Genomic DNA, 144179 nt, shown 5'->3' with positions numbered 1-144179 from the left:
CTTGTATCAGGAATCTCCATCTTTCTCATTATCCACTTGTTTTATTATGCTATCAAAAATATAAATTCCACCAGAAGCCGGTGGCTCACACCTGTAATCCTAGCTACTCAGAAGGCTGAGGTCTGAGGATTGCTGTTCAAGTCTGTAAGACTCTTATCTTCAATAAACCACCAAAAAAAACAGAAGTGGCATTGTGGCTTAAGTGGTAGAGCACTAGCCTTGAGCTGAAGAGCTGAGGGACAGTGCCCAGGCCCTGAGTTCAAGCCCCACAACCAACACCAACAACAAAAAAAGTAAATTCCATGTGTTCAGCCATCAACTAATTTAAAAAGAATTTGGATCTAGATTCTCTAAAGTTCCAATGTAGACAATTGGCTAGACTTTATTTTTTTAAGCGTATGATTTTAAAATAATAAAAATTAAATAAACTGTGTCTTTCTCAATAAATTTGTATAATTTTCTTCATGCTCATATCATGTTTCATGCAATCTGGTCCTTTTAAATTTTATTGCTTATTTTTATTTAATTATTTTTATTTATTTATCTTGCCAGTCCTGGGGCTTGAATTCAGGGCATGGGCGCTGTTCTTGAGTTTGTTTTTTTCTAAAGGCTAGTGCTCTACCACAGCTCCAATTCTAGTTTTTGATGGTTAATTGGAGGTACCAGTCTCATGGACTTTCCTGCCCTAGTTGGATTTAGCCTCCTGAGTAGCTGGGATTGCAGGCATAAACCACTGACCCTAATTAATTGTTTATTTTTTAATTGTAAGTAAAGCCATCAGCCTTACTTATTGATTTATAGTTATCGTATTTCCAATCATTGTATTGTACTAAACTATCCAATTAGAGTTATAAATTTTATATGCAGCCGTACTTCTTGCGTGTGGTGTGTGTGTGTGTGTGTGTGTGTGTGTGTGTGTGTGTGTGTGTGTGTGCGTGTGCGCACGCTGGTACTGGGGTACTGGGGCTTAAACTCAGGGCCTTATGCTATAGAGTGGCTCTTTAGCTCATGGCTGGTACTCTACCACTTGAGCCATGCCTCTACTTCCTGAATTTTTTACTGGTTAGTGGGAGGTAAGAGTCTCACAGACTTTTCTGCCCAGACTGGCTTTGAACTGCAATCCTCAGACCTCAGCCTCATTAGTAGCTATGAATACAGGCAGGCAGGAGTCATGGTGCTCCCTGGCCTCTATCTTCTTTGTTATATCATAACGTCCATCAGAAATCTCACATGGCACTTAATGACATCACTGATGATGAGCGCATGTGTTTGCTAGTACTGTCTAACAAAGTACCAGTACCTGGATAGCTTAAACAATTAAGATGCATTTCCTGTGTTCAGGAGGCAGGAAGTCTCAGTGAGATGTTTCCTCTTCTCTCTTTGTCTTTCTCTTGTTTTCTCTCTGTACATATTTGTGTTCTAATTTTCTCTTCCTCATCTTTTTGTGTGTGTGTGTGTGTGCCAGTCCTGGGCAATATTCCTGATCTTTTTTGCTTAAAGTTACTACTCTTACCACTTGAGCCACAACTCCACTTCCAGCTCTTTTTGGTCATTTAGTGGAGATAAGAGTTTCACAGACTTTCCTGCCCAGATTAACTTTGAACCACGATCCTCAAATCTCAGCCCCCTGAGTAGCTAGGATTGCAGGGGTGAACCACTGACATCCAGCCTAATTTCCTCTTCTTACAAGGATATTGGTGATCTTGGATCTCTCACCAGTAGTTGAGATTCACCCTATTGACTCCATTTTAATGATCTCAATCACCTTCTGAGGCACTTGGGGGTTGAGATATCAGCCTAGGAATTTGGCAAACCTATTCATAGCAGTAAATAAGCATCCTTGCCTCTGATGGAGAAGTATAGGATGTGTCTTTGGCAAGTCTGATGTGCAGTTAGATTTAAAAGAGACACATTTATCATGCTTCTATTACAAACTTTCAGAGGGCTTCATAACAGGAATGAATCTCAGGGTTATTGGAAACTTTTTGGTGTCTATTGACATAATGATATGGAATTTTTTTATCAGTTTCTGTGATGCATCATATTAATAGATTTCCCATTACAAAAACAATTTGGCAGATCAAGAAAACGTGGTATATATGTGTGTGTTTGTGTGTGTATAACTCATCTATCAGAAAAAATAATGCATACATATACATATATATGTATAATGCATACATATGTATAATGTATATGTATACATGTATATAACTCATCTATCTGGAAGAATGATATGTGACATTTGCAGGGAAATGGAAGGACCTAGAAAAAATTCTGTTAAGGGAAGTAAGTCAGGACTCAGAAAGACAAAGAGTGCATGTTTTCTCTCATATGTGTTAGTTAGACCTGAATTGTAAACATATGTAAAAACATGGGGGGGGGAGGGGAAGGGATGGGAAAGGGAAACAAAGGAGGAGGCAACAATGCTTGATAAGAAATGTACTCATTACCTTGCCTATGTAGTAACCCCTCTGTATGGTATTTTCACAATAAAAAAAATTTTAAATATCATGTACAGGGTCCTCTGGATATATACACAAACAAATTGACTAAAGGAAGGTATACTCAGGGGAGGATTCCGATGGTGTGACTCCCCTGAAAGACTAATGAATAGTTTAACTAAATAAGTACCAAGAAGCTGACACACATTTTGTTGGAGAGAGGGAGAGCCATGAGAGTTAGACAGACAAATGGAGAGAGGAGGAGTGGGCAAATACAGTCATGATACTCAATGTGCATTATGTAATAACTTTAGCCACATAACTTGAGAGGAGGAGTGTGGTTGGGAGATGGGGGAAGAATGGTGGAAGGGGTGGCATTCGTCAAGGTAATTATACTCTTACTCTGACTTGCTGAATTGAGATCCCTCTGTATAACTACTTAAAACAATTTTAAAAACTTAATAAAACAGGTGGCAGAGCATCCACCAATGAGTGAAAGAATCAGATCAAAAGTTTGAATCCTGATCTGGGACCAAAAAACATTGATAAAACAGCTGTGGTCAAATAAACAGAACATAAAATTTTTGTGTGCCAGGTTTTGCTCAAGGCTAGTGCTGCTCCACTTCCAGCCTTTTGCTGGTTAATTGAAGATAAGAGTCTCGTGAACTTTCCTGCCCAGGCTGAGTTCAAACCATGAACAAGTAGTTGTTATGACTACAGGTTGAACCACTTGTAAGAATCCTTTATGACAATCCCAGGGTACCATGCAGAGGCAGGCAGGCACAGAAGAAAGATAATTATAAGGCTTATTAGGGGGGCCATTACTTCCCAGGACAGGCACCTGTCCCTATCCAAGTGGCAGGCGGATCTGGCACAGGTAGGTGTGTGTGTGTGTGTGTGTGTGTGTGTGTGTTTGTGTGTAGGTGGGGCTGGGCAGAGAGAGGGAGGGGCCAGCTGTGTGGGGAACACTAGAGCAAGGAGGAGCGCAGATCTGTGTAGAGCTGAGAACCAGAGGTGGGGATAACACCAACATTTCCCCACTTTGTTGTTTAATAAAAATAGGGGTACCAGGCCAGAGGTATGGGCAGAGATCATTTCTTCTGGAGCTACTTACTTCCTGCTGTAAAGGGGTAAAGTAGACAGGGGTCCCTGATTCGTTGTTTAGCCAGGTACCATCCAAGAAGCATCTGCTTGACAAGTTTGGTTGGTAAAGGTCCTCATCTTTTCCATGACAATAGTTACCTAAAATGTGAGACACAATTAGTAAAAGGCAAAAATTGCTGTTGGCAGCCCAAGAGAGGAATAAGCCAGGGAGGGATTGATTCCCAGCAGGGCCTATCAAAAAGCTGAGATTGTCTTTTCTGTCTCAGATTGGAGGAGACACTGCATGGTACCTGACTCCCCATATCCTGGAGGGGGGAGCAAAACTTTTTCCCACGTTAGGGTCACAGTAACCTGAGAAGGAGGGAGCAGAGATATTTAAAAGTACCAGAGCCAATGGGTGTCATGGGCTTTTTTGGCTAATCACTGATAGGGGCGTTCAGGAGTCACTAGAGCTGGGGTCGTTAGGGTCCTGGTCTGTACTAGGCAAGGCAGGTCAGTGTAAGTGAAGCCTTCGGTTGCCTGTAGTAACAGGATGGCCTTGACTTGTTCCCAATTGGTGTCCTGGGGGTGGGACTGTTATCCTGCTAAAAGATACTTTTGGAAAGGTCAGGCAAAAAGCTGGCAAGGTGACAAGGTCAGTTAACATGAATGGCATAAGAGAATGCACACTGGCCATGGGCCAGAAATGTTCCATTTGGAGCATAAGCTCAGTTATGGCCCATTACAGTGAAGGAGGGAATAACTGGACTGGGGCCAGGAAGGGGGTGTCTAGGGTTTTTTGGCAACTGGGTAGGGGATAGCATAGTGGACTGGTTGGGAGTAACCAGTCAGAGGCTACTATAAATACAAATACCAGGTAACAAAGGCAAGACTGTAACCTTCTATCCAGTTAGAAGGTACACAGATATGGACATTGGGTGGGCAAGCAACTATTTCTCTTTATCTCCTGGCTCTGATTAGTTTTGAAAGGGCACATGTAAAGTGATTTCATTTAGAATGTTATTTCCTCTTACTCCTCTCCACAGTTTTCCATTGTCAGGACTGACCTCATCCTAGGTGGGGAGTGGGGGAGTATCAGCATTCATTGCTGGGATAACTTGTCCCAGTTGGCATTCACAGGGTATAAACTCAAGGCTTGGGCACCATTCCTAAGAACTTCTACTCGAGGGTAGTGCTCTTCCACTTAAGAGTTACAATGCCATTTTCAGCCTTCAGCTGGATACCTAAGGTGAGAGGTGAGAGTCTTGAGCCATGCCTCCAACCTGGCTCTTTGCTGATTAATCAGGAGATGGATTTTTAGAGGGATTCCTTGTGCCCAAGCTGTAGGGAAAGGAGTCTTTGTCACAAAATTCCTTTTTATTTCCAATTAAAGTAACAAGGAGATCAATAGAGATAGAGGTTTCCTGTAACTTGTTAACAATTGACTAACAATTACTTGCCAGAGTTTTGTAATAACAAAACTGCAATTGATTGGCACTCTAGGTACTGCCCATTTCCTTTGGACAGCCTGTTTAAAATGGCTTATATACAATATTTAACTTTTAACAAATGTACCTTTTATTGGGCTACAGCAGCACAGCCTGTTTAGCACTCTGGTTTGCAAAAGCATTTTTCTGGCTGGCTGAGGAAGGCTGATCTCTAGTGACCCTAACAATGCCTACCTGTATAGGCCTTTAGACAGATCTCAGTAGGGACATAATCTCAGGTCCACAAACTTTCTTTCCTTAGCAGATGAATTTATTTGGCTGGGGCCAGCCAAAAAATCACTGCCAATTAGGACTTTGAGCAGACCCAGGAGATTTGTGATTTAAACTATCCCCCACATTTTACAACCTTAGCTTTTTACTACCCACTGGTAGAAGAAGAGTGGCAAGTTCCTGCCCAGTTATGAAGTAGACAGACAAAGGCATTAGAAAGGCATGCTTATGCCTCCCCATGACCTCCTGGCTCTGATCAATTTTTGAAGGGCCAAGCACAAGTGACTCCAGGATCTGACACCATTTGTGCCATCCAAGCAGTGGCTTGTCCAACATTGCCAGAATCCCCAGAGTGCCTTTCTCCATGCTGGGATAAATGCACCTTTGGCATTTTCCTTGGTTGGTCACTGGACTTGAATTCAGGGTTTGAATGCTGTCCCTTAGTTATCCAGCTCAAGACAAGCACTCTTCCACTTTGAGCCCCAAAGCAACTCTGCTTTTCAGCACTGTGCTGGTGGATTAGTGATGACAATCTCACAGAGAACTTTCTCTGCCTGGGCTGGCTTTGAACAGCAGTTTTCAGATCAATGAGTCTTTCAAAAGGCCACTTTACTCCAATTAAAAGCAACAAAGATGGTCATTGGAAGTAGTTTTATACACATGGTCTTACTTGGAACTTATTAAGGGCCAAAGTTATATCTGACAGCTGTAAGAATCCTCTGTCCTTTACTGTGGGCCTGCTGGAAACTGTTACAGAAAAGCTATAAGGGAAAACTGGAAGACCAATTAAACAATCATTTTGGTAATCCTAATGTACTTTTTTTTACTTTGAAATAAAATAGGACAGTATTACTTACAGTATTACTTCCAAATTTTGTATCCAAGAACCTATTCCAGATTTCTTCAGTCTTTTACTAACCTTTGCTTTAACACTTTACACTTCAGTTTGCATTTGCATTTGAAATCTTGAGGCACTAGGTACACTGCTTCTGGGCCTACTGTTTTTTAAAAAGGCCACCCCTCCCCCATCTGAGTTACATCTTAGAAAACAAAACCTTTAGGAAATTTAAAACTCAAATAGCAATTTTCTTTAATGCAAGGATTACAAATGCCATTACTGTACCAAGAATCAAGACTTAGCATCTTTTTCCTTTTAGAAATACATCCAATTGCATAGAATAAATAAATTGCATAGAATAAAATAGCATAGAAATCAAATCACATTATTTGCTCATACACCCCTTATGGTTTAACTTGTGGGGATTAACATTACCAACAGGTGGAAGGGAACACAAACAAATCAGTTTGATGTAAAGGTCTGAGCCTCCATGGATCTGAGACCGGGGCCTGGGCTAGGCCCAGTGTGTATGGATTGTTGTACCTCCCACTGTTTCCCTATTTTATAAAGTTCTACACATACTGGCTAAAGACTTGGTTCACAATGGCTTTTGCAGGCTTGTTTAGGCAGCCGTGAAAACTGTGTTCTGTTTCCTGGGTATTTTCCATGCATGGAAGCAAACTGCATCCTGAGTCACTCTGGTCCTTTGATCTTAAAGGGAGCTGATCGTAGCACAGGAGAGAAAATCTTAGTCTTAGTTTACCAGCCATGATCAGATGTACAACATTTAACTTTTAGCATAAGGAATTACATAACTCACAGCCAACTTAATTACCAATTTCATTTACTTTGCAAAGGAAACCATCTTTTTTAACTTCTTTACCAAGGCCTTTTAAAACTGCCTGTTTTTCTTTCGGCTGGTAGTCAGATGATCTCAGAATTTTTAAGGCAACTCAGATTAAATCACAACTTCTATTGACAAAGATCTTTAGCAAGCTGAATACTTGGTACCTTTGAAACCATGACCATTTTACATATTTTACATATGTACAAATAGACAGACAGACTTGTTCATGCACAAATCATAGGGCATGCTTAGATTTTAATATCTGCCATTGAAGGTTTGGTGTTTTAAAAAAATTATATCGGTATTATTTTGCCTAATTATGAGGGAACTGTATGGTCAGTTAAAAACACAAAACTTTGCCAACAACAAAAACTTTTTAGTAGACAGGAGACAGGACATCAACACAGAAACATGTGGTATGTCATAATGTCACCTGAGCTGGTCAGGTCATGGGGGAGGGTCACAGAATCAAGTCAGATCAATGGGAGATCGAATTGGCAAGAAACAGCTGAGCTACCACAACGCCAAGATAGCACATCCACCACATGGTCAAAGCTAGAGAGAACTCAAGAGTTAACAGAATTTAACAATCTCCATGCTTAACAAGAGCAGAAAACTTTTAAGCTAAAGTTTCTCTTTAAAATAATGCAATAATCCTTTTATACTTTTGGTAACATCCAAATTTGTTGACCTCTCTTGAGAGTTTAAACTTAAACTCCTCCATTTTTTTCAACATAATGATGACAATTTTATCTTAATGCATTGACATACATATAATATTATTGTGCACGAAGATCTTAAAGTGTGTAAATGAATACCAGCCTACATTTTCCTGAATTTTTAGTGGCAAGAGGTATTTTTGCCAATCTTACTAAGATAAACTTTTAAACAAATTATATTAGCTGGGCAACATTTTTCCAGGGCTTGCTTGCAAGCAGGTATATTAGCATATCAAATACCTTTGGTTGGAGAATTTGGGAGTAAAATTCATCCCACCAGTACTTTTAGTTGGAAGAAGGGAGAGGTTACCTGAAGCTAAGCTCAGCCATTTACCCAGCAGAGAGGCCAAGAGAGAAACAGGGGGAGAGAGAGAAAGTTTTACTTGCCAGAGCACTGACAGAAGTGGAGTTTCACATTTGGGGTCAAATTTGATTGCAAAGAATTTTAGTTGTATCCTTCCCATGGTAAGTGACCTTTGGAACCAGAGCTTGCTGCCAAACATCTTTGGCAGTGCAGCTTGGTTCCTTACAAAAGGGAATACAACAGGTAATTGAGGCTTCCCCCCCATCCTTGGTTCCCTCGGCCAGGGGAGGCCCTTGATGTGAGATCCGAACACTTGGATCCAAGAATTCCCTCTGATGGGGGCTCAGTAGCCCACCAAGGCCCAGGTGGCCTTAATACAGCAGAAGCCCAGATCTCCTGCCAATTGGTCACTTACCTGGGAGTGGGAAAGAATTTGTCGGTGTTGGATGGGCAAGAAGCAGAGCGCTAAGTCAGGAGCAAGTTACCTTGTTGGTTCTATGGTGACAAGAGTGTAGGACCTCGGGCTAGGTCCCAGGGCAGCTGGTCAGACACCCCCTAAGTGGGGATTTGCTAAATCCACTGGGGAACCTATCCAGGGTCTCAGCACCAAAATGTAAGAATCCTTCATATCCATCCCAGGGGACCACGTGGAGATAAACAGGCCCAGGAGAAAGATTATTATAAGGCTTATTAGAAGGGCCATATTTCCCAGGAAAGGGAGCACCTGGCACCCATCCCTTTCCAGGTGGCAGGAGGATCTGATGCAGGTAGATGCATGCACAGGTGGGTCTGGGTGGAGAGAGGGAGGGGCCAGCTGTATGGCAGGAACTCCAGGGCAGGGCGGAGCTCAGGTCTGGGTGGAGCTGAGGACTGGAGGTGGGGATAATACTAACGTTTGAGGCAGGTACCATGCAGTGTCTCCTCCAATCTGAGACAGAAAAGGCAATCTCAGCCCTTTGATAGGCCCTGCTGGAAATCAATCCCTCCCTGGCTTATTCCTCTCTTGGGCTGCTAACAGCAATTTTTGCCTTTTACTAATTGTGTCTCACATTTTAGGTAACTATTGTCATGGAAAAGAGGACTTTTACCAACCAAACTGGCAAGCGGATGCTTCTTGGATGGTACCCGGCCAAACAACGAATCAGGGACCCCTGTCTACTTCACCCCTTTACAGCAGGAAGTAAGTAGCTCCAGAAGAAATGACCTCTGCCCATACCTCTGGCCTAGTACCCCTATTTTTATTAAACAACAAAGTGAGGAAATGTCAACATTCAGAATATAGGAATAAATCCTATAAATCAAGGATACAGACAGACCATTCAGAAAAAAAGAACTGGTACCAATCAATAAACATTAGAAAAATCTCTCCTACAAGCCAGGAGCTTGTAACCCTAGCTACTCAGGAGGCTGAGATCTGAGAATCTGGTTCGAAGCCAGCCTGGGCAGGGAAGTCTATGAAAACCTTATCTAGGGAGGGGGGAGGCTGGGAAGGGATGTGAAGGATAAACAAAGGAGGAGGCTGCAATGCTTGGTAAGAAATGTACACATTATCCTGCCCATGTAACTGTAACTCCTCTGTACAGTATGTTCACAAATAAAATTAAATTAAATTAAAAAAAAAAAAAAAAAGAAAACCTTATCTACACTCAACTGCCACAGAGGCCGGAAGTGGCACTGTGGCTCAAGAGGTAGAGCACTAGCCTTGAGCAAAAGAAGCTCAAGGACAGCACCCAGGCCCTGAGTTTAAGCCCCAGGACTAGCATTCGTGCATGTGTGTGTGCACGCATGTACACACACACACACACACACACACACACACACATCTCTACTTCACTGGCATCAGCGTAATGTCAACTCAGAAATAAAATCCCATCACACACGAGTTAGCAGGGAGGCAGAGGGCAGAACTCTGGTGCTATGCTGATTGTGAGCACACTCTACACCCTCATTCACACACACAATCGGGAAGGATGGGCCCAAGATTTGTCTCAGCATTACTTTGGTAATAGCCACTGGAAAAGGACACAACCTACTTTTATGTCTTAGTTGAGGCAACCATAAACATGGGTGGCTCATCAACCACAGAAATGTTTATTTGATTGGGTTTTGGGTTGTGTTTTGTTTTGTTTTTGCCATCTTGGGGCTTGAACTCCAGACCTGGGCACTGTCCCTGAGCTCTTTTGTTCAAGGGTAATCCTCTACCACTTGAGCCACAGTTCCACTTCTGGGCTTTTTTTTTGGTGGCTAATTGGAGAAAAGAATCTTATGGATGTTTCTGCCTGGGAATTGTGACTTCAAAACATGATCCTCAGATCTCAGCCTCCTTAGTAGTGAGGGTGACAGCTATGAGCCATTTCTTGCTGTTGTGGAGGCTGAGAGGTGGAGGTTAGGGTATGAGCCTGGTCACGGGCAGGTGTGGACGCTCCCCTAGATTGCACAGGGATAACTCCTCATTTTATCTTCACAGAGGCAGAGGAGGAGCTCCCTGGAAGCCCTTTCAAAAGGGGCTTGAATTCCATTCAGGAACACTTGCCTCTACTGACTTAAGTACTTCCCAAAGGCCTCCACCTTCTGTTACCATCATAGAAGAACTGGAGCTGCCAGGAGCCCCGTGTTCATGTATAAAAAACAACAACGAGGGGCTGCCGGAGCCACAGAGACACAGGGGGCTGCTTGCAGATCACCAGGTACCGGATTGCAGAACAGCGGATCGCCAGGAACAGAGAAACCTACCAGCCGGGAGTCTCCAGGAGGATCCCACCCCACCCATCACTCTCCACCGGAGCGGAGAGGCTCCATCCCGCCAAAGCCGCCCGGCACCAGCAGCGCCACAAAGGGACCTGTCGCGATCGCAACGACCCGGCGGGGGGCCGCCCAACCCAGCCCGCAACCACCCCAACTGAACTCGGACTGCAACAACAACTGACGGACTGCAACAACAACTGACGACCTACAGGGTGAGTACCCATCAGGGGACAGGGAATCCATCAAGGGAGACCAGAGCTGGAGGGAATCCCCAGACCCTGACCTAGACTCCCTACCCCAACACCCGGACCACAGGACCCACTAAAACTGGGAACTGTTCGAGAGCCCCACCAGCCGGTGGAGCACACTCTGCTGGCCAGGCCAGAGCAAGAGCGCCCCGGGAAGGGAGCTTAAATGCTCAAGCCAGGAACAGTGCCCCTGGGTCAAGACTACCAACAGTAGAAGAAATTTGAACTGTGTCCTCCAGGCTGCATAACCAAGGTGGTATACACATTAGCACAGGCCTAACGAGCGCGCTCCAGGCTGGGGCCGGAACCAGGCCAGGGGACCGGCGCCTGAACAAAGCAAAAAGGGTCAGAAGTGGGGCTGTGGCTCAAATGGTAGGGTGCCAGCCCTGAGCTGAAGAGCTGAGGGACAGCACCCAAACCTAGAGTTCAAGCCCACAACCAGCCCAAAACAAACAAAAACACATCAGGAGCCCATAGCAGACTCCAGTATTTGGGAGAGTGCATCCAGAGCATCTGATCTTCCCAAGAGCACCCGCAGGAGCAAACACAAGCAGTCTAGGCTGCTCAACCCTTCCAAAGGCGGGAATTGCTACAGCAGAGAGCTGAGAATCCTAAGTGAATAGCAGCTGGAAATAGGCTCCCAACAGAATCCAGATCAGACACAGACTCTCTCTACCAATAGAGAATCAGCAACCAAGCAAAGACAGACACACCAAAACAAGATTGAAGAGCAGTCTCCTGAACCCCCATGCGAAAATCACAGAGAAAAATCACAAGGTTTACCACTACCCAGGACAGCAAGCTCACCTCAAAAGCCAGCAGCCACGCAGGGGAGAGCCCCAGTGGGAGCAAAGCAGGAATGGAAGACAAAAACTACATCCAAGGGTTGCTGGAGGCAATGACTCAAGAAATAAAGCGAGAAATGGATCAGAAATTGAAAGAGCACAAGGATGAACTATCAAAAGATATACAGGATATCAAACAAAAATTGGATGCAAAAATAGAAGCTGCACAAACCTCAGTAAGAAGTGAGATAAACGCCAAATTAGAGGTAATGCATACTGATATCACCTCATTGAGAGGTGAGATCAGTACTCTGAGAACCAACATTGAATCCATAAAGGGATCCATTTCCATCATGCAAACCACAATAGAAGCCACGGTCAACAGAGTGAATGAAATGGAAGGTAGAGTGTCAGATACAGAAGACAGAATACACCAACTGGACCAAAAAGTGACAGATATGGAAAAATCACTCAAATTAAACCAAAGGGAAATTCAAGAGCAAGCAGATAATGCTAAAAAATTTAACCTTCGCATAATCGGAGTGGACGAAGGTGAGGAATTCCAGAGCAAGGGAATGCAACACCTATTTAACAAGATAGTCAATGAAAATTTTCCCCACCTCAAAAACGACCATCTTAACTACATCACAAAAGCTTATCGAACACCCAACAAGCAAGATCCCAGGAGAAACACTTCTAGGCACATAATAGTAACAATGATGGATCTGAATAATAAGGAAACAATCCTGCATGCAGCAAAAATGAAGAAGGAGCTATACTACAACGGGAAAAAAATTAGAATCACTGCAGATCTCTCCACACAAACAATGAATGCAAGAAAAGCCTGGGAAAGCACCATACGAGCCCTGAGAGCCAATAACTGCCAACCCAGACTGATATACCCGGCAAAGCTAGCATTCACATTCGATGGAGAACTGAAAACTTTTAATAGCAAAGAAAAACTAAATGAATACATAAACATTAAGCCAGCATTACAAAGAATTCTAAGAGGGGGGACACAACCTGAAGAAAGCAACCAGGAACTGGGACCTGCCCCAAACAGGCATTACTCAAAGTCTAACTGAGCAAGCACAGGAGGAAAGGAAAGAAGAAAAACTTAGGAAAACGGAATGGCAGGGACAACAATGCATCTCTCTATACTTTCTCTTAATATAAATGGGCTGAATTCGCCAATTAAAAGAAAACGAACTGAGGACTGGATCAGAAAACAAGACCCATCCATCTGTTGCCTTCAGGAGACCCACCTCTCAGCCAAACATACAAACAAACTCAGAGTGAAGGGGTGGAAAAGGATCTACCAATCAAATTCCCCCAATAAGAAAGCAGGTGTAGCTATCCTGATATCTGACAAAATAAACTTTTCATTAAAATCAGTACAGAAAGACAAGGACGGACATTACATATTAATAAAGGGAACAATCCAAGAGGAGGATATAACCATCATCAACTTATATGCCCCAAATATCGGTGCACCCAGATATGTTAAACAAATGCTCTCAAACTTACAGAATAAAATAGATCCCAATACGATAATACTAGGAGACTTTAACACGCCACTCTCACCAAAGGACAGGTCTACCAACCAGAGGATTGGCAAAGAAGCTACCGAATTAAGTGAGGCCATACTTCAAGCGGAATTAACTGACATCTACCGAGTATTTCACCCTAAAACAACACAGTACACATTCTTCTCAGCAGCTCATGGAACTTTCTCCAAAATAGACCATATCATAGTTCATTCAAGGAACTTAAGCAAATACAAAGGGATCGACATAATCCCCTGTATCCTATCTGACCACAGTGGAATCAAGCTAGCTCTCAATAACAAAGCATACCGCAGAAATTTCTCTAATACATGGAAATTGAACAGCACACTCCTTAACAAGGCCTGGGTAACAGAAGAGATCAGAGAAGAAATAAAGCATTTCCTAGAACTCAATGAAAATGAAAACACCTCACAAAGAAACTTGTGGGACACAGCAAAAGCAGTCCTGAGGGGCAAATTTATTGCCCTCAGTGCCCACATCAAGAGAATGGAGACAGACCAAGTAAATAATCTCATGTTGCAACTAAAACAGCTAGAAAAACAAGAAAAAATGGGACCTAAAGCTACTAGACGAAGCCAGATAACCAAATTGAGAGCAGAGATTAACCAATTAGAAAATCAGAAAGCCATAACCAAAATAAACCAAACAAAAAGCTGGTTCTTTGAAAAAATAAACAAAATTGATGGCCCGTTGGCAAGATTAATTAAAAAAAGAAGAGAGGAAACCCATATTAATAGGATTAGGGATGCCACGGGAAACATCACAACACGTACCCAAGATATCCAAACAATTCTAACAGACTACTTTCAAAAGCTATACTCTCTAAAGGAAGAAAATCTGGCGGAAATGGATGCATTTTTAGAGAAATACAAGTTACCCAAACTGAGCAAAGAAGAAGTTAACCAATTAAATAAGCCAATATCCTATAATGAGATACAGGAAGCTATCAAAAGTCTTCCAACAAAAAAAAGCCCAGGACCAGATGGATTCACAGCAGAATTCTATAAGACCTTTAAAGAAGAACTAATACCCATACTCCTCAAGCTCTTCAGAGAAACAGAGAAGGAGGGAGCTATCCCAAACTCATTCTACGAAGCCAATATCACACTCATCCCCAAACCAGGCAAAGACCCAACCAAAAAGGAGAATTACAGGCCAGTCTCCTTGATGAACACAGATGCAAAGATCCTTAACAAGATTCTAGCTAACAGAATCCAGAAACACATAAAAAAAATAATACACTATGATCAGGTAGGCTTCATCCCAGAGACACAGGGATGGTTTAACATACGTAAGTCAATAAATGTAATCCAGCATATCAACAGAGCCAAGGTCAAGAATCACATGATTATCGCCACAGATGCAGAAAAGGCCTTTGATAAAATTCAACATTCATTCATGCTAAAAGCTCTGGAGAAAATAGGAATAGAAGGAACATTTCTAAAAACAATAAAAGCCATTTATGACAGACCAATAGCCAATATTATACTTAATGGGGAAAAGCTACAACCAATCCTCCTAAAAACAGGAACAAGGCAAGGATGTCCACTGTCTCCACTCCTCTTCAACATAGTCCTAGAACCCTTAGCCAGGGCAATAAGGCAAGAAAAAGACATTAAAGGGATCCGCATAGGGAAAGAAGAAGTGAAACTATCCCTTTTTGCAGACGACATGATACTATACCTCCACGATCCCAAAAACTCCATCCCCAAACTTTTAGAAATCATAAGTCACTTCGGCAAAATAGCAGGATACAAAATAAACCCACAAAAATCAGTTGCCTTCCTATACACTGATAACGCACAGGAAGAGAGGGAAATAAAGGGAGCAACCCCATTCACAATAACCTCCCAAAAAATAAAATATTTAGGAATTAACCTAACCAAAGATGTAAAAGAACTATTTAATGAGAACTATAAAAAGTTAAAGAAAGAAATTGCAGAAGACACTAGGAAATGGAAAGACCTCCCATGCTCCTGGATAGGCCGACTTAATATAGTAAAGATGGTGATACTTCCAAAATTAATATACAAATTCAATGCAATTCCTATTAAAATCCCAATGACGTACATCACTGAAATACAGAAAACAGTCCAAAAATTTATATGGAACAACAAAAGACCTAGAATAGCCAAAACAATTCTAGGGGATAAAGACAATATGGGAGGGCTATCCATGCCGAACTTCAAACTCTACTACAGAGCTATAATCACAAAGACAGCATGGTACTGGCACAAAAACAGACCCGAAGACCAATGGAACAGAATAGAAGATCCAGATATAAATCCACAGGCCTACAGCCAGCTGATATTCGACAAAGGAGCCAAAGACATACAATGGAAGAAACACAGCCTCTTCAACCGCTGGTGCTGGGAAAACTGGGCAGCCACATGCAGAAAACTAAAAGTGGACCCCAGCCTATCACCATGCACCAACATCAACTCAAAATGGATTAAAGACCTTAACATTAAACCTGAATCTCTGAAACTACTGCAGGACAGAGTAGGAGAGACACTTGAACTAATAGGCACAGGAAGGAACTTCCTGAACAGAGTCCCAGGGTCACAACAAGTTGGAGAGAGACTCGACAAATGGGACTACCTTAAAATAAAAAGCTTCTGCACAGCTAAATCTATCGCAACTAAGCTAGAAAGACAACCAACTAATTGGGAAAAAATATTTACCAGCAATATATCAGACAAGGGGTTAACATCCTGTATATACAGGGAACTCAAGAAACTAATCCCTCCCAAACCTAACAAACCAATTACTAAATGGGCAAGGGAACTAAAGAGGGACTTCTCAAATGAAGAAATAAAAATGGCAAAGAAACACATGAGGAAATGTTCATCATCCCTGGTGGTGAAGGAAATGCAAATAAAGACAACCCTGAGATACCACCTTACCCCAGTCAGAATGTCCCACATCCACAAATCAGCCAACGACAAATGCTGGAGGGGATGTGGAGAAAGAGGAACCCTATTACACTGCTGGTGGGAATGTACACTTATACAACCACTTTGGAAAGCAGTCTGGAGGGTCCTTAGAAAGCTAAAGATTGACCTCCCTTACGACCCAGTCATACCACTTCTAGGCATCTACCCTAAACAACAGGAACCAATATACAAGGACACGTGCACCTCCATGTTTATTGCAGCACTGTTCGCAATAGCTAGGATATGGAAACAACCTAGGTGCCCCACCACAGATGAATGGATCCAAAAATTGTGGTATCTATACACAATGGAATATTATGCAGCCATTAGAAATGACAAAATAATGGCATTTGCAGGGAAATGGATGGAGCTAGAAGGAATCATGTTGAGCGAGGTAAGCCAAGAACGAAGAGACAAACGGTACATGGTCTCCCTCATAAGTGGATGCTAAATCCAAAAGGTTAGTGATACGACAAAACTAACAGGACTTAAGAAACAAAGAACTCCCGCTCATCTGGTTGAACCACTACTAAATATCCTCATGCTGCTGATCACAAATATGGTATATAACATGTGAACACTGTTATATATTACAGACTGTGGTAGACAATTTGCTCCAGGGAAGTTAGAATGAACTTGTGACTTTGAAATTATGTAATCATTTAATCACAATCAAAAAAAAAAAAAAAAAAAAGAACCTCGGGGAAGGGAGGGAGGGAGGGGATGGTAGGGGGAAAACAATGGAGGGGGTAACAATGTTCAAGAGGAAGTGTACTCATAACCTCACTCATGTAACTGTGACCCTCTGTATAGTAGCTTTACAATAAAAAATAAAAAAAAAAAAAAAAAAAAAAAAACCAACAACAAGAACAGATAAATAAAACATGATGCCTTTGTACAATGAATAAGCTAGATCTACTGTGTCAACATAGATAAATCTCAAAAACATAAGAGAGGCGAGTTCTACAGGGGCACATTTGGGTGAAAACCAGTTATGAAATTTTAAGGGCATACAAAATAATATATAGCTAAATATTTATGGAGACTTATAAAAGTTGTAAGGATGAAAGACACAGATTGGGAGAATATCAGCTTTGAAATACTTGTTGCCTGTAGGTTTTGCAAGGAGGAAAGCCTAGAAAGGGAAAAGGGGGAGAGAATGGAATCCGAGAGGAAGGCCTGAGGGGTGATTCATCTTATACCTCTCAAGATTTTCTTTTATTTCTTAAAGAAAATGATTTGAAAACCCAAAGTCTTTGCATTGCTAAGACAAAGCCTCCTTGGTTATGGTGAGTGACTCTATTAATGTATTATTGAATTCTGTTTGCTATTATTTTATGTATGGTTCTCATCTAATGCTTTGGTTTTCTCTTCTCCTTTTTCTCCACTGTATTCTCCAAGATTGGATTTCAGGCTTGTGTCATCCTCACATAATGAATTAAAGGATTTTCTACACTTCTCTCTAATCTGGAACCATTAGCTGAGTATAGAAATCATCTGTTATTGGAAAACTTTTGAAGAAAAAAGAAAACACATTAGAAAAATCTTTAGGCAAGGAGGCTATTTTTAGAGTTAGCATTTAGTAATACTTTCGCCTTCTGTGTTTATAGAATTATTTTGCATTTGGACTTACTCCTTTTTCAATCTACCTTGGTAATTTGTATTTCACAAAATCTGCACCATTGAGATCTTTTTGTGTCTTTACTAAGACTTATATAGGGTAATATCTTGTTTTATAATGGTGATAGATAGATAGATAGATAGATAGATAGATAGATAGATAGATAGATAGATAGATAGATAGATGTATGTCTTGGTATAAAACAGTATTTTCTCTTCATCTCTCATGTACCTTTTAGAGATCTTCACCATTTATGATTTCATTTCTCAATGTTTATTTATCCTTATCAATCATCATCTTCCCAGATATATATTCATTACACCTTAAGTGTCACCCTTTAAAAGCTAGGTTTCTGCTTTGTTTCAAAGGATTTCTTTTTCTTAATTTGTTTTAATTTTTTGCTAATTTTCAGCCTTCTTGATGTTAAAGCTATCTCCATTTATTTATTCATTTTATTTGTGACAATAAAAAGCAATTTAAGGGCTTTGGCTACACCCTCTCCATTTTCATCCGAATTACTCACACGCTTATTATTTGCTAAGTGATCTCTGACTGTGTATTTCATTTTTCCTTTAACACAATAATATCTTAGAATATTGTTCTGCTGTTTTTTGTTTGGGGGGCTTGCTGTTTATTTATTTGTTGTCAGTCCTGAGGCTTGAACTCAGGGGTTGGGTGCAGTCCCCCAGCTCTTTTGCTCAAGGTGAGAGCTCTACCACTTATCTTCAATTAATCATCAGGAAACTGGAAGTGAGAAGAGTCTCTTGGGCTTTCCTGCCTAGGCTGGCTTCAAACCGCAATCCTAGAGTAGTTGGGATTACAGTCATGAGTACCAATTGTTCTTTCTACTCACTTGCATATAACAATTAGCTGTTCTGTACAAATGGAGAAAACACAAACCACAAGAGCAAGGCTAGCGGTGCGCCCAGGACAGCAGCTGACAGGCATAAGCATTGGCTGGATGGATTTGCTGACTGGCCATCATGAGAACATATGTAATCACAAGAACGAATGTTGAATTAATTAGATTAATAGCCATAAAAAATAAGTTGAAAAGAAGCAGAGCTTGTGTTCTAACTCAGTTCATATTAGACCTCCACATATCATACACAGAGAACATTAACCAACAAATAATGCATCAGTTCCAACAGAGCTATCAGTGGCTCATACCTGTAATCCTAGCCACTCAGGAGGCTGAGATCTGAGAAGGACATTTCAGTCTAGACTGAAAAGTCTGTGAGACTCTTTTTTTTTTTTTTGGTCCAGTCGTGGGGCCTGAACTCTGGGCCTGGGCGCTGTCCCTCAGCTCTTCAGCTCAAGGCTAGCACTCTACCACTTGAACCACAGTGCCACTTCCGGCTTTTTTCTTTTTGCTTATGTGGTGCTGAGGAATCGAACCCAGGGCCTCATGCATGCAAGGCAAGCGCTCTACCACTGAGCCACCTTCCCAGCCCCGTCTGTGAGACTCTTATCTCCAATGAACCACCAAAAAGCCAAAAGTTGATCTGTATTTCAAGTAGTAGAGCACCAGCTTTGAGTGAAAAAGCTCTGGGACAGAGCTCAGGCCCTGAGTTCAAGCCGGACCAATACACATACACAAAGACTCGGGTGTAATGAAAAACAAACACCTTCTGGAAGTCAGGACTAAAGATTTCCAAGTATCCTTAAGAGAACCAACAAGTGCTGACACAATATATACCATTTTGCCACTACCAAAGCTGCACCTCCCGGATACAGCCACTGCCCCATGCCAGGCCTTAGGGGAAAGTCCAGCATGACCGGCCCGCACAACAACAGCGCCACCAACCATCACAGCTAAAACTAGACAACAGGAGCTCTTATCAGCTTTCCAAAAGAGAGAGGTGGTGGTCCTTCATTGTAATTTCTTTCAGGAAAGCAAGTAAAATGTGTCCTTTTTTAAATACATAATTTAATGAATTTTCCTTTCAAAGCACAATAGCAACCGATATAAGCCACATGGCCCCTTCCCTTCAAAGTAACTAAGGTCAGCTGGGCACCAGTGGCTCATGCCTGTAATCCTAGCTACTCTGAAGGCTGAGATCTGAGGATCGAGGTTCAAAGCCAGAATGGGCAGGAAAGTCCATGGGATTCTAAGGAATGGCTCAAGTCTAGAGTAATAGTCTTGAGCAAAATAGCTCAAGGATAGCACCCAGGCCCTAAATTCAAACCCCAGGTTTAACTAATGTCAGCTATTTAGTTCGAATCTTTCTTCAGTGCACACAAACATTCATCCATGAGAAGTCAGCAAAAACATAAATAAAAAAGATTTTCTATTTTTGCTTTGTTTTTGTTTTTGTCTTTTGGGGGCCCGGTTGTGGGGCCTGAACTCTGGGCCTGGGCGCTGTCCCTCAGCTCTTCAGCTCAAGGCTAGCACTCTACCACTTGAGCCACAGCACCACTTCCAGCTTTTTTCTTTTTGCTTATGTGGTGTTGAGGAATCAAACCCAGGGCCTCATGCATGCAAGGCAAGCGCTCTACCTCTGAGCCACCTTCCCAGCCCCAAAGATTTTCTATTTTTGCTGGTGTTTAAAAATAGGATCAAGCTGGGCACTGGTGGCTCACTCCTGTAATGCTAACTACTCAAGAGGCTGAGATCTGAGGATCGAGGTTCAAAGTCAGCCCAGGCAAGAAAATCCCTAAGACTCTTCTCTCCACAAACAATCAGTAAAAAAGCTGGAATTAGACGGATGGCTCCAGTGGTAGAATGCCAGCCTTGAGTAAAAAGGCTAAGGGACAGCACCCACCCTGAGTTCAAACCCTAACACACACACACACACACACACACACACACACACACACACACAGACACACACACACAGACACACACACACACACCACACACACCACACACACACACACACACAGACACACACACACAGACACACACACACAGACACACACACACAGACACACACACACACAGACACACACACACACACCACACACACACACACACCACACACACACACACACAGACACACACACACAGACACACACACACACGACACACACACACCACACACACACACACACACGACACACACACACACCACACACACCACACACACACACCACACACACCACACACACACACACAGAGAGACACACACACACACGACACACACACACACACAGACACACACAGACACAGACACACACACACACGACACACACACACAGACGCACACACACGACACACACACACACACAGACACACAGACACACACACCACACACCACACACACAAGACACACACACACACACGACACACACACACACACAGACACACACACCACACACACCACACACACACACGACACAGACACACACACACACACGACAGACACACACACACACGACACAGACACAGACACACACAGACACATACACACACACGACACACACACACACAGACAGACACACACACACAGACACACACACACACTCACACACACACACAGACACACACACAGACACACAGACACACACACACAGACACACAGACACAGACACACACAGACACACAGACACAGACACACACACACACACGACACAGACACACACACACACGACACACACACACACGACACAGACACACACACACACACGACACAGACACACACACACACACACGACACAGACACACACACACACAGACACACACACACACACAGACACACACACACACACACGACACAGACACACACACACACACACGACACAGACACACACACACACACGACACAGACACACACACACACACACGACACAGACACACACACACACAGACACACACACACACAGACACACACACACACACAGAGACACACACACACAGACACACACACAGACACACACACACACGACACAGACACACACACACACAGACACACACAGAGACACACACACACACGACACAGACACACACACACACGACACACACACCCACACGACACAGACACACACACACACACGACACAGACACACACACACACAGACACACACACACACTCACACAGATTCATATTATAAAAATCCATTTATTTGCCTAACAAGACAGCATAGACACCCATCTATACATCTGGACTTTTTACATAGCTGAATAAAATTCTCGAAAAAATACAACTTACTCAATAACGCCATTATTGTTTGGTCACTCATTTTTGTTTCCAGGTTTTTGTAAGTATCGAGTATTTGATAGCACACATTTTTATATTGAATTGGCACTTGTAAGTCTACCACCAAAAGTGAAATGGCTGAGACAGAATGTATTTCAAATTCCAGTAGCTACTTCCAGATTTTTTTTTCTCTTTTGAATTGTTAACACAATTCTTATTCATATCAGCAAAGGATGAGAGTCTTTATTTCCCTCCACACAATCTCAAGTCATGATTATGAATCCTTTCAATTTTGGCCCAACTGATGAATTTCTAAAGCGATCTTATTGTCATTTGTATTTGCATTCTGCCCTTCCCCCCAAGGATGAGTGTAATTTAATTTGTTTATTGGCTATTTGCATTTCTTTTTCGGAAAATAGCTTACTCCTTTCCTTTGCTTATTTCTTCACTGGATGGTTTTTTTTTGTTCTTTTCAATGTGCAGAAAGTCTTTATAAATTAGAAAAACCCAGACCTGGAGCCCTTCTGGTACTTTTCCTGGAACAGTAATTTGGGGGGAATCAATGGCATCAGAGATAACTCAAAGGTGTGAATATTTTTTACCACCATGTGAATAAACTCTGATAAGAAGAAAATCAATACTACAAAAACAAATGAAAATAGTGTGGGGAGGGAGTCTGGGAGGAGAGCCAGGTACTGGTGGCTCTTGCCTGAAATCCTAGCTATTCAGGAGGCTGAGATCTGAGGATCATTGTTCAAGGCCAACCCCAGGCAGGAAAGTCCCTAAGACTTTTATCTCTAATTAACTATCCAAAAGCTGGAAGTAGAGCTGTGACTCAAGTGATAGAGCACAGGCCTTGAACAAAAAAAGCTAAGAAGAGTGTTCAGATGCTAAATTCAAGCCTCAGGACCACACCCCCTGATAAAACTGGGGACAAAAGAGCTAATGACATTGTTTGAAAACATAGATCCAGCCATACTAGAGACTGAAAGTGTTTGGCCATTGAATTTCCTGTTTAGTAGAGCCAAGCAATATTCTTTTGGCTTTGAGGTTTCTGTAGCTAGCATCCAAAACCTTCCGGACTAGAGTAACTTTGCATATATTAGGACCACACCCTGAATGTGCAGTAAGACCTTAGCACCCAAAAGAAGTGGAATTTGTAAGTTCAGGTCCAGGTAATGTTAGCACTGGATGCCCCTGCCCCTTGCTGCATGGCCATCTCTGAGGTTTCCTGACAATAGCTTTCCACACCCACTGTGGATGGGTCCATGGTGCTGGTCCACAATCTAGCAGTGATTGCTGGATTGACCACAATAAGACATTAGAGTCTCTACAAATCACAACTTTTGCACACTTGAACACTGGATGCTAGTACACTCGCAGAGCCTCTCTGTGCTCAAGGCTAACACTCTACCACTTGAGCCACAGCGCCACTTCCAGCTTTTTCTGAGTCATTCATTGGAGATAAGAGTCTCACAGACTGCCCAGGCTGGCTTTGAGCCATGATCCTCAGATCTCAGCCTCCTGAATGGCTAGGGTTACCGGCATGAGCCACCAGTGCACAGCTCAGCCAGTGTTGACACCTGTTGAGTTTTGTGGACATAAAGAAGCTCTTCAATCTACAGATGTGCCAGAGGGCCAGCAAGGTCTCCAGAGGCCTGCTGGAAAATGCAGTACTTTGCTAAATAGGCTATTGCTACAAAAGTGATTTCAGTTCTTTCTTAAGTTATTGCTATATGTTGTAGGATTCCTGCACAGTGCTACAAGGCAAAGGAGAAAGTAGATAGCTGGTGCATTATAAGACTTGTAGATTCTTTGTGAGTGGGGTGGGGTAGGGTGCCCCAGTCCTGGGCTTGAACTCAGGGCCTGGGGATGCTCTCCCTGGCTTTTTTTGTTTTTTGCTCAAGTCTGGCACTCTACCACTTGAGCCACAGCCCAACTTCTGGGGTTTTTTTGGTGATTCATTGGCGATAAGAACCTCATGGATGGGGCTGGGAAGGTGGCTCGGTGGAAGAGCGCTTGCCTTGCATGCCTGAGGCCCTGGGTTCGATTCCTCAGCACCACATAAGCAAAAAGAAAAGAGCCAGAAGTGGCACTGTGGCTCAAGTGGTAGAGTGCTAGCCTTGAGCTGAAGAGCTGAGGGACAGCGTCCAGACCCAGAGTTCAGGCCCCACGACTGGACCAAAAAAAAAAAAAAAAGAACTTCATGGACTTTCCTTTGTACATTGCTTTTGAACTGCAATCCTCAGATCTCAGCCTCCTCAGTAGCTAGGATTATAGGCAAGAGCAGCCAGCCCCTGGTTTATCAGGGCCTATGATAGTGTCTTATGTGGGTATATTCCTGTTCTGAACAGACAAGAGAGAGACATAGTGGAAAGCTGAGAGTTTAAATCAACGATCCACATACTGTCAAGAGAGCTGAAACAGTGTTATTTGTGCATAATCAACAACCATACTAGCAAAGATGAACATTTATGGAGCACCTGGTGTGAGCCAGACACTGAAAGAAACACTTTTTCATAAATTAATTCCTTATCTTTATACCCACCTAACAATTTAGTGAGACAGGAAGTTACCAGGGCTTCAAAGAAATCAGAGCTTTGAGGGCTGGGAAGGTGGCTCAGTGGTAGAGCGCTTGCCTTGCATGCATGAGGCCCTGGGTTCGATTCCTCAGCACCACATAAGCAAAAAGAAAAAAGCCTGAAGTGGCGCTGTGGCTCAAGTGGTAGAGCGCTAGCCTTGAGCTGAAGAGCTGAGGGACAGTGCCCAGGCCCAGAGTTCAGGCCCCACGACTGGACCCCCCTCCAAAAAAAAAAAAACAAAGAAATCAGAGCTTTGAGAGGGGCTGTCAATCAGGATGGGTTGGGTTACACTGCAATGACAAAATCTCCAGCCTCTTCGCCGTTCACACAAGGCCACCGTACTTCTTGCTCCCAATACTTCCTGAGTGGTGTGAGCTGACAAGGAGAAGTCTACCCATCGAGTAATGGAAAGCTCCATCTAAACCATGTGTCCAGGACTACAGGGCAGGAGGAAGAGCACTTGGCAAACGGTGCCCTTGCTTTCTTTCTTTATTGTTTTGATTTCCATCTATTTTTTAATCATTATTGCCAAGGTGATGTACAGAGGGGTTACAGTTACATAAGTCAGGTAAAGAACACATTTCTTTTTGGATAATGTCACCCCTTCCCTTGCTCTCTCCCAGTTTTTCCCTCCCATCCCAGCCCCCAAGTTTGTTTGTTTGTTTTTTTTTTTGTGAACATACTGTACAGAGGGGTTACAATGACATGGGCAAGATAATGAGTACATTTCTTATCAAGCATTGCAGCCTCCTCCTTTGTTTCCCCTTCCCATCCCTTCCCAGCCTCCCCCGCCCTCCACCCAATTCTCACCCCCCCCCCCACCAAAGTTGTAAAGTTCATTTTCGACATGACAACTTGTACTTCTCATTGTTGCAACGGGTCCATCTGTATCCTTAAACGACTTGTTTTTCCCCATCTCCTCCACAAATTATACCGACGTCAAATACAGTGAAAGCAAGGGTTATACTGTTGGGGAGGGACATACAAAGCAACAAAGAAATAATCTTATAATTGCATTAGAAACAAATGCATGAAAGAAAAAAAACATTTAAATACATATCTTAGGGTTCATTTTCCTAACATCACATTATCTGACCTTTTCTGCTTGACTCATACATATACTAGATATTGCAAATAAGGGAAACCATGGGACCTATGTTTCTTTGGGCTTGGCTTCCAGCCCCCAAGTTTTATAGTTCACTCTCAACATAGTGTCCAGTGAGTACCATTGCTGCCCTTTGTCCCCCTTTTGCCCCTCCATTTCTGTGCCCCCTGGGCCCCCACAAAGACAGATAAAGAACAAACAAGACAAAAAGAAAACAAAAAACAGCGCCAAAAACAAAAACCTCTTGTTTCCATTCCTGGAGTTCATTTCAATAAACATGATCTTATATGATCAGATGCACAGAGGCATTGTACCTTTGTGTTCATCTCCTAAAAGTTGTTTTCATCGTTTGGCAGTGCTAGGGTTTGGACTAGGGCTTTGCGCTTATAAGACAGGCACTCTACCACTTGAGCCACAGTTCAGTTCTCTTTTGCTTTAGGTACTTTTCTCACATGGTTTTGAGTTTGTATTCAAGGCAAGCCTTAGACTATGAGCCTCCTACCTATAGTTCCCCACACAGCTAGAATTACAAGTATGAACTACCACACTCTGCTCATTGGCTGAGATTGGATCTTGCAAACATTTTGCATGTTCTGCCCTCAAATTCAGATCCTTCCAGTTTCTGCTTCCTGAATAGCTGAGATTACAGACATGAGTCACTACCCATGACCTGGCATGATGACTCTTAAGATCTGACTCCAGTCATTTTTGTTTGCATTTCATTGGCCAAACAAGACCCATGTCCTAACTCACTTTCAGGATGGAGAGATGTATAATCCCACTTATGCCCAGGAAAAAAGAACTAGAAGGCTAGACACCAGTGTCTCATGCCTGTTATCCTAGCCACTCAGGAGGCTGAGATTTGAGGATCACCATTCAAAGCCAGCCAGGGCAGGAAAGCCTGTGAGACTCTCATCTCCAATGAATCACCAGAAAACTGAAAGTGGTGCTGTGGCTCAAAGTGGTGGAGTACTAGCTTTGAGCAAAAGAGTTCAGGGACAATGCCCAGATCCTGAGTTCGATCCCTACAACCAACAAAAAGAAGGAGAACTAGAAGCATTTTGTTGGTAGAAGGTACAAACCCAAAGCTCAAGGTGGTCTGGCATCTTCTAGAAATGGTAGATCCAACAACCAGAGAATTCATTGCTCTCACTATTACTCCAAATGAAAACCTGGAAGTTCAAACTACCTTTTTAAATTCACCTTTCCCTCGCTTCCCATTCTAGTCTATAATGCCTTCTTACAGGAATTCTCTTCTTTTCACTTTATTTCAATAGGATTTTTGGTCACCTACAAATAAAACTCTTCAAAAGTTTATATTTGGCTCAGAGGAGAGGTGCTATTGTGGATTTGGGGATTTTTCCAAAGAAAGTTTAAAAAAAAAAAAGAAGAAGGAAAAGAAGAAGAAACCTTATTTTGTATTCAGGAATAAATGAGTGTTACTTATAATTGGCTCCCTCTAATTCAAACTAAATGTAGATTAATCCTAATTGATAACACATAAAATTTAATTAAACCTTAATAAAGAACCCTGGAAAGAGTCCTCGGGAGATGGTATCAGAGGTAATACTGGATGCTGCAGAGTTTGAGATTTAAAAAAAAACACAACACCATCCCCCACACACACAACTCAGAGCTTTGAAGAAGTCCAGATAATGGCCAGTACCTTGAACTTGACATTCATGGTGATCTCTGAGAGACGCGTTCTCCAGACAACTAGATGATGAGAAGTGTGGTCCCAGGCCCCCAACGCTGCTGCCACTCTCCCTCTCTTACTTTCAGAAGGCTGCTCAGTTCCTTGACCCACCCAAAGCCATCACCAGGCCAAGCACCATAGCTCACACCTGTAATCCTAGCTACTCAGGAGGCTGAGATCTGAGGATCATGGTTCAAAGCCAGCCCAGGCAGGAAAGTCTGAGAGACTTTAATCTCCCATTAACCACCAAAACACTGGAAGTAGAGGTGTGGCTCAAGTGGTAGAGCTTTAGACTTAATTGAAAAAGGCAAGAAGGGTTAGAAGTATTGTTTGGTTGGTAGAGTGTTAGCCAATAATCAAGAGGTTAGGTACTAAGTTTGAATCCCAGTCTCAGACAGAAAGAAAGAGAATACAAGAAAGCCAGGAAGGAAGGAAGGAAGGAAGGAAGGAAGGAAGAGGAAGGAAGGAAGGGAGAGAGGGAGGGAGGGAGGGAGGGAGGGAGAGAAGGAGGGAGGAAGGGAGGGAGGGAGGGAGGGAGGGAGGAGGAGAGGGAGGGAAGGAAGGAAAGGGGAGGGAAAGGAAGGAAGGAAAGGGGAGGGAAAGGAAGAAAGAAAAAATGAATGAATGAATGAATGAGAGAGAGAGAGGAGAGTATGAGGGAGGGGAAGGAGAGAGGAATCTGTCTTTCTCCCCAGGACAGAGTTCTGTCCTTACAGCTGTTTGCAGTGTGTGAAAGCAAACCCATACAAGGTTCTCTGTGTGACTGTGCACTAGAGAAGGTCTGTCCCTTCTGCCAGGAGTGACTATATTTCTGCATAACCTACGGTTGCCAGGAGGAATATGGGCCCGAGGTGGCCAGATCCTCGGATTCTTTATTAGGATTTTTTTTTCATTTTTAACTTAGACTGCAATATAATAATCAAAACCAGAGTTTTTAATTGGTAGGGAGAAATTTTTAAATATGTTTCAGGGCTGGGTACTGGCAGCTCACACCTGTAACCCTAGCTACTCAGGAAATGGAGATCTACAGAATGTGGGTGGAAGCCAACCCAAGCAGGAAAGTCCATGAGATTCCTAATAACCCACAAAAAGCCAGAAGTAGAGCTGTCATTCAAGTGGCAGAGTGCCAGCCTTGAATGAGAAAACTAAATGAAAGAAGGAGGTCCTGAGTTCAAGCCCAGTGCTGGTGCACGCACATGCACACATGCACACACACACACACACACACACACGCGCGCACACACGCACACACGCACACACACACGCACACACACACACACACATTCACACACACACACACGCGCGCACACACACACACGCACACACACGCACATTCACACACATTATATTATATATTGTGTATATGGATATAATATATGTATTTTTTTCTTTTCAGAGCTTTGATTTCTTTCTCATTCTAAAGGAGATGCATGGAGGGGTGACAGTTACATACGTCATGTGAAGAGTACGTTTGTCTTTAGACATTGCTACCCTGTCCCTTACTGGCTCCTAGTTTTCCCCTCCCATCCCTACCCACAAGTTGTATAGTTCATTTTCCACACAGTGTCCAGTGAGTACCACTGCTGCCTTTGTTTACCCTTTGTCCCTCCAATTCTGTGCCTCCCCTCACCCTCCCAAAGACAGATAAACGAACAAACAGGACAAAAAGGAAAGAAAACAAAAATGGCGAAAAAAGAAAACAAAAAACCTCTTATTTCCATTTTCTGGAGTTCATCTCAATGAGTATTATTTTATATGATCAGATGCACATAGGCATTGTCTTTGCGTTCCTCTCCTGAGAGTTTTCTCCTCTGGTCTCACTTTGTGTGAATGCCTGGAGTCCTGTATAATTTATCAGGTCCTGGTATTTTCGACCTAGCTTCCCCATAGGAGAGATATTACGTGTGCGTGTGTGTGTGTGTGTGTGTTTCTTTTCAGGTCTTTGATTAACTCTTTCCTCCTCAATCATTGGGGCTACACCCTCTGTTTGGTCTAGTTTTTCAATTCATAAACATTCCATAGTACCCACTCTGTGCTGGGCCCTGTAAAGATTCTAGAGATAGAGCTGCACCTGCCGTGGGCCTTTCCCCTTTCCAGCGTGACAAGGTGGTTGAGTGTTTTCTGGCAGATGTGGCAGAGGATCTGGGGCTAGAAGCAGGAGCAGGAAGGAGCCCCAAAGGAGGGAAAGGCCCCAGGAAGTCCGCTGCCAGTCTGCAATGGGGCACTAGAGGAAGAGAGGAGGGAGGAGCCATGGAAGGGGCGGAGTTTGGAATGCATTACAGGGGCTCAGGTAAGAAGAGGGCCATGGAGGTGGTCAGGGCAGCCGGACTCCACATCAAGTTTAAAAGCACAAGGCTGGTGGCTCACGCTAGAATCCCAGCTAGTCTGGAATCTGAAATCTGAAGATGAAAGTTCAAAGCCATCCTGGACAGGAAAGTTCATGAAACTCTTCTAGCCAATCAAATTGCCAAATTGTCAAAAACAGAGCTGTGGCTCAGTGGTAGAGCACTAGCCTTGAGCAAAAAAGCTCCCAGACAGTATCCAGGCCCTGAGTTCAAGCCTCAGCATCAGCACACCACACACACACACACACACACACACACACACACACACACACACACACATCCTCATAACCTTAAACACCTCTTTAGCTCTGTAACTTCCTATTTACCATGTGGCAGGCAAAGAGCACAGGTAGGTTTGCTTCACCTTTATGATAATCCTATGAAAGAAATATTCTGGTTCTCACTTGCAAATGGACATTAACTACAATGTCAAGGCTCCATGTCCCTTACTCAGGAACCATGTCTCTTCTAGGGCAGGGCCCAGGAACTGAACTTTCTAGCCTTCCCACAATTCCTATACTGAAGCCCTAACTGCCACTGGGATGTCTTCAGAGCTGAGGCCTTGGGGCAGTGCTTCAGGAATGTGGGTGGAGCCCTCAAATTGGGACAAGAAAGAGAGAAGACTGGGGCTGGGAAGGTGGCTCAGTGGTAGAGTGCTTGCCTAGCATGCATGAAGCCCTGGGTTCAGTTCCTCAGTGGGAAGTAGCGCTGTGATTCAATTGGTAGAGTGCGAGCCTTGAGCAAAAAAAGAAGCTCAGGGACAATGCCCAGAGTTTAAGTCCCAGGAGAAAGGAAGGAAAGAAGGAAGGAAGGAAGGAAGGAAGGAAGGAAGGAAGGAAGGAAGGAAGGGAGGGAGGGAGGGAGGGAGGGAGGGAGGAAGGAAGGAAGGGAAAGACACTACTCTCTTTCTTTCCTTGTGTATATGCATATATTTGGGGGGCATATGTGTATGTGGGGTGAACAAGCATTGATCTGTGTGTGCACGTGTGTTGCATATGTGTTTGTCTAAACCAAACTATCTCTAGCAGCCTGGATCACCCCTCAGCATCCAGACATAAATCACAGTTGTTACAACCATGCTATCTTTGGTAATTCGTTGAAGCGGCCTAAACTAAGTAAGACGTGGCAGCTGGCGAGAAATTGAGTGGTGGGGAAGGGGGCAGAAGACAAGAGTTTCTTCTTCCCTGGGAAGATGGTTCCTTGCAGATGCTTGGTCCACGCCACTATGTCCCAGGAAACAGCCACTGGGCTGAGCCTTGCGCCATGCTATTCCCCCAGCCATACATCAAGGATACAGAGATGGATGAGAGAAAATGCCCAAGGAAACTTCCATGGGAAATGAAGTCTGCTGGAGGCAAATGGGTTTCTTTACAGCATTGGCAAGGTTTGTTCCAATGCATCCTAAACTGAGCTAAGCGTCTATTCCCAGTTCTTTTCCCTTAAATGTTAACAACTAAAGACAGTGCTTCCCATCTGCTCCAGTTCCAGGTCTGCTTCTTCTCCCATGCTCTCCTGACACATGCGCCTGCCTGAAATCTCCATGTGTCACAGCCTACAGAAACACCTAGAAGCAATCAGAACATCTGCTGGCCTTTTCTCTGCAGGGCACAGCTGTGGTCGCACTGTGTCTCTTAGGTCATCCCAAGATTTTTGGTCCATTAAAGATCTGGCTATTTATCTCAGTCCTCTCTGAGTCTAGCTCTTTGGATTGCCGGTTATTTATTTAATAACTATTTACTAAGCATCTGTTCTGTGCCAGGCCTGATTATAGTCATGAGAATGGTAAAGAAGATAGCACGCTGCTCTATTGAAATGCAGAGGGAAAATAAACTTCAAGTTTCATGGCTATGGGGAAGATGTGCAGACAGTTCAGAAATCTCAAGTAGGTAGATCTGAACCAGTGCAGAGTCTCCTGGATTATGTGGTGCTTGAAGTGACACAGTCAGTGGGTGCCAGGGTTGTCTCAGACTTGTAATTCCATCTAGTCAGGAGAGCTGAGATGTGAGGATCATGGTTCAAAGCTGGCTTGGGCAAGGAAAGTCTATGAAACGCTTATCTCCAGTTGACTGCCAAAGAGCCGGAAGTAGAGCTTGGCTCAATTGGTAGAGCTCCAGCCTTGAGTGTCTGGTCCCTGAGTTCAAGCCCCAGTATTCACACACACACACACACACACACAAATAATAATAATAATGTCTTTTACCATCCGATTCTTGCTGTGAAATGCTACAAGTCTAAAGCAAACTAGAAGCTGCAAATTCTGACAAGAGCAAAGAGAATATCAAGCAGGGGAAAAAATAAAGGGAGAGAGAAAGAGAGCCGGCTGAGAAATTAATCATGCACCCTAGATTCTTGCAATTTACTTGGAAAGTCAAGACTGGAATGAGCCCTGCAGAACATGGAGTGAGAGACACCAGAGAAAGATGACCGGAGGAAGAGAAGCTGCAGAGAAGACCCTTGATGTAACTTACTTCTAGAAACACTAAATAGCAGAGTAACTTAAGGATGCTTCTTGAGTACACGAAGCAGATTGGTGATGCATAATAGCACTTCGCTAATGGTATTGATTTAGGTCCCAAACTTGTAATTAGAAGATAAAAGAAAAAGTGAGGATCTGGAGGTCATTCTTTATTTGCTCACATAGCATAAAGTTGATCATTCTCTTTTTTCCTAAGGAAGAGGGGGAGGGGGTCCCAGGCACCAGTGGCTCATGCTATAATCCTAGCTTCTCAGGAGGCTGAGATTTGAGGATCACAGTGTGAAGCCAGACCAGGCAGGAAAGTCTGTGAGACTCTTATCTCCAATTAACCAGCAAAAAGGCAGAAGTAGAGCTGTGGCTCAGCTGGAAGAGTGCCAACCTTGAGCAAAAAAACGCTCAGGAATAGCACCCTGAATTCAAGCTCCAGGACTGGCACGCACACTCATGCGCACACACACACACACACACACACACACACACACAGTGGGTGGAAAACAGCTATTGGTACAGAATAGCATAATTTTGCTTATGTTTGCACAAAAGACTCTCTAAAGTCTAAAAGAAGGGCTAAGCTCTCCAGGTCTGGGATCACAAGACTCTTTCTCCCAAGTATTTTCAGTTCTCATAATGATTCAGTCTCAGTCTGGTCCAGCTGTTGTAACAAAAACCCTGTAACTAAAGAAGCATGGAAACAAGTATACTTGTGTGTCATGGTTCTGGAAGCTGGGAATCCTGGATCATTGAATCAGGGGAGGGTGTGTGGTGAGGACCAGTTCTCATGGGTGGGGCCCTCGGACTGCATCCTCGCCTGGCAGAAGAGCAAACAAGCATTATGAGCATCTTCCCTGACAGCTCCAGCCTCACCAGCAAATGTCTTCCCAAACAGCCTTTCTCTTAGAACTCAATACTATCCCATTGGGAGTTAGTGCGTGTGCCGGCCATGGGGCTTGAACTCAGGCCTGTGCACCGTCCCTGAGCTTTTTTGCTAAGGGCTGGTGCTCTACCAGTTGAGTCTTAGCTCCACTTCCAGCTTTTTTAGTGATTAACTGGAGATAAGAGTCTCACTGGCGATCTTGCTCAAGCTGGCTTTGAACCATGATCCTCAGTTCTCAGAGTTCCAAGTAGCTAGGACTATAGGCATGAGCCACCAGCACCTGGCAAAGTTATTATTATTGTTATTATCATCATCATCGTCATCATCATCATCATTATTTTCAGTACTGGGATTAAGCCCAAAGCCTCCACTTGCTCGGCAGGCACTCTACCATTTGAGACATTCTATCAGTCTTCACAATACTTGTTTGTTTGGTTCAACATATAAATTTTTAAAGAAACACAGATATTCATAGCATGGCAGATTCTATAGTGGTTTGATAATTGGCCAGGATACAGTATGGTTGGTAAGTTGTACTTCTATATTAGTTGGGAAAAGCAGCTATCCAATACTCCATAAGGACCTTTTCTAATTGCTCCTGGCAGGTAAAGGGTTAACATCAAGTGCAGCACAGAGCTTGTGAGGTCCCAGTTTTAAGAATTGGTGGTGTAGAGAGGAGTCTTTCCTGGCTGGGAAACTGTCTCCCAGCAACAAAGCTAGAAAGGGGATTGCAAAGGTCGATGGTAGACTGCCATCTACCACAGTCAGTGAATCAGATCAGCACTGAAAGAAAACCATCTCCAGAGCTGAAGATGTAGCTCAAGTGGTAGAGCATCTGCTTAGCAAATGTGAGGCCTGAGTTCAAACCCCAGAACCAAGGAGGAAGGAAGGAAGGAAGGAAGGAAGGAGGGAGGGAGGGAGGGAGGGAGGGAGGGAGGAAGGGAGGAAGGGAGGAAGGAGGAAGGGAGGGAGGGAGGGAGGAAGGAAGAAGAGGAAGGGCAGGAGATGGGATAGGGAGAAGGGAGAAGAGGAGATAGGAGGAAGGGAAGGAAGAAAGGAAGTGGGGAGGGAACAAGAAAAAATCTCCTAAGGAAGGACACATTTCCCCCAAGTCTCTTGATAGTACTGTGGACTTGTTTTGTTGTTGTTTGTTAATGGTAGAAAGCTTGCCACTGGGCAGGGATTACTCAGTGTGACAACAATACCATCCAAATACATCTTGAAGCCCAGCTGGAGTACTCATTCATAAATCCTGTGGACATCAAGAAGCAAATAAAGCGTCATACTGTGCTCTGTACTAGTAGCTTTCTGTTCCTATAACAAAATACCTGAGGATGACGGAGGTGTGGAGAGGAAAATGTGTCCATTTGTTCATGGTTCGTGGTAATCGAAGATCAAGAGGCCTCGTCGTATTGAGCATCTGGTTAGGGCAGCGCCTAACAGCAGGTGTGCAGAATGGGGCAAACTCCTCGCCTCTGGAGCTGGGATGCAGAAGCCAGTGTGAGGATGGGGGCAGGAGGCGGGGGCAGTCCCTCACAGCCTCCTTTCTGGATGCTGCTTCATGTTAAAGGTCCCCATCTCTTCCCCAACTACAGCCATTTTACTCAGAGAGCATCTTTGGCACTTTAATTTGACATGTTTCCTTCCTCTCACCTGCAAGGAAAGCCCCAAGTAAAAATCCCACAAGCGGTATCTAATAAAGTTGTTGCTTTCAAATATGTAAAAACTGCTACTGGCCTACAATAAACATTTCTGGAAGTATTTTCTTTCATAGAGAAGAAATGTAATTCAGTCTTTCCTTCCCCACACACACACCAAAAAATAATAATAAAGAAAATTGCTACTGGGAAAGGTCTGGCATTTGAAAGCTAGTGGGAGATTTCTCCAGCAGATGGTTTAGTGACAGAAAGCTTTTAAGGATTTCTGACTGTGAGAGAAAGAAGAAGCAGAAAGGCAAGGGGAGGTGTGTGAGGGGAGAAAGAGACTTGATAAGATAAAGCTGTGTGGAAAGACAGTCATCCTTATTCAAAGCCTGATGACTCAAATTATCCATACACTCGATCAGAGATTTCCAAATCTTCGCCATGCAGCAGACTAGCCTGGAAAGTATGTAGGAAATTCCCACGGAATCAGGATCTCTGTGGGTGGTGACCAAATGGGTATTTTTAAAGCTCCATAGATGGTTTTTATTGCAACCTAGTGGGGTTAGTTGTGTGTTTCCTACTGCTGGTGGCTAGGAAGCTGGCAGCCTTATTAGCTTAGCAAATACACTGCTGTCCTGGCCAATTATCCAGCATCTTCTGTATCTTCAAATCCTCCCACAGCAGGCTCTTCACCAGGGCCCAGGCCCTCGTAGGTCTCAGTTGGGATGAGGTTATGGTCCTCTAAGGCAGCCCAGGTAAGAAAGTCTGGGATACTCTTATCTCCAATTAACCACCCAAAAGCTGGAAGTGAAGCTGTGGTTCAAATGGTAGAGTGCCAGCCTTAAGCAAAAAAGCCCAGGGATGATGCCCAGGCCTTGAGTTCAAGCCCCAGGACTGGCACACACACACACACACACACACACACACACACACACACACACACACACACAGAGGCAAGGATGCCAATAATTTGTATTATTTCCCTTGGAAACAAGACAGGAGGCAGTGTTCACAGCTAACTCACCCTGCCCAATCTGCAGAGAACCAGAGCAGTGTCACAGCCAATGCCTCTGTGAAATCCCATCACCCAATCTTACTCCTCCTCCTCCTCCTTCTTCTTCTCCTCCTCCTCCTCCTCCTCCAGGAAGCAAGGGCAGTGCCCTGGAGTGCACCTGAGTTGTGTCGCCCAGCTCAGCATAAGCCCTTCCAATCCAGTTTATTTATAAAATACAGCCTTGTTAAGTTGTGAAATGGGAGGAATGGCTAGCCACTGGAGGCTCACACATGCATGCCATCTTTTTTTTTTTTTTTTGGCCAGTCCTGGAATTTGAACTCAGGGCCTGGGTACTGTCCCTGAGCTTCTTTTGTTCAAGGCTAGCACTCTACCACTTGAGCCACAGCACCACTTCTGGCTTTTTCTGTTTACATGGTACTGAGAAATGGAACCCAGGGCTTCATGCATACTAGGCAAGCACTCTACCACTAAGCCATCTTCCAGTCCAGAGGCTGAGATCTTGAGGATAGGGTTTGAAGCCAACCTAAGTGGAAAAGTCCAGGAGGTTCCATCTCCATAGTAACCAGCAAAAAGCTGGACTGGAGGCATGGCTCCAGTCCAGTTTGCTTGCTCAGTGGAGCAAACAAACCAAGCCAGCATAAGGTCCTGAATTCAAATCCCAGTACCTGAAACCAAAAAGAAAGAAAGCTGCCCTATGATGACTCCTGGACATCTACCTGGAACAGCACAAGACAGGATACCATAAAGACACTTGCACATCCATGTTCATTGCTGCACTATTCACAATAGCCAAACTATAGAAACAGCCCAGGTGCCTTACAACAGATGAGTGGATCCTAAAAAAGAATGTGGTCCCTATACACAATGGAAGTTTACAGAGCCATTAGAAAGAATAATATTATATCATTTGCAGGAAAAGGGATGGACCTAGAACAAATCATTTTTAAGTGAAGTAAGCAAAGCTCAGAGAGACAAATGTCACATGTTTTCTCATAGGCAGAAGCTCGATCTAAAAACACTGGGACGTGATCAATTATGCGGGCATTCACACACAGTGAGACCAAAGGAGGATACTCTTGGAAGAGAAACACAAAAGCACAATGTCTATGTACCTTTCATCAGACAAAATAATATTTATCAAAATGAACTCCAGGAAATGGAAACAAGAGGTGAGGTGTTTTCTTCTTTGTTGTTGTTTTTCTTTGATTTTTCTTTTGGTCTCGTTTATTCATGTATCTGTCTTTGGGAGGGTAAAGTGAGCACAGATACGGAGGGACAGAGGGTAAACAAACTCAGCAGTGGCACTCACTAGACACCTTGTTGAAAATAAACTAGACAACTTGTGGGCAGACAGGGATGGGGGGGAGAAAATTGGGAGAAAGTGAGGGAAAGGGCGACATGATCCCAAAAAGAAATGTACTCTTTATCTGACTTATATAACTGTAACACCTCTGTCTATCATCTTTTTTTTTTTCAGATAAGGAGTAGGTTTATTCAGCATCCTGGCTGGCACCAGGCCATCTTGGCCCTCCGCGCAGCTGGGAAAGGCCTGGGAAACACCTGGGAAAGATCTGGGAAAGGAAAGAGCTGGGAAAGAGAACTGGGAGAAAGAGCTGGAAAAGAGAGAGAGCTGGGAAAAGAGAGAGAAAAGAGCTAGAAAAGAGGGTGTCTGGGCCTGAGCTAGGCCTTATCTAGGGTATGGGCGGAGAAAGGTGTGGCCACATCAAATTCAGATGTGACCTCAGTGGATGCAGATGTGACCTCTTCCAGGTGTGCCAGTTGCCTAGGTAACGCAGGTACTGGGTGGAGACTTTGCTGCGAGGAGGGTGGAGTCTGCTTGCCATCCAGGAGCAGACCTTACATTCCAGCCTTTTAATAATCATGAAATAGGGCGTGGATTCTCTCTGGCTACTTCCTGCTGACAAGGGGCGTTGACAATAGGGGTAAAAGGCTGGAATTTGGTCCCCTCCCAGAGAAGGCAGCGAGCAGCAGCTGTCCCTTGGTGGCGTGAGTCCTTAGATGAAGTCTGGAGAAGTCTCATTAGCATTGAGGGGGTGAAAAAAAAATACTAGAGAGCAAATAAATGGCAAGAGGAAGGACTTGGGCTGAAAATGTTGGTAGAAATGTTCCTAGCTACTTCTGACATCTGGTCACTAAGTAGAGAAGTCAGGTGACAAAGGCAAGAATATAAATTCCTGTTCAGTTAATAGGTAGACAGGTATGGACACTAGATGGGCAGGCTTCTTACCTCTACTGACCTCCCGGTTCTGGTTAATTTTGAAAGGGCAGGCACAAAGTGGCTGATGTGACATCATCTCCTCTTAGTCCTCTCCATGTTCCCTTGTTCCCCAGACTGGCTGAGTCTAGGTGCTCATTGCTAGGATGGCTTGTCCCAGTTGGTATTCAAGGAGGTTTGAACTCAAGGCCTGGGCATTGTCCCTGAGCACTTCTGCTCAAGGCCAGCACTGAACCACTTTGAGTTATAGTGAAAGACCCCAGACACTTAACCCGAAGCCCCCTATTGAGCCCTTTAAGAAAAACTGCTACCCCTTCTCCTGCATACCTAAGAAAGCAAGCAGGACACAGGCAAGCTATTAAACACTGAATCACCGCCTGCAGACCTCAGCGTGACTGTGATACATGCCTTAAAGCCAGACATTCCTAGAGAATAGCCGACCCACCCGTCCCTTCCTGTAAAACTTAACCCTAATAGCGGGGTAGGGCAGGATGTAGTAAATCACTTGTCAAAATTAGGGAACGAACAGTTTCGGTGCATAACGACCCGCACAGACTTGTCCGGGCAAGTACCGACACGTCAGCCTTCCCCCAACCCCACCTACCCCATCTGGCTAGCTTAACCTGACCAATCCCCACCCTGAACATAATTTAAAAATAACCAATCATTACCCTGTAACCAAGCATCTCGCTTCTGTAACCTCGCTTCTGCTGCCCATAAAAATAGGGTGCTTTCAGGCACTTGGCGCGCAAGTCTTCCGACAGACTTTGTCGCCCCGGGTACCCGTGTAACCGGTTCTCAGACACTTGACCCGAACCTTGTGGATCTCGTGGTTGAGTGCACCTGGGAGCCGAGGCATGCCCGAATAAACCTCTTGCTGATTGCATCCGCACAAGTGGTCTCGTTGTTCCTTGGGGAAGGGTCTCTTCTGATTGAAGGACACCCCAAGTCTTCGGGGGTCTTTCAATAGTACCACTTGCAGAGTTTGGCTGGTTAGAGATAAGAGTCTTGAGCCATGCTTCCAGCCTGGCTCTTTGCAGGTTAGTTGGGAGATGGAGTCTTAGGGATTTTTTGGCCTGGGCTGGCTTTGAACTGCAATCTTTGCCACAAAAGCCCTTTATTATTTCCAATTAAAGCAACAAGGAGATCAAGTAGAATAAGTAGAGCTTACCTGGTTCTTATCAAAAATTGCCAACAAATATTCTGAAATGACAAAACTCATTGGATGTAAGAATGTTAGCACAGATATGCCCAATATTTTAGAGTCATGTAGTCAGTACCAGAATACACAACACAAAACAAAAAAGGCAAAACTTAAAACCTAAAATTTTGATGTGCTAACAAAGCACATCAGATAATTGGGCCTCAGTTACTAGGGCCTGTGAAAAGAGCAACTTGTTAGCAAGGCACCTTAGACTAGATGGAGGAGTAAGCTTGGTGGAAGGTTAAGGGTCAGATGGGGCCAAACCCTTAAGCCACCGTGTGGCCAAGATGGCGAACTCAAGATGGCCAATTTCTGAAAAAATGCAAAGAAACACTGAACAAATAGATCAAGCCTACATTGGCTAGCCTTTGAGAGGGAACCTAGAGGGGGGTCCCCAGGACCCAGCCTGCGCCGCACTCTTCAGGGCACAAGCCAAAATGTTGTAGGAAATAAAAGAGAGAAAGTTGGGCATGATTAGCAGAGAGAGCAAAGAGAGCCTAAAAGTAAACAGACTTCTGCCCATGTACCATTGCAGAGGCAAAAACTGTCTAAAACTGAGAATGGCATAAAAACTGACTCGCAGCACCCCATTAAATGTGTAGGAGAGTCAGTCTGGTGAGTGAAGGAGAGCTGACCAGGCAGAAGCGGCGTCCCGACTTCCCCCAGAGCCCTCTAGAGACAAATGGCCAAGCCCCCAAAACCAAGCGTCCTCAGCTTCAGAGGTGACCGGCCTTTCAGCTAAAGACCATAGGAGCTCTATGGAGTGGCACCACGTCTGGACAGAGACTGAGCAACAGAGAGCCATAGAGAGTAGTTTCACTCACCAGAGTAGAGAAGTGGTGTGGACGTGGATGTGAAGGCCAGCAATGGTATCGATGTGCTGTGTCCACAGCAGACAGATGGGTTTGCAAAAGGCCATCAGAACTGTGGGTATTCCTCAGAGCAAAAAGGGAAGAACAAACAAAAAAAGAAAAAAGAGGGAAAAAAAACCAGAGAGGAATCCCACCTATCCTGACTTTAAGCCCTTTATCTGAGTCATGGCACCATTTATGTTAGGTTTTTAAAAAGAGGTAGCCGAGTAAGAACAACACCACGCACGTGGTATTCAGGTAAGGGGTAGATTTATTCATCGTCCTGGCTGGCACCAGGCCATCTCGGCCCTCTACGCAGCTGGGAAAGGCCTGGGAAAGACCTGGGAAATAGCTGGGAAAGGAAAGAGCTGGGAAAGAGAAGAGAGCTGGGAAAGAGAGAGAAAAGAGCTAGAAAAGTGTATATCATCTTTATAATAACTATTTTTAAAAAGTAAGAAAAAAAGAGAGATGGAGGTGAGAGAAAGAGAAGGAATAAAGGAAGGAGGAAAAGAGGGAAGAAGGGAGGGAGGGAAGAAGGGAGGGAGGGAGGGAGGGAGGGAGGGAGGGAGGGAGGGAGGGAGGGAGAACCTTTTACCAAGGCTCTGTGAATTTTCTTCTGCTAGTATCCAGTATAGAATAGGAGGACAAGTGTCCTTCTGTTCCTTCAACATGGCCCCCACCGAGTACACTTACCTCCAATGCTAAAGCTGCTCCAAGAGAGAGCATCTGTTTGTACCTAGGTCAATAGCAGGGATCCCCAAATACGGGTTTTGTAGCTGCTACTTAGATCATACAAATGATTTCAGTGAGTTTCCATGTGGTCCAATACAAAATTATATACGAGATTCCAATTACTCACACAAGACAGACAGAAAACACCAGACTCTAAATATTATTTACCCAGCATCAAGCAGATGTTTGTTTCCAAAGTTACCATCTCCTCTAATTGGCTGGCACTGCGCAGCATAAGCTCCAGCACAAGTTTATGTTCTATAATGAATGACAAATGCCTGGAAGAATCCTCTGTGAATTGACGGTCTCCCCCTCCAGCATGCAAATTACGTCAAAATTCCATCCGCCCAGGCAGAAAAGCTCATCTGCATGATTGGCAAAGTTGTGGATACAAACATACCCTTGGACTCATTGTCCAAATTCAATTTGGTCGTTCATCTTTGTGTTGAGGAATCATTTGCTCGTTAATTTATGCATGCAGGCAACATTTATTGAGCAGCTATTCCAAAATGGAAGTAGCTATTCTGCTGTCCTCAGATTTATGAATAAAAGACAAATAAAGAGAGGACCTCTGCCTTCAAAGACATCCACAAAAGGAAGAGACATAAAGTTAGTAAAGAAGTTGGGTGGTGCACATCTGGCATCCTGGCTACTCAGCAGGCTGAGATCTGAGAATTCTGGTTCAAAGCTAGATTGGGCAGGAAAGTCTATGAGACTCTTATTTCTAATTAATCATCAAAAAGCAGGAAGTGGAGCTGTGGCTCAAGTTGTAGAAGGTCAGGCTTGAGTATAAAAGCTTGAGTAAAAAAGATAGCGACCATGTCCTGAGTTCAAGCCCTAGTACTTGCACAAAAGCAAAAAATAAACTATTAAAGAATAAACCAAGGCTGGGAATGTAGCTTAGTGGTAGAGTGCTTGCCTAGCATGCATGAAGCCCTGGGTTCGATTCCTCAGTACCACATAAACAGAAAAAGCCAGAAGTGGCGCTGTGGCTCAAGTGGTAGAGTACTAGACTTGAGCAAAAGAAGCTCAGGGACAGTGCCCAGGCCCTGAGTTCAAGTCCCAGGACTGGCAAAAAATAAAATAAAAAATAAACCAATGAGGCAAACAAGTGGAAAACTTGAGACATGGGCATATTTCTGTGGTAATTCAGAGGACTGATGCATTCTAGCTACAGGATTGGAGATGGAGTCACAGATTTTCAGTGAAACTTAGAGGCAGACATTGGAGAGACAAACACAAGGTAAAAAGGAAGGTCTCAATGAAGACATACAGGGAAGAGTAATGCTTTCTAGGAACCAGGCGCAGCTTGGTGTGTGGGGTGGCTGCCTCGTCTGACTCTTCAAATGTATCCATTGAGCTGGGTTCTAGTGGCTCACACCTGTAATCCTAGCTACTCAGGAAGCTGAGATCTGAGGATCGAGACTCAACTCCAATTAACCACCAAAAAAGCTGAAAGTGGAGCTGTGGCTCAAGTGGTAGAGCACCAGCCCTGAGTGACAAAGCCAAAGGAGCACTCAAGGTTCAAGCCCCGGGACAGGCACCAAAAAGGAAAGAAGGAGGAAGGGGAGGAGGAGGGAAAATACTACTACTTATAAATGTCTCACGAGCCAGATAAATGGCATCATATCCTGACAACAAGGAGACTTGATCAGCAAAATAAAATTCCCTTTATGACTCATCCTCGGTTACTGTACTTAACTGTCTTTAAGTGAACTTTTAGGAGAGACCCACCCTAATTAAGGCCTCATATTTATGCACCGCATTCCCTGAATCTTATTATAACAGGGTGCATTGTGGGAATGGACATGCACAGTTGGAACGTGCCTATGTAACCACCACCTGCCACTTGAAGTTGCCAGAGGACCTTCCAGTGGGAGGGGCCTTCTCCTTCCCTCCCCTTCCCTCCCTAATCCTCCCTTCCTCTCCCACCTGGGCCTGAGCACTGCCATTTTGCTTTTGTGCTCAAAGCTAAGCACTCCACCACTCAAACCACAGCTCCACTTCCAGGTTTGCTTTTTGTTGTTGTTTTCGGTTGGGTTTTTTTTGTTGTTGTTATTGCTGTTTGTTTTTATTTGTTTGTTTTTGATGCTTTAAGAAAAAGCACCAAAGATAAGCGTCTTATGGACTTTCCTGCCCTGCTGGCTTTGAACTGTAGTCCTCAGATCTCAGCCCCTAAGGAGCTAGGATCACAGGCGTGAGCCACAAGCACCACCTGTTCACTTTGTTCAAGAGGCCAAGAGGGGCTGGGAAGGTGGCTCAGTGGTAGAGCGCTTGCCTTGCATGCATGAGGCCCTGGGTTGATTCTGGCTCAAGTGGTAGAGCGCTAGCCTTGAGCTGAAGAGCTGAGGGACAGGCCCAGAGTTCGGGCCCCACGACTGGCCAAAAAAAAAAGAGGCCAAGAACCTAGGACAATACCCACTCAAGACTGACTGTCTAGTAACAGCCCCAGTTAGGATAAGTAAGTTTAAGAGACCCATTGTGTAGCAGGAGGACTGTAAGATTTGTGTATTAGACACTTGAAAATGCTGAGTCGTTCCTAAATGTCCTCACAAAGTGCATAATAAGTATGAGGCAATGTCTGGAAAAACCATTCCACAACACCAATGAATAGCTAAACTTCATACAGCACACCACAAATACAGCTGATTACAAGTATTGGCATGTGTGTGTGTGTGCATGTGTGTTTGTGTGTGTGTGTGCTGGTCCTGAGGATAGAATTCAGGACCTGCACAATGTCTATGAGCTTTTGTGTCAAAGGCTCTATCACTTGAGCCACAGCTCCATTTCCAACTCTTTACTGACCAGGCTGGCTTTGAACCATGATCCTCAGATCTCAGCCTCCTGAGTAGCCAGGATTACAGGTGAACCATGGGCACCTGGCAATAGCTAATTTGTATTTGTCAACAAGACAACAAATGAATGAAAAAGGTACAGAAAGAATGATTCCATTAAGTAATACACACACACACACACACACACACAACACCAATTCAGAACTACATTAGCTGAGGAAATTCAGAGCCAGCTGGAAACCATGTTTGCTTCTAGAATATTCTGGGGCAGGGGTCAAAAGACAAATAGTAAATACTCAGGCTTCATAGGCCCCGTATCTCTGTCAGGACTTATCAGCAATTCCACTTGAGTGTGAACAAGGCCATCAATAAAATACAAAATGTGTTCCAATAAAACTTTATTTAAAGCAGATGGTGAGCCAGATTGGGCCTACATTCGTTTTCTAACTTCTGGTTTAGAGAACCAGAATAAGAGATGTAGGTTAAAGACTCTCTTTTGCAAGGAAAAAAAATCTCTCAATAATTCTCTATAAGTAAAGTTAATTTGAGGCAGGTTAGCTACAGGGAACGTGCTAAAACCAGCCAAGCATTGGTGGCTCATGCCTGTCATTCTAGCTACACAGGAGGCTGAGGGCTGAGGATCGCTGTTTGAAACCAGCCTGAGCAGGAAGGTCTGTGAGACTCTTATCTCCAACGAACCACCAGAAAACCAGAAGTGAAGCTGTGGTTCAAATGATAGATCTCCAGTCTTGAGCGAAAAGGCTCAGGGACAACACCCAGGCCCTGAGTTCAAGCCCTAGGGGTAGCACCAAAAGAAAAAAAGAAAAAAGAATCCTGAAATGAACTCTTCTTCTAGTCATGCCCTCGGCAATACCCAGGTGTCTTTTCTCCTCCCCAGTACCTCCATAGCCACTCCTCCTCAGGGATGGTCAGTTTACAAGGAAGACTTTTCTCTAGGGGTAGAGAAACTCTGCACCAGTTCGGGCCAAACAGAGGCCCTTATACAGTAGAAGCTTATGAGTCCTTAGCCTGTCCTTGTGTGACAAACTCCTACTTAAGTCTTCATGCATATGCATTGTACCTGATACATACACTTAAAACTATGGGATGGCAAACTTGCACATGCCTGGATCCCTTCCCACGGTCTGTCATGATCCTTCATTTCCCTAAGATCAACCCACTGTGGTTACACTCTCCTAATCCTAGAAAGCTGGAAATTCCCTTCACTGTGTGTTTGCTCCTGAGCCACCTAGTGAGAGTCTACCATTTCCCTTAATTGTGTATCTTTTCTTTCTATTAAGCTCTGTGCTTTGTCGTGTGTGTGTGTGTGTGTGTGTGTGTGTGTGTTCATTCAATTCTTTGTTGGAGACACCAAGAATCTGAGCTCTCCTCCTCCCAAGACAAACCACTGGCAACCTACTCCAAACAACAATGTGAATATAGCTGTTCCAGCTGCTATAACAAAATGTTCCAGATCGAGTGGCTTAAACAACAGATTGTGTTTTCTTACAGCTCTCGCGAGGACAAGGTGCCCAGTGTTACATAATGACGAGTTTCTTCTTGCCTTGGAGACACCTGGCTTCTCAGTGCGTCCTAACATGGCCTGTCCTCTGTGCTAGCTTGGGGGGGGGGGGGAAGGGGGAGAAGGTGCAAGTAAGCAATCTACAATATCCCCTCCTCTCCCTCTCTGCTTCCCCTTCCCTTCCCCTCCCTTCCCCTTCCTTCCTTCTTCCTCCTCCTCCATCTTCTTCCTTTTTCTTCGTCTTCCTCCTCCTCCTCTTCTTTCTCTTCCTCCCCCTGCTCTTCCTCCTCCTCATCCTTCTCTTCCTCCTCCTCTTCGTCCTCCTCCTCCTCCTCCTTCTTCCTTCTTCTTCTTCTTCTTGCTTTCTTCCTTCTTCCTTCTCCCTTCCTTCTTCTTCCTCCTCTTCCTTCTTCTTCTTCTTCCTTTCTTCCTTCTTCCTTTCTTCCTCCTCCTCCTCCTCCTCCTCCTCCTCCTCCTCCTCCTTCTTCTTCTTCTTCCTCCTCCTTCTTCTTCTTCCTCCTTCTTCTTTTCTTCCTTCTTCTTCCTCCTCCTCCCCTTCCTCCTCCTCCCCTTCCTCCTCTTCCTCTTCCTCCTCCTCCGCCTCCTCCTCTTCCTCCTCTTCCTCCTCCTCCTCCTCCTCCTCTTCCTCCTCCTCCTCCTCCTTCTTCTTCTTCTTCTTCTTCTTCTTGCTTTCTTCCTCCTCCCATCCTTCTTCTTCCTCCTCTTCCTTCTTCTTCTTCTTCCTTTCCTCCTTCTTCCTTTCTTCCTTCTTCCTTTCCTCCTCCTCCTCCTCCTCCTTCTTCTTCTTCTTCTTCTTCTTCTTTTCTTCCTTCTTCTTCCTCCTCCTCCCCTTCCTCCTCCTCCTCCTCTTCCTCCTCCTTTTCATCCTCCTCCTCCTCCTCCTCCTCCTTCTTCTTCTTCTTCTTGCTTTCTTCCTCCTCCCTTCCTTCTTCCTCCTCTTCCTTCTTCTTCTTCCTTTCTTCCTTCCTCCTCCTCCTGCTGCTTCTTCTCCTTCTTCTTCCTGTGCCATCCAATCTGGATCTCACCCTTTTGACCTTATTGACCTCAGTTATCCTCCTTAGGAGCCCTAAATCCCTCCACAGCCACACTGGACATAATGGATTCACACAGGAATTTGGGGGAGACACAATTCAGTCCATACCAGGGAAGCAAGACTTGGATCTCACAATTACAAAGCCCACAGATCCTTTGCCCAGGATCCTAGAGAGAATCAGTCAAGATGATGATGGCCTTCCAAGATAAGAGGTCCATCCAGAGGCACCCCCCCTCCCTCCCTGTCTCCCTTCCCTCCCCCCCCATCTCCCTGCCTCCCAGCAGGCACACCCTGTCTGGAAGGGCATGCTTGTTCCGCGAGCGAGCGTTTGAAGTTTCTGGCCTGCTGCGCCATTCCCTCCTCTTCCAATTAGTTCTTCCTCTGTTACAACCCTGCAACAGGGAAATGGAGAAAATGCATGGGCAGGAACTCAGATCCCCTTTGGTACAGCTGGGCCTGAACTAACATATCTGGAACTCCTCACTCAAGGAACAGAGGGATTCGGGGCAGAGAGAGGTTAAAGGTGGTTTGTGGAGTTTTTTTAATTTAGGTTTTTTGTTTTGTTTTGTTTTGTTTTGTTTTTCTGGGCCTTGAACTCACAGTCTGGGTGCTATCCTGAGTTTTGTTGTTCAAGGCTAGCATTCTACCACATGAGCCACAGTTCCACTTTGGCTTTGTTGGTGATTAATTGGACAGAAGGTGGCTCAGTGGTAGAGCGCTTGCCTTTCATGCCTGAGGCCCTGGGTTCGATTCCTCAGCACCACATAAGTAAAATGAAAAAAGACAACCAGACTCCCCAAAAAAAGAGTATAAGCAAAATTTTCCTGTTTGAGGTTGGCTTTGAACCTTGATCCTCAGAGCTCAGTCTCTGGAGTAGCTAGGATTACAGGCCTGAGCCACCAGCACCCAGCTGTCTTTCGTTTGTTTGTTTTGCTTGTTTGCTTATTTTCAACCTTTATTTAGGAGACCCTGGGCCCAGCAAAGGGAGAAGAGCAGAGGCCAAGGATGGAAGCTGAGAGTGCTCATTTCTATCATGTAGCCCCAGCAAGTTCAACCCTGAAAACAACAAGGTCAATCAGCAGCCCTTTGGCATTATAATAAGATTGCACCCCCACCTTTGTGAAGAAATAAGGGGTTACTGTCCCCTATCCCAAAGCTCTGAGGATTGAATTCTTTCCAACTGCATGGAGTAATCACCCAGAGAGTTCTGTGGGTAAAATGCTCTCTGTCCCATTGCGTTTCAAGAAACCATCTTAGCCATGCTCTGGTGGTCTTTATTAGCCAGCAGTGCAGGTGGTTGTTGGCCTAACTCAGTGTAGAATCTAGGGTTGGAGAAATAGAGGAACTTAGAGGTGAACCACCTGCAGGAGTCTCCTCCTGGGACCTGATCTGCGTCCGTGGTGCCCCTCTGATTTTGAGTGCAGCTGGGGACTATTGCGGGCTTCTACAGGGAGCCAGCCTCTGGGGAAAAGGTCCCATGGGCTTCTTGTTCTGAGACTCTGCTGGCCTCTGTTTGGCAGCTGCAACACAGACAAACCTGCAGACTCTCCTGGCCCAGTCAGCATTTGGACAGGAATGGTGGCATTGCTGCTTGGCTGAGTGAGAAGAAGAATCTAGAATGGGTTTTAGTATGGGGTCCAGTTGTCTCCTCACTTAGATTAGGGATGTCTATATGTATCACATACTACACAGCCCCGGGCTGGAGAGGGAAGGAAGGGCGGAATGAGCTCTCTTGTGGGAGGGCTGGGAGAAACTCCAAGCATATTTAGGCCATCCGAGCAAAGTGCTGGACATTAAAATCTGGAGCTCAGCTCTAGACAACAACCCAAATCAAACAGTGAGCAAAGGATATGATCATTCACAGAAACATCCATCCGTGTGTGTGTGTGTGTGTGTGTGTGTGTGTGTGTGTGTGTGTGTGTGTGTGCATTTAAATATACAAACAGCTGTTGGTCCTCTTGTCAGATGAGCAATGCAAGCTGACTACCTGAATATGCTTCTCATCTATAAGATTAGGGTGGAAAAAAATTCAAAAACTGCGATAGCACATTTTGTTTATAAGGGCAGAGGAAAACAAGCTTTCTGCATTGCTGGCGAGGATTTAACTTCATATAATCACTGTGGAGAACAATGTGGCATGCTAAGAAAATTACAAATGTGTATATCCTTTGTTCTGCTCCACCAAAAAAATAGTTCCCAGTTTAACAAGTGTATCCTAAGGACAGACAGTGTGCACATGTGCGAACTGATACAGTACAAAGCTACTCGTTACAATATTGGAATGCAAGGGTGTTGGGCCAGGCTGGCCAAAGACAGCTAATGGGCTAGGCCTGTGCTCCACACATGTGCATACTGACCCTCTGTACCCCTGGGTTCCCTACCTGTGGATTCAACCAGCCTTAGGGAGGAATTTGACAAAAGAGCTGGGGTCATGGCTCAAGTGGTAGAGCTCCTTGCTTAGCAAGCACAAGGCCCTGAGTTCAACCCATGTACTATCAAAAGGAAAAAAAAAAAAAAGAAAGTATTTGAAAAGATGATGAAAATGTCTAGATATCTCTTTCTTCTCACTGTTCCTTAGCCAATTCACACAGTATTAACTTTGTATACTGTAAGTAATCATTTGAAGTATATAGGAAAGCTGTGCAGTGGTGGCTTGGGCCTTTAATACCAGCTACTCAGGAGGCTGAGACCTGGAGGATTAAGTTCACAGCCAACCCAGACTGAAAAATCCACAAGACTCCCGATCCAATTAACCAGCAAAAAGCTTGTCTGGAGGTGTGGCTCAAGTAGTAAAGCACCAGCCATGAGCAAGAAACTGAACAAAAGCATGGATCCCGTGTGTACGTGCATGCATGTGTGCGTGCAAGTGCATAGCTTATACACAAATATTAGGCCACTTTATATCCATGTATTTGGTATACTCAGAAGTGTGTGTGTGTGTGTGTGTGTGTGTGTGTATGAGAGAGAAGAGAGATTTATCAATTACTTACAAGGAATTGGCTCACACAATTACAGAAGCTGAGAAGTTCAGATCCAGGAAAGCTAATGGTATCAAGTCTTCTCTACATCTGAAACCAAAAACGGAAGAAGCCCAAAGTCAGACAGGCTGGGAGAAAGAATTCCTTCGGTTTCTTATCCTATTCCAGTCTTGCTTAGACCAGAGAGATGAAGCCCACCTACATCAAGTGTGCCAAGACAAATGCGGATCTCATCTGAGAGATCTTCAGATACACTCCGAACATTGCTGAACCACAACTTATCTGGGCCATCTGTTGTCTAATAAAGTTGATACATAAGATGAATCACAACCAATGATTGGAAACAACTCAAATATCTCATAGGAGGAGACAGGTTAAATAAAGCATAGGATGTATAGATAGTAGAACATTGGGCAATCATGAAAAAAAATTCTTTTTCAACAGAAAGTTCTAAGGTAAGAAAATTAAGGCGCAGAATGTGGTACATTTATGGGAACAGGAAAAGTGTAGTTTTTATTTTGTGTGTTCTTATGTTTGTGTAAAGAATCTCTAGAAGTCAGAAGGAACTATGAGCAATGATCTCCTATGTCAAAGGTAAGTATGGGACAGAGGAGGGAGAGAATTTTTTTTCTTTTTTGTTGACTTAAACTCAAGGCCTGGTCATGATCTTTTAGCTTTTTTATTCAAGGTTGGTGCTCTGCCACTTGAGCCACAACTTCACATCTGACTCTTTGGTGGTTTGTGGGAGATAAGATTCTCAAGGATTAGCCGGGCGCTGGTGGCTCACGCCTGTAATCCTAGCTACTCAGGAGGCTGAGATCTGAGGATCCAGGTTCAAAGCCAGCCCGGGCAGGAGAGACCGTGAGACTCCTATCTCCAATAAACCACCAGAAAACCGGAAGTGGCGCTGTGGCTCAAGTGGTAGAGCGCTCGCCTTGAGCTGAAGAGCTGAGGGACAGTGCCCAGGGCCAGAGTTCAAGCCCCACGACCGACAAAAAAAAAAAAAGATTCTCAAGGATTTTCCAGCCTGGAGTGGCTTCAAACCATGATCCTCAGATCTTAGCCTCCTAATTAGCTATGATTACAAGTGTGCGCCACCAGCATTGGGCGGGAGAGAAAATTTTTTGCTAACTCTATTTATGACACCTGAGCTTTTTACCTAACTGGAGACCAACTGAACATCTGAAATGCAAAGCACCCCACCTCTGAGCCCTGCCATATCACAAGTGGAAAATTCCAGACCACAAAACTTTTGTTTCCTGCCCCAAATTATTAAACTCCTGTCTAAAATTGCCCTCAGGCTATGTGTAAGAGGTGTATGTGAAACAAATTAATTTCGCATTTAGACTTGGATCCCAAGATATCTCATTAGGCATTTGTAAATATTCCAAAATCCACAACACTTCTGGTCGCAAGCATTTTGGTTAAGACTCACTCACCTGTACTTAGGGGGAAAAAAAAAAGATTTTAGGTCAATAAGAAAGAAAAAACCAGAATCCATGAAGGAAGCCAGGAAGCGGTGGATCACACTTATAATCCTTAATACTCAGGAGGCTGAGATCTGAGGATTGCTGTTCAAAGCCAGCCTGGACAGACAAACCAAGAGACTCTTACCTCTAATTAATCAGCCAGAAAAAAAGGCTGAAAGTCCTGGTGGTGTGGCTCAAGTGGTAGAGCACCAGCCTTGAGCCAGAAAGCTAAGGGAGAGTTCACAACAAATATGTACAAAAGCGAAGCACAATACATGATCAGCCAGGGGAGAGAGGTAAGGACCACAAAGAAGACAGTTGATCCTGACAGCCGAGGAGAGAGAGGAAGTCGATGTAGAAGGCGCAGCCTGAGGGACATTGACATGTAAGGGTCAAAGGAGAATGGGGCTGTGGAGAAGCAATCAGACAGGTGGAGGATGAGAGGAATGCGTGCTCTCCGAGGACCCCGTGGCTAGAAATAGAATGCGCAGATTGGAGCATTCCTCAGATGATCTATGCTACCAGATCACCCCTTTTGGGTTCACCCCTCCTGTAGGAAATATAGCACGTTAGTTACATTTTGTCCCCAGGATCTCTTTCTCTCCTGTCAGTGCAACACGAAATGAGATGTAAATAAACCACAGGGATAATGCCAGTGTCTCCACACACTCACACCAGCAGCAGGATGAAAGCTGTGATGAATGACACCCAAGCACCCTGCCATCTTTTCTGTTTTAATACTCGATTATCATGTTCCTCATCTTCCCTGGACCTGAGACTCAACACATTAGAACGTCTTTGTTCCTTTCACAATGCGTATATCGGCGCTGCATCTCAAGCCTCTTTTCATATTGAAACAAACACAGAAAACCAATTACCCAGGTGGCGGTGGGAGTTGGTCCTCTGCCCGCTCTGCCGTTCCCTGTTCTGATGACTCTGAGCCCACACACGGCCCGGTCCCCACCCACAGCTCACACACACAGCCCACGGTGAGGACTGAGCCCTGAAAGCGGGGCCGCAGTGCATCTCACCACTAGCTCCTCTGGAGGCTGAGATATAAAGGATGGAGGTTTGAAGCCAGCCCAGGCAGGAAAGTTCGTGAAGCTCTAATCACCAGTTGACCACCAAAAAGCTCGAAGTGATAGAGTAGCAGCCTTGATTGAGCAAAACTGTTCAGGGATAGCATCTACGTTCTGAGTTCAAGCCCCAGGACTGGTGTAAAAATGTCTAATGTGGTGCTACATGCCTAGAATCCCAGCACGGTGGAGGCAAAGGCAGGAGGATCAAGAGGTCGAGGCTGCTGTGAACTAAATTTTGCCCTCCCCTCAAAATACACTGAAGGCCTCATTTCTAGTACCTTGTTTAGAAACAAGGTCTTTAAGCCGGGCGCTGGTGGCTCACGCCTGTAATCCTAGCTACTCAGGAGGCTGAGATCTGAGGATCGCGGATCAAAGCCAGCCCGGGCAGGAGTGACCGTGAGACTCCTATCTCCAATAAACCACCAGAAAACCGGAAGTGGTGCTGTAGCTCAAGTGGTAGAGCGCTCGCCTTGAGCTGAAGAGCTGAGAGACAGCGCCCAGGCCCAGAGTTCAAGCCCCACGACCGACCAAAAAATAAAAATAGAAACAAGGTCTTTATATATATAATTATTAAGATATAACTAGTATATCATATAGATATAATAATTATAAATATTATAATTATATCAGTACATCATTAGAGTGGCCTCTAATTCAATGGCTGGTGTCCTGAGGAGAGACAGAATTGCAGACAAAGATCTAGATGCTTATTGGGAGCAGAGGCAGAGATTGGAGTGCCACACCCACAAGCCAAGGAACCCAGGCTACCTGCAGAAGCAGCAGCAGGAAGGAGGGATTCTACCCAGAGCCCTCGGGGAGGTGGGAGGTGGGGAACAGAGCCCCAGATCCAGGTGGAGAGACTGGATTTTTGTGTATCTGGAGCTTGAATTCAGGGCCTCATTCTCACTTGGATTTTTTTTATTCAAGGCTGGCCCTCTACTACTTGAGCCACACACACCCTACTTCTGGCTTTTTACTGGTTTATTGGTGATAAAAGTCTTTTCTTCTTTAGGCTGACTTTCACCCATGATCCTCAGATCTCAGCCTCCTAGGTAGCTAGGATTACAGGCGTGAGCCATCAGCGCCTGACTAAGACTAGGTTTTGTTACTTTAAGCCATCCCATGCATTACTGTACCCCCAGGAAATGACCCCACCATCTCTGAGGACTGTTGAAGAGCTGGAATTCCCACGCAATCTGTGTGGCTCGCAAAGGAAAGGCTTCGCACATAGTTCTGTGAATCTCAGTCCAGTAGGACTTCACAGCGATGGCTGGCTCATCATTATGACTGTGGTGGTGTCTGTCTCATAGCCGGCAGATGGCCTTTGTCATGTTGAGTAATAGCAGGGACATGCACAGATGTGTTCTCTGCCATCCCCACAGAACCTGGAGCTTCCGGTTGGCAAGCTGGCTCCCCATCAAGCCCGGGCAGGGGTGTGGCCAAGCACTGCTAAACACACAAGTTTGCCTCTTCTCTCCGGGAATCAGGAGAGGCAGGGTGTGAAGCTAAGGGCCTAGGCAGGCAGCTTTCCAACACCTAGGTTGCCTTTTGTTATTCTGAATCAGCCTGAGAGGAAAGTTCCACTATGGAGTCAATGTAGTTGGGTGGGCATAGCACTGTGGGCCAGCCAGGATGTGGCTGGTTCAAATCCTCCATTTTCCAGCTCTGCCATCTTCAGTCTTCAGTAATTCGTGTGTGTGTGTGTGTGTGTGTGTGTGTGTGTGTGTTTTCTGGTCCTAGGGCTTGAACTCAGAGCCTCCTGAGTGGTGTCTCTGAACTTTTTTTGCTCAAGGCTAGTACTCTACCACCTGAGCTGCAGCTCCACTTCCTGCTTCTTTAGTGGTTCCATGGAGACAAGAGTCTCATGGATTTTCTTGCCCAGGCTAGCCCTGGACCTTGATTCTCAGATCTCGACCTCCTGAGTAGCTAGGATTATAGGCCTGAGCCACCAGCACCCAAACAAAAGCTGAAATGTTGTAACCAAATGCTAGTTCTTGAGCCACCTCCCTGGGGACTCAAAAGTCCATTTCTCTCTCTCTCAACCTTGCTTTGCCACTTCACATGTGTCTCGGTTCAATTCTTGGCTCAGGACATCCTGAAGCTGGGCTCTTCTCTGAGAACCTAGCTTCTTAGCTATTTGCAGGTTGGCATAAACCTCAGACCCAGACTTATGCCACCTTCTGCCACATGAGAACTTCTCCTGCTCCCCAGGCCAGGGGGAAAAGGAGGGGAAGAATTCAGGACTCGTCAGTGGAAGAGAGCAAGAAATGGGGCCCAGAAATCGGGAGCCCTGTGTAGGTCCACGGGCCTCTGTGACGGTCCTTTTGGCAAATCTCAGCTCCTGTGGCATTTGCTGTGAGTTATGTGTCCCCTCACCTAAGAGGGAAATGCCCGTCCTCTGGGAGGGTCTGCTCCTATGCCATCCAGGCCTTCATTCTCCCGACTTTCCCAGAAGATGGGGTACAGGCTCTGCAATCCCTAGGATCCCCAGGAAGGGTGAGTGGCACTTTCACTTAGTTACTGTCTCTTCCTATCTGCCTACACAGTTCTAAATTTCCCTCACACTTATGTCCTCCACTTACTTGCTTTCATCCTACTTTTCTTTTTTGTCAGTTGTGGGGCTTAAACTCAGGGCCTGGGCACTGTCCCTGAGCTCTTTTGCTCAAGGCTAGTGCTCTACCACTTGAGCCATAGTGCCACTTTCTGTTTTCTGGTGGTTAGTTGGAGATAAGAGTCTCATGGACTTTCCTGCCCAGGCTGGCTTTGAACTGTGATCCTCAATCTCAGCCTCCTGGGTAGCGAGGATGACAGGTGTGAGCCACCGACACCTGGATCCTAGTTTTCTTTAGATTAGAAGTTGGCTAACAACTTCTTGGCCATGGCTACGTTCAAGCTATGACCACAAAACTGAGCAACAAAAACAGACATCACTTGGCCCACAAAGCCAAGAAGAGTTGCTATTTGTCCCTTTACAGAAAAAGTGTGTTCACCCCTGCTTTAAATCCACTCATTTGTTCATTTAAACATGTGTGTGTGTGTGTGTGTGTGTGTGTGTGTGTGTGTGTGTGCTGAACTCAAGGCCTGTGTTCTCCCTTGGCTTTTCACTCAAGGCTAATTCAGCTCTACCATTTGAGCCACACCTCCACTTCCGGCTTTTGTGGCTGGTGAACTGAAGAATCTCTTGGGTTTGTCTGTCCAGGCTGGCTTTGAACTGTAATCCTCACATCTCCAACCTCCCGACTGGCTAGGATTACAGACATGAGCCACCAGCGCTTGGCTTTAAATGGATTTTTAAAATAGAAAACCCTATCATTCATGTAATCGGAAGCCAGTATCCCTTGTCATAGGTGGGAAGTAATGAGAAATCAAATATGTAACTGTTATGATTAGAGTAAATTTTAAAAAGACACACTCAGATGCAGGAGCCATCCGGCACAGAATGGGGAGCCAGGGAAAAAGAGTCACAGAAGTAGGCAGCGAAGCCATAATTGAATCAAACTCATCACCATGGAATAGAGTAAACAAAGGCATAAGGTGGGGGGGGGGGGGGGGGGAAGGACATTGGGAACAAAAAATAAATTTCTTTCCAACATCTGAAAGTAATAAGCATAATTTATAAACGAGATTAGAAAAGAGCTTCTCAGCACATTTATAATGAAAACAGCTGATGCTAATGAGAGCAATAACATTTAAATAGAAATCTGTTTACCTGTGGGACTTTCATGCATAATTCCAGTGCCAGGCTGATTGATGTAAGGGCCAAACACCGGACTGATTAACCTTTCCTGGGTTTTTGTTTTATAAAGGGTAGTTGGCTGCCCTGGGAAGAGTAAGGAGGATTCAGTGGCAGGGAGGAACTGAAGCCAGGAACGGCATAGACATATTCATTGTGATCTTGTACTGCGACTCTTTCCTTTATGATCTTTCCAGGAGCTGGGTTTTCCTTTTCAGAAAAATATCTGAATAAACTCGCCAAAATTGGTGCATTCAAAGTATTCTACATTGGAAATATATGTCCTGCCCGTACAGAGAAGTTAAAAGCAACTGGGAAAGAGCAAAGGAAGGAGTGAGATTGTCTAAAAAGAAATGTACTCTTTACCAGACCCATGTTAACTATAACCCTTCTGTACATCATAACAATTAAAAAACGATTAATTTTTAAAGAGGAAAAAAAAGGAATTAAACACCATCTTTCTTTTTTTTTTTTTTTTATCAGTAAGTCAATTTATTAAAAACGTTTGACTTAGGCATCTGCAATGGTGACCTCAACCTCCACTCCTGGCTCAATACTGATGGAAGTTATCTGCTTGACAATCTCGGAAGGACTGTGTAAGTCAATGAGTCGCTTGTGGATCCTCATCTGGAAGCGATCCCATGTCTTAGAACCTTCACCACAAGGAAACACCATCTTTCTAAAACCAGTCTTGATCTCATTATTTTATAACTTATCCTAAGATTTTTAAGTGATTGAGGGAAGAGATTCAAAACAAAAAATAAAGCAAGACTCTTCCATTCTTCTGAAAGGTAACGTTTTTAGTGACAATGTTGTAATTGCTTGACTTAAATCAAAAGTTAGAATTGTAACAACCGAACATGGTTGTGCAGACCTGTAATCCCAGTTACTGGGAGAGCAGAGGTAAGAAGATTTCAGTGTAAAGTCAGCCTCAGCAAAGTCAATGTAAAGCTTTATTTGAAAAACAAACTCAAAAGGACTAGAAGTATGGTTCAAGTGGTAGAAAGGCCTTCCTGGCAAACATGAGGCCCTGAGTTCAATCCTCAGCACAAGATAAAAATAAAAATAATAATAATAATAATAAATAGCTGGTATTTCTTTTTTTTTTTTTTTTCCAGGGCTGAGGACCGAAACCAGGGCCTTGCGCGCACCGGGCTGGCACCCTTCCGCTGGGCTAAACCCCCAGCCTCAATAGCTGGTATTTCTGATCAGTCTTCAATAAAAATACCAAACCAAACTAGAGGTTGGAGGCATGATTTAGTTGGTAGAACAGCAGATAATGAATGAGAGTATCAGATACCAAGTTTGAGTCCCAGTGTCAGACAAAAAAAGAAAAGAAATACTAAGCTAATTTACAATTGCATTGAAATAGGACCAAGAGTCTAAAACTCTGAATTCCCAAAACACATTTTTAAAAAGGCAAAATTAACATTCACATTGTTCAATTTTTTCATTCTTGTGTACGTGTGTTGTGTGTGTGTGTGTGCGTGCGTGTGTGTGTGTGCGTGTGTGTGTGTGTTGTGTGTGTGTGTGTGTTCTGCATGAACGAGGACTTGAACTCAAGGTCTGGGCACTATCCCTAAGCATTTTGCACAAGGCTGGTGTTGTTCCATTTGAGACACACTTTCACTTCTCACTTTTTGGTGGTTAAGTTGAGATAAGAATCTCCTGGACTTTCCTTTCCAGGCCAGACTTGAACCATGATCATGGTATCTCAGCCTTCCTGAGAAGCTGCGATTACAGGCATGAGCCTCTGACTCCCAGCCCATTGCTCACTTTGTTAAAGTGGGTTTATGTCGATAAACACCAAATCCTGCAAGATTCTCAAATTTCAAGCCATGCATCTCATCTCTTTTCTTTTGTATTTCAGTCAATGAGGTTAAGCCAATGGGAAAGGATTTCTGAATACACGTTTGGAGTTGCAGGTAAGCGGAACTGAGCAGCCCAAAGGCCTCATTAATGGTTCCTGGCATCTTCAGATCTGGCATATCCCAAAATTACCAAGGCTCTGCCCTTCCCAGCTCCAGCCTCTGGGAGCATTACCTTCCACTATGTGACTTCTGAGAAACTGTCCCCCTATGGAATAACTATCTGGCCAAACAAGTTCAATGATTTTAATCATGTGAAAGGAGCTTGAATGGGAATCTTTGATTCATTCAAGGGACCAAAACTTTGCTCTCAAGTAAGTCCATTCTGCCATGCCAAGGTGCCAGCGGCTCACATCTATAATCCTATCTGCTCTGGAGGCTGAGATCTGCAGATCACATTTTGAAGCCAGCCTGTGCAGGAAAGTCAATGAGATTCTTAGTCCCAATTAACCAGCACAAGGCTGAAAGTAGAGGTATGACTCAAGAGGTAGAGTGACAGCCTTGCAAAGAGACTATGGACAGCACCCAGGCCCTGAAATCAAACCTCGTTATTGCCACACACAAAGGGGAAGAAGGAAGGAAGGAAGGAAGGAAGGAAGGAAGGAAGGAAGGAAGGAAGGAAGGAAGGAAGGAAGGAAGGAAGGAAGGAAGGGAGGGAGGGAGGAAGGAAGGGAAGGAGGAAGGAAGGAAGGAAGGGAAGGAGGGAGGGAGGAAGGAAGGGAAGGAGGGAGGGAGGGAGGGAAAGAAAAAGAAAGAAGCTGGTACACCTGTATTACTAGCTACTCAAGAGGCTGGGATTGAAGGATCTCAGTTCAAAGCCAGCCAGGGCTGGAAAGTCTGTAAGACTTATCTCCAAGTGACCACCAAAAAGCCAATAGTGAAGCTGTGGCTCAAGTAGTAGAGCACTAGCCTTGAGAAAAAGACTCAGGAACAGTGCTCAGGTCCTGAGTTCAAGCCCCAGGACTCACAAGAAAAAGGGTGAGGAAAAAAAGGAAAGAAAAGAATGCCCTACCCATTTGTTTTGTTTTGTTTTGTTGCCAGTCCTGCTTGAACTCAGGGCTTGGGCACTTCCCTGAGCTGCTTTCGCTGAAGGCTAGCACTCTACCACTTGAGCCACAGTGCCACTTCCAGCTCTTTCTGTTTATGTGGTACTGAGGAATCGAACCTGGGCTTCAGGCATACTAGGCAAGCACTCTACCGCTGAGCCACATTCCCAGCACCGCCCCCTTTGCATTTGTTCTGGACAGGAGTGATTCATTCCTTCATCTAGATGAAAATTCAGCCAACATTCATCCAAGAACTTTGTTTTCTGGCAGCAGGTAAATAAGAAGAATATGATCATTTGGCACCTATTCTATGACAGAAACTTCTCAAAAGATCAGCTTTCTCTACACTGGACAGGCTTCCTTTTAGGGTTTTGGCCAAGTCCTTGCACTGATTGTGGAAAGCAATAAGACACTAAAACTGAGGGAGTCATATGTTTCGTGAAGAATGCCAGAGAAGCCAGGCACTGGTGGCTCATGCCTGTAATCTCAGCTGCTCAGGAGGCTGAGATCTGAAGATCAAAGTTTAAAGCCAGCCCAGGCAGGAAAACTTTCAAGACTCTTATCTCCGCTAAACAGAAAAGGCTGGAAGTGATGCTGTGGCTCAAGTGGTAGAGCACTAGTCTCGAGCAAAAAGAAGCTCAAGGACAGAGTCCTGAGTTCAAACCCCAGGACAGTGGATGAGGACAGCTCCCCTAAAAGGTCTGGACAGCTCCCAGAATTGCAGGAAAGAGGGTTCACTGTTATTGCGGCAGTCACTCATCTGAAGGAACTCCTCCCACGTCTGTGGTTAGATGAGTTTATCTAATTGAGGTATTCCCTTTAAGGGTGTCTATACTCCAAGTCCAAAGCCAACTTGATCATGGCTGGGTTACTGATCTTTTCATTTTCTTTTCGTTTCTTTCTTATTGTTGGTTGTGGTCTAGGCGCCATCCCTGAGCTTTTGTGCTCAAGGCTAGCACTCTACCACTTGAGCCACAGCTCTACTTCCGGCTTTCTGGTGGTTCATTGAAGAAAAGAGTCTCACCAATTTCCTTGCCCTGGCTGGCTGACTGATCTTTTCTGTAACAGCTATTATTGTACCTATACTTTGATAAGGAAAAGATCAAAGTTGTTCCAAGTTGTAGCTTTTTGGGGTTGGGACAAAGATAAGTTTGGGGTAGAATTTCATCCCCTGGCAAATCTCAGCTTTCCCTCAGGAAACTACAAAGTGCTGAAAGCAGTTCACGTTTTCTCTCTTTTCTTTTCTTTTCTTTTTCCTGATGAACCCATGGATAAGTCATTTGTATCCCGAGAAAGCATTGTGGCTTTAGTGTCTCATGTTCAGTGAGCAAGGTGAAACTCCAGATGGCAGAAGTTGCAATGTTGTTTTTATTTCCTGCTATTTCCAAGCCAGCCAGGCTTGAAGTAAACAAGAAATCAATGACAGATTAATCTAGGCATTGATGTAGAACCATAAACTTTGTCCCTACGACCCCAGCATCCCATGCCCCGTTACAATTGTTTCAGAATGAAACAATACCTTCATCGTGTAACTTGACACTGATTTTGTGGCTGGGTTTTTTTTTTTCAGTTTTCAGAGATAATTTCAAAGTAACAGATAATGAAAAAAAGAAAAGTGAGCAGGGAGGAAGGTTCTCATTCACAATATATATATATATATATATATATATATATTTTTTTTTTTTTTTTTTAAATCCCCAGGATTCCATCTCACCCAGAGATTCAGGGAAGCAGAAATAAGAGGGTCACAGTCCTGGCCCAGCCTGTGTATGAAGCAAGACCCTACCTTGAAAACAACCATTGCAAAAGAAGGGATTGGAGGTGTGGTTCAAGTGGTAGAGGGCCTACCTAACAAGTACAAGGCCATGAGTTCAATTCCCACTATCACCATCAAAATGAAAAAGACAGCCTGCTACCCTGTCCTTTGGTGATGGCAGGGAATTCAACAGGACAAAGTCCTGTTGAAGGAAGGAAGGAAGGAAGGAAGGAAGGAAGGAGAGTGAGTGTGTGCATGCATGTGTGTGCACGCATGCGCACACATGTATGTTAAACCAACTTCAGCATCATGGGGCCCCTCCCGCATCTGAAGGGTGACCAGGGCCATTGATTCCGTAAGCAGGCAAAGACTTCACCACCTGGGTCATTCTTCCCCTGCTTGATTTGTCTTATATGGGCACTGCCCACACGCAGACTGGCACTGAGAGGCGTGGCTGCCGCTCTCTAGCCTTGGCATTACGCTACTCTCCAAGCTGAGCTGCCTGGTGCTGCCCCTGCTGCGTTCTTCCTAGCCTCCCACATCGATTTAGCCTGCTGAAATCTGAAGTTACAGTGATCGGCAGGAATAGGAGTATAAGATTGGGCTCCCCTTAAAGACACCCCTGATCTGATGGCTCATGCCTGTAATACTAAGTATTCAGGAGGTTGAGATCTGTGGTTCCAAGTCAGCCTAGGCAGGAAAGTCTGTGATACTTATTTCGAATAAACCAGCAAAAAGGCAGAGGTGTGGCTCAAATGGTAGAGAGACAGACTCAAGCAAAAATGGAATGGATAGTGCCTAGGCCTTTAGTTCAATTCCTACTACTGACACAAGATTTAAAAAACAAAAAACAAACCTTGGCCAGGCACTGGTGGCTCATTCCTGTAATCCTAGCTACTCAGAAGGCTGAGATCTGAGAATCAGAGTTCAAACCCAGCCCAGGTAGAAAAGTATGAGACTCTTATCTCCAAAAAGACTCAACCATTAAAAAAAAAAAAACAAAAGCCAGAAATGGAAGTGTGGCTCAAGTGGCAGAGCACTAGCCTTTAGCAGAAATGCCAAGTGAGAACACAAGGTCCTGAGTTCAAGCCCCAGGACTGGCACCAAAAAAAACCAAAAAGATACAAAATCACAGTTTGGCTGTTGTATCTCTTGAGCACAGATTCTGAACTAGCTTTAACACCTTCTGAGATGCACCAGCTGGCAAATGTCCATGACCTCAATCGATATGGGGTCTCAAATTAGAGCTGCACCTATAGACGCCACTAAATTTAAACAAGGTTCTCCCTGGAATCATACGAGAGCTATTGAGTGTTAAGATACAAGACAAGAAAGACAGGTTTCTACTTAATTATCAGAAATACAGACTGACCTGAATTCCCCACTGTCAAAGTGCCTGGGGTCCTGAAATAGCCCCTCGTAAGCAAGATTCTCTGACTCAATGAGTGATAAAGTTAAATTAAGTTTTAAAACGGGCTGCCAGTTTAGGTATATTAAAAAATCTAATATAATAGAAATAGAAATCAGCACGGGCACCTAAATTGAAACATGTTGCCAAAGATCAATTTCTTCATTTTGTAACACAAGTTGGCCTCTTCTACCCCCAACTACCTCAACCTGGGATTTGAACTCAGGGCCTTGGGCTTTTGAGGTAGGCTGGCTACCTTTTTTTGTTTTTTGTTTGTTTTGCTTGTAGTTATTTGTCAGTCTTGTCTCCCATAGCATGCGTGTGCACACACACACACACACATACACACACTCACACACACACACACACACACACACATACACAGGGCTACCTTCGTCCATGATGCTCCTAAGTATACCTCCAGCATAGCTGGGATTACAGGTATGTGTACAAGGCCTGGTTTAACTTGACTTCTTCCTAACCTTGGAAGGAAGGAACAGCAGGTCACCACAGAAACTGCAATCTCATGAGTCATCCAATGAAGACCTGATTCCCAGCATTACCTTTGTTTCTGGTAAATACTATGCAGTCATAGATTTATTGAACTCAAAGACTGGGCACTACCCCGGCTCAAGGCTAGTGCTCTACCATGTGAGCCACTTTATTTTTTGATGGTTAATTGTAGGTCAGAACCTCAGGGACTTTCCTGCCCTGGTTGGCTTTGAAGTATGATCCTCAGACTTCAGCCTCCTTAGTAGCTAGGATTACAGGCAGGAGCCATGGGCCGCCCAGCCCGGTGCCAATGTTGATCAGCCCCTCTGCCACACAGTCTTCACCATCCAAGGGACACAATATGCATTTGCAGCAGCCCTACCACAGGCCAGTCTTTGCAGGCCTGGCCATAACCACATCTAGCTGTGATGACCCTGCCAGCCAGCTAAGGCTTTCCCGCCCCATCCAGGCCATCTCAGAGAAAAGGGCTGGACCCAGGGCCAGCCTGAGAGACCGCACCTTAGTCCTCGGCTGTGTGAGCATTTTGTATGATCCACACACGATGTGACAAATATCCAGATGGCCCTTTGCAAAATTAAAAAAAAGGTTCCTCACCCCTGCATGTCTGACTCGGTGTAAATCTGATAGTCATCCTGTGCAAGAGACAGATATTTCCCTAAATGATACCTTCCATTTGAATGGCAGATTGCATCTTGTGCTGATGGCAGACAGCTCATGTGACACGATGCTAAGCTTTCCCAATGCAAAGCAGTGAAGAAGCCGGCGCTGGTGGCTCGTGACAACAATCCCATCTACTCAGGAGGATCCAGAGGACCACAAGGCAAAACTCGCCCTGCAGAAATGTCTACTCCACTCCAGCTCCAATAATAACTAGGCTTGAGATGTGATTTCAATGGTACAATGCCAGCCCAATGAGTGAGAGGCCCTGAGTTCAAATCCTTGGATCAGTAAATCCCGGCCCCAAAGAAAGAGCAGTGAATGAAAACCTATGGATAAACACCTCCAGCCAGATACCAGTAGTTCACTCCTGTAATCCTAGCTACTCAGAAAGCTGAGATCTAAGGATCAAGGTTCAAAGCCAGCTAGAGCAGGACATTTGTGAGATTCTTACATCCACTAGCCACCAAAAAGCCAGAAGTGGAACTGTAGCCCTTGAACGAAATAGCTAAGGACCCTGAGTTCAAGCCCCAGGACCAGCACACACACACGCACACACACACACACACACACACATTTCCAACTTAAGGAAGAAGCTTACACCTTCTGGACACCCTGTAGAAATATGTTTCTGGATGAATGAATGCATCTAGTGAGTAGGACTTGGGAACTGCTTATCTGTATAAGATGGAAAAATGGAACAAGTCAAAAATATTCAGAAATGGGTTTATTGAAGCATTATTTACCATAGCTAAGATATGGAACCAACCCAGATGCCCCTCAGTAGATGAATGGATCAAAAAAATGTGGTATATATACACAATGGAATTCTATGACTCCATCAGAAAGAATGTCATTGCCCCATTTGTTAGGAAATGGAAAGACCTGGAAAAAATTATATTAAGTGAAGTAAGCCAGGCCCAAAGAAACTTAGGTCCCATGGTTTCCCTTATTTGCAATATCTAGTATATGTCTGAGACAAGCAGAAACGGTCTGATAAGTTGATGTTAGGGAAATGAACCCTAAGATATGTATTTAAATGTTTTTTCTTTCAGGTGATTGTTTCTAACACATTTATAAGATGATTTCTTTGTTGCTTTGTATGTCCCTCCCCCACGGTATAACCCCTGCTTTCACTGTATTTGATGTTGTTATAATTTGTGGAGGGGAAGGGAAAAAACAAATCGTTTAAATAGGGATACAGGGGGACCCATTGCAACAATGAGATGTACAAGTCGTTATGTGGAAAAACGAACTTTACAACTTTGGTGGTAGGGGGGAGGAGGGTCAGGTGGGGGGGTGGGGGGGAAGGATGGGAAGGGATGGGAAGGGGAAACAAAGGAGGAGGCTACAGTGATTGATAAGAAATGTACTCATTATCTTGCCCATGTAATTGTAACCCCTCTGTACAGTATTTTCACAATAAAAAATATCCAGAAATGGAAAACTAGGAAGCTGCCCTCTTGTGTTTCTTTATGCTTGCCAAACTTCAATAATTAAGAAAACAATGTTTGGAAAATGACTTGGTGGTAAGTCACTCAGGAATGCCTACCAATGCATAGCAAGTCTGGTCCTTTTTAAGATGTTGGTAAGGGAAAAGAAATTCCAAAAAGATAAAAATCAGTGCAGAAATCAAGGAATCCTTTTTTTTTTCTATAGCACAGCGATCATTTCAAGTGGAACTGTTCGCTATCTTAGAAAACCAATGGCTTTGAATTGCTTTCGCCTCTCGCTCTGGACCTCTGGTCCTAAGCGATTGTTTCCTAAAGGAAAACATTCAACCGGAAAATTCCAGCACACCAGGATCTTTCTAGAGATTAAGAAATCTGCGTGAAGGATCAAATGTCTAAATTGAAACGTTTTGCCTGTCCCATTCAGGTATAAATAAAGTAGTTCTTTATGCCCGCTTTCTCCTGTCTGCTGCTCACCCACCTCGACTTTTCCCTCAGATGTGAAATAAAATTAAAGCTCAGGACATTGAGTGTCACTCACGGAGGACACGCCCCCAACTCCAAGGGTCACTCACGGAGGGCACGCCCCCAACTCCTAGGGTCACTCACACAGGGCACTCTGCAGCTTGCTTTTGCTCATCCATCTGATAATGCATCTGCCCTGAGTGGCCGTTCTGTGCTCATTTGCATGTTGCTCATTTGCATGTCATTCAAACCTCATTTCAGGTGCACTCTTTCCAGGGGAAGACACATCAAGTGGGGTATGCTCTGTGGCTCCCTGGAAAGTCTCTGACTTGAAGGACCAGTGTCCTCACCAGCTTGTATGCCGTCACTCTGACCGACTTGGGATTGCTTGGAACATAAATGACCACTTGAATTCCTTGTTACTAAAGCAAGAAGAAATGGCATTGGTTGTCCCAGGCCTGGTGTTATTATATAGTGCTTCTTGCATCTTTCTCTCACTCCCCTATCCAACACCTCCCATCCTGCTATACTCTTTTCAGGTCTAGTCTTTGATCTCTGCATTGTCACCACAGAAAGAAGAAGAGTCCAGCAACCTAATGCAGATTGAACACAGGAAAAGACAGGGGAAATTGAAAACAAGGACATTGCCTTGAGGTATTTTGTTCTGACACTGGTGAGACTATGGTCATTAAGAAACAATGTTCAAAAACAAATTGGAGCTGGATGCCAGTGGCTCACACCTGCTAGCCTAGCTACTCAAGCAGCTGAGATCCAAGGATCCTGGTTCCAAGCTAGCCTGGGCAGAAAAGTCTATGACACTTTTATCTCCAATTTAACACCAAAAAACAAGCCAGAAGAACAGCTATGGCTCAAATGGTAGAGCATCATCTTGAGCATAAAAGGTTAGGGACAGCACCAAGGCCCTGAATTCAAGCCTCCGTACTCGTACTGGCACAAAGAAATGTTTAAAATTTAAATAAAGAAATAAGATTTTGGCAACACTGCAAAACCTGCACAAGTTTATCTTATCAGAATTTTTTTTTTCTTGTCCGTCGTAGGGCTTGAACTCTGGGCCTGGGCGCTGTCCCTCAGCTCTTCAGCTCAAGGCAAGCACTCTACCACTTGAGCCACAGTGTCACTTGTTTTCTGAGTGGTTTATTGGAAATAATTATCTCACAGACTTTTCCTGCCCCGGCTGGCTTTGAACTCAATCCTCAGATCTCAGCCTCCTGAGTAGCTAGGATTACAGGCGTGAGCCACAGGCACCTGGCTTTTTTTCAGATTTTTTAAACATTACAGAAGAGCTAAGGAAGGAAGGAAATGTGGGTTCACTGGTTCATGTCTGTGACCCCAGCTACTCCGAAGGCAGAAATTTGGAAGATTGTGGCTGGAGGCCCGCCTGGGCAAAAAGTTAGTGAGACCTTCCATCTCAATAAAACAAGCCAAGCATAGTGGAGCACACCTTCATCCCAACGGTATGAGAAGCCATAGGTACAACTACTGTCTAAGGTCAACTTTGGACACAAATGCAAGAATCTAGTCACAAGATAACTAAAGCAAAAAGGGCTGGAGGCATGAGCCAAGTAATGGAGGGCCTCTACCAAGCTTGAGGGCCTGAGTTCAAACCCTACTACCACCACCAAAAAATACTAAGGGAGTTGGGCGCTGGTGGCTCACACCTGTAATCTTAGCTACTCAGGAGGCTGAGATGTGAGGATGGTGGTTCAACACCAGCCCTGGCAGGAAAGCCTGTGAGTCGCTTATCTTCGATTAACCATGAACACTGGAAGCGGACCTGTGGCTCAAAGTGGTAGAACTCTAGCTTTGAGCAAAAAAGCTCAGGCACAGCACCTAGGCCCTGAGTTCAAGCCCCATGACAGACCAAAAGATGTAAAGGAACACTTAAGTAAATGCAAACATTGACTGATGACATAGTCGCTACTGTAAAAGAGCAGAGGGAGAATCATGAGGGTTTTAGACACTAGGAAATCACATTATTTGGGGTGATCCTCTGAAAACCAGGGTGCTCCTGAAGCTGATTCTAGACATGTAGAGGAAGAAACAATGGAAGAAGAAATGCTTCTGCCATCTACTGCCCCTGCCAGGGTCTGGAGCCCTTGCTGGAAGACTAAGCCAATAGGATTCCCTCCTCCTTCCCACCCCCTGGCAGAGCACAGGGCTGGCAGAGCACGCTGGTGCTCAGTGCTTCAGCCTTGCGGCGCTGCATTTAAAAGCAAGGGCTAAGAGGAAGCAATCGCTAAACAACCAGAGAGAAAGCCAGGGGCAAATCTCCAACTCTCCATTTAACCCTCATAAAAGCAGGAGTGGAAGTGTGGCTCACGTGGTAGAGCACCAGACTTGAGTAAAGCTAATGGATAGTGCCCAGATCCTGAGTTTAAACCCCAATACTGACACACAAAAAGGGGAGCCAGGCACTGGTGGCTCACACCTGTAATCCTAGCTCCTCAGAAGGCTGAGATCTGAGGATCGCTGTTCAAAGCCAGCCCAGGCAGGAAAGTCCATGAGATTCTTATCTCCAATGAACCACCAGAAAACCAGAAGTGGCGCTGTGGCTCAAGTGGTAGAGCACTGGCCTTGAGCTGAAGAGCTCAGGAATAGCACTCAGGCCCAGAGTTCAAGCCCCAGGACTGACAAGAATAAAAAGAAAGGGGGAGGAGGAGGAGGGGGAGGTGGAAGAGGAGGGGGAGGAGGATGGGAAGGAAGGGAGGAGGAGGAAGGGGAAAGGGTAGAAGAAGGGAAAGAGGAGGAGACAACCCTGCCATGAAAATGCTCCAGAGAGAAATGCTTGTGTGTTGTGACAGAGCATTTGGAACAGGCTTTCCAGACACCCTAAAGGCCCAACAAACAAATTATAATATAGACAAGTCTGGGATTGTTAACAGCTCAGCTTGTGGTGAGGGTATTAGCTTTGCAACTCCAAACAAGTTAAGCTGTTGTGTAAAAACCCTGGGCAGCACCTCACTGGGAAACCCAGAGTGCTGAAGATAGCTTTGCCTTCTTACTTGCAACCCAGGAGGAAGTTTGCAAATAATCACTCTGTGTGCACCCAGAAAAAGACAGTCCTGTTACTAACGTTTCCACTTTAAAATGTCCTGGGCAGTTGGGCGTTGGTGGCTCACACCTATTATCCTAGCAACTCAGGAGGCTGAGATCTGAGAATCATGGTTGGAAACCAGCCCAAGCAGGAAAGTCTATGAGACTCTTATCTCCAATGAACCACCAGTGGCTCAAAGCGGTAGAGCACTAGCCTTGAGCAAAAGAGCTCAGGGACAGTGCCCAGGGCCTAAGTTCAAGCCCCACAGCCCACCCTCCACACACACACAGACAAAATGTCCTGGGCAGGTTGGTAGTAGCTCAGATCTGTAACCTAGCTGTGCAGGATGCTGAGATCTGAGGATCACAGTTCAAAGCCAGACCAGGCATGAAAGTCTACAAGAGCACTCATTCATTTCTCTGGTCCACCAGTCAATTCTTAACTTCTTTGATCTAAGTTTAAACACTACTTCCTCCAAGAGTTCTCTCCACAGAGGTATCTCATACACTTCACAGAGTCAGCTACTCTTTGCTCATGCATGCAACACGATGCGTAATTATATACCTAGCTGTGAGGTTCTTTGTTTCCTATCTGTCTCCCTTGCTCTCCTCGGAGCACCATGAAAACTACTCCATACCCAGCACCAAGCCTGGGTATGCCTAACACTTAGCAGGTGCTCTGCAGTTACCTGCTCAATGATCGAGTTGGCCACCATGTCTGAGGACTGAGAATTCTTGATGCAAGATCCTCTGTGTGTGTGTTTTGTTTTGCTTTGTTTTGCTGGTCCTGGGGCTTGAAGAAAGGCCTGGCCTTTGTCCCTGAGCCTCTTTGTGCTCAAGGCTAGTGCTTTACCACTTCAGCCAGACCACAGTGCCACTTCTGGAGTTTTTAAAGTAATTTACTGAAAATTAGAGTCTCATGGACTTTTCTTCCCTGGCCTGACTTTGAGCTCAGATCTCAGCCTCCTGAGTAGCTAGGATTACAGGCATGAGGCACCAGCACCTGGCTCCATTGGTGCTTCTTTAATTTTCCCTGAACATCTCTTTACACACCTTCTCTAAAAAGCATCACTAAAGATGTTGCTTCATTATTATGATGGCTGTCTAAATTGCTGGCCATTAGGAAAAATCAAGTGGAGATTGTCTGTGAGGTTATTATCAGTGAAACACTGTCACCTCGGTTGATCAAGATCAGGAAGCTCGGCTTGTATTGAGGTTTCTAGGCATTGGAGGCCAGGTTTAGAGACCATACATTTCTGGAACCAAACAGCAAACATCGAAACTTGCTAGAAAATAAAAAGTATATATCATATTAAAAATGCCAGACTGAGCCAGTTGCTAGTAATCCTAGCTACTCAGGAGGCTGAGATTTTGAGAACCACAGTTCAAAGCCAGCCTGGGCAGGAAAGTCCATGACACTCTTATCTCCAATGAACCAGAAAAAAATTTGGATGTGGAGCTGTGGTCCAGAGGTAGAGTTCCAGCCTTGAGGGAAAAAGCCAAGCCAGGGAGGGAGGCTCTGAGCTCAAGACCCAATACCCAGACAAAATAAAATAAAATAAAATAACATGCTAGACCATTCAGCATTGGGTAAATTGGCATGCTATAAGGTTAATGCTTATAGGCAGGTTGCCAGATTCTTCCCTTCTCCCACTATAAGGTAGGGCTCTCCCGGATCTAAAATCCATCACATGGAATCACAAAAGGACACCTTTTTCAACATGGCTGCCTCTCCTTGACCCAAAATAACTTCAACCCCTCCTGCAAGTTTTCTATTAGTATATCTTTTTTTTTCTATTACTACTACTTTCCCCCCCATTACCACTTCTAATTACTATTACTTTTTTATTACGTGAAGTTTCTTTCATGGTGACTCAAAACTGACCAGGAAAGAAGAGATAAACAATTTTTTTTTGGGGGGGTGCCAACCCTGGGGCTTGAACTCAAGGCCTGGGTATTGTCTCTGAGCTGTTTTTGCTCAAGAATAACATTTTACCACTTGTACCACTTCCCGCTTTTTGGTAGTTTTTTTTTCAATTGGAGATTAGAATCTTGTGGATTTTTCCTGCCTGGGCTGGCTTTGAACCACAATCCTCAGATCTCAGTCTCCTGAGTAGCTAGGATACAGGCAGGCATGAGGCACTGGCATCTGCCTAACCATTTTTTAACTGTGCGTGATTCCACTTCAAATTGACAATTCCAAGCCCAGACGTTTCTTTAGATTTGCAAATAATAACAATAAGTGTTTGGCTCACAAGTCACACATGTCGTTTTGAATATCGCTGCCAGTATTTAGTTTCCTGCCGTCAGTGCTCAGACTTTTCTCGATGGAGAGACATAAGGTTTGGGCTCATTTTAGCAACTCCATAATAAAACTGATTATAAAAATAAGCATCTAAGAATAGCTTGTGCTTTCAAGATTGACAATGCTGCTCACTCCTCAAGTGCTTGTGGTGGGCGCTGTGTGGAACATTCTTCCATGATCATGGTCACCAGTGCACGCTCAGAGGAGCTGTTATGCTACAGTGTGGGGCTTCATGCAGGGGAGTGTCCTTCAGCCCACGGCGTGTGCTGGCAAAAGCTCTTACACCTTCTCGGTGAACTGCAGCTTTACAGGACATATAAGTCAGGCGCTGGTGGCTCACACCTGTAATCCTAGCTACTCAGGAGGCTGAGATCTGAGGATCATGGTTCAAAGCGAGGCCAGGCAAGAAAGTCCTTGAGACTCTTACCTCCAATTAACCAGCAAAACAGCCAGAATCAGAGCTACGGTTCAAGTGGTAGAGCACTAGGCTTGAGCAAAAATAAGCTCAAGGACAGCATCCAGGCCCTGGTTCAAGCCCCAGGACTGGCACATACAAAGAAAAAAATCGTCATGGAACAACTCACTTGTGTTCAACAGTCTCCATGATCTTCCCAAACCTGTAGGCCTCTGTTTTCTCATCTGTGAACTAAAATCACTTTTCCGTTTGAAGGCCACTGGAAGGCATGATAAATGGTGTTCTTTGTGCCATCTTCTTCATTCGATGCCCATCTTTCTGACTTTCTTGAATCACCTTTTTGGGTGGCAAAGGGTTGGCTAGTTGTGGCTTTTCCCATCCTCATCATGGGTCCCATGCATTTTCTCACATCAATAAAACGTCCTATACTCAACAAGGTTTTCTGGCTGGTTCATTGTCACAGTCATAGGTAATTGCCAAGAAAGAGTTCCCAACCAGGCACTGAAGGGCTCACACCTGGAATCAGGAGGCTGAGATCTGAGGATCACAGTTGAAAGCCAGCCTGGGCAGAAAAGTCCATGAGATTCTTAGTGTCAACTAAACACCAAAAAGCCAGGAGTGGAGCTGTGGCTCAGGTGGTGGAGTGCTAGCCTTGAACAGGAAAGCTCAGGTACAGAGTTCAAACCCTAGGATCAGGGGAAAAGGAGGAAGTGGAGGAGAAAGTAGAGGAAGTGGTGGTGGAGGAGGAGTTCTCAAGAAGGGATAATATCTCTGGCTCAAACAAGGGAGTGTCCTGGAATCCTTGCCTCTACCTTAATGAGCTGCTGGCTATTTTCACAGAGACTCAATGCACTGTCACAGGCTAGGAAATTTTAAGGTCTGCACTAGCTGCTTCTGGATCGCTCCCTAGTTAAATCAGTTAATGAATTAATAAATAAATAAAGCTTAAAATCAATTGGAATAAAATTATGCCACCATCCATTTCCGGATTTTGACAATGTAATGGGGTTATGTAAATATCACAGAGGGAAGGGAATAATGGACAAGAAAATCTTGGCCCTATTTTTGTAACTCTGTGAATTTTAAGCTATTTCAAAATAAGAGTCATCATTTTAACAACCAAACACAACTGCAAAAATTCGCTGAGCCTGGTGCCGGTGGCTTACACCTGCAATCCTAGCTACTCAAGAGGCTGAGATCTGAGAACCACAATTCAATGCCAGCAAAGGCAGGAAAATCTTGTGAGACTCCTCTCATCTCCAATTAACCAGGAAAAAGCCAGAAGTGGAGAGATGGATCAAGTGGCAGAATGTCAGCCTTGAGCGAAAAAGTTAAGAGACAGTACCCAGGCCCTGAGTTCAAGCCCCAGGACTGACACAAAAAGAAAAAAGTAGAATTAATAGGAAAAACCAGGTAGACAAAAGTGATGGTGAAAATGCCTCCATTGATTGACAGGAGCCCATCCAGCCCATTATCCCAGGTCAGATGCTAAAGACCTCTGAAGTCAATAATTGACCACTGAAAAAAGCTTTCCAGGTATGAGGGGGTACAGGTGGGGGACACAATTGTTCCTACCTCCAACTTAGAGCATGTAAAATAAACTTAAGCAAACAAGAAATATGCTCCAAATGTTTTTGAAAACACTTACAACCCACGCTGGGCACCCATGGTTTATACCTGTAATCATAGCTACTCAAGAGGCTGAGATCTGAAGATTAAGATTCTAAGCTAGCCCGGGCAGAAAAGTCCCCGAGACTCTTATTCCAATTAACTAGCAAAAAGCCAGAAATGGACACGTGAGTCAAGTGGTAGAGTGCCAGCTTTTAGTGAGAAAACTAAGGGACAGTGCCCTAGTCTTGAGTTCAAGCCCCAGTACTAGCAGAAAAGAAAAAGAAAGGAAAGAGGTGGGGAAGGGAGAAAGGGAAGAAGAAGGGAGAAGAGGGGAAAAGAGAGGAGAAGAGAGGGGAGAGGAGGAGAGGAGAAGACTTTCAAACTCAAATGGCTTTTGTCCGTCTCAAACCAGCTCTTCAAAGTTATCCTGCCTGCATCTTAAGTCTAAGGAAAGAACTCTATTAAATAAACAAACCTGAAATCACAAGGCCCAGATTAAGCGATTTATCTCCTTATGCTAATGAATATCCAACTCAGAATATCATTTTGTCTTCAAAGAGCCCAAAGGTTCTTATCTTTGTTATCTTTCTCTCTTCTTAGCAGAAACATTATATCTTTGAGATGAAGAAAAACATTATTCCCAGAGCTAAACCAGAAAATGCTTTAAACTATTTGGGGAAGAAATCATCTTGTAGGTACTTATAAACCAAATAAATAAACAAATAACAGTTGCTGAAACCAAATTTGCTCTTCTTACATATATTCAAATGTCAATTTCCAAGTCAGCTTAAGAACACACACACACAAACACACACACACACACACACACACACACTACTGAAATATCACACAAGGCCCCATTCAATCAAATAATTTAATTCTTTCTTTAAGAAGTATTCTAAGAGTCAGGCACTGGTGGCTGATGCCTATAATCCTAGCTATTCAGGAGGCTGGGATCTGAGGATCAAGGTTCAAAGCCAGCCTGGGCAGGAAAGTCTGAGATAATCTCAAATTAACCACCAGGAAACTGGAAATGGTGCTGTGACTCAGTGTGGTAGAGCGCAAGTCTTGAGCAAAAAAGCTCAGAGACAGTGTCCAGGCCCTGAATTGAGGCCCCAAGACTGATACTGAGAGAGAGAGAGAGAGAGAGAGGCTTCTAGGTTATCAGTTAAGCAAACATCAAGCAAAGATTCTAGATCCTCATTGAGGAAGATAATACCTGTCTATTTCACTAAGGATGGCATATATATATATGTATATATGTGTGTGTGTGTGTGTGTGTGTGTGTGTGTGTGTGTGTGTGTGTGTGTGTGTGTGTGTGTGTGTGTGTGTATATATTCAACTTGATTTAAATCTCCAGTGCTGAACTTTATAATAAAGAACAGCGGGTACCCAGTGTCCTAGGCACAGTTGATCTGTGTGTGCACTGCACACAGGCATTGGCCAACATAATGAGAGCGGCATATACTCAGCCCCAAGCTCCAGTTACTGGTCCCAAGTCTTCATCCTGGAGGAAGGACTGTACTGGAGATTCTATCCAAAGCAGTGGCTTTTTTTTTTTTTTTTTTTGCAGTCCTGGGGCTTGAACTCAGGGCCTGGGCACTGTCTCTGAGCCTCTTTGTACTCAAGGGTAGCATTCTACCACTTGAGCCACAGAGCCATTTCTGGTGGTTAATTGGAGATAATGACCCTCAGATCTCAGCCTCCCTAGTAGCTAGGATTAAAGTTTGATCCACCAACACCCAGCCAACCTGCTTTTATTTTTTTTTTTGAGGGGGGGGGGTCTGATCGTGGGGCCTGAACTCTGGGCCTGGGCGCTGTCCCTCTGCTCTTCAGCTCAAGGCTAGCACACTACCACTTGAGCCAGAGCGCTCAGGTGCTGAGGAATCGAACCCAGGGCCTCAGGCATACAAGGCAAGTGCTCTACCACTGAACCACCTTCCCAGCCCCAGCCTGGCTTTTTTTTGCTGGTTACTTGTGTGTGTGTGTGTGTGTGTGTGTGTGTGTGTGTGTGCCTACTGATACCAAGGCTTGAACTCAGAGCCTGGACACTGTCCCTAAGCTTTGCTGCTCAAGGCTAGCACTCTACCACTATGAGTCACAGCACCCCTTCCGGTTTTCTGGTGATAGATTGGAGATAAAAATCTCACAGAAGGGCTGGACAGGTGGCTCAGTGGTAGAGTGCTTGCCTTACATGCATGAGGCCCTGGGTTCGATTCCTCAGTACCACATAAGCACATAAAGCCGGAAGTGGCTTTGTGGCTTAAGTGGTAGAGCGCTAGCCTTGAGCTGAAAAGCTGAGGGGCAGCGCCCAGGCCCAGAGTTCAGGCCCCACGACTGACACACACACACTCACACAAATCTCACAGACTTTCCTGCCTAGGCTGACTTTGAACTGTGATCTTCAGGTATCAGCCTCCTGAGTAGCAAGGATTAAAGGTGTGAGCCATCAGTGCCTGGCAATTCTACCCTTTTATTTACTGTACTAAGCAGATTAAAAGAAAGTTTCTAGACCAGGAGGTAGGATTGATTCGAACTTCCATCTTAGAGACCATTGACCACAACTGCTCCCCAGAACTTTTTTTGGGGGGGGTCCGGTCGTGGGGCTTGAACTCTGGGCCTGGGTGCTGTCCCTCAGCTCTTCAGCTCAAGGCTAGCGCTCTACCACTTGAGCCACAGCACCACTTCCGGCTTTTTTCTTTTTGCTTATGTGGTGCTGAGGAATCGAACCCAGGGCCTGAGGCATGCAAGGCAAGCACTCTACCACTGAGCCACCTTCCCAGCCCTCCCCAGAACTTTTTTATAAATGGATTGTTTGAGAAGATTCACAATAAAGCCAATGAGTTCATAAATACTGGGTAATTAGGAAGAGCTCAGGGGCAGCAATTCACAGAAATCCTGCTGGGATACTGTGGTCCTTGACCAATGGAACTGGAGATTCTTAGCTGGCTGGATCATTTCTGCTACTACGTGGATTCCTCTGAGAATTGTCTGTGGAGTCATTAAGTACAGGGTCAATCCCTGCTCCTGCCCACACCCGCAGAAAGAGGCTGGCATCTCAGTGACCTCAGCAAAGAAGTTCATCAGATCCAATAGCTGGGCACCAGCAGCTCACACCTATAATCCTAGCTATTCAGGAGACGGAGAGCTGAGGATTGAGGTCCAAAGCCAGCCCAGTCAGGAAAGTCCATGAAACTCTTATCTCCAATTAACGAGTGTAAGGTATATTAAACAGGTAGGTTTAATTAGGTAGCTGATGAGGCAAATACCACGCAGTATTCAGGCAGGAAGAGAAGCTGTATTATTACCAAACTGCTGCCCTAGTGTGCATGGTGGAGGTGCATAGGCCAAGGTCCTGCCTGAGTCTAAGTAGGGAAGGGGCAGGGAGGAGGTGCAGCCAGGTGTGGGGAGGAGGTGACCTCCCAGCCTGGGTCTGATGGAAGGCAAGACCAGGTGTGGCCCAGGATGTGATCTCAGAGAAGGGAAGGGACTGCCTCCAGGTGTGCCAGTTACCTAGTGACACAGGAACTGGGTAGAGACCCAGTCAGGAGGAGGAAGAATCTGCCTGGCCTTCCTGGGGCAGACCTTCCAACCAGCAAAAAGCCAGAAGTGGAGGTGTGGCTCAAGTGGTAAGAGGGTCAACCGTGAGTGAAAAAGCTAAGGAACAGCACCCAGGCCCTAAGTCAAGCCTCAGGACCAGAGACTATCAAGGTGATTGGTGGCTTCTGAGAAGGGTCTGAGCCACTGTCCGCCCCAGTATAGGAACTAGCCCAACCTTTCTTTCTACTCTCCAAACTCCTGCTGGGTGCTCAGTCCCCCCTCCCAGCGGGAAGCCAGAGACTCACAGCTTTAATCAGGCCATCTGGGCAGAGTGGAGTTGAGTAAGAGTTGATTTGGAGATGCTGGTGGAAAGTACATGAGCCTGAGTGATCCTCCCAGATGCTTCATAGGAGCTCTTTGTGAACAAGCAGAAGTCATAAAAATGAGCAGACTCTGTAGGCTCTCAGGAATCGATATTCAAACCTCACACAGAGAAACATAAACCAGCTTTTAAATTAAATGAAAGTCTCCACTGAAAGGAAAAAGTAGCCTCTGGCTGTATGCTTAGGAGAACTAGAATCCTGGGTCCGTCATCTTTCTGTCACTGTAACCAAGAACCTGAGATAAGAAGCTTATAAAGAAGACAGGTTATTTCACAGAGGTTTCCATCCATGGTCCCCTGACTCTGTTGTCTTTGGGCCTATGGCAATGCAGAACATGGCGGTAGGGAGCACATTGCATCACAAGGCTGCTGGCCTCAAGATAGCTGGGAAATAAAGAGAAGGACTGAGGGGCCAGGGTCCCAATATTCACTCCAAAGGCAAACCCCAGTGACCAAACCGCCTTCCACTTCACCCATCTCCTATACTTTCTACCAGCTCCCAAGAGCACCCTCAGCTGTGGACCAAGCCTTCAACACACTTGCATTTGGAAGACACTTAAGATCCAAAAGGCCAGGTGATGTGTATGATGCTTGCAATCCTAACTACACTTGAGGAAGAAATCAGAAGGATTGCAATTCCAGGCCAGCAGAGAAGTTTAACAAATGGCCATAGGGTGCTGTGTGGATGATGGGAAGTGCAATAATGCAGGAGGGGGAAAAAAAGGACATCTTCTTCCAATCCGTACAATCTGGTTCATAGAATGTGAAGAAGGGCAGGTTAACAACACGATGTATAAGTCAGCATTTGTTGCAGTAGCAAATACTAACTCCAATGGATTTCCATAACAAGAATTTGTTTCCTGCATAAAAGTCTTCAGGTAGGCTGAGGCTTCACGGGGCATAGCTCCTAGATGAGGGTGGAGTTCAAATTGGTCCACACATCCCTTCACATGAAGAAAAGGCTGTTTCTCAAAGTTCATAAAACTACCGATGGCAAGCCAGGCATTAGTCCAGTGGCTCACGCATGTAATCCTAGCTACTCAGAAGGCTGAGATCTGAGGATCACAGTTCAAAGCCAGCTCAGGCAGGAACGTTTGTGAGACTCTTGTTCCCAGTTACCCAGCACAAAGTCAGAAGTGGAGCTGTGGCTCAAGTGGTGGAGCATCAGCCTTGAGTGAAAAAGCCAAGGGAGAGCTGAGTCCTTGAGTTCAAGCCTCATAAAGACACAAAAATAAACATTAACTAAACAAATAAGTGACATTGTTGATATAATAGGTTGTATCTGCTCCCACTGCCCTGACCAAAGCCCAAATGGCTTCTGAGGTGTACTGCAAAGCCTCATGGGAAAAGGCTTGCTCATATCATCCTGAGAGGTATACAGGATTATGGGAAGACTCATGTAGCCCAACTCCTCCAAGCAAAGATGTCCCAGAGAGCCTCTGGGCCATGAGGGAATTCCCCAGCCCAATTCATACTGCTTCAGATAGCTCATCCATCTCTGCCCAGCTGGCCAGAAAAGAGGTGGCCAAGGGTCACCAACACACATCCTTTCTTCTTTTCCTTTTATCTCTTCTTTGTTCATTATCATAAATTATATATACAAAGGGGTTTCATTGTGATATTTACACACATGTATATAATGTACTTTAAGCATTGCTCATGACTGATTGATTGATTTGATGATGGATTGATTTGGTGCCAGTCCTGAAGCTTGAAGTCAGGGCCTAGCTACTGTCCCTGAGCTGTTTTGCTCGAGGTTGGCATTATACCACCTGAGCCACAGTTCCACTTCCAGCTTTGGTGGCTAATTTAAAATAAGAGTTTCATGGCCTTTCCTGCTCCAGCTGGCTTCAGACTTCTGATTAGCTAGGATTGCAGGTGAGAGCCACCAGTGCCCAGCTATATTCTTTCCATTTTTTTTCCTTTTTTGTCAGTTGCAGCGCTTATACTCAGGGCCAGAGTGCTGTCCCTGAGCTCTTTGGCTGAAGGCTAGCATTCTGCTACTTTGAGCCACAGCTCCACTTCCAGTTTTCTGGTGGTTAATTATAGATAAGAGTCTCATGAACATTCCTGCCTGGGCTTTGAACCGTGATCCTCAGATCTTAGCCTCCTGAGTAGTTTTGATTATGGACATGAGCCACATGCTCCTTTTTGGTTTAATGTCTCCTTTTCTTAAATTTTATTGTTATTATAAAGGTGATATGCAGAAGAGTTATAGTTACAAAAGTCAGGTGAAGAGTGTTAGGTTTTTTAAAAAGAGGTAGCTGAGTAAGAACAGCACCAGCACGCACGTGGTATTCAGGTAAGGGGTAGGTTTATTTAGTAGACCAGGCAAGGTTGGCAAAAGAGAGCATCTGGCCCTGGGTTAGGCCTTATATAGGGTAGGAGGTGGGGGGGGGGGAGGGAGGAGAAGGTGTGTCCAAGTAAAGGGAAGTGGGACCAGGTAAGAGGTGGGACCAGGTGGGAGAAAGGTGTGGCCACATCTGGTTAAGATGTGACCTCAGCGGATGCAGATGTGACCTCTTCCAGGTGTCCCAGTTGCCTAGGTAACGCAGGTACTGGGCGAGGTCTGTTTGCTGTCCAGGAATGGACCTTACAAAGAGTTCATTTCTTTTTGGACAATGTCACCCTTTCCCTAGCTCTCTCCCAATTTATTTCTCCCATCCGCACCCACAAGTTGTAGTTCATTTTCAACATCGTGTCTAGTGAGTTCCACCGCTGCATTTGTTCACCCTTTGTCCCTCCTATATATTACTCTTTCTTAACCCCTCTCTCCTCCCCCACCCCCAGACCTGGGATTCAACCCAGGGACTGGACATTGTCCTTGAGTTTTTTCAGCTTAAATCTAGCAATCTACCACTTGAACCACAGCTCCACTTCTGGCTTTTTTTTTTTTTTTTGGTAGTTAATTGGAAATAATTGGGCTCCTCTACCTGGCCTGGCTTAGAACCCCAATCCTCAGATCTCAGGCTCCAGAGTAGCTAGGATTTTAGGCGTGAGCCACTAGCACCTGGCTTCCCTGCCCCCTTCCCCCTTTTCTTTAAGAGTTTTTTTTATTTTGTTTCATTGTGCACTTTGTATAGAGATAGGGATGACAGATAGGGGAGAGAGAACATAATTCTATAATATTCACCTCTCCAGCATAACCCAGTTTACAATCAGGTTATATCATCATCATCACCATCATCATCTAGGTCTAGATTCTACCTATAAGCAAAAAAGAAAATACCACACACACACACACACACACACACACACACACACACACACACACACACAATGGAATAGTATGCAGCTATAGAGAAGAATGCAGTGATGCCATCTGCAGGAAAATGTCTGGAACTGGAGATCATCAAGTGGAGCGGGACCAGGCAAGCTCAGCAGGTGAGATGCGCGTGGCATCTCATTGGCTGTGTGGGCAGAGATGTGCCAAGTGAGCCTCCAGGGCCCTCGTGATGCAGGAGTGGACAGAGAACTTTGAAAGCCAGAGAAATGCAACGTGGTTAATACTATCTTGCAATTCTAGCTCACCACCAGTACCTTCCTTAAACACAGTCCCCTGGGCCCATGCATGCGCACACGCCCACCCAGGCGCCCATGCGCAGTAGCAATTACAGCCTCTGGCCACACAACCCACCATGGCCAGCAAGCTGTGGCTGGCACCCTGGGGACCAGTCCTCTCCTCCCCCTCCCCATCAAGCCAGGCTCAGCATCCAGAGGGGACCCAGATGTCCCCTTTTGCTTCAGCGGAAAAGGATCTAGCTGGGGTGACAGTCAAACTGCTTAACAACCAGGATGAGCCAGGTCCTGCCCAACTAGAATCAGGGCCCACAGCCACACAGGGGAACTGCCCTTCAGGTGACCTTGCTCCCTGCCCCTGGGCTGGACAGGCTGTGGGGGAGGATGGAGGCTGGCTTTGAAAGGTGAGTAGGTCAGGATCTGCCCTGTGTGACCCACCGCCCCCCTTGCCGGAGAAGGACTCAGCATTTTACCCCTGGACCCCTGGGGCGCCCGCAGGGCCTGAGCTGGATTTGTTTCCTGCCTCAGGCGATCACCAATTAGCTGCTTGATGCAGCAAGCTGGCCTCCCGCCAGCGCCCGAGGCCTTGGGACTCAAGGATCTCTCTGATCTAACTTATCAGAGGTGTCCCTGCTCCAGGGGCGCTGCACCCCACAGAGATGAGGAGGTCAGGATTCAAAGGCCTACTAAACAGAGCTCCTGCCCTCTCTCAGACTCGGGGCCCTGTATGCTGGCTCCTGTCCCCACTTTTCCCAGCCTGGGATAATCTGGAACAACCGAAGGTCACCAGTGACAAAGACAATTGTCTCCAGAGTTGCTTCACACTACTAGCGACACAACTGTAGTGTCTTGCCCGTGTGTACATCTGTGGGTGTGTGTACGTGTGTATGTGTTCCGGGACTTGAACTCAGAGCCTCACACTCTCATCTGGGTTGTTTGGAGCTAGAGTCTCACAGGCTTTTCTGCTTGAGTTGGTTCCCTAAAAGAGGATCCTCAGATCTCAGCCTCCTGAGAAAGTAGGATTACAGGTGTGAGCCACCAGTCCTGACTCCTCATCCCTTGACGGTGGTTTCTGGCCTACATCCCAATCATTTCTCTCATCTAGAATAATCTCAAATAGTTCCCATGACTGCGGGCTGACTCTCAGTTGGCTGGCAGGGTCACTAGCTCCTCCCACTGCTACTTTCCTGCTAGGATGAAAGAAAAGCAAACAAGACTGGGACTAACACCCAAGGCCACACCCTCCACACTTCCGGTTCTTAATTGTCCTTCACAACCAGGTGGCTGCTGACAATCTACCAGCCTACAACTCGTTTCAGTGTTTCCTAAGCTATTTTAAAAATAAATTTAGCCGGATGCTGGTGGCTCACACCTGTAATCCTAGCTACTCAGGAGGCTGAGATCTGAGGATCATGGTTCAAAGCCAGCCCTGGCAGGAAAGCTCATGAAACTCTTATCTCCAATTAGTCACAGAAAAAGCCTCAAGTGGTGCTTTAGTTCAAATGATAGGGTGCTAGCCTTGAGTAAAAGGACCTTAGGGACAGCACGCAGGCCCAGGGTTCAAGGCCCAGAACTGGCAAAAAAAAAAAAAAAGCCATCCACTTCCTGTGAAAGACCATGAGTAGTTTTCCTTTTTAATCAACAAAATGAGACCTGTATTGAGTCAGGCGCTGGTGGCTCACACCTGTACGCCTAACTACTCAGGAGACTGAGATCTGAAGATAAAGGTTCAAAGCCAGCCCAGGCAGGAAAGTCTATGAGACTCTTTATCACTAATGAATCACCAAAGAGTCAGAATTGAACTTCTGGCTCAAGTGGTAGCATGCCAGCCTTGAGCAAAAATGCTAGGAGACAATGCCCAGGCCCTAAGTTCAAACCTCAGTACTGGGATGCTCATGCACACAGAGGTGGATTGAGGATGGCAGGAGATCCAGGAGGCGAACCTGTCACCTGACGAACACCAGGGGTTCATCCACCACTGTCCCCTGAGATCCTTTTGCCTGCCATGTTTTCTACCTGGTTGATTTCCTGAGGGCATCCAGGAACTTTCTAGAAGTAACCTCCTTCCAGAAGGATTAGCCAGGGGAACTGAGTTTGCTGGGCCAGGATGCCATCTGTAGCCAACATATCTGAAATACTTCTTTTTCTTAAATTTCAACCCATTCACTAAGCCTCAAAGCACCTTAAAACCAGAAGGGCAGTTCCCTACCCTCTCTCCCCTTTTCCCCCCGAAACGTGAATATGTTGAAATTTTAACTGATCCCTCCACAGTCATCCATCCAATTGATTCCCGAGGAAATAGAAAGCATCTGGAAAATGTATTTAAAAATTGATTTAGTGTTGAGCCATGTTAAATGTTTTAATTTCCAAGCAAATGTGGTGCCCACCATCACATCAATTAGTCCCAGTAATCAGGCAGGAATATTGGCTTTTGTTGAGAGATTCATTTATTTCAGCTCTGCTAAGGATGGAGGAAAAGGAAACACCAGTACAGCCTGGAGCACCATCGAGGTGAAATTAAGCCAGGTAAAAACCAGATCAGGCCCCGGCTGAAAGCTGCCTTTGCCGGCATCCATCCCTCCTCCTCCTCTTCTCCTCCTCCTCTTTCTTCTTCTTCTTTTTCTTCTTCTCTCAAGCCAGAAAGCAAGAGTTCAAAATGTGACAGAGGAGAGCACCATACTACAGAGACAGGCAGGCCTGTGCAAGGTCTTTTTCTAATTATTGTTTGCATGACATGCTTTTTACATATCAAGGCCCCCAGGGTCTTCCTGCCTGGTTCAGCTTCTGAGCACCCACTGTCTCTAAAAACCTTGGCCAGCTTCTTGAGACACCAAAAAGTAGAGTGCTGAATCCATTTCACACAGAGGCCTGGCCATCAGAAGCAGCAGGAAACAGCCCAGCCGAAGACACCAAGCTGCGAAGGCTCCTGAAAGCAAACACCATGGCAAACACTCAGAGGAAGGGTGAGGGAGATGCATGGTGCCCAGCTCCCAGATCCCACCACACCTCCAGCCTGCGGACGTCGACTTGTACTTCCTTTAAATGGGAGCCCTGTCTCCCAAGGGGAAAGGACTCGGATGCATGGAGTGAGTTGCAAAAGCCTTAATTATAACATTCACTTGGCTTAAAGTTCAAAAAATCTGGATGATCCCTGGTGAGTCCGACTTGGTCCAGAGGAAGCCAAGCACTTGCTTTCTTTGTTGTTGTCTTTTGTTTTGTTGGGCTGGGTTTTGTTTCTGAGGGGTGCTAGTATTAGGGCTGGAACTCGGGACTTCGCACGCTCCCTTGGCTTTTTCTCTCAAGGCTGGCTCTCTACCACTTGAGCCATACCTCTACTTTCAGCTTTTCGCTGGTTCGCTGGCCATGAGCATCACATGGACTTGCCTGCCTGGGCTGCCTTTCAATCCCGAGGCTCAACTCTCAGCCTCCTGAGTAGCTAGGATGACAGGCGTGAGCCACCATGCCAGGATTTTCCATTTTAAGCCTTACTCACGGGTGAGTGGCTGACAGGTGTGGCCTAGAAAAGCACCTGGCAAAGGGCTGGAGGGGAGAAGGGAGGAGGCCACCTAGGATCCTGGCCATTTTCTGACCCTGCTGGTCCAGGAAAGACTGTCTCCACCTCTCTGCAGGGATTTTGACAATGTCTAGCCAAATTACAAGCGCATGCGCCCTAGAGTTAGCAATTCCTCTAGGAAGAGTTTATCCAAGAGAGACTCAAATACAAATTCTCTAGGTTGTCAGCTGTGCCATTGTTTGTCATGGCCACACACAAAAAAATAGCTAATTAAAAATAAAATAGAATTGAAGTGCCATCTATAGTCTGCTTACACATTGTATGGTATGACCCTAAAGCTAGAAAATGCACAGATCTGCTGTAGGCATCTAGCTCCAGACTGTATCCCTAGATAAAACAAAAAAAAAAAAAATACAGGGTGCAGATGGGGAAAAAAGTGTGTGTGTGTGTGTGTGTGTGTGTGTGTGTGTGTGTGTGTGTGAATACTGGAGCTTGAACTCCGGGCCTGGGCACTGTCCTTCAGCTTTTCTGCTCTAGGCTGGTGTTCTACCTACTGCTTGAGCCATGCCTCCATTTCTGCCTTTTTATTGATTAATTAGTCATAAGAGTCTCGCACACTTTCCTTCCCAGGCTGGCCTCAAACCGGGATCCTCAGATCTCAGCCTCCTGAATAGCTATGATGACAGGTGTGCACCCCTGGCAGCCAGCTGGAATAAGCTTTGTGAAAATGCAGAGGATACTGCATCTGCTTGCTCAGATGCACTAGAAGGCGGTAACTGGAGTGTCTGGGAGAAAGATTTCCTGACTTCACCTTTCAGACTTTATGTATCCTCCATGGTGTATACTTAACTGTCCTTCCAAAAGACCATGCGTGTATTGTATTTCAGTGTGAAGCTGATAATAACACACTAACAAGTTTGGCTCCTGTTGGCAAGCAATCCTGGTGGGAGGCATGGTGGAGGTGGCAAAAGGTGAATGGCAAGATGGTCAGGTCAGGATAGCAGGAAGGAAGGAGTCATGCCCCAAGCTCTCTTTCCTCTCCTTTCCCCTCCTGCTCGCTCACTGGGGTGCAGTCTAACACATCTGGGAAGGGGTCCTGACACACCCCTACCCTCTGTCCCCAGGCTCATTTCTCTAACATATTGCTTCCACTGTCACCTACTGAGTTCACGGAGGACAGGATGGTACTGTCCCTCTGCCCCATTACCAGGGTTTCTCACAGAAGACAGGAACTGGTGCCAAGCTGGCTTTATTACTACAGCTCTGTAATAGAGTTTGAAGTTTGGTATTGATATTTCTCCAACACTGTTCTTCCTGCTAAGGATTGTTTCTTGCTGTTCTGGGTCTTTTATTATTCTGTATGAATTTCCAGATTGCTTTCTCTATTTCATTGAAGAATGTTGTTGAGATTTTGATGGGTATTTCATTGAATTTGTAAATAGCTTTGGGCAGTAGTGCCATTTTCACGATGTTAATTCTTCTAACCCAGGAGCGTGGAAGGTTTTTCCATTTCCTTAGATCTGCTCCCATTTCTTTTTTCCGACTTTTTAAGTTTTTACAATAGAGGTCCCTCACATCTTTGGTTAATTCTTAGATATTTTTTTAAAGCTATTACAAATGGAGTTACTTTCGATACTTTTAGTATCGATCTCCTTATTGTTGACATACAGAAAAGCTACTGGGTTTTTTTTGTTTGTTTTTGGCCCTAGGGATTGAACTCAGGGCCTGGGCACTGTCCCTGAACCTCTTTGTGCTCAAGGCTAGCACTCTATCCCTTGAGCCACAGGGCCACTTCCACTTTCTCTGAGTAGTTTACTGGAAATAAGAGTCTCTCGGACTTTCCTGCCCTGGCTGCCTTTGAACCACAATCCTCAGCTATCAGCCTCCTGAGTAGCTAGGATTAAAGGCATGAGCCACCGGTGCCCCGTAAGCTGCTGATTTTTGTGGGTTGATTTCTACCCTGCTACTTTGCCAAAGTTTGGATCAACTGAAGTAACTCAGGAGAGGAATCTATAGGGTTCTTTACATACAGGATCGTGTCATCTGCAAAGAGGGAGAGTTTTACTTCTTTCCCAGTTTGGATCCCTTCCTGAGAGAAGTGGGGAGAGAAAGAGGAGAGGGAAGGAGAGGCGGGGAGGAATCTGGACACTGGAAGGGGGAAGGAAGGAGAAAAAGGCAGGAATGGCAGCCACCCCCCCCCCCAACTCCCCTTCTAGACGGGCCTGGACCCCAGGCTCCCTGGGAAGGGTCATTCCGGGTCTGATCAGACGAGATCACCCTCTGTCCCTCCAAGGAGGGCCTGGCCTGTCCCGCCCGCCACCTCCCTGCGCCCAGGCCCGGACTGGAATGGATGAGCGGCGGGCAGAGGGGGTGCAGAAGAGCCTCTGATCGGATCCATCTGGGCGGAGAGAGCTAAGAATCACAAGGGGAGCCTGCTAGGGGACTTCGAGGGTGTAGATCCCCGCCCGATTCTCTGGCATTTTCCTAGCCTGGGCCCGGGGAGGGCCTGGGAGGGGTGCGGCCCACCTGCAGGAGCCCGGGAGGCCAGGGGGCGGCCCGGGCTAGCGCTGGCGGGCGCGTCCGGCCCGGAGTGGGTCTTGGCGCCATCTAGCGCCCGCTCGAGGCTCTGCAGCTGCGGCGCGCTGAGCCGCCGGCGCTGGGCCCGGGTCACCGCGGCCGCGTTCTCGGGGCCCAGGGAGGCGATCTGTGCCGGCGACAGCTCCTGCAGGGCGGAGGGGGCAACAGGCTCAGCAGGGGAAGGGCTCCTGGGCTTCCCAAGCCCTGGTTATCTGCCCTGCCCACCGTCTGCAACTTCGCACCCATTTGTGCTCCTCTTTTTTGGTGCCCGGCCTGGGGCTTGAACTCCCAGCCTGGGTGCTCTGAGCTTTCTAGCTTAAATCTGGGGCTCTACCACTCTGGCTTCTTTATAGTGGTTAATTGGAGATCAGAGTCTCACAGACGTTCTTGTTCAGGCTGGCTCTGTCAGATCTCAGCCTCTGAGAACTAGGATTACAGGACTGAGCCTGGAAACAGGGAAAGAAGATTCAAGGACATTCCCAAACATGGAACTTGAAGGCCCTGGGTGAAGACAAAGGAAAACAATACGGTTGAATTCCAGCTAGATGTAACATCAGAACCCCAGGCTTCTTACAAAAAGATAAGGTGTGGAGGGATTTTCAAAGCCAGACAGTTATGCTCCAAATTGAGACTTCTGCCTTGCCATAATCGGAAGTCTTAAAATACAGCCATGGTGATCTCACTCTGACAGGTTATTTCTTGCAGTTCACAAGGTCTCCCTGGGGGGAAGGAAGTTCAGTAATCCATTGGTGATGTCTGCCGTGGTCAGCAGAAATGGGAAAAATCTGCCTCACAGAGCCCTCTTTGAGGACTCTGAACAAGATGGTTTCTTGAGTCGCTCAGATTCAAAGGACATGGTAGCTATTTCCAGATGGGATGGCAGCATTCTGCCTTTCTAGAAGGGCCTCTAACAACCTGCTATACTTTTCTTTTTCTTGGCAGTACTAGAGTTTGAACACAGAGACTTGTACTTTTTTCCCAAAGTTTAAGACAAAACTTACTTAATGAATAGATGAGATGTTGTCACTGATTTCTTCACAAAATGCAGTAATGTGTTTGCTTACAATTGCTCTCTCAAATGCTGCTGGAGGTGTTAGTGGAGGTGTTAGATATCCTACTGTAGGCACAAGTGGTCTTCTCAAAACCTGAAACTTTTTCCTTTTTTTTGTTGGTTGCAGGGCTTGAACTCAGGGCCTGGGCACTGGCCCTGAGTGTCTTTGTGCACAAGGCTAGTTCTACCACTTAAACCACAGTGCCACTTCCTATTTTTGAGTAGTTAATTGTAGATAAGATTCTCATGGGGACTTTTCTGCCCAGGCTGGTTTTGAACTGCAATCCTCATATCTCAGCCTCCTGAGTAGCTAGGATTACAGGAGTGAGCCACAGGCACCCAGCTAGCCTGAAACTTAACTCTAAAATGTATTTATCCTGAATGGGATTTATGAGCCTGACACAACACTGTAACTAGGAAATCAGTGCCACTTGCTATGAAGAGAGGGTAGCTATAAAAATAATTAGATCACAAATTAAATATTTTACATTGTGTGTGTGTGTGTGTGTGTGTGTGTTGCACACATTGATACTGAGGCTTGAATTCAGGGCCTGGCCACTGTCCCTTAGCTTTTTTACTGAAGGCTGGTGCTCTACCACTTGAGCCACAGCACCACTTCTGGCTTTTTCTGGTTATGTGGTGCTGAGGAATCGAACCCAGGGCCTCATGCATGCAAGGCAAGCGCTCTACCACTGAGCCACCTTCCCAGCCCCTTTAAACATTTTTAAAACTCCCCAAGTCTCCCTGACCATGAAGCCTTTCCCAAGTGCAGGAGTACATGCCAGTCTCCTGCTCCCTGTGCGATCACGTGGGTCAGCCTCGTTTCCCTTTGAGGAACTGCACCTACTTGGAACAGCTCAGCAGGCAGGCTTCGTATGGCTGATGGCTGGAAATACGGCATCAGTTCTTTGTGGAGACTTTGGAGTTCTTCCTTAGACAAAGCAGCTGCGGAGAAAACCAGAGGATTCAGGTCATGCCGCTCCACTGGCTTAGTTCATAGTTACTGAAACACAGATCTGCATGGCTCAAGCATCACCCCTCCAAAAGGCCTGGAAAACTACCCTGCGGACTCAAGTTCCTTCACCAGACCTGACGTTGCTCCCACAGCAAAATGGATGCCCAGAAAGAGGCTCCACTCCCACACTCTGAGATGGTGGATCAACCAGTTTAGAAACCAGTTAAAGCCCATTCTATGCCAGTGTGTATGGACCCACCAGGAGACCCTGTTTAAAAAAGAACTTTAGCACCAGTGGCTCACACCTGGAATACCAGTTACTCAGGAGGCTGAGATCTGAGGACTGTGGTTCAAAGCCATCCCAGGCAGAAAAGTCCATGAGACTCTTATCTCCAGTTAACCACCCAAAAGCTGGAAGTAGAGCTTTGGCTCAAGTGGTAGAATGCTAGCCTTGAACAGAAAAAGCTAAAGGAGAGCATGAAACCCTGAGTCCAAGCCTCAGAACCAGCACACATACACACACACACACACACACACACACACACACACACATGCAGACTTGTGATAGTGTGAAACTTTCCTTTGCAAATTCGAGTCATGAAATCTAGTCTACACAAGGTAGCTCATGGGTGCCTGTGACACCCGGCCATGCGTTGTTACTTAGCTTTGTGTTTGAGTTCACTCTGCTCCCAGATCTAGGTGTGGGAAAGAGATGGGAGTGTGTATGTTCTGCACCTCGTACCTGCAATTGTCCCAAGCTCCTGCAGAACAGAGCCCGTCCATTCAGCGGGGTGGCCAAATACAGCTTCTGCCTTTCTCTTAAACTCAACCAAGACGTGGCTGCTGCAGAGCAGGGTACCAATTCTGGCCACCACCACCCTGGTTCAGGGAGAGAAGGGACATTGCATTACCTGATGTACAAAACTGTAACCCCTCTGTACATCACCTTTATAATAACAATTAAAATTTTTAAAGGAGCCGGGCACCAGTGGCTCACGCATGTAATCCTAGCTACTCAGGAGGCTGAGATCTGAGGATCACGGTGCAAAACCAGCCCAGGCAGGAAGGTCTGTGACGCTCTTATCGCCAATTAAGGACCTGAAAACCGGAAGTGGTGCTGTGGCTCAAATGGTAGAGCGCTCACCTTGAGCTGAAGAGCTCAGGGATAGTGCCCAGGCCCAGAGTTCAAGCCCCACGACCAACAAAAAAAAAATTTAAAGGAGACATATGATGTAAACAAATGAGCAGGTGGGCAGTCTCAGTACCACAAGGGGTCCAGCTCAGTCCACTCCCGATCTTACTCAAAGAGGCAAAGCATAGGAAGGTGTAAAACAGATGGATGGATGGATGGATGGACGGATGGATGGACAGACGTTGGGTAGATATATAGGTAAATGGGTAGGTGAGTGGATGGATTGATAGTAGATAGGTTGGTGGATGGATGGATAAAGGGACAGATGAATGGTATGATGGAGAGATGATGGACGGATGATGGATGGATGATACATGGGTAGGTGAGTGAATGGAAGATGGGTGGGCAGATAGATGAATGATGGATGGATGAATGGATAATGGATGGATGACAGATGAATGGTAGAAGGGTTGGTAGGTGCGTGGATGATGGATGGATAGATGGATGCATGATAAACAGACAGATGGATAGTAGATGGGTAGATGAATGGATGGATGGATGAATAAATGGATAGATGGTAGAGGGATGATGGATGGATGGATGGATAGATGAATGATGGGCAGACAGATAATAGTATATGGGTGAATGGATGGATGGATGGATGGATGGATGGATGGATGGATGGATAGACAAATGGATGGATTATAGATGGATGGGAGATGGAGGATGGATGAATGGATAGATGGATGGGTCATTGGCCATTCTGAAAGAAGTATTTCACTTACCTGAATTCTGAGATCTTTATAAGTGAAATTTCAGTGCTATTCATGGCACACAGGATGGTGCCAAGCCCGACTAAATGAAAGCTCTTCAGATCCTGGATACCACAGCCGGAATCCTCCAGGAATGCCTTCAGAATGGAGCGAGCCTAGGAAGAAAATAAGAGATGAGTGCTAGCTTCTCTCCTTCAGAAACTCTTAGGCCCTCAGGTCACTAAGACTTGCAGGTTCTGCGTCAGGATCCAGATGTTTCAAGCATCTGTTTCCTTGACTTTCTAGCCAGGCCTTACAATTTCCTGCTGCTCTGCCTGAAGCAGTCACAAAGCATGCTCCTTCCATACAACTCTGTGTATGTGTGTGCTCTCTGTGTGTGTGTGTGTGTGTGTGTGTGTGTGTGTGTGTGTGTGTGTGTGTGTGTTCCAGTACTAGGGCATGAACCCAGAGCCAGGATGCTCTCTTCCTAAGCTTTATCACTAGGTTGGAGCTCTACCACTTGGGCCACAGCTCCACTTCTGGCTTTTCGCTGGTTAACTGGAGATGCATCTCACAGACTTTTCCTACCTTTTCCTTCAGAGCTCAGCCTCCTGACTAGCTAGGATCACAAGCATGACCACTGGCACCCAGCCATAGCTTCATTTTGAGGCCTTCATAGTTTAGACTGTCTTCAGGGAGAAAGAATCCCCACATTTATGCAGATCATAGCAGTCAAGGTCAAGTTGCCTTTCTGAGTTGGAAGCTCAGAGATTCTCTGGGGTATTTTCAGCTTTGACTCAGATGCCACTGAATGGGAATGTACATACAAAATAATTCTAGTCAACATGTACTGAATGCTTATTGGGTGCTGTACTATTTGGACAACCTTCTACACACCGTCTCATCTAATCCTCATCACAATTCGATTTGCTAAATATGAATAGCATCCCTCTTTCGCAGATGAGCAACTGAATCACGGAGAGAGGAAGTAAGTCAGTGTCACAATGTGAGAAAAACAGTGAGCTGGGCTCTGGTGGCTCACGCCTGTAATCCTAACGAATCAGGAGGCTGAGATCTGAGGATTGTGGTTTCAAGCCGCCCTGGGCAGGAACATTCATGAGACTCATCTACAATTAACCAGCCAAAAAAAAAAAGTCAGAAGAGAAGATGTAGTAGAGTGCTGGAAGGGAGGGAGGGAGGGAGGGAGGGATAAATCTCACTGCCATCCCTTGGAAATTAAAACGGGTTCAAAAGGGAAAGCAATTCTCTAGTTTGCAAGTTGGACGTGGCAAAGAAAGGAAGAGAAAGAAAAAAAGGAAGGGAGGGAGGGAGGGAGGAAGGGAAAGGAAGGAAGAGAAGGAAGGAAGGAAGAGAAGGAAGGAAGGAAGGAAGGAAGGGCGGGAGGGAGGGCGGGAGGGAGGAAGGGAGGACGGAAGGAAGGAAGGAAGGAAGAAAGGAAGGAAGGAAGGAAGAAAGGAAGGAAGGAAGGAAGGAAAGAAGAGAGGGAGGGAGGGAAGGCAGGGAGGGGGAAAGGAAGGAAGAAAAGAAGGAAGGAAAGAAAGAGAGAGAGAAGGAGGAGGAAGGGAGAAGGAGGAGGAAGTAAGACAAGGGAGAGAAGGAAAGGAAAAGGGAAAAGAAAAAACAAAGCTGGGCACCAGTGCTAACACCTGTAATCCTAACTACCAGGAGGCTGAGATCTAAGGATCATGGTTCAAAACCAGCCCAGGCAGGAAAGTGAGATTCTTATCTGCAATTAAGGACCTGAAAACCGGAAATGGTACTGTGACTCAAGTGGTTGAGCACTCTCCTTGAGCTGAAAAGCTAAGAGACAGCACCCAGTCCCAGAGTTCAAGCCCCACAATTGAACAAGAAAAGAAAACCGAACTGTGGGACCTCCGAGCCTGTACTCAGTCAGTGAGCAAGACTGGCTACAGAGAAAAGATGGAGATTCAAGTTGTCTTATTCAGTCACTAGTGGACTCATAGTAATTTGTGTTTCCCATATTAGAAGACATGCCCATTTGAAAACGAAAGTGCAGAATTACAACTCAAATCAAATAACTTTGAAGATGGGGTATTAAATTGTTCTTGCCATTAGAACCTAGAAAATGAACTGCTCAGACTGCAAAGTGATAAGTCAAAACGTAGCTCCCGGAATGGCTGCACCAGTGTATACGTAATGAGTCCCAGACAATTAATACCAACGCTTTTAGGCAATATTAACCAGTGAAAAATGAGTAGCTGAAAGATTTCAATCTCTCTGTTCATCTCTCGAGATTCTGGAATAGTTTCCCCCACACACACACCCTTATATTGGTTTTTAAGCTGAACTATTTGTTAATATAGTTCCTCCAGGTCTGACTATTAATCTGAAATCCTGCATTTAAAGGTTTGTTTGGGAGCTGAAGTTGAGAAGCTGACTGCAAATGATATATGCAAATGTTAGGTTTTCATATCCTTTCCAACATATTGATAAATCTCACTGCCATCCCTTGGAAATTAAAATGGGTGCAAAAGGGAAAGCGAATCTCTAGTTTGCAAGTTGGATGTGGGTTTTTTTTTTTTTCTGTTTCTTCGAGACTGCAAATGGAATCGTTTTAATATATGCATCAGAAGTATGATGCAGTACTTGGCAAACTAGTCAAAACTAGTTTCAGAGTCACAGAACCACGAGATTATACAGTGTGTCTGAGTGCAGGAACGTCTGTGTGCTGCGTTTCATTCTCTCATCTTGTAAGAAAGTAACCCAGCTTGGTACCAATGGCTCATGGCACTATCACTTGAAAATGGAAACAGGTAACTTGAGGGGATGGGTGAGGTGGAAGAGATGGTAGAGAGCAATGGAAGGGGTGATACTGGTCTAGAGGCATTACACACATAACCCAGCTTAGGAAATTGAAGCTTCTTTGTACAACTACTTATTAATTTTTAAAATGCAAGAAAGACTCCATCAGAAATTCAAAAAATACATTGTATTCATTAACTGAAATGTTGAATTGCTCAGCCATAGAGCAAATGTGTAGCAAGTACAAGGCCCTAAGTTCAAATTCCAGTACCTCAAAATTCAGTAATTAAGTAAAAAAAAAGAATGAAGAAAATATATATAGAAGCCTAGTACCAAAAGTGACCTCAGGGCCCAGAGTTAGTATAATCCTAGCTATAATCCTAGCTACTCAGAAGGCTGAGATCTGAGGATCACTGTTCAAAGCCAGCCCAGGCAGGAAAGTCCATGAGATGCTTACTTCCAATTCACCAGCAAAAAGTCCAGAAGTAGAGATGTGGCTTAAGTGGTAGAGCACTGGACTTCAGCAAAAGAAGTTCGAGGAAGCCGGGCGCCAGTGGCTCATGCCTGTCATCCTAGCGACTCAGGAGGCTGAGATCTGAGGATCACGGTTCAAAGCTAGCCTGGGCAGGAAAGTCCATGAGACTCTTATCTCCACTAAACCACTAGAAAACCGGAAGTGGTGCTATGGCTCAAGCGGTAGAGCGCTCACCTTGAGCTGAAGAGCTGAGGGATAGCGCCCAAGACCAGAGTTCAAGCCCCATGACCAACAAAAAAAAAAAAATGCTCGGGGATGATGCAATGGTCCTGAGTTCAAGTGCCAAGAATGGTAAAAAAGAAAACACGAAAGTCACCCTTCCCGCAGTCCAGTGGACTAAACACAACACATATCTCTCCCAATACAAGCAGCTAGAATTCAGGGGGAACTTTCCTAGCCCATGAAGAATTAATGGCCATTGGATTGTGGCCATTAATTAATTAATAGCCACCATCATGGGTTATAACCCCCATAAACAACTAAAAAAATGAACAAAACACATGAAGTAACTGTATCGAATACTGGACCACAGGATGCACCCTGCACTAACCTTAAAAGGACAAAACGGGAGGTGAACCCTAAAAATGTCCTTGCTTACTGCCAAGAGTCTCATCCCAGGTCATAGAGGGAGACGGAGACCAGAACAAACCCGGCGTCCAGGCAGCGGAACACACGAGATCCAAAGGCAAAATTTCACCACACACGAACATAGTAAAGCATTCTTCCTCACCGCCCACCCCAATACTTCCCAAGCGACGAGAGAGTTCCACTGACCCTCTAAGATCAGCATGCTTACGCATTAATATATTCAATAAATATTTATTACGTGATAAAACATGCATGTCTAACCATATATTTTTTAACGAAAAATATGTGCTAGTCATCTTTTATAGATACAATTTCTGTGTTCGGGCTCTACTCTAAATCAGCATAAATATCACCAGTAGCACCCCAAGAAATAAAATCAAACCCTTTAAAATGTTGTCTTTCCAGCTGGGCACTGGTGGCTCATGCCGATAATCCTAGCTTCTCCAGGAGGCTGATTTGAGAATTGCAGTTCAAAGCCAGCCCAGGTAGGGAAGTCCATGAGACTCTTAGCTCCAATTAACCACCAGAAAACCAGAAGTGGCGCTATGGCTTAAGTGGTAGAGCACTAGCAAAAGAGCTCAGGGACAGTGCCCAGGTCGCTCGCTCAAGCCCCACAACCAAAGGGTGTTGGGGGGGTGGAGGTGGAGAACATCTTTCCAAAAAAGCAGCCTCAGAGAAATGCCCAACGACATTTTTCTATAAATAATTATGAGAGAGAGGTCTAAATTCAGAGGCCAGAGGACCATCATTTGTGAGGCAAAGAACTAGAGAGAAGGAAATTATACAGAGAAAATTCTAGAAATTAGACTGTACTTGCGTTCCAAGTCCTAATTTACACTAGTAAGAAGTGAAACTGTAGACAACCAATGGGCAAGTACAGACAGGAAAGTGGGCAGGAGGGGGAGGGACCAACAAGAGGGAAGGAAGGAGAGGAAAAGGGGGGGGGGGGGTAAACGTGTTCTAAGTACAACATATACATGCATGCAGTGTCATACTGAAACCTAGTATAAAAAGTGAGAAGCGGGGCTGGGAAGGTGGCTCAGTGGTAGAGCACTTGCCTTGCATGCATGAGGCCCTGGGTTCGATTCCTCAGCACCACATAAGCAAAAAGAAAAAAGCCGGAAGTGGCGCTGTGGCTCAAGTGGTAGAGCGCTAGCCTTGAGCTGAAGAGCTGAGGGACAGCGCCCAGGCCCAGAGTTCAGAACCTACAACCGGACCCAAAAAAAAAAAAAAAGTGAGCAGGCAGCCAGGTGCTAATGGCTCACACCTGTACCCTAACTTCTCAGGAAATCTGAGGATCACGGTTCAAAGCCAACCCAGGAAGGAAAGTCCACAAGATTGTTATTTTCAACTAACCCCAAAAAAAGCCAGAAGTGGAGATGTGGCTCTAGCGGTAGAACACTAGCTTTGAACATGAAAGGACAGCACCCAGGCTGCATTCAAGCCCAGGACAGGCATGGGGGAGGGGGGGGGGAGAGAGAGACAGAGAGAGAGAGAGAGAAAGAGAGAGAGAGAAGGGAGGGAGGAAGGAAGGAAGGAAGGAAGGAAGGAAGGAAGGAAGGAAGGAAGGAAGGAAGGAAGGAAGGAAGGAAGGAAGGAAGGAAGGAAGGAAGGAAGGAAGGAGGGGAGGGAGGGAGGGAGGGAGGAAGGAAGGGAGGGAGGGAGGGAAGGAAAAGGCCAGTAGTGGCTCACGCCTGTAATCCTACCTTCTCATAAGGCTGAGATCTGAAGATCGCAGCTCAAAGCCAGCTCAGGCAGGAAAGTCCTAGAAACCCTCCAATTAACTGCCAGAAAACCGGAAATGGAGCTACAGCTCAAAGTGGTAAAGCGCTAGCCTTGAGCTAAAAAGCTCAGGGACAACACCCAGGCTTGAGTTCAAGCCCCAGGAAAAAGAAAGAGAGAAAGACAGAGTGGGGGGTGAGGGGTGGGGGGAGGAAGAAAGAAAGAGCTCAAAAAAGAGCTCAAACATTTCCTTTCATACAGTGTCTCTTTCTTTTTTCTTTTCCTTTTCTACCTCTCTCCCTCCCTCCCTCCTTCCTTCCTTCCTTCCTTCCTTCCTTCCTTCCTTCCTTCCTTCCTTCCTTTTCTTTCTACCTTTCTTCCTTTTTCTTTTTGAGCTTGAAAATAGTTGAAAGTAGACCAGAACAAAGACCAATTGAAGGAATTTAACTAAGTCCAAGCACTCAGCAATGCGAAAGTTAGTTGAAATTACAATGCTTAGCAACAAAAACAAGTGACTGAGCTAGAAGAAAAATCAGTCCTGAGAATCAGACTCAAAGGTGCCAGCACTAATGAGATGTGAGCAGCTATTAGCAATATTACGGATCTCAAGGACAGACTAAGAGGGAAGGAGGGCATGCCATGCCCCAGGGACATCCACCCACCTGCCCTGGCGTCCACTCGGTCTGCTGGCCCAGGGAGGCCACCGTATCTACAGAGTGCAGGTCCAGCTGCTCCAGCTCGCTCTCGTTGAGAGCCAGCGCAGTTCGCCCCAGGGCAACGATGTGGTACTCTCTCCAGTGCGCAGGTGCATCCCAGACCTGTACATGGGAGGAAGTAGGTTAGACATTAGTGCTAGCATTTGCTAGTATCTCTCTGTGTGGCGCTGAGGGTTAAGTAGTACAACACTGGCCTTAAGCAAAAAGCTCAGGAACTAGCACCTAGGCTCTGAGTTCAAGCACCAGCACAGGCACATACACATACACACACACACACACACACACACACACACACACACACACACACACACACACACACACACACACACAAAGGGGCCTTTGGAATTCATGAAGCCTCACAAGAATGCGAGAATACTACAAGGAAATAGCATAGACAAGAAATACCATGTATTAGAAACTTTACTATATGTTCAGAATCCACCTGTGCCTTAAAAGTGGATGTCCAGATTCCAGAACCAAGAGACATTTCTGCTCTAGCCGGGCACCATTACTAATGCCTGTAATCCCTCCTATTCAGGAGACTGAGATCCAAGGATCTTAGTTAAAAGTCAGCTGAAGCAGTAAAGTCTGTGAAACTCCCTTCTCTAATTAACCACCAAAAGCTGTAAATGAAGCTGTGGCTCAAGTGGTAGAGAGCCGACCTTGAGTGAAAAACCTAAGCAACAGTACCCAGGTCCTAATTTCCAGCACACAAGAAAACAAATCCTGTTCTAACTTATCCAGTGTGAGACATTTTCTTATAGTGGCCTGAAGAAGTTCATAAAACAAACATAGAATGAATCATTCATATATGTGTATATATGTATATTTCATATATATGTATATATATATATACATATATACACATATATATATATATATATGTGAAAAGGATGAATATTTGTTTTCTCCAAAGAAAAGACATGAACAGGAAATTCGAGAAAGAAATAAACATGTAGAAAAAAGGTTCACTGGCAGTCAAAAAGAAATGAACATTAAAAACAATTAAAGAACCAGGCATCAGTGGCTCATGCCTGTAATCCTAGCTTCTCAAGAGATCTGGACTGGGAAGGTGGCTTAGTGGTAGAGTGCATGCCTTGCATGCATGAGGCCCTGGGTTCGATTCCTCAGCACCACATAAGCAGAAAAAGCAGGAAGTGGCGCTGTGGCTCAAGTGGTAGAGTGCTAGCCTTGAGCTGAAGAGCTAAGGGACAGTGCCCAGGTCCAGAGTTCAAGCCCCACGACTAACAACAACAACAAAAAAAGGATGAGATCTGAGGATCATAGTTCAAAGCCAGCCCAGGCAAGAATTAAAGACATTTATCTCCAATTAACCACCAAACAGCCAGAAGTGGAGCTGTGTAGCTAAAATGGTTGAGCACTAGCTTTGAGAGAGAGGGGGAAAAAAAAGCACAAAAAGAAAAAACAAAAATTCAAGAGACCATGTTGGCTCTAGTATTAACAATAGGTGAAAAATAATGGTCCACTTCTGGCTTTAATTTATTTTTTTTAGTAGTTTATTGCAGATAAGCATCTCACATACTTTCCTGCCCAGACTGGCTTTAAACCACGATCCTCAAATCTCGGCCTCCTCAGCTAGAATGCTCATATATGCCATTGGGAAGGGTACTCTCACTTGTTGATGATATAATTTGGTACATGTCTTTGAAATGGTAACTCGGATATATTTATCAAAAGCTTTATAAATATCTATTATCTTACACCCAGAAATTCTATTTCCAAGATTTGTGTGTGTGTGTTTGTGTGTGTATGTGCACATGTGCACTAGTATTAAGGCTTGAACTCATGGCTTCACACTCTTCCTTGGCTTTCTTGCTAAAGGCTGGCACGCCATCACGTGAGCCACAGGCAGGGAAATTTCCACATGGTAACAAGGTACACATTTCTCCCCAGGGTCCACACACAGAAATGAGGAGTTCGCAGGGAGACCGGGCGTTTGTTCTTCTGTTGGATTGAACCTCACCTGAATCGCCTTCTCCTTCAGAGCCATCAGCTGGGGGTGGCTGAAACCCCGGATGGTCCCCAGCAGCTCTACGTTCTTAAGGAACGTGTCCTCATCCATGCAGAGCAGGTCCTCCGCCTTCCAGCAGGCGTTGGCTTCAACCAACCTGATGATGGCATCGGAGGAAGGAGCAGCATCTCCATGGCATCCTGAGGCGTGGGAGATACAGGGAAGGGGTGGAGCGGAGCAAGGAGGATGTAAGGAGATCCCATTTTTCTCTACTGAGTAATATTCTTCCCCTCTCAGATTGGACTGAGGAATCAAGGTCCAGCTTGAATTCCACTTCAGCCATTTTCATATCCGGGTAACAAAATTATGGAGGTGCCAATAGTTTGTACAGCCTCGGATACAAAGATGGAGCTTCCCCTGGGCAAGAAGAGCTGGTGGTGATCAGCAGGGTCAGCCTCAGACCCAAAGCTACTGCATCCCTTTATGCTTCCATTTCCTTGCTTGTGAAATGAAGACCAAATCACCTTGCTGGATGGCTGTGATGAAAAGCACTTACACAGATTGGCTTCAAATCCAGCCAGCCAATCCCCCTCGCCCACCATATTGAGCTGCTACATCATGCTGGACCTCTAAGCCAATGCTCCTGAAATGTTTGCTATGCGCATTCGCTTATTAAACAGACTGACACTGACCTCAAATCCCTTTACAGAAAGGCCATCCACTGGCCTGTGGCTTTCACCATTCTATTGCTTTTCCTTCCATCAGAAAGTAAGACAGGGGCCGGGCGCTGGTGGCTCATGCCTGTAATCCTAGCTATTCAGGAGGCTGAGATCTGAGGATCACGGTTCAAAACCAGGCCGGGCAGGAGAGACCGTGAGACTCTTATCTCCAATAAACCACCAAAAACCAGAAGTGGCACTGTAGCTCAAGTGGTAGAGCGCTCGCCTTGAGCTGAAGAGCTGAGAGACAGCACCCAAGCCCAGAGTTCAAGCCCCATGACCGACCAAAAAAAAAAAAAAAAAGTAAGACAGGGCTCTTACTAGCAGAGACTCAGCCCCAATTCCTGCCCCTTGACATGGGATGGGAAACCCAGAAACTCTCACCAGACACTGGGTCCAAACTGGGGGTCCTGTTGCTACTATTCCGGACAGATTCAAAGACAGCCCAGAGGAATGCAGGAGGCAGTGGTCCCGCCATTGTAGATGCTATTTGCTGAAGTATATCAGGAAACTGTGTGGTTAAGAAGAACAAGTCAAAGCTGGGCACCAATGGTTCACACCTGTCATCCTAGCTACTCAGGAGGCTGAGATCTGAGGATCACAGTTGAAAGCCAGCCGGAGCAGGGACGTCTATGACAATCTTCTCTCCAATTAACCACCAAAAATGCATGAAGAACAGCTGTGGCTCAAGTGGGAGAGTGTTAGCCTTGAGTGAAATAGCTCAGGGACAGCGTCCAGGCCCTGAGTTCAAGCCCCAAGACTGGCACCAAAAGCAAAAAGAAAGAAAAGACAGAGCAGATACCTTTAAGGCAATGGAGTGTAATTCACTTCCTGAGAAAAGTGCCAGGAAAGGCCCCAGATCCTTGGTCATCTCGGCTGTCCAGTTCTCAGGGGGGCTAAGGAAAGATCATCAACAGTGAAGTGAAAAAGTACGCAGTGGGCCGGGCACTGGTGGCTCACGCCTGTAATCCTAGCTACTCAGGAGGCTGAGATCTGAGGATCGTGGTTCAAAGCCAGCCCAGGCAGGAGAGACCGTGAGACTCCTATCTCCAATAAACCACCAGAAAACCGGAAGTGGCGCTGTAGCTCAAATGGTAGAGCACTCGCCTTGAGCTGAAGAGCTGAGGGACAGCGCCCAGGCCCAGAGTTCAAGCCCCACGGCCTACCAAAAAAGAAAAAGTACGCAGTGGTGGGCACCATTGCCCACCCCCAGTCCTTTATTTTCAAACACTGCACATGATAATGGCTGACCAGCAGTGCCACCCTGGGAAATCTGACAGTACTACCTTTGATTTCTCTGACTATCCCCCAATAAAGAAGCAATTGGAGGCCAATTCTTGTTATCACATGCAGACACGAAGGGCCACACCCAGGAATGCCCAGCCGAGGGATGAGAGGAAGGTTCTCGAGAACATCATTTGAGAACCCAGATCTAGCCAGGCTCGAAGCCCACCCCTGGAGTTTCCCATTGCATTCCACTCCCTCTGTTTTCAATTGGAATGATCCAGTTTCTGCCACTTATACCATATTGTTTCCTGTCTCCCTTCCTCAATAAGAGTACAGTGATACCGTTGATCCTTTTTTAAATTACCTCAACAGTCTATTCGTACAGGAAAACAAAATTTCTCTTGAATCTGATAGAATAGTCCCGAACCAGAATTCACTGTTTTTAGACAATGAATGTCTACTGTAGTTTTCCACTCTCTTTTCTTCTTCTTTTTTTTTTTGTCAGTCATGGGGGGCTTGAACTCTGGGCCTGGGCGCTGTCCCTCAGCTCTTCAGCTCAAGGTGAGCACTCTACCACTTGAGCTACAGTGCCACTTATGGTTTTCTGGTGGTTTATTGGAGATAAGAATCTCATGGACTTTCCTGCCCGGGCTGGCTTTGAACCACGATCCTCAGATCTCAGCCTCCTGAGTAACTAAGATTACAGATGTGAGCCAATGGTCCTGGGCTAATCACCTCTATCTTAATGCCAATGTAACTTCAGTTCTGGTGGTAAAAGGTTATGCTCTATACTTACCTGAGGGAGTGGTGCAGGGACCAAGGCGGGAACAACTGGCCACTTTGGGGCCAAATGCTGTTGGGCCTTACTATAATCCCAGCTATTTGAGAGTTAGAGATTAAGAGGATTGTGGTTTGAGGTGTAAAGTTAACGTGACCCCCATCTCAACCAATAAGCCAGATGTGATGGTGCATGTCTGTTATCTTACCAAGAGTACAAGACCCTATCTTAAAAACAAACTAAAGGGGCTGGGAAGGTGGGTCAGTGGTAGAGCGCTTGCCTTGCATGCATGAGGCCCTGGGTTCGATTCCTCAGCACCACATAAGCAGGAAAAAAAAAAGCCGGAAGTGGTGCTGTGGCTCAAGTGGTAGAGTGCTAGTCTTGAGCTGAAGAGCTGAGGAACAGCGCCCAGGCCCAGAGTTCAGGCCCCACGACCAGACCCAAAATAAATAAAATAAAATAAAGCAAAAAGGGCTGGAGGCATGGCTCAGGTGGTAGAGCATGAAGCTCTGAGTACAATTCCCAGTGGCCCCCCCCATAAAAAGTGTCATATTTCACACTCTTTTCTGTCCCAAGGCATGTCAGTGGCCACCATGCTAGGCTGTAGACAGCCATGGCTGGCAGCGGGCCAGTCCCCACAGCCCAGCCTGGCCCCTCACCCGGACTGTTCCAGGAGTCTGTGCCTCACGGCGGCCCTCTGCTCGGGGCTGAGGCGTGGGCAGCCTTGGAGGCTGTGGAGGGCAGAGGCCCAGGCCCGAGGGGAGATGTCTCTCTCAATGGCAGTCCCTGGCAAGTGACACAGCAGACTCCCCATGATGTCCACGGCGAACTCATCGGCAACAGAGCCCCCCTGAAAGCAAAAAGGAGCTGATGGGAGACTTTGGGGCCCAGGTCACAGAGCCAGCCCCAAACCCCCAAATCTCCCCAAGATTCACAGGCTCTGAATCACCAACATCCCTGCCAGGGATCCTGATTTTTTTGGTTTTGGGTTTGGGTTTGGAGTTTGGGGGTTTTTTTGTCCTGGTTTGTTTGGGTCCTGGGTGCTGTCCTTGAGCTCTTCAGTTCAAGGCTAGCGCTCTACCACTTGAACCACAGCGCCATTTCCAGTTTTCTGGCGGTTTATTGGAGATGAGAGTCTCATGGACTTTCCTGCCTGGGCTGGCTTCGAACCATGATCCTCAGATCTCAGCCTCCTGAGTAGCTGGGATGACAGATGTGAGCCACAGCACCCGGCTGAGACACTGATTTCTGCCCCCAGAAGAGTGTGAAGAGCACTAGCCTAGGCATCCCGCACTTGCTCCGGGGATGTCCAGGAGTTCAGCACTGCCTTGGGACCCACAAGTCCACCTTCTGCCCACCTCAGGGGGCTCAAGACCCCACCCAATGTCCCCAGGGCCCGGGGATGGCCACAGAACCAGAGGGGAGGGCCGTGCGGGTGGCGTCCTTACCAGGCATTCCTGCACTTTCCTAAGGACCAAGCTCCTCTTGTGGGAATCCAAAACCAAGCGGTCCAGGCGGCTCTTCCCCAGGCTGACCAGGAAGGGACCACAGCGCGAGGCGGGCACTGAAGCCAGGAAGCGGGCCCTGGACACAGGGGAGACCCCAGATCCCAGCCTACATCAGCACCAGGAGCTACAAACCCCCTACCCAGCATGCTCCTCTCCTGTGACCTCCCCAGCATGCTCTTCTCCTGCAAACTTCCCAGCATGCTCCTCCCTGCAAACTCTCCAGTATGCTTGTCTCCTACACACTTCCCAACATGCTCTTCTCCTGCAAACTTCTCAGCATGTTCCTCTCCTGCAAACTTCCCAGCATGCTTCTCTTCTGAGAACTCCCAAGCATGCTCCTCCCTGCAAACTCTCCAGCATGCTCTTCTCCTAGGGGAGAGAAATGAACTTCCTATCATGCTCCTCAAAAGTAACCACAGCAAAAAAGGCTGGAGGCACGACTTAGTGGTAGAGTACCAGCCTAGTAAGCATGAAGCACTGATTTTAAAACCTAGTACTGCTGGTTGGCTCATACCTGTAATCCTAGCTACTCAGGATGCCCAGATCTCAGGATCATAGTTCAAAGCCAGCCAGAGCAGGAAAGTCCATGAGACTCTTAACCCCAATTAACCACCAGAAAACCAAAAGTGGGCTGGAGCTCAAAGTGGTAGAGCACTAGCCTTGAAGGGAAAAAAGCCTAGGGACAAGCCGGGTGCTGGTGGTTCACGCCTGTCATCCTAGCCACTCAGAAGGCTGAGATCTGAGGATCACAGTTCAAAGCCAGCCAGGACAGGAAAGTCCGTGAGACTCTTATCTCCAATAAATCACTAGAAAACTAGAAGTGGCATTGTGGCTCACATGGTAGCTCACTCGTCTTGAGCTGAAGAGCTGAGGGATAACACCCAAGCACAGAGTTCAAGCCCCACAACCGACCAAAAAAAAAAAGCTTAGGAACAGCACCCAGGACCTGAGTTCAAGGCCCAGTACAGGCACAAAAGTAAAAGAAAAGAAAAAGCTCTAATGTGGAGGGCGGGGCTTAGCTGGCCACACTCATACTGCCTCTGATTCCCCTTGAATCGCATTGGCTCCCATGGTCTCCACCCCCTACCCTCCTCTCTGCTGGGCCAGCAAGGGGCCAGATGTTCACTTACGGGAGTGTAGCCAAGAGAAAAGGTGGCATAGATGACCTGGAAACTTCCCAGTATTTCCACGCCAAACAGTTAACCTGCAAAGTTAATATGCTAGCAAGTGAGTCCAAGCTGAAGGAGAGCAGAAACAGTTTCCTGTGCACCCGGCCCTGTTCTGAAGACTTCATGAATATGTTCGCTCACCTAACAGAGCACCTTGGGATATAGGCACTGCTATTCTGCAGCAGTTTACAGATGAGTAAACTGAAGCAAAATAGAGAGATGAGCGCTCACAAACAACTAAGTGTGGAGTCATCATCCCAACTTAGTTTATAATGACAAGATAAGTGGTATATAATCATATTGCTATAAATTACAGTACATGCACACAATAGACTCCTGTTGTAAACACTTTGTCTCAGCAAGACAGAATTACATTTATTAACTTTATGTGACGTCTATGTATGTATAGACACCTACCTACATATAGACATGCATACATATATACAGAGTTGGGCACCAGTTGCTCACTCCTGTAATCCTAGATATTCAGAAGCTGAGATCTGAGGACCTAATTTCAAAGCCAGCCTGAGCAGGAAAAGTCTTTTATTTCCAATTAATCACAAAAAGCGAAAAGTAAGCTGGGTGCCAGTGGCTCACATCTGTAATATTAGCTACTCAGGAGGCTGAGATCTGAGGATCACCATTCAAAGCCAGCCCATGCAGGAAAGTCCCCATGAGACTCTTATTTCCAGTTAACCACTCAAAACCCAAAGTGGAGCTGTGGCTCAAAGTGGTAGAGCACTTGCCTGATCAGAAAAGCTCAGGGATAGCACCCAGAGTCTGAGTTCAAGCCCTACAACCAACATACACACAAAAAGCCAGAAGTAGAGCTACGGCTTAACTGGTAGAACACTAGCCTTGCACAAAAGAGCTCAGGGACCAGCAGCCAGGCCCTCAGTTCAAACCCCAGTACTGAAAAGAAGAGAAAAAAAAAAAAGCTGGGAGCTGGTGGCTCATGCCTATAATCCTAGCTACTTAGAAGACTGAGATCTGAGGATCATGGTTCAAGCCACACGACCGACCAGAAAAAAAAAAACCAACTATAACTGTATAGATTCATATACATATGTATCTGCAAATAGTAGGGCTTGAACTCAAGCCCTGGGCACTGTCCTTAGCTTTTCCACTCAAGGCTGGAGCTCTACCACCTGAACCACAGCACCACTTCTGACTTTCTGCTGGTTAATTAGAGATAAGAGTCTCACAGACTTTCCTGATCAGACTGGCTTTGAACTAGGATCTTCAGATCTCAAGCCTCCTAAGTAACTAGTATTACCAGGCATGAGCCACCAGCATCTGACTTTGGTTGCAGTTTTTATAATACAAGTGGATGTGTTTGGGATGCTATTAAAGAACTCGAAATCAGTAGTCAACCATTCCCTGTACCTCCCTGAGGAAGGAGGCTGCTCTCCCACAGCCCTCCTGACCTCGGAGCCCCTGAACTTGGTTCCATTGAACTGTCTTGTGGGATGGGAAGTGCAGCCCTGGCCTCCACCCACTAGGTGGCAGTAGCCCCCACCCTCACCCCAGTTGTGACCAGGTGTTTCCAGACCAGGCCAAAGGGCCCCTAGGAGACAAGACAGCAACCTGGTGAGTGAGGGCCAGCATACTTGGGAAAACTCTGGGAATCTCCCTTTTCCATACTGTTTTATTTTATACAACACAGATGTACTTTCAGCAACTGTAAACAGTCCACACACATTTTTCTCAGTCACTGATACTTGGAATCTAGGAAGCACGATTGAGCTGGAAGGCCTTCTTCTACACCAGCCTGCTCTCCAGCCATTTGCCCAGTGCTGGCTTTCCTGCCTCAGATGACTTTTAATTCAGTTCATGGTTCTCACTAGGGACTAAATTAGAAATGCAATGTTGTGGCCTGGGGATGTAGGTCTTGCTTAACTTGTCCAAGGCCTAGAGTCCATCTTAACACTGGAAAAGAAAGGAGAAAGGTATAGAGGGATGGAGGGACAGAGGGAGAGAGAGAGAGAGTTATTAGGAGGAGGAGCAGGAGGAGGAGGAGGAGGAAAAGAAGGAAGAGGAGGAGAAGAGGAGAAGGAGGAGGAGGAGGAGAAGGAGAAAGACAAAGAGGAAGAGGAAAGAAGAGGAGGACAATGATAATAAGAAAGAGAGGAGGGGAAAGGGATGGAGAGGAGGGAGGAAGAGAGGAAAGAAGGAAGGAAGAAAAGATAGGGAGGGAGGAAGGGAGGAAAAGAGGGAGGGAGGGAAGGAGGGAGAGAAGAAGACTAGCCCAAATGTGGTATATCACATAGGCCAAAAAAACTCATGTTCCAGGCTAGCCCTAAGGAAAACAGTGCCAGGTTGGATTTGAAAAAATCACTAAAGCAGGCCAGGCATAGTGGCTCATGTCTATAATTCTGGCTACTCGCCCTGGGAAGGCAAGCAGACTCCTCCCTCCTCTTGGCTAAGTCTCTGCCTAGTGTCTTCATTACCTAGGCAACTGGCACACCTGGAGGCAGTCACATACCCCGTCCACTGAGGTCAAATAACCAATGCAATGTGGCCACACCCTTCTCAGACCTGGGAACACCTCCCCTTACCTGGTCTCACCTCCCTTTACCTGGGGCTGGTCTCTTTACCAGCCATGTAGAGTACCAACTTGGCCTGGGGCCAGCCTGTAGTTCCGGAATAAACCTATCCCTTGGCTGAATACCAGTGGTGTTCTCTAGGCTGCTGATTTAACACTCAGAAAGAAACCTTTTTCTGGGGGAGATGGGAAGAATAGGAAGGGGAAACAAAGGAAGAGGCAACAATGCTTGATAAGAAATGTACTCATTATCTTGCCCATGTAATTGTAACTCCTCTGTACAGTATTTTTACAATAAAAAAAGAAACCTTTCTCTTAAGTAAAGGTTTGAGATGTGGCTCAAGTGGTAAAGCATCTCCCTAGCAAGTTCAGGGCCCTGAGTTCAAATTCAAGGAGCAAAAAGAACAGGAGGAGGAAGAAAAGGAGGAGGAGGAGGCTGTAGAGATAAAGGTATCTGGAGATTTAAAACTGGAGCCAGGCACCAGTGGCTCACGCCTGTCATCCTAGCTACTCAGGAGGTTGAGATCTGAGGATAATGGTTCAAAGCCAGTCTAGACAGGAAAGTCTGTGAAACCCTTATCTCCAGTTTAAAAAAAAAACTGGAAGTAGAGCTGTGGCTCAAGTGGTAGAGTACTAGCCTTGAGCAAAACAAGCTCAGGAACAGCACCCAAGTCCTGAGTTCAAGTCTCAAGAGGCCATCAAAAAAAGAAAGAGAGGAAGGAAGGGAGGGAGGAAGGAAGGAAGGAAGGAAGGAAGGAAGGAAGGAAGGAAGGAAGGAAGGAAGGAAGGAAGGAAGGAAGGAAGGAAGGAAGGAAGGAAGGGAGGGAGGGAGGGAGGGAAAGAGGGAGGGAGGGAGGGAGGGAAGGAGAGAAAGAGAGACAGAGAAGGAGGAGCAAGGGAGGGAGAGAGAAAGAGACTAGAGAAAATCTGGCTCAATATTTGGCCCCAAGTTATTGCTTAGAGGTTAATACTTCTGCCATCACGATCTTCACATGCCCCCCATAAAGCAACCCCATGACTGACAGGGAGAGGGAAGAGAAACAGGAAAGTGGTACCTGGTTTGGTGAAAGCAATGAGAAACTGTTCTCAAAATGCTGGACGTGGGCCAGGAAGAAGTCTGTGCTCATGGCATCTATGTGTGAGCATGTCACCCCTTTGACAAGCTGCCCAATACTGCAAAACAAAGTGGGGGTCAGGAGGGATGGAGAGAGGTAGAGAGAGACCAAGGAGCCCTCCAGGCTTTCCTAGAAGAGTCCAGTGAGCGCTTCAGCCTCAGGCTGGGTTTTGTTTTCCTACCTCAGGAGCCGCTCAGGCACGTCAGCAGTCTTCCACAGCTGCTCATACAGGAACAAGGCCTGGGAAGGAGAAAGAATAACAGATTTTTTTCCCCTCCGACATTTTTTTGTGTGTGCCAGTCCTGGAGTTTGATTTGAACTCGGGACCTGGGTGCTGTCTCTGAGCTCTTTTGCCTAAGGCTGGCACTCTACCTACCACTTCTGAACCCACTTCTGGCTTTTTGTGGTTCATTGGAGAGAAGAGTCTCACACACTTTCCTGCTTGGGTTGGCTTCCAACTGTGATCCTCCTATCTCAGCCTCCTGAGTAGCTAGAATGACAGGCATGAGCCACTGTGCCTGGCCAGACATTTTATTAGCATCAACACAGGGGGTTGACTTTGGTATGTCCATATATGCGGAAAATGAATGTTGATCAGACTCATCTCCTTCATGACTCTCCCTCATCCCCAAATCAAACTCAGTAAGCGTCATTCTTCCATATTCACACGTGGACATAAAGCATTTGGGCCACATTCAACCCACACACACTTCAGCCTCTCTATGAACCCTGCCTTACCCTCCCACCGCATTTCCACACACATACACACTGAATCCATTCTATATTCCTGCCATTCATTTCTAGAGTATGCACACTGCTCAAAGGAGGGTCGCCATGATTTTACACAGGCATGTACAGCATATTCGATGCAGGCGGACCCCTCACTTACACTGCCCATGCCACTACAGCTCTCAGTGAGCTCCATTTTGCCAACTTCCTTCACAGATGCAACAGACTTCCATATGTTCACCCTCCCACAACCTCTTTGCCTCCTCCTCCTCACTCCCCAATCTCCTCCAAGAGTCCCACAATTACCCTCATGTGTTTGCTAAAAATGAAGCTAGATCTACCCAGAATATCACAAATTAGAATACCCTAAAGACACTTGCACACCCATGTTCATTGCTGTACTAGTCACACTAGCCAAGCCATGGAGACAGCTCAGATTCCCCAGAATAGAAGAGTGGATCGTGAAAATGTGGTACCTACAGACAATGAATCATCTCTTAGAAAGCGTATTATGTTATTTGCAGGAAATGGGTGGACCTGGAACAAATCATGTGAAGTGAAGTAGGCCAACCTCAGAGAGACAAATGGCACATGTTTTCTCTCATATTCGAAAGCTAAATCTAAAATACATCAGGATAGATGACAATACATTATACAGAAGTCTAGGCATCCATCCACACACCGTGAGACCAAAGGAGGATACTCTCAGGAGAAGAACAGAAGGGTGCCATGCTTCTGTGCATCTGATCGTACAGAATAATACTTACTGAAAGGAACTCCAGGAAATTGAAACGAGGGTTTTTCTTTGCTTTTTTGCTGTTTTTTTCCTTTTGTCTTTTTCTTTATTCATTTAGATGTCTTTGGGAGTGTAAGAGGAGGCACAAAAATGGAGGGACAGAGGATAAACAAATGCAGCAATGGTACTCGTTAGTCACTCAGTTGAAAATGAACTACATTACTTGTGGGAGGAGGTGGGAGGGGGAATGGAGAGAAAGCAAGGGAAGGGTGACGTTGTCCAAAATGTACTCATTACCTGACGTGTGTAACTGTTACCCCTTTGTATATCACCTTTATAATATCAATTTGTTAAAAATTCAAAAATAGAGCTAGGATCGGACACCAGTGGCTCACACTTTTATAATCCTAGCGATCTGAGAATCTCAGTTCAAAGCTAGCCTGAGCAGAAAAATCCATGAGCCTCTTATCTCCAGTTAGTTACCAAAAAAGTCAGCAGAGGAGCTATGGCTCAAGTGGTAAAGCACTAGCTTTGAGCGAAAAGGCTTGGGAATGGCACCCAGGCCCTGAGTTCCAACCCCAGGTTTGGCACACATGTGCGTGCACATGCACACGCGCACACACACACACACACACACACACACGCACACGCACGCACACACACACACAATTTTACATATACCTAGAGATAGATATAAATGCTTCTGTATTATGACTGACAGTTGAGCAGAGCACTGCCCATTGAAACCAAGTAGGCACAGATCATCTGACTTCGTTTATCCCTGGGGAATCAGAGGCTGGGCTAGAACTGTACCATTCCTAAGTGGCTGAGGGGGGATTTGAACAAGGACCAGTGTAACTCCAGAGCTGTTACATTCCAGATGATTCTGTAGGCCTGCTGAGCACATGGCAGGGTTGTGGTATTTCTTCCTGCATTTTATGAAGCTGCCGGCCGTCTCTCTGTAGCCCCTGCTGACCTGTCCACCTGCCAGTCCTGAGCCCACGGTGTCCTGATGCTGAACAGATAGCTTGGGCTATCAGTACAGAAGCTTCTTTAGACCTATACTGGCTTAGGCCCTCCCTAGAGAACAGTCAAGAAAGATATGTGGGAGGCTTGGGACACGTTTGTTTGAAGGAATGCCTTGTACAAAGTGCCTAACTTGCAGATGCAATCAAGAATAACATTTGTCTCTTTTATAGACTCTGCAATCTGGAACATTATCCCCAAATAGACTAAATGATGAGCCAGCGTTGATGGTGGCTGTGATGCGATGGTTGTGGTCTTGAATAAAGGCCTGGGCCCAGGGATCAAGGGTGGAGGAATGTTCCAGACACTGCATGCACAGCCCCACAAGACACAAGATCAGGCTTGGGGAACCTCCTACATACTGGAAATAAAATCAGTGGTCATTGATTCATTTTCAACAAAAGCATCTGACCCTGAATGAAAACTTACTAGGTGCAGAGCACCAGTGGTTCCAGCCTATAATCCCAGCTACTCCAGAATCAGAGATCTAAGGATCACAGTTTGAAACCAGCCCAGGCAGACAAAGCCAAGAGACTCATCTCCAGTTAACCAGCAAAAAGCCAGAAATGAAGGTATGGCTCAAGTGGTAAAGCACCAGCCTTGAATGACTAAGCTAAGGGGCAGTGTACAGGCATGCCCTGAGTTCAAGCTCCAGTACTAACACACCATAGAAAATAGAAGTTACTACATGCTTTCTTATACAAGTTTGCTGACAGGGCGATCGCAAAAAGTTCATGCAACTGGAGGGTCCCTAGACAAACAGGGTGAACAAACAGGACATTAGAAAGGTGCCAACTGACAGGAGGAAAGATGAACCACCATGAAAACAGAAATCAGGAAAGCACCTATCCAGAAAAGCCGGACTGCCGCAAGAGAACAAGGAGGGGGGGTGGGGGCGGGGTGGAGACAACCAAAGCCCGCTTCTAAAATCAACTAATCCCCAAGTGTGCATGCGTTAACAATTAGTCAATAGAAAAGAAGATTGGGCCAGGCGCCGGTGGCTCACGCCTGTAATCCTAGCTACTCAGGAGGCTGAGATCTGAGGATCCAGGTTCAAAGCCAGCCTGGGCAGGAAAGTCCGTGAGACTCTTATCTCCAATTAACCACCAGAAAACCAGAAGTGGCGCTGTGGCTCAAGTGGTAGAACGCTTGCCTTGAGCTGAAGAGCTGAGGGACAGCGCCCAGGCCCAGAGTTCAAGCCCCAGGACTGACAAAAAAGAAAAAGAAAAGAAGACCGGGAAGATTGTCCCATAGCATCCAGCCAATGAGGAACCAGAGGAGAGACTTGAGCATCCAGCCAATGAGGAACCAGAGGAGGGACTTGAGCATCCGGGAACACATGGATAGCTGTAAGCGCTCTGGGTGTGCCTGCCCATCAAACAGGGGATCTAAAAGGCCACCATTGAAGTCTTGTTCTCACGGTGCTTGGTGTCTCCGAGCCTGGTCCGGTCTGTGTGTCTCCTGCCATGGTCCTCCCCACAGCTGCATCACTCAATGACTGGGACAGTCTAAGTCAGGATGTGCTATACAAACTCAAATGATGGTTCCAGGTACCAGTAGCTCATGCCTATAATCCTAGCTACTCAGGAGACTGAGATCTGAGGATTACAGTTCAACGCCAGGAAAGCCTGTGCCACTCTTTGATCTGATTAACCAACAACAACAGTAAAAGAAGCCAGAAGTAGAGCTGTGGCTCAAGTCCTGGGGCAGGGGGGAGGGGGAGAGGGGGAGCTGAGAGAGAGCACCCAGGTCCTGAGTTCAAACCTGGCTTTTGCACGCACATGCGCACACACACACACACAAGATTGCTCCAGTGATTGAATTTGATTGGTTGTTACACATCTATAGCTTGAGGTAACATCATCTAGCCTCATGAGATACCCCAAGCAAAACCCCCAAACTGACAGGGATCCTACCTGCCTTGCTCTTTTTTTTTTGGGGGGGGGGGGGGGGTGATCCGGTCATGGGCCTGAATTCTGGGCCTGGGCGCTGTCCCTCAGCTCTTCAGCTCAAGGCTAGCACTCCAGCTCTTGAACCACAGAGCCACTTCCAGCTTTTTCTGCTTATGTGGTGCTGAGGAATAGAAATCAGGGCCTCAGGCATGCAAGGCAAGCGCTCTACCACTGAGCCACCTTCCCAGCCCTGCCTTGCTCATTTCTATGTCTTCTCCAGACACAGGCATGGAAGGGTCAAGGTAAGAAAACGACAGTGGACTAATTGAAAAGAGGTTAGAAAAAGTTCTAGAGGTTCAGGGCCAGACACAATGCCCACTAACATTCACCATGCACCGCTCACGTCCAATGGCATGCCCCCCAGATCCTCATGAATGTCCCCCCATACCCATTTTGCACAAGAGAAAATTGAGGCATTGAAAGGAAAAGGAGATTCCCCAACACAAATAAAAACATGGGAGCTCGAATTCACATACAAGTCTTGTATAACTTCTTAACACCAGGCCGTTCTGTCTCCTACATTTAACCACACAGATATAAATAAGTGGCTTCTACCAAATTAACCCAAAACAAATCCCCCCTCGCCCCGCCAACCACCACAAGGCTGTCAGAAATAGAAGATCGGTGTAGCAAAAGGGGCAGCTTGGTGATAGAGCACTTGTCTAGTGTGCATGAGACCCTGGGCTGAGAGAAAGAGACTATGAAATAAAGACAGGAAGGAAGGAAGGAAGGAGGGAGGGAGGGAGGGGGGAGGAAGGGAGGGAGGGATGGTGGGTGGGAGGGAGGGACGATGGGTGGGAGGGAGGGAGGGGAGGGAGGGAGGGAAGGAAAGATCACCATAGTCATACCTGGCCTCTTCGAAGCTCCTTGTCCTTCAGGGCCGTGGCGTTGAATTGTGGCTCCCTCCATAAATCAAAGAGAGACACTTCCTTGAAGAAAGACCCTGGGATCTGCGCAATGCCTGAGGCAGGGTCTCCTCCCTCTACCAGCTGCAGAAAGTCAGAGAAACACAGTGACCGCCTTGTGTTGAAACCATTGAGATTTGGGTCTGAGCTGGACACCCCTCCCTGGGCAGTCTGCCCACCAGACCTGCTAAGCAGGCATATGAAGTAGGAGTCTTCATTGTCCCCGTTTTACAAATGAACCAACTGAGACAGAAGCCAGTAAGTGTGATTCCCACCCCAGCCCCACAGGCTTCCTTCTAGCCACATGTGCTGCTGCGGGAGTACAAGGGGGAGGTCTGAGGCCACACCCCTTCATGATTGGACACAGCCACCCGAAAAAGCCAGGAATCCACAAAGACCGCTGTCCAGTGAGAGGCAGACAGGCGGTTTGGGGCCTTGGGATGGGCTTTCACATGCAGCTTGGAATCCCAAGATTGTTAAGTTGAAATACAAACTTCTAAGATGTTAGACATCAGCCCAGTGGCTCACGCCTGTAGTCCTAGCTGCTCAGGAGGCAGAGATCTGAGGACTGAGGTTCAAAGCCAGCTCCAGCAGGAAAGTTTGTGGGACTCTTATCTCCAATGAAGCAGCAAAAATCTGAAAGTCAAGCTGTGTCCCAAGTGGTAGAACACCACACCAGCCTTGAGTGAAAAGGCTTAGGGACAGTGCCTAACTCGGGTGTGGAAGAGAAAGACAGAGAGACAGACAAGCAGATAGACAGACAGACAAGCAGATAGACAGACAGACAGACAGACAGAGGTTATAGGTCAGGAAATCTGGTTCAAGAAGAGTCTTCTAGCTTCAATGGGCCAAGGGAGAGGTAAGGCATCGGGAAGGGGCATTTTCTGGGTTCCAGACCCCCTACCATCCATCTCAGCTAAGAAAATCTCAGCCCTGAATGAATGAATGGTCCAAGGTCAGAGCCACTCGGAGAAGCGCCAAGCCCTGTGCTCCATGGGCCTCCCAGCGGAGGAGCAGGCCTCTGCCTCTCACCTTGCTCAGGATCCCTTGCTGCTGGACAGGTGACAGCTCCGACAGGTGCAGGGAGACAGTGCTTCTCAGGGCCTGCAAGAGTTCCCTGTGCTCCATGCTGTAGAGGGCCTGCGTGCCCACACCTGCCAGCAGCGCCCCCATCTGGCTGAGGCTGTGGAATGATGGAACCTGGCAGAAAACACCAGGGACAATGAGGCTCTACTGAGCCTCCCCATCCCCACCACCACACCCTCTGAGCCCGCCTCTAGCGCCAGGGGCTGGGATGAGTGACAGCTAGGGAAGCCAATGTGATCAAGTCAGATACAGAGCTTTGGAACCTTCCTTCCTCCACCTTCCTATTAAAAAAAATTCATTTCCATGCTTGGGGATTTCTCTTTGCAAGCTGCAGTCTGCATAAGAGAAAAGCATTGAAAGCCAGACACTGGTGGCTCATGCCTGTCATCCTAGCTACTCAGGAGGCTGAGATCTGAGAATTGAGGTTCAGAGCCACCCAGGGTAGACAAATCCAAAAGACTCTAATCTCCAGCAAAAAGTCAGACATGGAGCTGTGGCTCAAGTGGTAGAGAGTTAGTCTGGAGCAGAAGAGCTTAAGGAACCGAACCCAGGCCCTGAGCCTGAGATCAAGCTGGGAGGTGGGGAGGGAGACAGAGAGAGGGGAAAGAGAGAGGGGAAGAGAGCGAGATTGGTTGGGGCATTAGACAGAAGATAACTCTAACCAGAGCTGGGGGAGGGGGGGAATAAAACAGCCTTCACCACCCCCCAATTCAATGCTAATAAGCAAGTGTCCCAAGCCACATGGCTTGAGAAGTCAGAATGAGAGCTGCAGTTAAATAGCCCTCAGCCCTGACTCCTTACTCATCCATTGCTCCTGCTAGAGATGAATACAACTGGCTGTTATGGGGAGACTATTTGTGCCCCCCACAAAGCTCACTGAGGCCAAAACCCAACAATATGATAGCATCCCATGATGAGGCCTTGGGAGGTATACCTGGGGTTTGATGAGGTCTTGAAATAACTACAGGAGTGCAGGTAAACTAATGTGATCTGTGCCCTTCCAATAGGGGCCAGGGGGGGGCCTGTGTTCACTGAGGTCACGTGATGCAGCACAAGATGGCCGCCACCGCATACCCAGAAGGAACCTCAGCAGGAAATCCACCCAACCAGCATCTTGACCTTGAACCTCCCAACCTCCAAGAACCGTCTTTTGTTGGCGCCCCCTAATGGATCATATTTTGTGGCGAAAGCCTTTGCTGACACACCCTGGGCCTTGGCTCAGGCAAGTCAGAGGTGCCAGCTGACCTGTTCGTGGGCCAAGTACTTGGCAGACAAGATGATGATCTGGCTCTTGGCCCAGCCTGAGACCTGGTTGAGGGTGGAGATGGCGCGGTGCACAGCCTCGGGGGAGAGGCACTCCAGCTGACGGTGGGTCAGCCCCACGATGGCATCCGACAAGGAGCCCAGGGTGTCGTTGAGAGTCTGGTTCTCTTTGGCTATGTGAAGGAGGTCAGCCTTGAGCTGGGAGACAGAAGATGGGAATGAGCGTTGGCAGACAGCAGGGTGGCCGCCCCTGAGCCTATACTTGGGGTAGAAGGACTCAGCTTCCTCCAGAACTGGCCCACTCCAGCCTTCTGGACCCAGGGACCATAAACAAAATGGCTCCCACACCAACAGTGTCTCCTCTGCCTGTGGCTTTAATCCGTTGAAAATTCACTTTGGACTTAAGTATTAAAGTGCAGCTACACTAGATCATCCTTACACCTGGTAAGAAGAACACTTGTTTCCTTCCAACTCCTGTGAGTTCTATTTTTTCTTTTCTTGTCTTTTTTTTTATATCAGTCCTACAGCTTGAACTCAGAGCTTCAAACTCAGGAAACCTACACTTTTTTGCTCAAGGTAGGTGCTCTACCATTTGAGCCCACAGCTCTACTTCTGGCATTTTAGTGGTTCACTGGAGATGAGTCTTATAAACTTTCCTGCCCAGGCTGGCTTTGAACCACAATCCTAGAGCTCAGCTTCCTGAGTAGCTAGGATTGCAGGTGTGAGCTACCAGAACCTCATTTCCAGTGCTCATTTGTGGGTGTGTGTGTGTGTGTGTGTGTGTGTGTGCTTGTCCTGGGGCTTGAACTCGTGTCCTGAGCACTGTTTCTGAGACTCTTTCAAGGTTACATTCTACCACCTGAGCCACAGCACCACTTCTGGATTTTTCTGCTTAGTTTGTTGGAGCTAAGAGTTTCATGACTTTGCAGCCAGGACTGGCTTTGAACCACCATCATCAAATCTTATCTCCTGAGCAGGTAGGAGTACAGACATGAGCCGCTGGCACCCTCCTTCCAGTGCATTCTTTGGTTGTTTTTGTTTTGTTTATGTCAGTTGTAGGGCCTGAACTCAGGTTTTCTGTTCAAGGCCAGCGTTCTACCACTTTCAGCCACAGCTCCATTCTGTGCATTCTTATAGCAGCCATTTTCCTTTTGTGACTTTGAACTCTATATCCATATAGATGGGTGTTGTGGCTGCTGCTGCTGTTTTTGAACCGGTACTAGGGTTCAGAACTCAGGGCCTGAAAACTGTCCCTTAGCTTTTTCACTCAAGGCTGGTGCCCTACCACTTAAGTTGCATCTCCATTTCTGGCTTATGACTGCAAGAGTCTCATGGCTCATGTAACTGTAACCCCTCTGAACAGTATTTTCATAACAAAAAACTTATTTTTAAAAAGAGTCTCATGGACTTTCTTGCTGAGCTGAGTTCAAATTGGGATCATCAGATCTCAGCCTCCTGAGTAGCTAGACCTACAGGTGTGAGCCAGGAGCTTTTTCATAAAAAACAATCTATGTAAAAAGAATTTGCAACAGTACAAGAAAGTTAAAGCGACTTGAGAGCAGCTGGCTCACATCTGTAAGCCTAGCCACTCAGGAGGCTGAGATTTGAGGATTGAAGTTCAAGGCCAGCCCAGGCAGGACACTCTAATCTCTAATTAACCACCTAAAAAATCAAGAAGTGGAGCTGTGAACTCAAGTGATAGTGCACTAGCCTTGAACAAAAGAAGCTCAGAAACAGTGCCCAGGCCCTGAGTTCAAGCCCCAGGACTGACAAAAATAAAACTGGGCATATATCCTTCCAAGTCCTCCTGTGTCTTTATAAAAATAGTGTCCTTTTTGGCTTTAAACTTTTGTGCCATCACTGGGACTAAAACTCAAGGTCTAACAATGGCTCTTAGTTTTTCACTCGAGTCTGGTACTCTACCACTTGAGCCAACACCTCCCCTTCTGGCTTGTGTGTGTGTGTGTGTGTGTGTGTGAAAGAGAGAGAGAGAGAGAGAGAGAGAGAGAGAGGAGATTCTCATGGACTTTCCTGCCAGGGCTGGCTTTGAGCTGTGATCTTCAGAGCTCAGCCTCCTGAGTAGCTAGGATTGCAGGTGTGAGCCTCGGGTGCTATATATGTCATTTTTACAGAAAGTATGAACAGAAGTGCAATTGTGTGCTCTATATTTTCACGTAAGAGCATGTCATATGCACATTTGCACACTAGTAGGATGGTTTTAACAACTATTTTATCGCAGCGTGCCCATGCAATCACAGTGAAGTGTGCTTCAGTCTGTGCTGGTAAAGGAAGGCATCGCCTGTGTAGCAATGGCGCAGACGGCAGGGGTTTGACACCTGGCTCTCTAAGAGCGGCCCTAAGACCTCACTCACAATTCTTATGTGCTCACAACTCTTATGTGCAATCTCGAAATGGCCACGAGGGGCAGTAGAGTGAAATACAAGAAAGATAGCAGCCGCCTCTTGCCCCATCTCCTCCAACCTGCCCAGAGATGGGGACTGGCCAACCATCTGCGTTGCTAGGAGCCACCCAGTCACCCCCCCCCCCCCCCCCCCAGATATCTCCAAACTGAAAGGAGTGAGCTAGGAAGATAACAAAGGGCTCCCCCATATGGAATTACATTTGGCTTTCTTCTTGATCAAGACTCCCTTGCGGCCATAAAATACATGTATGTGCTTGTTGGAGGATCTGGATAAGGTTTTCTTCTCTTTGAAAACCAAAACACATTGACGGGAGCTAGATGGCCACCACGTGGCATGCCAGTGTCTTATTGGATCAGGGACGTCAGAAGTGTGTGTGTGTGTGTGTGTGTGTGTGTGTGTGTGTGTGTGTGTGTGTGAGACAGACAGACAGACAGACAGACAGACAGTCCATGCCCAGTTATTGATGGCTATATCAATAATTTGGCTTTTTCTTGAGAGGCCAAAAGAAGGAAGAGAAGAGGACAGAATTGCAATCTGAGTGGGGGTGAGGTGAGCTGGACGAGGAGGGGAGATGGTTTGCATTTGCCGGGCTGTCCCAAGCCTGCTCTGGGGGCTCAGGAAACACAGAACCTCACCAATCCAGGGCTCTCCATCCTGGCTTCTCTGGAACTCTGAGGAACTACAAGACCACACTATGGCCAAGGCACTGCCCCTAAGAAATCCCATGGGGTCTCACTCACTGGTGGCCCAGTGTAAAACTCAGCCTCGCCCGCAGGCCTAGTCCTGGGCCTCCTCAGTCCCAAGGTGCAAAGATCCCCAGATGACCCAACCCCTGTCTAGTCTGGCAGGGCCCGGCCCATCCCAGGGTTGACAGCGCCACCTGCTGGAGCCAGGATTTAGGTCCTCACGAACACTATGTGTCTACTCCTAAGCAAGGGCCAGGCCAGGCCACATGTGTTGCTCCTCAGTTCCCTGATCCATGGCCCAGCCCAAGCCCGGGACCTTGCGTCCACATCGGTACCTGCTGGACAGCTGCCCGGGAGCTGCGCAGGCGACTACACTTGATCATCTGGTGAAGGAGGACGCGGGCCAACGCAGCGTCCAGCGGCTCCAGGTCATCATAGAAACAAACCAGCAGCCCTAGCCTAGGGGAGAAGAGGAGGGGGCTGTGGCTAGTAGATTGGGGGACCTGCAGCCTCACAGCCCCCACATACACACGGTCACCATCACAGCAGAAGTGACTCTCCAGTATCAGCCTGAGCCCTTTACTATGCCCATCCTAGAGACCAGAGGTCACATTGACCCATTTCACAGAAGGGCAAACTGAGACGCTGGGAGATAAGGGAGTTCTTGGGGAAGTGGAGGAACCTGAGGACTTAAATCAGCTGATAGTCATCTCTCCTTCTGGGAAGAGTAGAGGGCCTGAGGAAAGGGACTACATTAAAGGTTTCCAAAGAAGTAGGGACCACCAGGAGGCTAAAGAATGCCCTGGCATTGAGATTCAAACTCTGGCCTAACCGGAAGTAAAGTATGTAGTTAGTGCTTTAGAGCCAACCAGAGTCTGAGACCTAGATCTATGAGGTATTTATATAACTTCTCCACAAGCTGGCTACATAGAGTCATGCCATATGTAGAGGCTCATAGTTCAAAGCCAGCCTGGGCAGAAAAATCTGTGAGATTCTTATATCCAGGTAACCACCAAAAGGCCAACAGGGGAGCTGTGACTCAAGCGGTAGAGGAGCCAGTCTTGAGCAAAAAATATACAAAAAAAACAATGCCCAGAGACAGTGCCCGGGCCTCAAGTTCAAGCCCCAGGACCAATACACACACACACACAGAACATCATTGGAGAGGATGGTGTAAGAGACCCAGACAAGCCTCCAGAGGGCGCCAGAGGGGCAGACAACCCCCCACCCCCACCACCAGCATGGAGATGGCCATTCAAACCGAACTCAGCCACCTCCCCGCCCCCACCCCGGCCCCAGGCCCTGACCTGTGGATGGTTGAGATGTTCCTCATGTCAAAGCTGGAGGAGCCAATCCTCTCCAGAAACGCCTGCGCTAGCTCGGGGGTGACGTCGTAGATGGTGTCTAGCTGCTTGGTGGCGTTGTCATAGCTGATGAACAGCCCCATCTGATGGGTGGGAAGGGTCAGGATAAGAGGATCAGGGGCCGTTTTGGGGCTCCAGGGGACCCCATCCTGATGGCCTATGTGTGGCCCACCCCAAATATTCTATTCTTGAGTGACCTTATTCATTCTCTCTCTTTTTCTTTCGCCCTCTGTCCCTCTAGGTAAGTACTTTATGTCCGCAGCCCTGAACTGGATGTCTTCATGGTCTCTACCTTCTGCCTCACGTGTGAATAGTCTACCCATTCAACTTCTTCAAAGCTCATCTTGGCACCTTAATTCCTACATTTGTTATATTAAGATCAAGGGACACAATCTACAAATTTTCTGCTTTGAAGAGTCAGAGGTTTTAGGTTTTTTTTAATTAAATGAGCAACTTTATAAATGACCCTCATGGTGGGAAGACTGGATTCTCCTTGTTGCTACAAAGCTTGGCGTGTATACTGTAAATCATATTGAATACTTCATCCAGTTTCTCTACACCCTTCCTTTTTGCCTAGATGGTGAGAGGCTCTGCTACTAAAGGGCCTTATCCATTTTTCTTGGTATTTCTCACAGAGTCTAATGTACTAGAATCCTATTTAAAGGGGATCATACAATTGTCTCGCCCTCCTGGGTTTTATCTTTGTCTACACAGAATCCAAAATCCTTCTCTCTCAGTGCTAATACTCAAAGTGTCCACTTTTCTTTTTCTTCCTTCCTTCTTTTCTTCCTTGTTTCCTTCCTTCCTTTTTTTCCTTTCTTTCTTTTGTGCCAGTACTGGGGCTTGAACTCATGCTCTCACTTGACTTTTACACTCAAGGCTGGTGCTCTACCATTTGAGCCACACCTCCTCTTCCAGCTTTTGTCTGGTTAATGGGAGAATGAGAGTCTCACAGACTTTTCTGCACAGCTGGCTTTGAACCACCACCCTCAGATCTCAGCCTCCTGGGTAGCTAGGATGACAAGCCGGAGCCGCAGGCACCCAACTCTACTTCTGTCAATAGCAGAAGCAAGCCAGTCACTTAATGGGGTCTCTTCTCTCACTGGCCAGGAGAGAGACGTGGTATTTTGTGTTCTGGATTCGGAGGCAAGCACTGGTGTCCTCAGGAGGACTTCAGTGCTGGCGTTGGAGAGTCGTGATTTTCCAGGGTTTTGATGTCACTGAGTCAGTGCCAGGACAGAGCCAGGTTGGCTGGTGATTTGCGTAACATTAGACACCTACAATGCTGCACTGCAAATGTTACACTTCAAATCCAGGCATCGCTGGCGCTAAAGGAGTTCTTCATAGAAGCCGCTGTGAGCCGGGCGCTGGTGGCTCACGCCTGTAATCCTAGCTACTCAGGAGGCTGAGATCTGAGAATCGCGGTTCAAAGCCAGCCCGGGCAGGAAAGACCGTGAGACTCCTATCTCCAATAAACCACCAGAAAACCGGAAGTGGCGCTGTAGCTCAAGTGGTAGAGCGCTCGCCTTGAGCTGAAGAGCTGAGGGACAGGGCCCAGGCCCAGAGTTCAAGCCCTATGACCGACAAAAAAAAAAAAAAGGAAGCTGCTGTGATTAGAAGTAGCTAGCAATTCAAACGGCCTTTGTGTTTGTGAGAAGTAGAGATTCCATAGCTGTTGACCTTGACTTTCTTAAGAACTAACATGGCCGCCAAGACTCGGCTCAAAGCCAACATTGCCTCAGTATCCAGTTTATTCCTATCAGTACTTGTCATTTGTCTACCATGCTTTTTCGATTCTTAGCTCTCCTGGGCTAAAACTCTAGAACTGTACCATGGACCACTCCAGGCCATGTTCCAAGTTTTCTGTTTTTGTCTTGTTCTGTTTTGTTAGTCATAGGGCTTGAAGTCAGGGCCTGGATGCTGTCTCTCTGAGCTCTTTCACTCAAGGCTGGTGCTTTACCACTTTGAACCACAGCTCCACTTCCAGTTTTTGAGTAGTTCACTGAAGATAAGAGTCTCATGGGGCCTTTTCTGCAGAGTTGAGGCCAAACCATGATCCTCCAATCTCAGCCTCTTGAGAAGCTAGGAATACAAGTATGAGCTACTGTCACGTAGATCCAAATTTTCTTTAGAAGAAGAGGTACTAGAAATTGGAGGTGTGGCACAGGTGGTAGAGCACCAGCCAATTAGAGAAAAGTGTCAGATACTGAGTTCAAGTCCAGATCTCATGCAAAAGAAGAAGGGGGAGGAGGAGGAGGAGGAGGAAAAGGAGGTGGAGGAGAAGGAGGAGGAAGAAGAGGAGGAAGAGGAGGTAGCAGCAGCAACAGCTGTATTGGACTAAGGCCAGTGCTGTTTCCAGGATACCTTAGTGAGCAAAACACTGACAGATCTCACCCCATACTCATTACTAATACAGACATACAGACAGCCATTTCCAACTTACTTCTACAGGACTAATTCTACGAATTTCTTCAAGTGGTAGGTGAACCATATATCTTCCCAAAATCCATAAGTTTTCTGCACTAACCCAGGAAACAGAGCCATCTGCAAAGTACAAATAAATCAATAAATACTTACGATGAATAAAAACACAAGTATTTCAATCACTGGTGGCTTAACCCTGGAATCCTAGCAACTCAGGAGGCTGAGATCAGGAAGATCAAGGTTCTAAGCCAGCCTGGATGGGAAAATCCATGAGAGTCTTGTCTCCAAACAACCAGTAAAAAGGTGAAAATAGAACTGTGGCTCAAATGGTAGAGCACCACAAAATTCAACAAGAACCAAACTAAGTTCCTTCTTTCCCTTTATTAATAAGCAGTAACTCTATCACTGCAGACCAGTAATGCCTCTCAAATATGGGAGATATATATATATATATATATAAGATATTATATATATAGTCAGTTATGGGGCTTGAACTCAGGGCCTGTGTCCTGTCCCTGAGCAATTTTGCTCAAGGCTAGTGCTCTAGCCCTTTGAACCACAGCACCACTTCTGGTGGTTAATTGGAGATAAGTATCTCAAGGACTTTCTTGCCCAGGCTGGCTTTGAACCTTGATCCTCAGATCTCAGCCTCTTGAGGAGCTAGGATTACAGGCATAAGCCACTCTCATGGAACACACACACACACACACACACACACACACACACACACACACACGTGTGCTCGGGTGCATTGGTCCTGGGGCTTGAAATCTGGGCCTGGGCACTGTCCCTCAGCTCTTTAGCTCAAGGTTAGTGCTCTACCAGTTGATCCACAGCACCACCTCCAGTCTTCTGGTGGTTTATTGGAGAGAAGAGTCTCACTGACTTTCCTGTTCAGGCTCGCTTTGAACAGTGATCCTCAGATCTCAGCCTCCTGAGTAGCTAGGATTACAGGCATGAGCCAGCAGGACTCAGCTATCACGGAATATTTTTGTCAGCCAAAGTCATCCTGGTACCCAAGGACATTCGGGAGGAGAATGCACAACTCCAATACAAAGGATTTAATTCAATGTCGTTGAAAAATGACACTTGCCACCACAGAATTTTAGAAAGAAAATCCGTCCCTAATTAGACACTGGCAAGAAAGACTCAGGGAAGCATGAAGGCGGAATGACTTTCTCAGGGTTAATTGGCAGGAGACTCGGATCCCTGCTAGCCATAATTAGGCACCAGGTAGGGAGAATTCTGCTATGCATAAATGACATGGATTTTTACACTGCGGGCAAATTTCAGAATGTGATTCCAAGAAAAGGGTTGATCCACATTCCCAGGGCTCCACTGGATCTCTTTATATGTGATTTCTTTTTTTCTTTCTTTCTTTTTATTTTATTTTATTTTTTTTTTTTTTGAACTCTGGACCTGGGCACTGTCCCTCAGTCCTTCAGCTCAAGGCTAACACTCTACCAGTTGAGCCACAACGCCACTTCCGGCCTTTTCTGCTTATGTGGTGCTGAGGAATCGAACCCAGGGCCTCACTCTACCACTGAGCCCTGATTTCTTTTACTAGTATCATTTGTTATTATTATTATTATTATTAGCACTTTCAAGTCTCTCTCTGGAATACCTTCCTCTCACCTCATATAGAAGAATGTATCTCAATTGTCTTAAGTTCAATGACAACCATCCAAGAGATCTTCCCCAGTTCCCCAGTACAGGGCTTGGCAATCTCCAACCTATGAATCTGGTGAACCCCAGTATCTGTGGAGACCCCCTCCCAGGCCATTATATAAAATGGTGCTGGGTGCTGGTAGCTCACATCTGTAATTGTAGCTACTTAGGAAGCTGAGATCTGAGGATCATGGTTTGAAACCAGCCCAGGGAGGAAAGTCTGTGGGACTCTTATCTCCAATGCACCACCAAAAAGCCAGAAGTAGAGCTGTATAGCTCAAGTGGTAAAGCACCAGCTTTGAGCAAAGAAGCTAAGGGACAGTGTCTAGGCCTTGAGTTCAGGCCCCAGTACCAGCATATGCATATATATATATATATATATATATATATATATATATATAGGCTTTGGTACATATAGATAGATACACAGCTATGTAGCATTGTATGTACATGGAGCTAATGCATACTCCAGTAGTTAGCTCAGCCTAGAATTAACCTTAAAATGCCCTGAACGGTTGCTACAGTGTATGGTTTAGGGGTGACAAGAACCTGTACATGCTCAGTACAAATAAAATTTCTTTCCAATAATGTTTTTGTTTATTTGGGTGGTACTGGGGTTGAAATCCAGGGCCTTGAACTCACTAAGCAAGTATTCTAGCATGCCCCCTAGCCCTTTTGGCTTTTATTTTATTTTATTCACATAAGGTCTTGCTTTTTGCCTAGGCCAGCCTCCTGATTCCAGCTTCCTGATTGGTGTGAGCCACCACAGCTGAGTCTTTCCGGTGTTTTCCATCTCCAGTGGTTCAATCTGCCTAGACCGCTCACATTCTCCTATCACCACCACCGGCCATCCTTACCGAGACAAATCTGCATCTCACAGAAACCAAAGTCTGGGCCAGGGTGGTGACCCACTCCCAGAATAACAGCTATCAAATCTGAGATTGTAACTCAAGGGAAACAGCACTCACTGGAGGCTTTGGGCTCCATTTCCAGAACCACAAAAAGTAAAATAAAATAAAACCTTAGCTACTCAGGAGGCTGAGCTTTGAGGATCACAACTCAAAGAGTCCAAGAAGGAAAGTCCGTGAGACTCTTATCTCCGTTAACTACCAAAAAACCGTAACTAGAACTGCGATTCAAGTGGTAGCGTGCCATCGTTGAGTGAAAAAGGTAAGAGACAGTGCCCAGGCCCTGAGTTCAAGTCCCAGGACTGGCAGAAAAATTGTTGTTGTTGTTGAAAAATAATAAAAACCCAATTTCTGAGACCCTGAACTAAGCTACTGTAGGACTTATGCGCCAAATAACTGATTTCTGACCTACTTTCCCACTGGTTGCCAGGAAGCTCAGCTAAGCTCCTGGGCTAATTCACTAGGCAAACCACATCAGATCCTATGTGAAGGGAAGGGAGGGGGAGGCCAGGAGGGTCACAGAACAATACCTCAGCCTCCTCCTTCGAGGTAAAGCACCTGGTGTGTGTGTGTGTGTGTGTGTGTGTGTGTGTGTGTGTGTGTGTGTGTGTGTGTGTGTGTGTGTGTGTGTGTGTGTGTGTGCATGAGCCAGTCCTGGGATTTGAACTCAGGACCTGAGTACTGTCCCAGAGCTTTTGTGCACAAAGCGCTCTACCACTTGAGCCACAGCTCCACTTCTGGTTTTGCTGGTGGTTCTTTGGAGAGAAGAGTCTCATCAACTTTCCTGCCTGGGGTTGGCTTCAAATGGCGATCCTCAGCCCTCAGCCTCCTGAGTGGCTAGGATGATGCCCGGCCTGAAGCGAGTCAACTGAGGGTAGAACGCACACGCACACACGCACGCACACTCACACGCCCGCCTCCCGCGTGGACTCACCCACGGGTGGGCGCAGAGTCCGGGTCATCCAGGAGTAGCAGGCGCTTCGCGCGCGGGCCGGCGTTCGGTCGTAGAGCTCCCCGAGCACGGCGGACCTGCGGGGCGCACGCAGGGTACCCCGGGGCCGGGCACCCCGGGGGAGGGCGCACACAGGGTACCCCGGGGCCGGGCACCCCGGGGAAGGGCGCACGCAGGGCACCCCGGGGCCGGGCACCCCGGGGCCGGGCACCCCGGGGAAGGGCGCACGCAGGGCACCCCAGGGCCGGGCACCCCGGGGAAGGGCGCACGCAGGGTACCCCGGGGCCGGGCACCCCGGGGCCGGGCACCCCGGGGAAGGGCGCACGCAGGGCACCCCGGGGCCGGGCACCCCGGGGAAGGGCGCACGCAGGGTACCCCGGGGCCGGGCACCCCGGGGAAGGGGCGCACACAGGGCACCCCGGGGCCGGGCACCCCGGGGCCAGGCACCCCAGGGAAGGGCGCACACAGGGCACCCCAGGCCCGGGGAGGGGCGCACGCGGAGCACCCCGGGGCCGGGGCACCCCGGGGAGGGGCGCACGCGGGACACCCCGGGACCGGTGCCCCCCCCCCGCCCCCCACCTTCACTGCAGGAGACCCCTTCCCTGCCTCCACTCCTTTCCTCCCCTGGGCAGGGAAGGGAAGGAAGGGAAGGAAAAGAAGGAACCCCATACCCTCAGCTACTGCTGTCACCGATCCCCTCAACTCATGGAAACCACTCCTCTCCTTTCCGGTTCAACAGATTTGCCTCTTCTCCGCGTCTCATTAAACAGAGCCATGCAATATGCTCTCTCTGTTCTGGCCCCTTTCCCAGTTGGCATGACGCTTTTAAGGTTCACACATTGACTAGCACCGATCAGCATCAGCCTTTTGTTTTTTCTTTGTTTGCCAATCCTGGGGCTCGAACTCAGGGTCTGGGCACTATCCCTGAGCCTCTCTGGGCTCAAGGCTAGCACTCTACCACTTGAGCCACAGCGCCACTTTGGGCTTTTTCTGTGTATGTGGTACTGAGGAATCAAACCCAGGGCTTCATGCCTGCTGGGCAAGCACTCTACCACTAAGCCACATTCCCAGCCCCATCATCAGTCTTTTTGATGGCCAAATAATATTCCATTGCATGAATTGTCCACATTTTGCTCATCCTCTGCTCAGCTGTTAACATAGCTGTGTTGCTTTTATAAGTAATGCTACTATAAATATTCATATACAAGTTTTTGTGTGAAAATGTGTTAGGCACATCCCCAAGAGTGGAACCATGGGGTTTTTTTTGTTATACTTCTTTGGTGCTGGAAATGGAGCCCAGATCTTTGCAATGCTGTGCAAAATGTTATACACATGCTACACACACCACATAGCTCTTAGCCTTTCCACATAATCCTTAACCGTTGTCTTCTCTGTGGGTTTGTTGGCTTTTTGTGCCAGCCCTGTGTTCCAAACTCAGGGCCTGGGTACTGTCCCTGAGCCACAGCACCACTTCCAGCTTTTTTGGTAGTGAATTGGAGCACAGACTTTCTTGCCCAAGCTAGCTTCAAACCACAAACCTCAGATCTCAGCCTCCTAGGTGGCTAGGATTACAGGTATGAGCCACTGGCACAACCCTCCAGTTGGTTTATAACAACCAAAAAGAAAAAAGGAAAAAACCTCCTCTTAAACCCAAATTCTTCTCTATATAGGTTTATATTCTTCTTTTCTTCCTTTTTCTTTTTTTTCAGGCAAGAGATTGATTATAGGGTGGTAGCAAGACATAGTTCTATAAGTAAATAAATAAATAAACAGCTGGGCACTATAATCCTAGCTACTTAGGAAGCTGAGTTATGAGAATTGTGGTTCAAAGCCAGCCTGGGCAGGAAAGTCCATGAGCCTCTTCCAATGAGCCACCAGAAAACTGGATAAGGTACGGTGGCTCAAAGTGGTAGTGCTAGTCTTGGGCAAAAAAAGCTCAAGGACAGTGCCTAAGCCCAGAGTTCAAGCCCGAGGATAGATAGATAGATAGATAGATAGATAGATAGATAGATAGATAGATAGATAGATAGATAGATAGATAGATAGATAGATAGATAGATAGATAGATGAATGACAGACAGACATCCTTTAGGATAAATATGCTGACATCTTCCTTGCAAGTCTGACCTAAGATGAGTTATTTAGTCTCCCCAGGCTTCTGTTTCCTGAGATATGAGAATTGAGTTAATGGTGTCATCCTCCAAGAAAAGGGAAGGGGCGTAACAGAATAGTGAGAATAAGGGAGGGTAATGAGGACAGGGCAGCATGAGGGAGAGGCAGAACAGCAGGATAGATTCAGGTCTTCTGAACTCACTTTAAAATCTGAATTCCACTCTAAGTGGAATCCCATGGGGTCCCTCAAGACTGGAGAGGAGGAGCCCTCAGGAAACAAGAAACAAGGCTCCAAGCCCGATGCCCGTGGCGCTGGCCTGCAATCCCGGCCGCTCAGGAGGCTGAGAGCTAAGAATTGCAGTTCAAAGCCAGCTCATGCAGGAAAGTCCAGCAGACTCTTATCTCTAGCTAACCAGCAAAGAGCCGGAAGTGGAGATTTGGCTCAAATGGTAGAGCACCGGCTTTGAGTTAAAAAAAAAAAAAAAAAAAAAAAAAACCAGCCCAGTGAGAATTAAGGTCTGAATTCAAGACCCAGTATCAGCACAAAAACAAAAAGTGAGTCCAGAGAGGCCCTGGCTTTCTGTCTTGTTAAGGACAAGGATAGAAGCTGCCATGGATGAACCAGAAGCAGCCCCGCCCCCCTGTGAGGAATAGACCGCTGGTGTGTAAGCTTCCCTTTCTACATTGTTTCTGTGACAAAGAGCGAGGAATGAGTGACATTTTTCACTATATTTTTGTTACTTTACTTAAGACAAAGGGGACTGTTTTTCCATTTATGGAAATTATATCAGAATTTTATTTATTTATTTTTTGGTCGGTCATGGGACTTGAACTCTGGGCCTGGGCGCTATCCCTGCACTCTTCAGCTCAAGGCGAGCATTCTACCGCTTGAGCCACAGCGCCACTTCCAGTTTTCTGGTGGTTTATTGGAGATAAGAGTCTCACGGACTTTTCTGCCCGGGCTGGCTTTGAACCGTGATCCTCAGATCTCAGCCTCCTGAGTAGCTAGGATGACAGGCATGAGCCACTGGCACCTGGCTCAGAATTATTTTTAAGTAGAAAGGATGATTTACAGCTAGGTACCAGTAGTTCACACTTGTAATCCTAGCTACTTGGAAAGCTGCGATCTGGAAGATCACAGTTCAAGGCCAGCCCAGATAACACATTTGGAGTCTCCTTCTCCACTGAGAACTGGGTTGGTACCATGGCAATTGCATTCCTTCCAGGCAGTACAAAATAGGTGGATTGCAGTCCAGGTTCACTCCTGGGCATGAAGGAAAAATCTATCTAAAAAATAACCAGAGCTGTTGGGTACTGGAAGTCACACCTGTAATCCTAGCTACTCAGGAAGCTGAGATGTGAGGGTCCCAGAAAAGTCCAAGAGACTCTTATCTCCAATTAACTAGCAAAAACCTGGAAGTGGAGGTATGATGCAAGTGGTAGAGTTCCACCCTTGAGCAAAAAAGCTAAGGGACAGCAACCAGGCCCTGAGTTTAAGCTCTACAACTAGTACACACACACACACACACACACACATACACACACATCACCATAAAAGCAAAGGTGACATAAATCCTGAGACAGATGTGGCAAGAATTGTGCCAGTCAGATGGCTAAGATTTGGGAGACAGTTTTAAATCAAGGGTGGGGGAATCTTTCCATTCTACAAATTGTGTGTGTGTGTGTGTGTGTGTGTGTGTGTGTGTGTGTGTGTACCTGGATGCTTCATTTCCAGCTTTTTGGGTAGTTCACTAGAGATAAAGAGTCTCAAAGACTTTCCTGTAGGCTGGCCTCAAACTGCAATCCTCAGATCTCGGCCTCCCAAGTAGCTAGGATTACAGGCATCCACCACCAGTATCTGGCAAACAACTGTACAGACTTTGGGGGAGACTCTGGCCCCTCCCCTCTGCCCATATTGCCCTCATGACAATGGGTGGATTCAGGAAGCACTCACAGGTTCTTAAAGGCATCTTCCCGCAGGTCTGTGGGCAGCCTGTGGGCCACCTCTGGCTGGAGGAAGCTGCCCGAGGACCCCCTCAGCAGCCTGCCCAGCACCTCCACACACTCCAGGGGGCTCAGCACCTGGAAACACCGCTCGAGCGTGGCGACGAAGAGGCTGCGGTTCACACCTGGGCTCCCCAAGGCTTGCTCCCGAATCTCTCTCAAATCCATAACCAGGTTGCCAGAGTCCTAAAGAAACGTGAGTAGTCAAGATCACCTTGGCAGCCGCCTCCCACGTGGAAGCCCTTAGAGGACCCCACACGGCTGCTGTGGTAAAGTTTAAAACATTAAGCCGCCATGGGGAAACTTCTAGAACTTTCCATGGCCTACAGAGCAAATACAAAGCTTAACCTGCTCCACCTACACAAGTCAACGATTCACAGCTCTCACACTGGGAATTCCTGACCAGTCCTTCTAGAAAAGTCCACTGAGGCTGATCTCAGAGTCATCCTAACTTCCTGCAATACCTGCACTTGGAGTGTCTTGAACCAGGTTCTAGGTGTTCCGTGGTCAGCATCAGTGGCTCATACCTGTAGTCCTAGCAGCAGTCTGAGACCTAAGGATCGCGATTTGAAGCTAGTCCAGGATAGACAGTCTGTGAGACTCTTTATTTCCAATTAACCACTAAAAAGCCAGAAGTAGAGCTGTGGCTCAAGTGGTAGAGCACTAGCCTTGAGCACAAAAGCTCTGGGACAGCAGCCAGGCCCTGAGTTCAAGCCCCAGGACTGGCACCAAAAAAAAAAAGCGGGACACTGGTGGCTCACCCCTGTAATCCTAGCTACGCAGGAGCTGAAATCTGAGGATTGAGGTTCAAAGCTAGCCCAGGTAAGAAAGGCCATGAAACTCTTATCTCCAATATACCACCAGGAAACTGGAAGTGGTTTTGTAGCTCAAGCGGTAGAGCGCTCGCCTTGAGCTGAAGAGCTGGGGGACAGTGCCCAGGCCCAGAGTTCAAGCCCCATGACCGACAAAAACAAAAACAAAAACTCCTGTGCCTGTCTTTTCTCTTACCATGTTTCAATTGAGGCTGCACATCAAGATAATCTAGAGCTTTTTTCAAATCCTGATTCCTAGCACCACTGCCTAGACTCTGAATCAAATGGCTGAAGGTGAGCTCAGGCAAGAGTCCAGTGTATATCCAAGGTGGAGCCAGGAAGTCCTTCTGGCTCAAGCCATGCATGTCTGGTACTCAGAAGCCACTGAAAACCAGTGTGTCCTTATAAATGGATGGATGAATGAGTGAAACGATGTATGTATGGACGAGCAGATGGATGGGTGGATGAGTGGATGGATATGTGTATGTGTGTGTGTGTGTGTGTGTGTGTGTGTGTGTGTGTGTGTGTATCAGTTGGAAAATGGATGGTAGATGGATGTGTGGGTGGATAGATGGATGGATGGATAGATGGAGTGATGAATGGGAATGGATGGATGGGTAAATAGATGGGTGGATGGATGGATGGATGGATGGATGGATGATGGATAAATGGGTGTGTGGATGGATGGATGGGTAGATGGATGAATGATGGCTGGATGGATGGACAAGTGGATGGATGGATGGATGAGTAGATGGATGGATGGCTGGGTGGGTGGATGGGTAGAGGATCTCTTGCACCACAGAACTCAGGATTTCTGGTACGCTGTACTCACAGTTTGTCTGATTTCTCTGTCCTCCCCGGCACCCTCCAAAGCCAGCCATCATTTTCCTAAGTGTTCCTGGGTCCTTAGATAGATCATTCATTCCTATGTTTAAGTTCCAGGGCCTCTACTTATTCTCTGCAGGCTCTTGCTGATCTATACTTTTTCTTTTGTGGGTACCACATGTGGTTTGAATTCAAGGCATAGCTCAGTGTCTCAGGTTACAAAACCAACACAGAGTAAGCAGCAGGCCCAGTACTCACGGCCTCAGATCTGAGCCTCACTTTTAACACGGGCCCAATGGCTCCCAGTGCTGGACATGAGCTGTCTGCTCAGTGCAAAGAGCATATTTGGGATCTCAGTCAGGGGCTTCTGAATAGAAGTTAGGGCATCTGCAAACTGGAAAAACTGCAGGTACTGCACCCACTTTTGCACTAGCAGAACTGATGTGTAGTGTGGCTTGCGGGGGCAAGTGTGGGCAATGAAACACCAGTTTCATCCATGGACATGATAGGAGATGTTTTGTTTTATTTTGTGCTAATCCTGGGACTTGAACTCAAGGCCTGAGCCCTGTCCCTGAGCTCTTGTGTTCAAGGCTAGTGCTCTACCACTTGAGCCAAAGCTCCACTTCTGGCTTTTTGGTAGTTGATTGGAGATGAGAGTCTCATGGATGTTATGCCCAGGTTGGCTTCTAACCACGATCCTCAGATCTCAGCCTCCTGAGTAGCTAGGATTCTAGGCGTGAGCCACCAATGGCATCAGGATTCATCTCCGGAGTTTTTGCAATGCATTACAATTACTGGCAGGAAGCTTGGGATCTTCTTTACACTCAGATCTTGTTTAGACTCATATCTAAACAAGAATGTGCTTTAAGAAATTCATTCATGCTGGGCACTGGTGGCTCACACCTGTAATCCTAGCTACTCAGGATCACGGTTCAAAGCCAGCCTAGGCAGGAAAGTCTGTGAGACTCTCATCTCCAATAAACCACTCAGAAAACCAGAGTGGCTCTGTGGCTCAAGTGGTAAAGCACGAGCCTTGAGCTGAAGAACTCAGGGACAGCGCCCAGGACCTCAGTTCAAGCCCCATGACCGACAAACAAACAAACAAAAATGCCAAAGAAATTTATTCATCACTATACTCCCAAATGGGTTTGTATTATACATTGTTTTATTTGTGCTAGTACTAGGGCTTGAACTCAGGACCTGTGCTCTTTCTTAGATTGTTCTCTGAAGGCTGGTGCTTGAGCCATACCTTCACTTCCAGAATTTTGCTGTTAACTAGAGATAAGAATCTCATGGATCTGTCTGCCTGGGCTGGCTTCAAACCTCAGTCCTCAGATAGTAAGTTCCTGAGTAGTAGGATTACAGGCATGTGCCACAGGTGCCCAGCTTGTATTATATATGTTGATAAATGGTTTTCTTTTTTTTGTTTTTGTTTTTGAGTCTGGTCGTGGGGCCTGAACTCTGGGCCTAGGCGCTGTCCCTCTGCTCTTTAGCTCAAGGCTAGCGCTCTACCACTTGAGCCACAGCACCACTTCCGGCTTTTTTTTTTTTTTTGCTTATGTGGTGCTGGGGAATCGAACCCAGGGCCTCATGCATGCAAGGCAAGCGCTCTGCCACTGAGCCACCTTCTCAGCCCCGATAAATGGTTCTCAATAGAAGTGGCTTGCTTGTTAATCCTTGGTGTATTCTTCTATAGATTTTGAGACATGTTCCTCAGAAGAGGCTGTGGGCTTCCCCAGGTACCAGAGGTTGCAACTGGAGTCATGAGCCCAGATTCCAACCTCAGATTTGCTCTTTGCAAGCTGTGTTGACTCACCCTCTCTGACCTTCAGTTTCTACATTCAAACATTCAAATGGTGAAGTTTTTATTAACCTCATCTCAGAAGGTCCAGGAGAGGACTCCATGAATCCATGCATATTCAACCCTGAGAACCATGGCTGGCAAGTTACTTGTCCTACAGGCCAAAACTGGCCCACTACTTGCTTTTGCAAATAAAGTTTTATTGGAACTTAGCTATTTGTCTACAGCTATTTTCATGGCACAACAGCATTGTGTGTGGCCCACAAACCTTAAGTATTTGCTATCTGGCCCTTAAGGATCATCTACTGATTGTTCCCTTCCAATAAAATCTTGCACTAAAGAACTTCAACCAACCTCAAGGAAGACTATTTTCCTACACTACTTCTCCATTTTTGCCATTTTTTAACCTTTAAAAACAATAAACTTATGCCGGGCGCTGGTGGCTCACGCCTGTAATCCTAGCTACTCAGGAGGCTGAGATCTGAGGATCGTGGTTCAAAGACAGCCCGGGCAGGAGAGACCGTGAGACTCCTATCTCCAATAAACCACCAGAAAACCGGAAGTGGCACTGCAGCTCAAGTGGTAGAGCTTCGCCTTGAGCTGAATAGCTGAGGGACAGCGCCCAGGCCCAGAGTTCAAGCCCCACGACCAACAAAAAAAACAAAAAAAAACAATAAACTTAAAGCCAGGTAGCTCAGGCCTGTAATCCTAGCTACTCAGTAGCCTGAGATCTGAGGATCATGGTTCAAAACCAGCCTGGGCAGGAAAGGCCGTGAGACTATCATTTCCAATAAACCACTCAGAAAACCAGAAGTGGCACTGTGGCTCAAGTGGTAGAGCACTAGCATTGAGCTGAAGAGCTGAGGGACAGTGCCCAGGCCCAGAGTTCAAGCCCCACAACTCACAAACAACAACAACAACAACAACAAAAAACCCCACTAATCTCATTACATCCCTACCAAAAGATTTGATGTATCCATTATACCTTAATAATAAGACATTAAAGAAGGTATATAATTAGCTTGCCCAGTATACACAAGGTCCTGGCTTCAATCCTCAGCACTGCAAAAAATGAATAAATAAGTAGCAAGTATATATAGCTATTTCAATGTTTAAACCAGGTGCTGGTAACTCACACCTATAATCCTACCTACTCAGGAGGCTGAGGTCTAAGGATCTCAGTTTGAGATCAGCCCACACAGACAAATCCAAGAAACTCTTATCTCCAATTACCCAGTGAAAAGCTGAAGTGGAGGTGTGACTCAAGTGGTAGAGCACCCACCAGAGCAGAAAAAGCCAAGGGAGAGTATGAAGTTCAAGCCCTAGTACTGGCACACACATACACACACACATACACACACACACACACACACAAAATCTTACACTCATTACTCTCCTACCAACCTGCTTTATGTATCCATTATGCTTGATTAACAGATATTAAAGTAAGTATACAGGAGGGGGTAACAATGCTCGATAGAAAATGTACTCATTACCTTACTCATGTAATTGTAACCCCTCTGTACAGTATCTTTACAATAAAACATATAAAAAATAAAGAAAGTGGGGCTGGGAAGGTGGCTCAGTGGTAGAGTGCTTGCCTTGCATGCATGAGGCCCTGGGTTCGATTCCTTAGCACCACATAAGCAAAAAGAAAAAAAGCCGGAAGTGGCACTGTGGCTCAAGTGGTAGAGTGCTAGCCTTGAGCTGAAGAGCTGAGGGACAGCGCTCAGGCCCAGAGTTCAGGCCCCACGACCAGACTCAAAAAAAAAAAAAAGAAAGTATACAATTAGGGGGTGGATTGTAGCTCAGCTAGCATGCATGAGCCCCGGGGTTCAATCTCTACCATTGGAAAAATGAATGAAGTCAGAAGGCTATGCTTATTTAAGTGTTTAAATGGTTCAACTCCTTTTGGAAAGCACCGTCTCTCACCAAACTGTCTCCAATAAAGAAAGCTCTCTACTGTGTCTTTGTGGGTCTACAGGACTTGGTGTCCTTGTTCTGTGATGTCTTTGTAGCTGCTTGAAGACGGGACAGGCTTTCCTCCACACCCACTAGCACCAACGACTCGCAGCCCAATAGAAGACCCTCAGTCCCTCTCTTTTCTTTTTCTTTTTTTTTGCCAGTCCTGGGGCTTGAACTCAGGGCCGGGAACTGTCCCCTGAGTTCCTTTTGCTCAAGGCTAGCACTCTACCACTTGAAGCATGGCTCCAGTTCTGGCTTTTTCTGTGATTAATTGCAGATAGGAGAGTCTCACAGACTTTCCTATCTGAGTTGGCTTTGAACCATGATTCTCAACTCTCAACCTCCAGAGTAGCTAGGATAACAGGAATAAGCCACCAGCATCTTGCACCTCTAATTTCTTAGTACCTCAAAAACATGAACTGTAGGCGCTGCTGAGAGTTGTTTGGAGGTTAGGAGCTCATGGCTGGAAATTCGCTGGCAGAGCGGTCACATCGCATAAACAAATTTATGATTTGGATAAATATGACAATGAGGAGTTTGAATCCCGGCATGTCATGTTACCCAAGGACATAGCCAAACTTGTTCCTAAAACCCATTTGATGTCTGAATCTGAATGGAGGAATCTTGGCCTTCAACAGAGTCAGGGATGGGGTTCATTATGTGATCCATGAACCAGAACCTCACATCTTGCTGTTCCGGAGATCACTCCCCAACTAGCCAAAGAAAGAAATGAAGCTGGAGAAACATCTCCAACAGCTGTCCTTTCTAACACCTTTCTCATAGCATGAATATGTGGCTTTCTTATTTCTCACTTGGCTATTTAAAGGACGTTGAATACACTGTTTGAAGGTGCTAACAACTGCTTTGCTTCTTGAGTAGAGCCATCACCTGGTATCTTAAGAATCACTCCATGGCTGGACCAGAGATTGTGTAAACCCACTGTTTTATTTTTTCCTCCTGGGTATTTTATGTATGGTGACTCATGGATTTATCTCTCAATGTATGGAAATTTTTCCATTTTATTCAAGAAATCTGTCCTATGTTTCAAGACTTGATTAAAGAGGAAGTTTTTATAATCTAAAAAAAAAGAATGTACTGTAGCCTCTTGGAAAACATTGCACTGCAGGGGGAATGAAGCGGACCCAGGACCTGGTGCATGAATGAGCTCAACTTCATTCAATTCAACTGACACCACTCAGCCTTGACATCCCCTCCCTGGGGACCTGAACTCACCAGGCGGTCCAGCCGGTCTTCCAAGAGACTCTTCATGATGATGCGGAATCGCTGGGCACTGGCAGCCCTCAGATCTCCCAGCAGCCTCTGGGGCTGGTACAAGAGTTGCTCCAGGTGATCTTCCATGGTTACCTGGACAGGGAGTGTTGGAAAGTCGGTGTGGACAAAGAGATCAGCACCATGGCCAGCAGTGCAGTCCCTGCCTCGTCCCCCCCCCCCCCCAACCCCTCACCCCAGCCCCGCTACTCCCTGCTGGGTCTCCACACTGGCAGTGGGTCCATGTGTTTCCTTTAGGCTGCCTGAAAATTTTTTCAATAGCTTCCGGTACTGGTGACTCACGCCTGTCATCCTAGCTACTCAGGAGGCTGAGATCTGAGGATCACGGTTCAAAGCCAGCCTGGGCAAGAAAAGCCGTGAAACTATTATCTCCAATAAACCACTAGAAAGCCAGAAGTGGCGCTGTGGCTCAAGTGGTAGAGCACTAGCTTTGAGCTGAAGAGCTAAGGGACAGCGCCCAGGCCCAGAGTTCAAGCCCCATGACCAGCAAAAAAAAGAAAAAGAAAAGGCTGCAATTCAGAGTCAGCCTAGGCAAGGAAGTCAGTGAAGAAGGCTTCAATTCAATGTGCTAGTCACAGTGTCATGGGAAAGACACAGTTCTGTACCCTGGGCTAACAGTCCACCACGCTAGCCAGTTAATGGGAATCCCCATCATGCCCCACTGCACTGTGTGAAAATCTTCATTGCTATCTATCCGCGTGCTATGTTTGCTATTTGTAGAGAGTTAAAAGACAAGAAAATTTCTTGGACCACTGATGGAAAGATTGATCGCTGAACTCAAACAGCCACTCTCCGTGCTGTGCTCTGCATGTACCTTGTCCCCCAAGGGTTTGTGTGTTGAAACTTGGTCCCTGAGAGGCTGATGTTGGGGAGTGCTGGGACCTTTAAGAGGTGGAGCCCAGTAGGAGGTCATGGAGGAGGGGCCTACCCTTGCAAGGAAGTGACATCATTCCCACATTCTCAGGAGAGGTTTGTTGTCACACAGCCTGGCTCCTATGTCTCACCACGTCAGTGGTCCCTGTCCCACACCCTCCTGCCACACTGTGCTGCTGTCTGGATTTGGAGCCTCTAAAACTGTTAAGCTCCATAAAACCCTTTCCTTTTATAAAGAACTCAGCCTCGGGTAGTTTATTATAGCAACAGGGAGCTGACTAATCAACTTCCATTTTCTTGTTATTTATCAAACAGCCCTTTTTGCAAGTGTGAGGTGACCGAGGCCTGGGGACCAGAGGAATGTGAACAGGTAGATTGCATAACTTGCAGGGAATGGGAACGATGGATTGCATAACTTCCAAGTCACATCCTTAGACCCCGCCCTTCCTCTCCCCTCCGCTATCCCCTGGACTGGAGAATATATGTGGTGTGAGCATAGAGATGACTTCCTCGGTAATGACCAGAAAAAATAAAAAAGATCACAGGAATCTGCGCCACTGGATAGCTTTGAAATACAACTGCCTCTGTTCTCTGGATCTCTCACTTTAACTCTCGACTGTTACTTGAGAAAGAAATAAGCTATGGGGCTGGGAAGGTGGCTCAGTGGTAGAGCGCTTGCCTTGCATGCCTAAGGCCCTGGGTTCGATTCCTCAGCACCACATAAGCAAAAAGAACAAAGCCAAAAGTGGCGCTGTGGCTCAAGTGGTAGAGCGCTAGCCTTGAGCTGAAGAGCTGAGGGACAGCACCCAGGCCCAGAGTTCAGGCCCCACGACTGGACCCCCCCCAAAAAAAAAAGAAATAAGCTAACTTGTTGGGGGTGGCTATAATTTTGGAGTCTCTTTGTCCTAGCACTGTAATAGATCCTGTCCCCACCAAAAGTGGGAAGTTGAAAGGCAAAAGGGTTTGTGTGATGTCTCAAGAAAATCTGAATAAGCCCAGAGTCTGTGGTTCACACCTGTAATCCTAACTACGTAGGAGGCTGAGATCGGAGGGCTGTGTGGTTCAAAGCCAGCCTGAGCAAGAAAGTCCTCTGTGAGACTTGTATCTCCAATTAACCATCAAAAAGCCAAAACTGGAGGTGTAGCTCAAGTTGTAGAGCACCAGCCTTGAGAGAAAAAAATCTAAGGGATAGTGCCTAGGCCCTGAGTTCAAATCTCAGTACTGGCACAAAAGCAACAAAAAGAAAAACTAAACAGAATATTTCTCTCTGTAGAAATGGAAACTATCACTCAGAACTGGTGTCTCACACCTATAATCCTAGCTACTCAAGAGGCTGAGATCTGAGGATCCTGGTTCAAAGCCAGCCCAGGCAGGAAAGTCCCTGAGACTCTCATCTCCAATTAACCACCAAGAAACCAAAAGTGATGCTGTGGCTCAAGTGGTAGAGCGCTCATCTTGAGCTGAAGAGCTGAGGGACAATGTCTGGGCCCAGACAGAGTTCAAGCCCCATAATCAACAAAAGAAAAAAAAGAGAGAGAAAGAAATGGAAACTCTCTCTCCGTTCTGTCCACATGTGCAACCTCCCAGGTCCCCCAAGTTTGCAACCTATGAACCCTGAGAAGGAAACACAGAGAGAGAGAGAGAGGCCCCAGCTACGCACCTGCAGGCTGGACATGGTGAAGGGGGCATTGTGGGAGTTCAGGTAGGTCAGGACCCGGTGGGGCAGGTCTGCTGTCCACGCGTGTGTACTTGAGTCACAGACAGAAGGGAGAAGTCACAACGACGTGTTCCTCTGCAAACAGCGCTATGGCAGGGGCAGGAGGACAGCCACGGATACCCGGGGCCGTGGGCACCAGCCAGCACACGATAGGGGTCTCCCCCACCCTTCCAGAGGGGCTGGTGGGGCTCTCAGCTGAATGCAGGATTCCAGCCCCCATGATGGCCCAGTGAGTTGACTGCAGGCTACAGAGAAAGACTCCTTCCTCCTTTCCGTTTAAAAGACACAAACAAGACCAGACTCTGGGTGTACCGTAAAGGAGAGAGTGGCTCCAAACCCAGCTTTGAACCAGGCACTGTGGCTCAAGCCTATAATCCTAGCTACTCAGAAGGCTGAGATCTGAGGATTTGGATTACAGTTTGAAGCCAGACTGGGTAGACATAATCCAAGAAACATTTGTGTGTGTGTGTGTGTGTGTGTGTGTGTGTGTGTGTGTGTGTGTGGCTTGAACTCAGGCCTAGGCACTGTCCCTGAGCTTTTTCACTCAAGACTGATGCTCTACCACTTGAGCCACAGTTCCACTTCTGGCTTTTTTGCTGGTTAATTGAAGGTTAATTGAGGCTCACAGCTTTCCTGCCTGAACTGACTTGGAACTGAGTTCCTCAGATCTCAGCCTTCTGAGTAGCTAGGATTTACAGGTGTGAGCCACCAGCACCCAGCACCAATTAACCAGCCAAAAAAGCCAGAAGTATGGCTGGGAATGTGGCTTAGTGATAGAGTGCTTGCCTAGCATTCATGAAGCCCTGGATTCGATTCCTCAATAACACATACACAGAAAAAGCCAGAAGTAATGCTGTGGCTCAAGTGGTAGAGTGCTAGCCTTGAGCAAAAGAAGCTCAAGGGATAGTGCCCAGACCCTGAGTTCAAGCCCCAGGACTGGTGTGAGAGAGAGACAGAGAGAGAGAGAGAGACCCAGAAATAGACATCTTGGCTCACATGGTAGCGTAACAGTCTTGAGTGAAAGGGCTGAGAAACTGAGAATGAGTGTTCAAACCCCAGGACCATCACACACACACACACACACACACACACACACACACACACACACACACACACACACACACACACACACACACACACACACACACACAGTCTGAGACTATATCCACCTGAGTTATGTCAGAGAGACGAGAGGAGTACTGGGGTGCTTCACTTCATCATAACTGGGGTGCCCTTCATGGGACCCCCCACAGGCCCTCATCAGTCCTCCTTGACAGGTCTTATGGCATTTGATTCCTTGCTGACCTTTCCTTTCCCAGCCTGCCCAGCCCCTGGCCCCTGGGCCCAGTATGGAGCACAGGTTTCACTGAGAAGCAGGGAGGGGGTGGGCTTTGCAAACAAGTGTGGGGCTCACACACTGCTTCCCAGGTATGGAGGAGGCTCTAGTCTCCCTCCCCGGGCCTCAGTTTACCCACGCTGTCCTGCACCCACCTCAGGGGGCAGTGATAAGGAACCCACATCAATGCTCTCCCTGTGCTAAGTACACATTCACTTAGACTCGTATGCCACAGTAGAGAAGGGCCATGCGTGGAAAGCCCAGGCCCTGAGTTCAAGCCCCAGGACTGGCAAAAAGAGAGAAGTCCTAATACCAGCACAAACACACACACACACAAACTATCCTTAACCCCCTTCCCCTCCCCACAGCATGTCACCTGAGGAACTGGAGGAGATCCAGGAATGCTACAATGGGGAGACAAGGAAAAGAGCACTTAACAAGGAATCCTTCCAGAAAGATCCCCGCGAGCTCGGTGTGAGCTGTAGGGGGCAACTGGGCACATTACCATTCAGATAGCGTCCTTCCATGATCTCTTCCTAAAAGGCAAGGAGAGAGCATCCAGCACAACCATTCTAGAACATTCCCAGAAGAGAGGATTAGGATGAAAAGATGTTGGAGCTCACCGCCATGGTTTGCAGCAATGGATGCAAATCTGTAAGAGAGTCCACAAACACGTAACCAGATCTGAACCACGTGACCTTCACACACAAACACAGGTCACAGGAAGAGCCTCACCAAAGCCACTGATGAAGGAAACTGTCCGTGAATTTCCCCCCAATACACACTTTTGTTGTGCTAGTCCTAGGGCTTGAACTCAAGGCCTAGGTGCTGTTGCTTAGCTTTTGTGCTCAAAACTGGCCCTCGACCACTTGAGCCATAGCTCCACTTCTGGCTTTTTTGGTGTTTATTGGAGATAAGAGTCTCATGGACTTGCCTGCCCCAGTTCACTTTGAACCTCCATTCTCAGAGCTCAGCCTCCTGACAAGCTAGGATGACAGGTGTGAGCCACCAGTGCTCAGTTACTTTCAGCAAATTTCTTTCAGTGAATTTTAATGATGCTTGTAGCCAGGGCATGAAAACCCTGGTTTGAAAACAAAACAAAAAAAAGCCTTTTAAAAATATCCCCGGAAATCTACCACGCACACCCACAAAGTCACACACGCAGGAACACATCACCTGCAAACACATGGGATCATGCATGCATCTATGCAAATACATGTGTGCACACTCACAAATGCATGCACACAGGCAAACACAAATGCATGCATGCGCCCCGGTCACCTGCAGGAAACACGTGTCCACACTGGACTGCCGACTACATTCTCTTCAACATGTACAGAGCTTGAGAGGTGCCTCCATCATGACTTACCCTGCCGGGAACTCGGAATTCTCTGACTCGCCACTCCATGGCTCAGGAGAAGGAAAAGGGGGAAAGCTGCAGGTGCCAGAGACATCCTCTTCCTGCTGCTGGATCCAACCTGGAAGAGAGTTTGGTCCTGCTTTCATCCATTTAAGAACATTCCTGAGGAAAAAGAAAACACAGAGACCCAGAATCCCTCAGGGCTTTAAATTTATTTGTGTGTGTGTGTGTGTGTGCGCGCGCGCGTGCACGTACACGCGCCAGTACTAGGGCTTGAACTCAAGTCCTCATGCTTTCTCTTGGCTTTTTTGTTTAAGGCTAGCACGTTACCACCTGAGCCACACCTCCACTTCTGGCTAGGATTACATGCCTGAGCCACAATGCCCAGCTCCTATTTACACTTCTTCTCCGCCTTCCTTCCCCCACCCACACACACACCCTCATTTTCTGTCGTAGGGCCTGGGCACTGTCCTTGGGCTCTTTTGCTCATGGTTAGCGCTCTAACACTTAAGCCATGCTCTACTTCCGGTTTTCTGGTGGTTCACTGAAGAGTCTCATAGACTTCCCTGCCCAGGCTGGCTTTGAACTGCAATCCTCAGATCTCAGCCTCCTGAGTAACTAGTACAAGCATGAGCCACAATGCCTAGATCCTATTTACACTCTTAGCTGTCACCCTACCATCTATAAGTTAGGGGTATTTAAAAGCAAACTCTGTTATATCTTAAGCAGAATTCCAGAGCTCTAATAATTCAGTAAGACAGAGGCCAATGGAAAAACACGAAGCTAAGCTTCTTAAATACAAGTAGGTGATTGCCCTGTAAGTAGACAAAAGATCATCAGGGGACCTTCATTAGCAAGACCTTGCCAATTAAACCCACAATGAGAATACACACACACACACACACACACACACACACACACACACACACACACACACACAATACCTACCTCAAGTGCTGACAATTGTGAACAGGCCCAGGAACTCGTATTTTGCTGATGTAGCCACTCTGAAAATCAATTTGGCTTTGTCTTACAAAAATTAATATAGGTTACCCTAATCTAGGAATTCCAATCTGAGGCATTTATGCAAGAGGAATAGCCAAAAAAATTGAAGAGAAAAAAACCCTCAAATAGCCAACAAAAAGTGAATCATTCAATGGAATACCACTTAGGAGTGGAAAGGTAATTTGAGTTTTGATTCCAGCTAGGGCAGAGAAATGGGCCATGGATAAAGCCTTCTGCCTTAAACCATTAGAAAACTAACCAAAATAGACAACACAAAGGTGTTCAGCCACTGGTCACCCTCTATGTAACGCACACTGAACTCCTTTGAGAAGAGGGACAAACAGAGCCAGGTCCCAGGTGTTGCTCTGCTTACTGCTGGGAGGAGGTTTGGAGCAGCTGAGGAGTTTGGGGAGAACATTGCAGCCAGCCGGACTCCAGGAAAAGAACATTGGATGTGGGGGAGCTGCGCAGGGAGAATGTTCTAGAGACCTGAAGAATGGATCCCAGAGTCTTTGGCTCAGGCAAAACATCCCCAGAAACAATCACAGGAACTCACACAGGACTGAGAAAAATTCCTGCAGGACAGTCCCAGAGAGGAAGTATCTGGAGGATGGCTTTGTGCTGTGTTCTAGTTTGATGAGAGGCATCAGACTGCATGTGTGCCGGTCCTAGGGCTTGAATTCAGGGCCCAGGCACTGACCCTTAGCTTTCTCATTCAAAGCTGGCACTCTATCATTGAAACCACACCTCTACTTCTGGCTGGTATTCAGTGGTTAATTGAAGATACCAGTCTTACAGGCTCTTCTGCTCAGGCTGGCTTCGAACCTTGATCTTCAGATCTCAGTTCCCTGAGTGGCTAGGATTTCAGGCATGAGCTATCAGTGCCTGGCTTCTGTAGGATTTGTACATAAGAAAATAAGAACAGATGGTTCTTTTCAATATTCCGAGCTATTCCTGTCACTTTCCTTCCTGTTTAACCTCAGGATAAAAATCTAAGATATTTCCAGGGGTCTTGTCACCTGCCTATTTGTCCCTCACTCCCCAAGGCTCAGAAAATCGATTCCTCTCAAACCAAAAGGCTCACACACACACACACACAAACACACACACACACACACACACATACACACACACACACACACCAGGGAACCTCTGCAGCCAACAGAGCCAACATCAACAGAATCTTCTGAAAGCTGGCCTCCAGTTCTCCAGGCTTTGAGTGAACTCCAGTGAACTGGATCCCAACCACTCAATCACTCTGCCCATCAGCGCCACCTGGGAGCAGGGAGCTTCACCTCTGGCCCGTCTTCCTCCCTACCTCCCCTGGGGTCAGCTTGGCCTGGGGTCTTGGCCTCCCTCACAAGCCTCAGTTGGGCCACAATGAGGCTTCTTGTGCTCAGCTATGGAGGTGTAGAATTACTGAAACAAATGCCCACCCTGGCTGTGTAGAAAGACCTTGTCCCAACGAAACCCCGGCCCATTGCCAGTTGTGGATTGGGTTTTCAATAAAGGCCACTCGTTCACATTCGCTGGCCAGAAGGATTGAAAGGCCTGGGTGGGGCACTGGCGGTTATACACCAGGGATGGAGGCATTTCACTGTCTACAGAGCAGCTGCATAGAAAGGCTGCAGTCTAGGTGGGAGGGAAGGGATGGTAGGGGAAAAACAAAAGAGGAGGCAACAATGCTTGATAGGAAATGTACCCATTACTTTGTTCATGTAACACTAACCCCTCTGTACAGTATTTTTACAATCAAAAACTTATTTAAGAAAATTTTTAAAAGAAAGTCTGTAGTCTAAACCCATTGGAGCGTGGATGGAGGCCTGGAGAAATTCCACCAGACACAATAGCAATGGTAATACCATTTTGTGGTGAGGAAAGGCTACTAGGCAGGCTGGGAATGTGGCTTAGTGGTAGTGCTTGCCTAGCATGCATGAAGTACTGGGTTCAATTCCTCAGCACCACAGAAAAAGTCTGAAGTGGTGCTGTGGCTCAAGTGGTAGAGTGCTAGCCTTGAGCAAAAGCAGCTCAGGGACAATGCCCAGGCCCTGAGTTCAAGACCCAACACTAGCAAAAAAAAAGAGAGAGAGAGAGTACTAGGCAAACATCTCTGGCTTATAGAGAAACAGCTCAATTTCACTAGATTACAATTTTTATTTTTTGGTGTGGGTTTTAGGGCTTGAAATCAGGGTCTGGGCGCTGTCCCTGAACTTTTCTGCTCAAGGCT

The 144179-nt window shown here is 46.3% G+C and overlaps 1 protein-coding gene across 1 annotated transcript; it reads right to left on the bottom strand.

Annotated features, from left to right (window-relative positions):
* Positions 1–82172: 82172 nt before the first annotated feature.
* Otoa (otoancorin) lies at positions 82173–141041 on the bottom strand. Its single transcript, XM_042689813.1, has 28 exons — positions 140957–141041; positions 140211–140239; positions 140093–140123; positions 139964–139991; positions 138195–138282; positions 135605–135736; positions 128919–129154; positions 124835–124929; positions 121344–121444; positions 118844–118983; positions 117872–117995; positions 114410–114625; positions 113111–113278; positions 112022–112162; positions 106912–106970; positions 106671–106788; positions 103032–103105; positions 101842–101977; positions 101053–101243; positions 99191–99284; positions 98773–98899; positions 97682–97869; positions 95644–95799; positions 89386–89528; positions 88211–88347; positions 87361–87458; positions 85412–85607; positions 82173–82297 (listed from the first exon to the last, which is right to left on the bottom strand). Exons 1-28 carry the CDS (start codon positions 141039–141041, stop codon positions 82173–82175), a joined length of 3456 nt encoding a protein of 1151 aa, XP_042545747.1.
* Positions 141042–144179: the final 3138 nt, after the last annotated feature.

This window comes from Dipodomys spectabilis, unplaced genomic scaffold (assembly GCF_019054845.1).
Source record: "Dipodomys spectabilis isolate Male_0828 unplaced genomic scaffold, ASM1905484v1 ptg000127l, whole genome shotgun sequence".
NCBI classification, from domain to species: domain Eukaryota; kingdom Metazoa; phylum Chordata; class Mammalia; order Rodentia; family Heteromyidae; genus Dipodomys; species Dipodomys spectabilis.
The sequence above is the reverse complement of the archived record's forward strand: the minus strand, read 5'-3'. Positions and strand labels throughout refer to the sequence as shown.

What these genes read in the sequence shown, in the direction of transcription:
- Otoa (XM_042689813.1), bottom strand. Translation starts at nt 141,041, where the DNA reads ATGTCTCTGGCACCTGCAGCTTTCCCCCTTTTCCTTCTCCTGAGCCAT. An exon ending in GACTCTGCGCCCACCCGTGG is followed by an intron (nt 121,445 to 124,834) that starts GTGAGTCCACGC and finishes TGTACTTTGCAG; the next exon opens with ATGGCTCTGTTTCCTGGGTT. An exon ending in TACACTCCATTGCCTTAAAG is followed by an intron (nt 98,900 to 99,190) that starts GTATCTGCTCTG and finishes TTAACCACACAG; the next exon opens with TTTCCTGATATACTTCAGCA.